Source organism: Strix uralensis, chromosome 7 (assembly GCF_047716275.1).
Source record: "Strix uralensis isolate ZFMK-TIS-50842 chromosome 7, bStrUra1, whole genome shotgun sequence".
Classification (NCBI taxonomy): domain Eukaryota; kingdom Metazoa; phylum Chordata; class Aves; order Strigiformes; family Strigidae; genus Strix; species Strix uralensis.
Window position 1 is genome coordinate 21,621,072 of NC_133978.1, and position 144,179 is coordinate 21,765,250.

A 144,179-nucleotide genomic window follows, 5' to 3' on the forward strand; every position below is an offset into this window, starting at 1 on the left:
AATATGAACTAGGAATTGAAACCAGCTAAAGAGAACAGAAGGCTGTTCTGGCAAACTTCTGCTAAGAAAGTGAATTACAGTTCTACATACTAAAAACCAAGAGTTACTGTCCACAATATCCCAATGGCTCCAAGCACGAGCTTCACAAGAAACAGCCTAAGTTCATCTTTCCATTGAGCACATCTGATTTTTTTAGACAATAACTTGGTCTATTGTCCTTTAAACAGGACAATAACTACAGGAAAGATATCATCTTTTTTCATTGTTTTCCACCCAACAGTCCAACCATTACAAACATTGCAAAACTACCCCAAACTAAAATCAGGGTAAGAACTACAGCAATCAGAAGCAGCACCAGCTCACAGAACTGTCCCTTAGTTACATGGCTTTCTTAGTTACATAAATGTCCTCACATGAGCAACTGTGGCTCAGTGCTAACATAGGCACCAGAAAAAGTATCAAATAAATGTCAAGATTAACCTGATTTACATAAAAATTGGAAAAACATGACCCAACACAAAAGGCAAAGGTGGAAGCAACTCCTTACAGGCACAAGCAGCTCCAAACCCACAATTTATACCCAGAAGATGGTGCCCCATGATGAGAGTTGGAACTACTTGAAAAGAAACCAAGGTGTCTAATTCATGATAGGTAAAAAAGCTAGAAAGACTTAATTTTTGTAATATAAAGCATTAAGAATTCTAGCCTTGTCTACAACTGAAGATTGTTAGCAGAAGGTGCCAGTGCAATTGCATCCCAGGAGACTGCAAACTGAATAGAGATGGGAATTGTAAGCAGGCAGATTTTTATCACTATGGCCTTCTAGAGATTTCAGAGAAAAGAAATATTTTGTTGAAGATCCAAAAACATTTTCTGACACCTCTGTTGTGCTTATCAATTTGACACAAGAATCCTGGAGGTCATTCAACAAGAGACCAGCCTGATTTATGTCTCAAAGGTCCCCAAGCGTAAAAGAAGCATGCAAAAAATATTTCACAGGGAGGTAGAGAAGCACACACCAAAGCCACTGTTAAACTTTCATTATGTAAATGCTTTATGATACAATCTAATTACATGAACAAATACACAAAAGCTAAACATTTGTCTATAGCAGATGCATAGCACCACAGTGCACTGACTAATACTCAGAAAACCAAACCATTTAGGTAAGTTTACACAGTAAACAGTTATTAATCCATAGCACAGTCTAACATAGGATTTGGTAAAACCTGACAGCATATAAATTAGCAACTAAGTTAATTACAAATTTAAGTGCTATTAGGGCTGTACTACTCATTGAAAATAAGAGTGCCTGTAACACAGTACTGGAGATGAGAACAAAACCAGGAGAGTTCTGCACAAGAAATGTCTGTATTAGGCATAACCAAAATGAGGTATAATAAAAATTATGAGAAGCTACACATGTAGAAGTTAGATTATTACTACATCGCATTTCTGAAAAGTATTGTTGAGCACTTCATTATGCATATGCAGAAAGGGAGAGTCACAATCAAGATTTGACTCAAGACTTCCTGCCACACATCTCAGTTATGTAGTCTTACTAAAATTTGAGTATGGCCATTCTAATGCACTGCAAAATAATTTCCTGACAATTATACTTATGCAAAATCCGATTAAGTGAAAACAGCTGATATTATCTTAATTCCACTTCTTACCAAGTCTCTACTATACCTACAATACCTCTGTCTTAAGAAAGTTGCTGAGCCACAAATTGGTAATTGTTGGGAAAACACTAGTATCTTTGCCCTGTTCCTTATTCTTTTCCTTCGGCATCAAATATCATGCCATGCTAGAAATGAAATAAAAACTACAGGCATATTCACTGTACCTAGCACTGCTCAGTAATGACATGTTCTTCATACTAGGTGCAACTGTTTAGTAAAAATGAGCCTAGAGGTCACACACACACAGAACTACCTTTTTACCTTATCACTGCCCAGAAGAATGATTTTAAATTTCCACCCCCCCGCCCACCAAGATCATCACTCTGAAAACTCCAGAAGGTTTAAGAAGTTGCAGGTGGACTACATAAAATGGATTTCCTCCAAGGATGAGAATTCTTCAAGTTACTTCTCTCCCTTTCAGCAATCCCTTTTCTTGTTTTGGCCCAGCTTTTGACTGTCATGCTTACTAGCTGCTACTGTTTGACTGGAATGCAGCACAGATCATTTTAATACCACAACCAACTAAGCAGCTGAGGACTCTGGCAAGAAAGGGACCACGACATTCAATTGTCTAGATGCAATGTGGAGGGGTTTCTTTTGTTTTGGTGGTTTTTTTATTAATCTGTTCATACTAGAACACCTCAAGCAACATAAGCTTATAAAAAGATTTCAGACACGCTAACGGAATGAAAGAGGAAAGGCTTTCAGTAGCTATATTCCTCTGACATCACTTTCTGAAGTAACTGCATGCTCATTAGAGGTATCTCATGCAACTACTGATCTGCCTTTGTACAGTATCAGCTGGAGAGGAAAAAGGCTGCAAGTTAATACATGCCATTTGTTTAACAGGCATTTTGCCTTTGCTAGTACATCTGTAAGACTTCAGGAGGTTTATTTAAAGCACACAGTGTCAGTCATCCTATTCCTAATAAAGTTGGTGGGAATTATCCCACCGACTACAGTAGGAACAGATATGAGCCACTGCTTTTGGAAAAAAAATAATAAATATCTTCCCCCCCCAAGCCCAACTTTTAATTTAGGAGCATGCTGTAAGATAGGAAAAGTTATTTTGTGCATTTATAAGAGCATAAATCAGAATAAAATTTAATATTTATTAGAATTTCTTCCAGTAACAGCATTCAACATCTTAACAAACCAAGTTGTGAAGTCTTAAAAAAATCTAGGATTACAAAAAAAGTTAAAATAAGTTGTTCCTTATATTTAATGGCAACAAAGGGGGAATTTTCTATTTAAAACCAAACTTGTCATATAAACAGTATTATTTTAAGAAAATGTGATTTACATGATATGTAATTTTCAGAATGGATACATGGTGTATGAATACCAATCTGAATGGAACAGAGGGGCAGAACACACTACCCCCTTAAAAATCTCAAAATATGCTGTCTGAAGAAAGGGGAAGGAGGAGGATCTTTCTAGTGAAATAACTTAGAAGATACCACGCAATGGACAAAAAAAAAAAACCCACAAGAGTACAGAAGACATTACATGACACCCTCATTACAACACACCCTCAAGTCTGGTTATACAGTAAATAAAGTTAGTAAAGTGCATCTTTTAAAGACTTGTCTAGTGAAATAGCTTTTCCAAATATAAAACACAACACAAGACGTGCAGTAACAGTTAAATCATAGTTTAAGTTTTTAAAAACTAATCTTTAACTTTTCATTCACTAAAGAAGAAAAGTTTTAACTGCAGTAGTGTTCACATTATTCTTCAATAGGATGCATCCTCGTGTGCTTTTGTTACTTGGCAAATCTTTAAATATGGAGCATGGCAAAAAAATGCAGTTTAAGCAAGTGCTTCTCTCCATGTAATACAATTCTTCAATGGCAAAATAGCCACATGCAGCACAACCATGTTAGATTTTGGGAAGCTTTGGTGCACTAACGACGGGATTGGTCTCCTGCAAATACCTTCGCCCTGCACTCTTATAGTCGTAGGTGCAGGTGTGAGTCTCTGCATAGCGGTGTGTCGCACAGAAGTTGTTTCCACATCTGAAGAATCAAGAATATTAGAAGTTACAAGCTTTTAGAAGCTTTTAACTCTCTGACATGCTGGGAGCCCTTTGGCTTAATCATGTCTTGTTTATTTGACATAACTGTTTGGATTCTAATCATCCTTGACTGATAACATTAACTGGAAGGGTAATCAAAGTGACATTTTTGTAACTGGATGTTGCAGTTTTGACCCAACAGTCTCTTCAGCTGGGAAGTTAACCAAGATCAGTACTCCTGGAACCAGCTAGCAAGGGTCAAACACACTTATAAATTAAGAATGATGGGCTTTGATTTATTTTATTTCTTTTTAAAGACCTCACACAACATCGTTTAGTAGAATTCAGAGGACAAAACCACGGAACTAAAGTAATGGCACCAGGTGAAATCCACATAATGCATTTCAATTCAAAACCACATCATCATTCAGGCCACCAAAATAGATGGTTTAGTTCAGCACAACTTCTGCCTGGCATAAACTCAAATTAGTTATTTGAGATTAATAAATACAGATCCAGTCAGCTGTAAAGACACCAGACAGACTAACTATAGGGAACATGACTTCCTATATGACTGGATAAGGGTACATCTTTCCAGTATCAGTTGCAATTTCAGCAAGTTAAGATTATGATTTTTGCCTTCAAACTTGACAGCTCCGCAGCTAAGATTCCTAACAGGAGAAAAGCATTCTCTGGACAGCTCAGCAGCTAAGAGTCCTAACAGGAGAAAAGCATTCTCTGGATGTTGTATCTGATCTAGACAAGTGCTTTAAGTGGAGACTGATATTAGTGTCCTGCTGCCTGATTATTTGATAAAGTTGCTTTTTGACAGTGAAACAATGACATCATTCAAAATCAGAATTCTCTTGAAATGGATTAAGCATTACTTGTCCAACTTACTGTCTCACTATTAGACTATAATCCTCTATTTATCTACCTGGATTTGTAATAAACTCTGCAGTTGTTCCTGAAGCTTTGTGTGCCAGGTAATAAATTTGCTTTTCTTTGGTTCTTGGTCCCATAATCACTGGTTCTCATACGACTGTATTCTCTATTTGGTTCATGTTCCTTTCTAGTAAAAGGTCATATCATTGTTCCTTTTGAAACTAAAACAAATGCTATTCCTGGATATGCGCAATTTCCCCCTTTTCTGTGCTTCATTTTTAACCTTAAGCAAGCTGCTTACTTCTAGAAGAGCTTGCAGCTACTTGTTCAGCAGAAAAGTGTGCAGTGTCCAAAACTGTTTCAGAATCAAAGACTGAAGAGTCAGTAAGGAGTCAGTAAGGAGGCAGTTCCTCACCCTAAACTCTTCAACACAATTCCCCAATGGCAGAAGTCTTGTTCTTTTTGCAGTTGATTGGCATGAACCAAGATCAGCTTCAAATGTAGGCCTCACAGTGCAGCAGTTCCCAACCTTGACTAGCTCATGGGAAAAGATACTGAGAAAAGAATGTCTCGTCATAAACAATACTTTGAGAACCAAGATGAACAGAGAACGCAGGTTTTTTTAAGTTCTTTTTTTAAAGTTTCCAGTGATCACCACTAAGTTCCAGGCCTCATCGTGTTGTCTGCAAAACATGATTTGGAAGACCAGCACCTGTGTTCTGCTTTTGAGAAGCTCTAGGTGCTCAAAGGTGACTGAAGTCTCACAAGAAACAGAACATGCATAAAAGCAAAAAGCTGTCAAATATGTATAAATTCACAAACTGTGCAGATGTGTTGCAATAGGGCCAAATCTGAGGGAGATTTTCTGAAAAATTGTAACAAACCCAGTTTTTCCTCATGTTGTTAATGATATAATTATTGTCGAGAAACTTTGGAGAACATAAATCTGTAGAAAGTTCTCCCCACACCAGTCAAAAATGTCATTGTTCTCTTTTTGCAATCATGTTCTTCATTTCCTGATACCTTGCATTCCGATACCTTGCATTTCTTGATTTTCTTGGAAGAACATATACCTCAACAGCAGAACAGGCACAACATTCCTGAATTTTAATTCCTGGAGTTTTGCTGAATTGAGAATTGCAACTTTTTTGAAGGTTGTCTTTTGTTTTGCTATGCTTAAGGAATACCATGCAGCACAGAAAACCTTTTGGTTTACCCAGCTATCAATTTTAAACAACAGCTGGTTATTTGCTCAGCCTACCTGCACTCATAGCTGGTTGCCAATCCAGTTTTCTTCCCACAAAGAAAGCAATGCTTTGTAATTTTCTTTTTTGCTTGAATTGAGCCATTCACAGGTGGAAGATGGGTTGCTTCACCTGCTTTCAAAGGTAGAAAGACAGCAAAGACATTTTATTGTTACTTATTCCTGATCACAAACTAGTTAAATGTTATCTTCTGAAACTCAGATTCATTTTGCATTTCTTAGGATCCCTCAAGGTGGGAGCCCCAAAGCCTAAACAGAGAGGAAACAAACCCAGACGCCAAACCAGAAAACACACTTCAAGCCTACAAACACCTTTGGAAGAGGCAGCACAATGTGGGACTTCAACCTGTTATTTTTAACACCTGTTAAAAGTTCACATAAGCAAGAAGTTACAGAAGAAATCATGGTCATCCCAAATGCAAAATGAAAACAGGTAAGGTGATTGGGAAAGCACTGTACACAATGCCTTTCCAAAGAATCAACTGGGCATTCAAGTACCTAGCATCTAGTACATTCAGTAGCTAATAACTCAAGTTTGCCAAATAAATACTGCAACATTTAAATATCTTGCTGGTACTCCATAATTTCAAGAGAAATACATTATTAGACTACAGCCCTCTGTTTAGCTATATGGTTTCATATGGCACTTCGCAGATGTTAGTAAACTTTCTGTACTTAAAAATTTACTTTACTTTGATGTTTTGCCCTGTAATTCTTGGCTGTTGCTTTACTAACTGGAGAGCATGTGAAGAAAAGGCATCTTCCTTCCCTCTGTAGAAGTAAACTCTTTGTCCATAATGTGCTTATGCATATTTATCACATGCTAGGACAGTGAAAGTGAGCAATGCATCCTCTCAACCATTCTTTCAGCGCTTCTACCGCTATATTGTCAGGATGCTCCCAAAAAGTGACCTCATGAGTTCAGGAGTATTTTTTGTTCAGCACATGTATAATCCCAACAGTCATTTCTCAGCTGAGATACAGCAGGCTACATTCAATAGTAACACCAGGCAGTCACTACAAATTGTAGTCATCGCTACCGACCAGTGCTATCCCATTACTATCTAGCATCAAAAGTTCCAGGCGATGTTTGTCCATGCTATCAACTTCATCATCTAAAAGCATACTATTTCAGAAACATCAGTTAGCCCAGTTTGTGAAAAAGACAGAGCTTAAAGACAGCCTCCCTTGTGGGCCATACTTAAACAGAATAAACAATATACCTGTCCTCACATTTACAGTCCCTACAGCAATTGCATGTAAACTGAATCTGTCCTTTTGCTGGTTATAGAACAGATCATTACCAGCCACCCCTCTCTCAAGAGCCTGCACATGACGACACCAACTTTGTCTTTCTCATGTCTAAAACCTTTTGGAAAATACACTTTTGTCTGACATAAAATACACCAGAGGAGTGTCATCTTCATAGTTCTATCCAAAATGACACAGATGACAGTAGGCTTCCCCATCATGCAGATACGGCTATTAGGATATCAACTCTTTCACATGGAGTAGGTAAGGACAGACCTGTTTATTAACTGAGTGCCAATTCAAAGCTGCAACTCTGGTTGTGAAACAAAGGCACAATCCCAAAATATTACAATTACACCATTTTTCTTCTGTTGCAGCTATTTGAAGTTCTATCTTCTAGTTCATTCTCTATACCTAGATCTTAAAATCCTGGAATACATGCCTGCCTCTTTTCCTAAGGTCACACAGAAATAAAAGAAAACCTGCAAACTGTTAAGTCAAAAATGTGAAGAATTGAAGTAATTGTGCTGAGAATCTTTAGCTCACTGTCTTAAGAGTTTTAGAAGTACCAAGCTAGACAATTCCATTCCTCCCAAGAGAATTAATCACAGAAGAAATTAATACTTAGGCACAACACATCCATTTTCAGTAGATATCAAGCATTAAGCACTTCACAGTTACCAAGAGTAGGGTAGAAAGAATGATGCCCACCACAAGAAATAAGAGAAAAATCTGCACTGTATCAGTAATCTTCAGCCCTTATTGCTTCCTCCCCACTTTTCTTTTGCCAAATCCTTCTGTCTCAGGCTGCAGTCCTAAAGACAATGCTACCGATAAATTTGGCTCTCATTTTAGCACACTCAGAAGTACTCACAGAACTGATCTTTTGGAAACTTCAAAGCAGAAAGTCATGTTTATGTCTACAGATGACATGCAGGATTCATGATTAAAAAAAAGCTAGGAAAGACTCTGTTATGTCTACTTAAGATCTGGATGACATCTGTGTGTTAAAGAATTGCTTAAAATATTAAAAGTTATACCATGCTATAGAAGTATAATACAGCAAGGACTTTGAAAGCTATATGCCTTACAAAGATAAACGATTCTTGTCCTCTATATATGTGACATACTGGGAAAGATTAAAGAGTCACTTTCAATTATTATTTAAGTCACATTACTTACCTACTCTTTTCCCTACAGCTGCAATACTTCCATTCATTCCAAGTCCATGCGCAGACTAAAAAAAAATTTCCACAAAGAAATTACTAGCCGATGGAAATTACATTAAAAGTTAGGCAGTCTGGTATAAGCTTATTTGAAATCAATCAACGTACCTACAAAGAGTCCAAGACGACTTCTGTACACAAAATTAAATTCTGCAACATAAAGCCTTACTCAAAATGACTAATAGTCTCCCCATACTTCACAACACACCAAAACAACAAAGTACATAAAAGATCTGAAGCGAGGCACATATGGTGCCACTCACAGGACAAACTTTGGAATAACTGACAATTAGTGAGCAGCAGCAGAAGTCAGATGACACTTCAAACACAGACATTCATAATTCTATCATTACAATAACTAATAAATTTTAGTTGTGAACTGAACAACCACTTTAATTTTTATGAAAAATTACTTCTAGGACCCGTTTAGATAAACAGGCAGCTAAGATACCAACAGGGAACTGGAAAAAAGTTTAAGACCATCAGGGATTTAAGTACACCTCCCCCTCCCCATCTGCCTTCCCTGAAAAGACACATGAAAAGTACAGTTTTCATAATGCCAGTACCAGAGAAGACAGGAAAACTTCAATTTCCTTGGAAGCATCAGTACTCACTAGAATATATTCAGCAGCTTCACTTGGAGGAGCAGTTTTCCTAAAGCTTTCTTCCTGAAAATGCTGCAGGTTTGTAGGTAGTGCAATACCAGAAGTCCGAAACCTGCCCGTCCCACAGGAACTCGGTAGACTTTCCCTATTTGCGCTTCGGGCCAGCGAAGCCAGAAATCCCAAGTTACTTACAGAACTCACAGGTTCTTTGGATGCCTTGTTAGCCACATCTGTGATATCCCTAGCCTCTGCTTTAGAAATTACATCAGATCTTTTGCCAAGTGACTCTACTTTCATGCTACGAAACCTAGTAGTCCTAGAAAAAGAAGAGTCTGCTATACTACGGACTTCCAACGATCGAAGCATGCTTGGGGAGGCTGTAGATCTCAAGTTACCAGCCTCAAAACATTTGGGTTGTGCTTGTGGTTTCAGAGAACTGTGACGTGCCACTTGTGCCGAATATCGAAGAGGTGACAAAAGCAGATTTTTTTGAGTACTTAATTCACGAGTACTGAGAAGACCAGCCCCCATTGCTGCAGTGCTCAGCACTTTGCTAATAGGTTTTCTATGCTGCTCTACAGACTTAGATTCTTCATCTCCATCAGACAGTTCAAGTTCTGGGTTCACCTTTCCTATGTCATATATCTCACTACACTGTTCAGTGGTGCTTGCTTCTGTTAACAAAGCAAAAGCATCTGTTTCAGGTAGAAGTTTTTCTTCTGTTCCATATAGTTCTACATTTGTTAGATTCGGAAACAAAACAGCATCCTCCTCACTTGTTGAGGTCACGTTTTCAGATGCTTTCTCTGAATTTGCAGGCAGAGATGAAACAGGAGTCAGAATACTATTTGTAGGTAGTTTTGCATTTTCTAGTTCGACGCGAGATATTTTTGGTGGTAACCTGATGCTACTAACTGACTGAGACCAAGAGCTGCTCTGCCAAGTGTCATCTTCCTTAAGAAAGTCATTAGTTGGGGATGGCATTGTTCTACCAGCAGTGGCTAAAGTAGCCAATGCTGAAAGTGCATTCTGGGAAGACTCTGAGTGATACGAATTCCCAGGAGGAGGTAGACAGGACTGTCCGATATGGGGAAGCACTCTTAAGAACCGGTGACGAGCAGCAGCTGCTGAGCCACTAGATGGTCGAGGAGCCATTGGAGGACGAGGTTTCACCTTGACAGTTTTCTTAGGCTATTAAAAAAAAAAAAAACCAAACCAAAACACATACAACAATTAGTATTTGAATTATGGTTGCATTCAAAGACCTGACTGAGATCATATTCCCAGGAATTCAGACAGTGTAAGGCCAGAAAGGACCAAATCATTCTTTCTACTCCCTCATCTGTTACTACCCATCAAGACTTCACTCCAACATCTGAATTATAAAAATCAAAGATTATAAGCAGAAAAGGCTTTTTAGTAAATAGGCCACATGTCAGCAGAATAGAAAAGGGAAGCTAGAATGCCATCAAAATTATCAAGAGCAGCTTAGGGTCTCTCAAGCAAAACGAACAATGAAAGAAAGTGTATCTTCATTATACATCTAGTTAACCTAGACAGACATGAACACCAGCATAATGTTTTATCTTCTAGGTAATCTCATTCTCATATTTAACTTTATAGGCTTTTCAGTTACAGTATTTCTAATGAAGTTTAACTTAAGAGAAACATTGATTTTTACCAGAGTAATACTAGAAACAATGCTACTTAAAGTATTGTAAGAAAAAAAAAACCCCACACCCCAAAATAATGACACACCCAAAAAAACCACTCCACACAAATAAATCCAGGACCAGTGTGAATTCTTTCAATGTGGACAGGTAGATCCAAGTAAAGCCAATGCCCCACAGCAGAACATTTATACAACATAATTTATTTAAACAACAGATAAGAAATCATTCACCCTTGATAATTTTACTTCCCAAGACAGCAAAGTATCTGACCTGCTTTTTCGAAAAGCCAGCACTAGGAAAAGTGCAAGCCATTTTACAATAGAAAAACTGAAATCACAACTTCACCTTTTTACTCAGATTCATGTTCTCCATCTTTGCCTTGAGCAGTTTCATTTTATTCATAGTAATTGAATTCTCAATAATCTGTTGGCCAGAAGGTGATGCCTCTGTCTCATCTTCATCATCAGCATATAAATTATAAACTGAACCACCACTGAAAATAAAAGAAAGTTTGTGTTCACCCAATCAAGTAATTTAATTATGTTTTCAACGTAGAGTATTCTCACACCTAGAAGGTCATATCCGTAGTTGATCTGTTGACAAAGCATTATGCAAAACTGTATGCAAAGACATTTCAAATTCATTTATTTTAGCACCTTATAAGGTGCTCACGCAAAGTGATGATGCTGAAATCAGAACATAGCCACACTTCTGGGAACTTGTTATACCACGTACAGTTGGTTCACACTCACTATATATTTTCCCCCACAGAGGGAATATCCAGTTCCACAAATGTCTCCTGAAGATATGGCCAAAGCTGTTAACTGTGCGACTCAGACAACAAGCTGATCAGTTTTCCAATTAACCAGACACTGGCATGGAAGGAAAGTCCAAATTTCTATCCATCCTGAGGGGTGTTTTCACCATAAATGGAAATGGAGGGGTCACCCGTGTGGATGTGATAGTCTATTTCTCCTTTTCAAAATAAAAAAAAAAAAAAAAAAAGATCAGTTTAGGTTTCCAAGGAGTCTCATGTTTGGAAAAAAAATGAACAGATTAGAATTGCTAGTCCCAAGACAAAATTTTTTAACTTGTAGTCACTGGTAATTTATAGCATCACATTGTCTTTTTCCATTCTGTATTCTAACAGAACGCAAAACCCTGATGTTTTAAAGTCAGTATCTGACTTGTTTTTCCTATGAAGCAATGAAGCATTAATCACTCACATCCAATATTTGACACCGAAATGAAACAACCATTAGGAGTGTCCAATTCATTACAAATCAATGCATTTTCAACACTGTATATAGTACATTTTAAAGAGTGTTCTAATTGTTCCATTAGGCTGTCAGCATCTAGAAATCGTGACAATCGGGTAACTCCCCTGTGTTTATACAAATGTCTTAACAGATTTAACTGAAGTTTCTACTCTCCAAAAGATACCAAGGAAGTATAGTCAGTACCAAAAAAAAGATATTTCACTAATTAGAGGTGGCATCTTACCTGATTCTTGGAAATATTCTGTTGCCCTTAGTCAAGAGCCAGTATTTGTGCACTGACCCTCCAAATCCATTGCCTAAAATGTAGCAAAATTCTGAAGGCAGCACAGCTGGGAGACAGATCTTTATGAGCAAGATAGCAGCAAATTCAAAGCAAGGGTCAGCAAAACAGTCCAGTCATTCCTTACCGAAAACTGAACAGCTCTATATGAGGACAGTCAGCACGCATATTACATATCTCTCCTGGTAAAGATTCAACAACAAAGAACCATTTCAGAATTTTAACTCTGCAAAGACTTAAGTCACCAACCCAAAACAATTCTTTGAACTTCCCTTCCTTCAAGGTGAGGATAGAAAGAAAAGAGATACGTCTCACATGATTGGTTGGTTTTTTGTTTGTTTTGTTGGGTTTGTTTTTTTTTTTTTTTAATTCAAGAATAATTTTTATCCTTTTTCTTGCATTTTCTGACTAAATAGGAGCCAAAAATACTAAAAAAAGGCAGTAACAAAAGGATTTTTTGCTTTAATGTGATTGTAAAATTATAAAAGTTGGAGAGGGAACTTTGTTCTTGATGATACTTTTAGCTCATTTTCAAATGAGTAAGTTTCAAATTTACTTTGTCCATAGGTGCCAACATTCCTGAGATTTGCTTGTAAAATGCGTGCCTCAAAAGTGATCAGTAGCTTGCTGAAACTGTTTTGACACCAGTGCCTGCCAGTCCTCTACCACAACTTCAAAAATTTTCTTTTAATCCAGTGACAATAATCATCATACATATTTACACCTTGTCAGGTTTTAACCATTAACTTAACCACAGATAAAACACAATAATCTGGAGAACTATAAACCAAAACCCAAACCAATGTCTCATTTCTAAATTGCAGTCACTGAATTCTACTCCACGCATAAGCAATGTCAGAAAAGCTGGTAAACAAGTGCCTCAAAATGCTCAGTCACCAGTATACCCACACACATAAACACATTTGTCAGTGTGGAAAACACTAGCATTCAGAGTGATTCACAGCCTTCCTCTATAATGATCAAATAAAAAGGTCTGATTTGTTTCCATTCTCTCCTCCATTCGCTACTCTTCCCATTTCCCACAAAGTTGGACCCGGCTATAATAACAAATTCAAAAACTAGGATATTCCCCCTCCCCCCAAAAATTTACTGTCTGTCTTAGAAAAGCTAATAAATGAACTACCATAGAAAACACAGAGGAAGAGAAACAACTCAAACTGAATGTTTTCAACTCAGGTAGCTTCTAACCTAATTGGATCATTGGACCAGCGACAGCACATTTCTTAAGCATAATTTGACTTTTATACATGCTGCTGTGCTTTGAAAGGCTTACCAAGATGCCTCGTCAGAGCCAAAAGAGTTTACTCCTCCGGTTTGATACATTTAGACAATCTCAAGTATATTACTATTTAACCTATACACTAGGATTACCTAATTGAAAAGTACTAAGAGTTTCAGACAATTGTCCATGCTAGTTTTAAATGGGGGGGGGGGGGGGGAAATCACACACAAGAATTTGAACACATAGGCAGACACCAGGGAGCCCATTATACCCAACAATGAAAGTTCAAGCTCCTTCTGACAACTTCTTGCATCAGCTCACAGTATAGCATCTACAGTCCTAGCTCTGGATTGGTTTGGATGTTCTTTGGAGTTAAAAGGTAAAAGGAAACAATTTGGTAATAAGCAGGGTATCAGTGAGAACATGAATTACACCTATCTGCTCTTCTTTCCAGAAGTATATCTAGCCCAATACATCAGCGAGATTCTCAGTTCTTACTGATGATGGTGGTTTTTACTTATTTCAAATCTACACACAATACCGTATGTGGCTATTTACTGAGAAAGGGCATAGGGGCTAAAAAGATCACAGACCTAAAATATTGGTATCTTTTTCCCTACAGTATATCAAATACTATCTCTGTCTATTCTGTGTAATGATGTGCAAATTCAACCTTGGTATTTCATTCAGCGTGTGGTTTTTAAGTACACATCTCCTGTAAAAGTTTATGAGAGCAGTATCACTCTGAATCACACTGAATATAAACCCAGTACAAAGCTCTTCCTTTCACTTTGCAATCAGGAACAACAATAGTTACTTTAAACAGTGCAAGTCTTAGCCTTGGAGAAAATGTAGCTAGTCTCCAGAATAGGAACTCCTTTCCTTACAGTTGTATGAATATTAAGTTCTTCAGGGGATAAAAAAAACCTACCCAAAAGCTGCAGTATAAACACATAATTTAAAAATTTTTAATAGATATTATCAATTTTGACAGCCTTAGGAAAAAGACTACTAATCTGTTTACTACAATGTAGTAGCTTAAGTGACATACTTGCTCTTCTGATAACAGTACTTTGATTCTGTGACAGTGATTGAGACAAGTTTGGTACCTCAACAGTAGCTAATCTGAGGCCTAATTATGTCCAAAGGCTAGCTCTAATGGTAATTACTTCAGTATACTTAAAAGCAAACAAACAAACCCCACCAAAAAGAACAAAACAAAAAAATACCCCCAAGCCCCAAACGCCCAGTTCCTCTGAAAAAGCCTCTTAATTTTGCACTGCCAATCCACTACTCCTGACTAATCATTTTGTCAAGTCATATCCATACGAAAAAGAAAGTTAATGCTGTGAACAGAGAAATGTTTATAAAACTGAACAAATGCCTTAAGATGGAAGAGGAAGTACTTAACAAAAGTTTTTAATATCTTTATTGCCAAATTGACTCTCCTATGAATGTTCCCTTTTAGAAAGGGCTGGAATGTTGAGAATTGCCTTAAGCACAAGGTCAGCTTTATCTCACTTTATTCACACACACAGTGTTAGACAACTGTCAGCATAACCACTAACCACAAAGTACTACTGTGTTGGTATGCCACCCAGTTACAGAATTTTAGTAGCCCTTAGGGCACAATTCTTACAATATTCCAGATAAGTTTATTTGTTGACTTAATCAAAATTATACAGCATTCCCCTTTCGAAGAATAATATAAAGATCAAAACCAACTTTACCTCAAAGATTCAGATAACGGTGTTAAAGTGCCATCTCCCCGGTCTACCACACGAAAGAAATTCAACTGATCTCCTTCACGATATACTAAAAAGGTAACTTGTTTGTTGGATGGCCCTTTCTCCCAGATCTCATCTCTAGTGGGATCCATGTATTCAGCCATTTCCCTGATAGGGTCTTCCACAGGAACTACAAAGAGAAAAAACAGAATAAACCAAAATTGTTATTATTGTTTTGATCACCTTTGAGAGCTCAGCTCAGTTTACAATGGGAATTCCAAACCTAGAAGACATAAGTCTTTTACAAGTAAAAATTATCAAGGGGATTTATCCACTTTCACTCCTCTATAGCTGATTCACATAAACAAGTTTTATCATCAGACTGAACCACTGCCTAATTTACTAACTAGATTTTTAAAACTATATGTATAACGAGATTACAGTATCATTTTTTCTGCAGATGAAGAGGTGCTGATTTTAAGACTTGATGATTCTATGCAAAGATACTTGTTAAACTAAGGGTAAACAAGATGAAAGGGATGGTGCACTTGGGATGCTAAGGAAGAAAAGATGGAAAAAAATCCCTCCACTTTTGTTAAGTATTTCTCCAGTTAATTTGGAACTGAACTCTGCTCATCTAAAAGGCTTAGCTAAGAGAAGCTATTTACAATTTTAAGATGTCGCATGAAAACCACTATTTTTAAATGAGTTAACACCTACCTCTTCTAGTGTTAATAGGTCCACCTCGCATAGCCAGAACTAACTTCAGAATGCAGCCTTCTGAAATGCTGTAAATAACAATAAATAAAATTTTTGTAGCATTTTCTACTGCTTATGCTAACAATCATTCAGAAACATTAACTGCAATTTTATTCTATACTTACTTATAATCATTCAAACAATAGTCATCCTTCAGTTCTGTATTATTCCAAATTAAGTGCTGCTGGGAGACAGGAATACCTGAACAAAATAATCAAACAAAAAGACTATTAAAATTGGAGCATGGTGGGAGGGTTCTTGGGGAGTTTTGCTTTTTGAACAATGTGAGGAGAGGTGAGAAAATACATCACAGGGGAAAGAGAGGAAGCAGGACAAGGACAGACACTTGAGTAGCCTCCAGTCATGACATCCAACCTCACAAATAGTTATTAAGAACAAAGCTAAGATTTTCAGCAAGCTTGTGCTCACACACCAAGTTCAATCTTCTGACTCAAAAAGGGGTCTGCAGTAGTATTCAGTTGCTTCAGGCTTACTGAATACTTGCTCTTTTCCAGTCATGAGATACGGGAGGTTTTTTCCTGTTATCCGTATCTCAGAGTTTTGAGCCTACTGAGAGAAGAAACAGGATAAAACTTTTAACTACAGAACTGCTTAATAATTTAATCACAGACTGATTTCGTATTACTCAGTAAAGACAAGGTTGCATTAAGGTAACTGGTGGCAGCTCTAATACAGTGGTGACAACTGTAAGTGTGTTTTTATCCCTACTTTGTTTGGAACCTAAAAGTTCACATGTACAATATAGTACCATGGCCATTAGTCAAACTTTGTACTACAAATACTTTTATTTTGTTGTGGGTGTTCTTTTAGGACATCAGAACATTTTATTACTTATATCCACTAATACTCATTTTCAACTCAAGTTCTGGGATGGATTTGGCTAAGTATTTGTTCTTAAAAAGAAAGTAAGCATACTGAGTATTTGTTCCTTACTTAAAAAATCCATATTCTACACAAAAACTAACTTCGTTTCTTTTTGCCTGCAAAATCAACTCATTTAGATACAGATACAATACACGTTAAAGATAATAAGCTTAAGCTGGTACAACCTGAGGTCTTCACACTTTTTTACTAGAATGCTGCCAGTAGGAAGAACAGGACAGTTATGAAAGGATGAGACATATCAGACTGCAAAAAAAAAAAAAAAATTAAGACCAATAGGAAGACCAATAGGGTTTTTTTCCTTTGAAATAAAAAAAAATCTTCCCTTCAGCATCAAAAAGTAGTACTGTTGCTCAATTTGTCTAGTGAAATCCAGGTGATTAAGATCTCACTGTGCATTCCTGACAAATTGTAATTAAAATGAAAATCTATAGAAGTCAAGAACTACCCTTTTTTCAAAAAGTTCTAAACACTACTCCTCAAAGAAGTAAAATATATTAATTGATTTTCCAAAAGGTTACATTAAAATAGCCTTATCTTATACTTCTATTCATTGCATGTTCAGATATTTAAAAGGAAATGCAAGTAGCAAAGCTACACAGTAAGACTTCCCAGTAAAGACATCTGGCAAGAGAGGAACACAAAGTTCAGCCTTTCAGGTGGCTTCCAAAAACATCTCAGCTTCACAAGGGTTGCAAGTGTGCTTAGCAAGCTGAGGCAAAAGGTTAGTTAAGTAGCCCCTTCCTATCTGGAGGAAGGGCACAAAACTACCAATGCCCATCACCAGCAAGAAAGAAAAGGGAACCAGATTCTGGTGAAAGTCCAAGCAGATTCAACAGGCAAGTAGGAGACATGCTAAGTGGCCATCCCCGTGCAGAGGAGGCAGTGCACTTTGGAGGAACCGTCACTGTTATATAAGTTTTAGAGAAGATGACAATTGCCTTTTCTCAGCACAGCTCACATTTAGATCTTCTTTTATCAACAACCAACAGAAATTTACTTCACTTGGATGGCATTTAACTTGAATCTCGTATCCTCTGGAGTCCACAAGACATTTATGAGGTATGTTCATACATTAGACTAGCATAATTGCTACTATGCTACCAGCTATTTAATAACTGGTTATTGGTTATGTTTCAAGTCTGCAGCGTAAGTAAAGAAAGAACAAGCTGGCAACAGCCATTGAATCTACAGTGAAGTTCTTTTCTGTGTTGTTTTGCAGTCTTCTGATTACCAACAGTCATTACTGTCTGCATTTGTTATGGTTTCAGCAGCCTCCAAGGAGCGATTTCCAATTACTTTGATAAACTGAGAGAGTATGTGTTAAAAAGGCTGGCTTGCAACTGGCAGTACTGCAGTGAAACATGGTTTTGTTCATTTAACAATAACAATGTATTTTTGATTAAATGAACAGATGAAAAGACTATACTTTGCTGTGATGGGAAACAGACACATCTTTATTACTAATTCCCTTTTATGCTGCTTTTTCAGAACTCTGTATTTATACATGGGGGAAATGGTATGTGCTTCATAGGTTCAGGTGCAGGAAAATATGTGTCAGTTGTCCCTTTTCTGGATCACAATAAGGCTTTCTTGAGGAGACATTTGCACATGGGATCAGCATGTAAGATTGGCAACAATAATGAGAACTGAGATACCCATCCACTATCCCCTCTCCCTAAGCAGCATGTAACTGTATCACTTGTGTGCTCTAAATCGGTACCGAGAGGAAAGTAGAGCAATAAGCTCAAATGGAAGTGGGCTAGCCAGGTGATGCTATAAGAGGACAGAAGAGTCTGCAGACTGTCTACTGAAATGGCTGCAGATGTGCTGACAATCTGACCTACTAAAATGGGGGGAGGAGAGGAGAGAAGTAGGTACGTCTCTGAATCAGCGTATCAGATGCACCCTTAAGCTTCACTCCTTTACTCTTCTTTCTGGCATGCTAAGTAGGCTCACCAGAGAAACTGATGTGGTCAAGTCTGACCCAGAAAAAAAAAACCCTGTAGATTTCAGAACAAACTTAATTTTATGTTGTGGGTAGAAGGTTACTATGTTTAAACAGACAACAAACACTTCAAAGTCAAAGTTCAACCAGTGTACTTATCTTTCATCAGTGTTGAAATTCTGGAGAGTTTCTTAAACATTTACTTTTTGTTCCTGCTTACAGAAAGGCTGGGCTGACAGTCTTATTTTACCCCACAAACTTGCTACGCTACAGGAGAGGTGCAAAGACTCACAACTTAGAGCAGCAGGATGGTTTTTGTAACTGACAAACCCCCCCCCCCCCCGACTTTCATTTGCATGATAGTAAGCTAAAGTTAGTGTAAATGGTGATCAGTATTGACCTACACTTTATCCTAGAGACTGACAAAGAGGAGACTAACAACAGCGAGTCACCAGTAACTGAATACAGGCCCACAAAATTCCTGACAAAGGTGACCTTATTTACACCTTCCAGAAGCTGCTCTAACCATCTGATCTGGGCACAGGCTTGCATTTGCAGGAATGTTTTCCCCACTCAGACAAGGCAGAAGCCTAAAAAAGGCTTAATGAATTTCTAGTGCCTATCAGCACAGTAAACAGGCAAATGACAAAGCAAACAGTAGACATAAAGGAAAAGTAGTAGACAGAAGAGAAGCAAGATTGGTTCTGTTAAAAACTCATTACACTTGTGCAATCCACTTACTCCAGTCCTGACAGAAGCATAGCTATTTTCTTTAATACAAGTAGTACAAATATTATGCCATACTCTGAATGCACAGAATATTGAAAGAAATTACATCCAAAAGAAGTCTGCTTGATATTCATCCAGTTCCTTTCACTTAAGGTGAAGCTACTGTACACAAGCAGCAAAATAATGGCAGCTAAAAGACCAAAGAAAAATAACAACTCATGATGAATTGAGAGTACACATACATACAACAAGTTATTGTTGCATCTGTCATTCTCTGCTGAACACAAGCATTCCAAATTAAGATGTACTCTGAAAGCTAGTTGTCTTTCCCCATTACAATAATACAGGAGTAAGAGCACCTAAATTTTAATCTATAAAAGGTAGATGTTTCCATATATACAGATCATAAAATTCAGTTGGAGTACATGTACAACAAACCACGACTGAGTTGGTTTTGCCGATTTTAAAGCTAGCTACGTAAATGAAGGCCTTAATACTCCATACTGTAGAATGCATATTATTTCCTGCAAGTTAATAATAATACCAACACCAAATCCTAAATGTCACCTCCTCCCTTGAGATTCAATCCTATCTTACTGAACAAACATGTTTAGAGGTATTATCTATGGGTCTTTAACAGATGAAGGAATTAATCATACTAGGAATACACTATCTGAATGTTCCTTCTGTAAAATTCAGTATAGTAATTGGTGTTTCTAAATGAAGAATACTAAACTTTGTCCAGCCCAGCAGCTACAAAGACTGGTGCAATGGAGGAAGCAAGAAGATATTTTCTCAGTTTAAAAAAAAAAAAAAATAAAAAATCAACCCATAAATGCTATTTCCTCTTTCAATGAAATCCTGCTATTTTTAAGTACCATTCATGTGTTAAAGCTCAGTCTTTCATGTCATCTTGAAACTCAGGTACCATCCTATCCATGTCTATCAACATGTGATCCTGCTTTCAAACACAAATATTCAACAAGTAAAACCAATGGAGTAGGTAGTGCTACTGGCAACACTATGCTGTGCTGCTGGCTGTGTGTATTCTAGCTTTTACGCCACCACTAGAGAAAAAGGGAGCTATTTCTTATCCAGTGTACCATTTTATAAGGTTCATTTCGTGAATCTGAGACTAGGAGCAATTCACCCTAGGTGGCTCCAAAGTCAACATTGTAACAAATCTATTTTTGGATACCAAAAACGGAACCTATTTGAGGACAAATACCTTGATCTGATCCAAACACGCATCAGATCTGCTTTTCTTCAATTTATCAGTAGACCTGCACTGAAATGTCAGATGTATTAGAACCCATTAATAAATTTTTAGACATATTATTTAATGACTAAACTGAACTGGAAACAGAAAGCTAGAGATCTGGAGCTCTTTCTTAGTAAGGTACCAATGTCTACTACAGCTATCTAAGCAAAGCCTTTCCATACCAGATCATTAAACAGGCATCAAGAATGACAAACAGTATCAGAAGTATACAAAATTCCTAACATACCATCCATATTGTCCTTTCTTATTACAGTGCAGTCTATAGCTACTGATACTCCAATTGTTGACAATGATCAGTTTGTCTTGATTTAGTTTTATTATTAGCCTCTTACAATTAAGAAGCACTGGTGAACAAATTTGTTAACTTCTGACAATTCTTGGAGAGCTCAGGTCTCGGATCATTTTCCCAAAACTTGTCTTTTTGTATGCTTACATACCATCATCCTCAACACCCAAATGAGTCACGCATACTAGGGACCCTATATAGCCTCCCAGCAGTGTAGGAGGCATTCTCCAGCCAGCCACGCAGCTTCAGGCCCGATGAAAGTTAACACAATACAACGACAAAAAGTGGAAAACAGCAGCAGAAACAGGAACAGATGTAAGCTTTCTGCTTCCCATGCTAAATTACAACAGAAAAACTACTTCAGGATTTTTGCTCCACCTGGGTGATTTATTGCTTCAACTTGTGCACTATAATAGGAAATATGTCACTGAAAAGTTATTTTTTTTTTTAACATGCAACAACCACCCCAAATGCAACATAAAATTGTCATTGTGTATCTGTCCCCTTCACGCATAGCTGATCATTCTGTTTTCACTCTGCCTCCTATAAATCATATTAATCAGGACATTACAGATATTTTAACTCTGTTCTGGAGTATCAAGGTATTTAAAATGATTTCTAACAATTCAATGATAAGCACCAGTGAACTCTTCATTTTTAAATGAAATTTACTTATTAATAATTAAGTATGTACTGCAGGCACCTAAGCCACTAATTACTTTATCTTATGAACTACAACATGTGAACAAAATTCTGAACAATATTATAACTACTACTGAGCTGTTCTTCCAATAAGAAATTACCTTTGTAAGATAGGCAAACCCAGCCTACAATAATAAACTAGGCATAATTCAATATGTCTATTGTAATGTCCCATTTTGGACTACAAGAAATTCAAATTCCTCTTCTTCACATCTCCCACTGGTCTCTCTTCATGCATCCTTTAAACCTCACTCCATCTATACTGTCCAGATATCCTGCCTTCTCCTGCACTCCACTGCCCATGCTCCCTTTTAATTCACTCTTAGCTAGCATTGTATCACATACCTGCTTGCATCTCTCCTATGCCTATATTCAGTCATGGAGAAGAAAAACCCTTTTCTTGTTTCACCTCTAGCCTCCAGAAGCATCTCAACACATTCTCTGACTTGTGATTAATTATGACCCTGTCCATAGGAAACAAAAGCACATCGACATAGCTGCATTACTGTAGCTACGCTGATGTAAACTAGTTGTCTGCATGGTAGAGCTTCTACCATGTCACCTTACCAGCAAAAAGTCACCCCTATTGTTGCAATGCTTCTGTGTTTTAAGACTTGTGCCAGCTACACTTTTTTCCATCCATTAGCGCAGATTTCCGTAAGAGGAGAGTATCTAAGATTCAAGTGTAAGGCATCATATTACATCTCCCAGAGAGGGGGTTCAACACAGACAGAAGCATGAAAAGCATGTACAGGTATACCAGGGAAAGAGAGGATTCCTTTTCTTAAAATGAGCAACTCCAATACTCTCAGCTTGTGCAACTACATAATTGTAACTCCTCCCAAGTGAGAAAGAGGACTTCCAATTAGCTAAATCACATTCTTTCATGCAGGATCATTCTCATTGTAGAGGGAAATAGGTGAGAGAGGACTAATTTACATCTTTTCTCCTTGCATTAGCACCACAACTGGCCTCATAGCTTAAAGGAGGTTTTCACTTTGCAAGATGTGCCAAGTTTATCACTTTAAGACAAAGCACTGCTCAGCCAGACCTCTACCAGCAAAAGATCACTCACCTAAACAAAATTCAAATCAGTAACTTCATACTGCCTTTGGGATTTGCCTGCACTGCAGTTGCTCTTGTGACTGCAGTATCATAAACAAAACATAAACTGACTAAGGTAAGAAGCAACAACCATAGCACCTAGTTCAAAGTATGCTCAGACAGTTGCAATATAGACACACTGCTCAGGTTTACAACCTTGCTAGTTAACAAACAACTTTTGTCAGACAATCCTTTCAACACCAAAAATACTATATCCCATATAATATCAAAACAATTAATGATTTACCATAGACTTTAAGATTTATCTCAATAATAACATACAAAAAAAGAAAAGAGCAGCAAAAACACAAATTCCAGTGAAGCTTAAGCCATGAACTCATAGGAAAAGGAAAGAACAGAAAAGCAACTCAATTCCAATTAAACTGAAGCCGTAAACCAAACGCCTAGCTTATATACATGTTATTGAACAAGTAATTTATCTGGTTCGATTTTAGCAATTATAATTTGTAAAACAAGACTTCCTCTAAAGTTTATGCTGAAATAAGAGAGAATAGTACCTTCCAGTCTTTGAATTTTAGCTTTCACAGAAATAACTGTTTCAAAGGGGGAAACTCGCAGTTCAAAGCACGTTCCTGTGAGCGTTTCAATGAAGAGCTCCATAGTTTCATAAAAAGGAAGCTTGTAGTGAAATGGTCCCATATTATCTTCATTGAAAAAAGGAGGTTCTTTCTTGTTGGCCATTACAAAGGATTTAAAACTGTCTTGTAAGAAGATCTGTCAGAAAACTACATTCCACTTCTATCCAAATCAGCTTTGAGGACAAGTGTGGTGCATTGCTGCTCATGTTTGGGATTTTTCACCTATAAAACAAACAAGTATAGTTCTAACCACATCTGAGCATAGCTATTAAAAGACAGTTTCAATTTATTCTTAATGAACAATAAAACAGCTATTAAGAAGCAGTAAATTACTATCTAGGTCGTGCAACAGATAACCACAAAAAATAGTTTTAGGGTCAGTCGGCATTCCAGGTCCTACCTACTACCTCTATTATTTCTGCTTTCACGACCACCATGACAACTCGCGATATTAACGGCCAAAGCCTCCTGACAAGGGCTGAGCCTTCAACAGGGTCAGGACCGGAAAAACTCCAGAAAGATATAACACCAGGGACTCATCCGGGCTCGGGGAAGGCAGAGGAGGTGGCGGCAGCTTTGCCCCCCCGGCAGCGCCGCTCTCCCGCCGGCCCGGCCCAGCCCAGCCCCCGCCCCGGGGCGGCAGCCCGGCCCAGGCCAGCAGAGCGGAGCGGAGCGCCCGCAAACAAAGGAGCGAGCGCAGCTGCCCGCCGCCCCCCACAGCCACCGCGCCTCTGGGCGGCCTCACAGCCCCGGTGGGACGCAGGCCCCCGCCACCCATGCCAGCCGTACCCCCAGCACACCCTCGGGGGGGAAACACCTCCCCCCCTTCCCTCCAGGGACGCACTTCACGCTGGCGGGGCTGGGAGAGACAAGGGGTTAGAGCACTGCCCCTCTCTCCCCCGCCGCGGTCGGCGGTCCCGCCGCAAGGCCCCTGGGGGCGCCGCGCTCCCGAGGGCCCCAACACCGAGCCGGTCCGCGACAGGAGGAGGGAGGGCGGGGTCTTGTCTCATCTCACCTGCCGCCGCCGGGCCCGCTCTGGGGGAGACACGGCTCCTCTCCACCCCGCGCAGCCCCGCCCGCCGCGCCTCACAGATGCTCGCCAGCCCCGGCGGGCCTCACGGAGCGGGAGGGACAACCGCCGCCGCGGGAGAGGGACAGGACCCGGCACCCGCCCGCGCCGCCGCCGCCACTCGCTCCCCGGCAGCCTCCGCGCCTACCTAGCCTTTACGACATCCCCGCCAGGCGTCCTCCGATGGGCCAATGCGACGCCCGTTCTCAGGCAGCTCGCCCAATCAGCCCCCTCGAGGGGCGGTGCTCCCGGCGCCGCCAGGGGCGGGTGTCCGCCGAGGCCGCGGCGCGCCGCTCTCGCTTGTTGTGGTCGTTAGGAGGCGGGTGCGGAGCGTGCGCGGGGAAGGACCCGGATGCAGCGTTCCCACTGCTCACGGCGGCGACGTCACATCCGCCCGGGCGGCCGCGGTGGCTCCTGGAACTTGCAGTCTGACGAGGGGAGGGCTGATGGCGGTCCGCCGGCCTCCCGCCGCCGGCGCGTGATGGGGCAGGCGGGGAAGGGCACGGCTGAGGGGGCGGCAGCTCCAGCCGCTCGCCCCGGCCCGAGCACTGGGTGCGCACCATTGGCCTTTCCTCAGGGAAAACGCAAACCCGGCATTTATACCTCAAACTCAATCTCAGGGGCGCCCAGGAATTACTAACAGCGCAGTGCTGGGTCCAGGTAGAGCAGGAGGGGGATGACTCCCAGCCTGTGCCGTCCTCGCCACTGTCCTCAGCCAGGACACAGGCCTGGGGCAGCCCCTGCCACCGGCAGGGAGAGGAGCACTGCTCTCAGCACCTTTACTCAAGGTCAGTGCTTGGCTCCACTCAAACTTCAACATAAGGCGGTCAGGCTGGCCTCCAGGAGCAGTGCTTCCCTCAGATGATCAGAGTCTTCTGGCAAGATACTAGAGAAAACGAGCTTAGCTTATTAGGAGGTGCTAATTACATTAACCACTTTATTTTCCATTTAGGTTTTAAATTATGAAAGACTTACCCTGACTCTAGCTGTTGGGTTTCAGGCCTGATTAAAACAGTGGTTTTTGACATGCACGCAGCTGGTATGGGACCCTTCCAACAGAGAGCACTAAGTCCTGGGTGCTGTAACACTAGGCCTCCAGCTCTGCCCTTCCCAGAAAATGCAGCTGTGGTTTATCAAATTTGCTAAAGAAGACACACCAAGTCAAAACTCAGTTAAAAAAGCCACCACTTACAGACCAAGCCGTCCCAAACGTGAAGTGGCTAGACCAGGATTTGCAGTCTGTTACGGACAGTTAATTGAGGACCACACAGTTTAACAGGGAGAAGGACTTTCCCTGGACCAGTTTAGAAAGACAGGGGGAGAGGAAAGGTTTTGATCTATGTCATGGTGCAAGTTTCTATCAAGAGCTTTTCTCTACTGGGCTTTCACATTAAAGTTTAAGAAACACTTGAAGACAGGAGCTTTTTCTTCTTCTACTCCATCAGCTTTTAGCCCCCAGGGTTCTTGGGTTGTGAACAGCACTCTCTGCAATGCTAAAAGAAGTTATTAATGAGAAGGGCCGAGAAGAAAAAAGGATGCAGGAAAGAAATAGAAGAATTCACCATGTTTTTCCTCTTTCCCCCAGAATGTCTTTGAAGCCCTTCTAAGCACAGAAGAAAGGAGTAAAGCAGCAGTCCAAATCATGTACGAGGCATATGCAGCAGATGTAATGCCTATAAATAAAGTGCAAGTGCTCTCACTGTAGACACCCATTTGTAAATAGCTCCCACATTCTTTTCCAAGCTGCTACTCCCAACTTACCCCCCACTTAACATAAATCATTGCCAGGCCCACCTATGGCGCAAATCAATACACGATGTTTCTCCTTTATCCCTTCCAACCTTTCCTTCTGCTTTACCCTCATTAGTGCTAGATGCTTTTGCTGTAGTATTTACTGTGCCTGATAAAGTAAATCCAACTTGAGAAACAAGAGACTGAAGCAGATGTCTCAGAATAAGGGCTTCAGTGAAAGTAGGAATTGATCTCAAAGAAGTCCTCTGAGTACATGATTTAAATTCACAGAGAGCAGAAGTCTTAAGAGTTGAAGATAAAGTAGTACGTCACTATCATAAAAACAATGCATCTAGTTTTAAAGTCAGAATTGCAGGCAGTCACTGGTAAATTAAGATAAACATTTGATCCTTCTGCATTTATGCACTTGCTCTGCTTGTATGCATGCAGGAGAGCAAGTGTCTACCATTGGGCATCAAGTATTGTTAATGGCATCAGTTCCAGAAGAACAATCTAGAAAATACAGGAAGCAAGAAGGTTAAGCCAAATGCATCAGACAGTTAAAGGGATTCCACAAAATAGCGACCTCCTGAAAACAGCCTACAATGTGTTATGGATGAGAAAGGAAATCAGACAGCATGCCTTTGGGCACAAGCGAGGCTCTGCACTAAGGTATGTGCATAGGCTTGTTAACCTGGAAGTGACCAAGCGTGCTCACTACAGGTGGACTTCTTGGGAAGTGTTATTTGCAAAACTCTGGTAAATCCAGGCAGGTGAAAAATCTCACTTGAACAGAAGACAATCCTGGGTTTCTGTTGTTTTTCTGAAGCACTGTGTGCTCATCTGTTACACACTCTTTCTGGCAGAGAAGTTTTAACCATTTGTTATTTTTATAGACTACATTAGCTGCCAATATGAAATATCTAGCTCTACCTGGTGTCAAGTCCTGCTCTAAGATTTGTTAACTGCTTAATTACATAAGAGAAGCTGTACCTGGTAACAGAACCCAGCCTCATCCTAGTGTTAGCTTAGTAGATCAGCAGCTGACCCAGACAAGGCATGGTAATGGTTTTGGTTGTTTTCAAGTCATGATGCAGACCTCCTTAGCAAGCAGTAAAGAGGAAAGAGAGACATACAGACAGATCTGGTTTAACAGACTCCATTTACTATTTATCAATTCTTTTCTCTATAGATCTGTTCAATAAAACAAACTATACTTTGTATAATAGATTACTTCATCGCAGGTATTGCACAAGCTATATTCATCTGGGCACCATGGAAACAAGATAGCAGGAGGTTACTGTCTTTTTTAAAAAATATATCATTTAGCACAATTAGACCCAACACAAGAGAATACTAACCATTTAAAATGGGTAATCTCATTTAAATATCCACAGCCATCTCATTTCAGTTCTACTGGATTAAGGAATCCAGAGTATTAGTACTAGACGGGGCATAAGGAAAGCCTCCTTTCTGCAACACACTCCCCTTGGCTACTGGCTTCCAAAAGCATTCAGTGGGTCATCAAATGTGCTCAGTGTCTTGCTTTCAGATTTTGCTTCTGAGGCTGCTTGGGAAGATCTGCTTTTGGGAGTGGGTATCTTGACTTGGCTGCTAGAGAAGATATCATCTAAAGGGGAAAAAAAAAAAAAAAAAAAAAGACATTTTAATGTGAAGTGACTGCCAAACAGAAGTAACATTGTACATAAGTCTCCAGCACACAGCAGTGACTGCCAAGGACATTCTGTGATAAACAAATGCTTTCCTGCTGCTTGCGATTCTAGATGCATTTGTAAGGACATACGTGGGAGCTGTTAGCTGTAAGTCAAATTAAGAATATTTTTTCTTCTCAGTAGAGCAGCACAATACTTGTATTTTATAACATGTGCAAGCTCTCATAAGTTTTTGAGAAGTACTAATAAATTAAACCTCCACAATAAATTCCATCATGCAAGTGCCAGATAACGTGCCTCTTATCTAGAACATTAGCATCTGAGAAACCCGAGAGATCCAAGAGCTGTGAAGCTGTTGCCAAAGAAAATCAGAAGGGGAAAAATGGTACTTGCTAGCAACTACTGTTGCGACATCCACTAGCCATACCAGTCTTTAATCCACAGCTCAATAAGAACACAGCATAAATCACTTGAGAACAGAGCACAGCTAAGATGCAAGGAGGCAGACAGCTACAACTGCCATCCTGCTGAATATTCAGAAAGTCTGTCTACAGTCCTGAATCAAGATCTCCCACCACCTTCCTCAAAACATGTAGTTCTGTTATGAATAACTAGGGCCACAGAGTAGGAAAAATATCATGTTGCTATTAAGACAGAGTTCTCTCCTGAAGGATAACAACAGGTACAAATGAAACCCTCCAACCCAGATACCCTGTGCCAGCAGCAGAGCTCACAGACCTGCAGTTCTTGCTGTGGCTAGCGCTGCTTGTGTTTAGTACTGTGCTCATATAAAAGGGATGAAGCTGCTACCATACAATATGCTGAAGCGTTGCCCTGAGGTTTCCTGGGTACACACAACAGCATATCTCTTCCTATACACTAAAGTTTTAAATTTAGGATACTCAGATCATGCAACTGGATGAGGGAATAAAAAAAAAATTTACAAGACTGAGGTATGTGGATCATTAGTGAGTCACAAGGCCAGTATAAGTAGCACATAGCTGGTCTTGAACCCCTGTTAAGAAAACACAGGTCTTATACAGAGGTTAATAGTCATTTACTGGTCCAGAGTATAAAAACCAGTATTTCAGCCATGTATGCTAACCTTGAGCAGAGGCCAAGCATAAAGTGGCCTATCACAGTATGCTTGCCTTTCTCTTCTAGCTACTTCCATTCCAGCACGTCTGCTACTGTGCTTATCATAGGGATTACACAGGAATAATCCAGGACAGCATTTCAGCACAAGAGCAGTTTAGAAAGGCAGTAAAAGAGAGTAATCCCCTACTGGCATCACTCCAAAGCAAGCAGCTATCCCATGGACTGACTTCACAGCAGAGGGAAAGTACAGTGAGTACCATAAGCAGTAGAGGTATCACTCCAATTTTATAACAAGGCTTAAGGAATAGAAAATTTTTGGCCATGGAAAACAGTATTTGTCAGTGTACAAGAAAGCTCAGTCACCATTCTGCAGACAGGCAGAGGTGACACCAAGATGTTTGTGTCATCAGCCATCACTGAGGAGGCTAGGAGGATAAAGACCTGCAAGAGTTTTTCTAATACTGCCACCACAAGCCTAACACAAATGTAGTAAATAGTACCTAGAAGCTGTGGTAGGACAAAAGAAAGCATCCTGCAGCCTCCACCCACCCCCCAAACTGCACCCACTTACTGTTTTATTTGCAGCAGAAAGGATCTCCTAAGACAACAATATACAGCCCTGATAAAGTGCTACTATGATCACTTAAGCCAACCCTTAACCTGAAGCACAGGCAAGTGCCAGTTCTACTACTTTATAGCCAGCAGGGCATTCTCACCTTCTCTAGACTCCTGTTGGTGTTCTGGAGCTCCATAGCTTTGAGCACTAAGAAGTTGCATACCTATGGCTGCACCACAAAACAGTCAACACTCTAGAGGAAGATGAAGTCTATCAGACACAGGGTGCTGTAGATACTATAGGTATCAAGATCAGATGTGACATCAAACAACCAAGCTCTAGCACCAGAGTAGATGTCAAAAGTGGAAGTGCAAACAACAGGTTCTGTCATGGCTAATTTTCCAGAATACTTTCAAGTGGTACTCTACAACTACTTTTCAACACGAGGCCCAGATTTTTGTCCTGAAACATCTGGAAGGGGTAGGTGTTTGGAAAATTCTTTCATTTGCTATAGGCTACATGAAAAAATGTACATGGTTAAAATATTTTAATCATCCAATACATATTTCAAATACCTTGCCTGCAAACATTTAAGTCTTATTTCTTATATCAATTGAGAAGGTTTTGAAATCTCAAGATATTAATTCTCTGGCAGGTTTTCTAACACATTTACAGACTCGAACCAAGTCATTCCATCAGGCTGGAATGCTTAATAGCAGTCCAAGCAAAACAGTGATAAGTCAGATTAAATTTGAATAGTTTAGAAAGAATGAAGACTGACAAGAATCAAAGCTAGAGGAGAAGGGAATTTTTTGTCTCAGAGGAAAAAAAAATAAATGCAATCCCAAAGAAGAGCTATAAACATGAAGTGGTTGAGAACAGACACAGACAGGGATCAAATGACTTTTAATACCTGCACTGATGAAGAACAAAAAAGGAGCATGCTTTGCATCATTTCACATTACTATGTGCTTTTTCAACAAATTATACAGAGCAAACTTTTGCTTTCAGGTGTAGTATTTGTAAATTGTTAAGGGTATACATGGACATAAAAAAACCATCTTATGACCTCCAAGGAAGTCAACACAATAGTGAAGGTGGGGTGGGAAGAGATGCTGATTTCTTCATATCAGCGATTCATCTGAAAGTACGATACAAAAAGCTGTGCAAATTGAAACAAAGAATGTATCTCAGAGCCATAACAAGGTGAGATTAGTTTCTTACTCCAGACAGGAGACATTTTATAATTCCAACAGGTGAGAAAATCCTTACAGGAATTAAACTATTAATTCCCTCAGAAGAATTTTAAGCACTCTCCTAAATCATTTAAATGCTGTGCTAGTTCTACAAATCCAGGAAGTTCTCATCCAAGGCTGGAATTCAAAGATGACCAGAGATTTCAGAGCAGTTGAAAAGTTAAAAGAAAGCAAAAAGTTCTAAAAACATCTCCAATGAATGCAACTCAGGACAATAATATAATTATGAGATTAGTCGCAATACATTAGACACTTACCCATATCATCATCAAATATGGATTTTTGTTCCACTTTTTTCTTGGTCTTCTTTTCTTTTGGTTTTACAGTGAGATCCGCAAAAATATCAATGTTATCATCAAACAGGTTAGTCTCTGGCATTTTCTCTTTTGTTTTGTTCATTGGTTTAATTGCCTCAGTAGCAAATATATCATCCTTGGAGCAAAGCATAGAGAGATCATCAATACACAACACACTTCAAGAGAATAGTCAAATTACCTGTACACAGCAGCTGAGATGTTTAGAAGACTGACAGCCGTGAGCTTCTCAAACCTGAGAAGTTTGAGTCCCTTCTCCCCATAGAGGGCTCAGAAGTGCTTTAGTATGGGATTGTGCACAGGTCAAGTACACCACACAGAGGCTTGTATCAGCTGCCCAGCCTGCCAACTTTATTCCTTTTTTAAAAGACTTATTTGAGCTGCTGTGCATTGAACAGACAGCTAACAGGTAAGAACCAAATACTTTATTACTCTGAAAAAGGTCATAATCATAGGTATGTTGTCACAGCACATACAGTGACATGCCTGCTCTGTGTTAAGGCTCCACCTTTTAATCCACTTTTGCTAATAAGGGGGTGAACAACCAAAGGAAGGGTTTTCATTGCCCAGCAGCAGAGTATGATTGACAGTTTATTTCATTACCTATCCGGCACACCCCATCCTCCATTAAGCCTGTGCCTAAGTAGAGGGGTCTGCATAAGGCCCTGGGGATCAAAAACGCCAAGGTTACAGGCTTAACCATTACCTCAAAGATATCTTGGGCAGTAGGGTCAACAGTTTGTCGGACAGCAGATTTCAACTCCTTTCTTCCAGTTTTCTGACAGGTGAAGAGAGAGTCTTCTTCTTCCTCCAAAAAAGGTATAGGGCTGCTTTTTGTTGAAGATTTTTGCTGTACGGGCTGGAAGAGATCACTGCTGTCCTGATCACCCAGAACAGATATATCAGGCTTTTTCTCCCTGCCGTTGATGGGTTTGTTTGCCACACTGTCTGGCATTCCCTCCTTTAACTTTGATTGTGCAGCTGGTCTGGATGTTGAGCTGCTTGCAAAAATGTCTTCTGATTCAAAGAGATCATCCCCTTGGTCTGCAGATTCAGGAGGAAGGAGTGAGTTCATCCCAGCAGACAAAACACTGCTATGAGCTGGCAGTGACAAGCCAGAGAGAAAGCCATTTTCTGTGGACTCTGCTTCAGTAGCAAGAGGTTCCTTTATGTTCACTACTGCTGACATCTGTTTTGGTAGAGAGAATTGTGATTCTTTAGCACTGTCTACATCCTCACTCTCTTCAGACTCTTGGGCAGCTAGACGGCGGGCCATTCTGCTAGGTGGTCTTCGTTTTCCTGTAACCTTGATCCTGGTCTGCAAGAAAGGAGTAAAAGCAGAGCAGGATTATACAAAAGTGTCCTGGTTCAGCTAGGATAGGGTTAAGTGTCCCCAGCAGTGGGGGGAAGCTCTAGCCGGGTTATTCAATACCATGCTGACATCACCTCCTGGCGCCCAAGCGCTGGAGCGTGAACACACGTGTTATGCCATCTCTCTCCTCTCACTGCTGTATTGGTACATATCTTGCTCTGTTCATTGTTATTACTGTTACTGTTGTTGTTTGTTTTGTTGCTGTTGTGCTGTTGTATTAAACCTCTCCTTATCTCAGCCCTGGGGCTTTGTATTTCACTCCCTTTGTGGGGGAGGGGCAGCGGCCACGTGGTCTCAGACCCCGGCAGGACCTAAACCACCACAAAAAGGAAAAAACCCTACACTTCACAGAAGACAGGTTAGGATTCCTGTTATGTTTCCTTGCAGCACTTTGCCTGCCTTCACAACACTGCAATTAACATGCATTACCCATTTCATACTGGCACACTGAAACTGAATTAACTACAAGTTCTGCTCACAGCTCTGGTTTAAGTAACTTAAGCAGCTACATGTACATTTAAACAAATTCTCAGCTGGGATTCTTGACCACAGAATGCTGAGCAGACACTGATTTAGGTTATAGGGAGAAGCAGCAGGATTCATCATCAGCTTAGCATCATCCATCCTCCCCATTTTTCAGAAAGGGGAAAGATGGACAAGGGGGATATACAAGCTTCGAGTAGTCTGCAGCAAGATTCAGAAAAATAACCCAGGACTTCTGATTTGCTGCCCTCTGGCCATTCCACAGCAGGTGGAATTGGGGTACAAAAGCAACAGCACTCACAAGTGGAGAGTCACAACACAGGTCAACAAGCCACTCTAGCCCTTCGGCTTTAGGTAATACCTTAGTCAGTCTGACAGCTTGCTAATCCAGGGGCTTCTGCAGTGCAGTTAATTCTGTCCAAGCCATGACTAATTATGTTTTCCATTTAATTTCATTTTATGCATAGCCTGCTGCAGTTCATTCCTCTGCTGCTTTTAAAGAAGCCACCCTGCAAGGTTCCATTATAGGCTGTACCATATCTCATAGGGACAGGAGTATTCACACAGGTAGGAAACAGATCAGTACAACCTCCAGTTCCCTTTTGTTAATTGCTGTGTTGAAGTAGAAGGACAATCTGGATGGATATGCCGTAACACACCTTAGAGGACCCATGTGCTTTTGTTAGAATCATTGCAGAAGCACATCTGCCTTCAGAGTGTGGGGCTGTATTGATCAGAACATGGCTGAAAAAACAGGAAAATTATGATAGAAGAGAGATGCACTTGAAAAAAACCTGATCCCTGCTTCATACACTGTTCTTTGAAAGGACAGCCAGAATGCTGGGTAGATTGCTTTGTTACAGACTTTGGAAAAAAGTATATTTGGCTGAATATATTTACTTGAAAGGTCCAAGCAGCAATGACATGCCAAAATTAAAACATGTAACCTGAGCCACAAAACACATTCACTATAGTTTCTGAGATGCTTCTTCTCAGATTACTACTGTAAACAAACACGCATCATCACTATGATAAAATGAACATTCAAGGTTGACCACATGCAGCTATAGGAGCTGTACTCTTTTGCAAGCCTATCTATTTAAAAATATCATGATAGAGGGTTTTGTCTGTTGTGCAGGACATGCTGCTATTGGAAACAACTATGCCTACATGGTAATGCATCAGTCTGATGTACGAGCTTCAAACCCATTTGACACTAAGGGGTCATGTCAGCCATTGTGGTGACAGCTGCTGCATCTTCCCAAGTCATCTCTGCTATTTGTTTAGTAATGAACAGACTCAGCAGAATTAAGGAAAGAAAGAATCAAAGTTAAGATCCTAAGTTATCTATTCAAATAGCTCCTCTCAGGAAACCCAAGAGCTTTATAAAATCATAAGCACCCAGAATAAATCTTAACTACATGGTTCAAGCTTTTTATTTTTAAAAGAAACACTAAATCTTTAATTAGAATATGCCTTTTGCAGTCCATAAAGTAAAAAGGTATGAATAAAAACCAAGTGAGTCAGGAGGCAGAGATCTGCCATGTCAAAAGCTGTAATACTTTTTTGCTTTCGGTTTTTTTTTTTTTTTTTCTTTAAAAACAAAGTTTTTGTTTGAAAAAGAATTGGGAGTGACAGTTCAGGACAACATGACATTTTTATCTACAGAGGAGGTAAAGGTCAACTTACAGCAGTGATGTGTTCTTGATACCTTGCCACAGCAGCTGTCCATAACGTAATTTTTAGTTAGCCTAGAGAGATGCCTTTTTTGTGGTTTTCAGGTTGGCATCTCCTGGGACAGGACAAGTCGTTATACTAAAATACCTTCAACCTATAGGGAAGACCACTGTATTTGGGGAATGTACACATGTACCTTAAAAAGGCACAGAATTAGGCATGTGCATAAGCCCCTCACAGAGCTAAGAATGTAGTAGGCTTAACTTTCTCTTCAGTGGTCCACAGAAGTGAGGGGATTAGATTTCCACACCTCCACTTAGATTCAGACAGACCACCTGCCTACCAAATCACAAATTCCTGCATGAATACAGACTGTGTTTTTAATCCCCCTTGCTATCTTCCTAAATACCAAGGTTACCTTATTGGCGCTGTGCAAGGTATCCGCTTGCATAGGCTGATCAAAGCTTACACCTAGTTCTTCATTGTTTCCTGCAGCAGAGAAGGCTTCGCTGTTCTGTACGTCCTTGGGCTCATGCAACGGAGTGTCCAGAACGGGTAAGGGGGACTTTACATTGGAGACCTTTGGCATTGCACCAGGTAGTAAGGCTGCAGGGTTAATAGCTAAGTTAGCCTACAAAACAGAGAAACAAAAACATACATACAAAGAGATCACATTAATACTGCTCCAGAGCAGGCACAGCTCCAGAACAGCAGCAAGAACTAGCGTATGTAGGCATTCAAGCTCTACCTTCTCACACCTATGCACTTCTGCATCATCCACATCCTCTGTCTCATTAAGTCTCAACACTATTATTCTGTATAAGAGCTTCAGGAACAGCATGGCCACATTATGTCAGACCAAACACCTGTATAGCTCAGTATCCTGTCTGACGACAACAATGGTTCTGATGTTAAGAGCTATACTGTGATATAGACAGTTATTAGGTATTTCATGTCATAACCAAGGGACATAACCAAAACCCCAAATCCCTAAAAGTCTCTGAACATACCCCTCAGAGTCTCTAAACATACTTAAAATAGTGCTGAGAAAAACAGCAGGTCGAAGAGGAGCCCACCCTCTGCCCCCCAAATAGAGTAAATACTGCTTGTCAGAGTCAGGTCTGAAATGGGAAGGGGGAAATAAAATGAAACATGCAATACAGAAAAGGTAATACAAAATACACCATCTGAAAAAAAAAATTGCAAGAGAAAGGTAAGAAAGTAAAAAGATTTTATTTCAGGGAAAGCCATCAGTGAGGCAAGGAAGATTTTTTTTTTTGAAAGTCAAAATGCCAGTAAAGTTAATTACTTGTAGCTTTCCAATCCGAGATGAGGGCTCTTTGGTTTTAATGGGAACAGGACCTGTAGATTTCTGCACAGAATTACACTGGATTAAACAAGTGGACAAGTTATCAACTAGACCATAGTTTGCATTTTAATACATCTATAGCTCACTGCTTACTAATTTCTTATGAAGATACCTTGTTATCACCACATTCTACCACCAGAACTACAGTCATTCAATTTCAGCTTCAGTTCCCCACATGCCATAGACCCATCATTAACACATTTCATTCCACCCTTTTTCTACACAATATTATACTTCTGCCATAGTAACCCAACAACTTCCATCTTCTCCAGGTCACACACAACACCAGTCAAACCAAACTGTGACAGCTACTCTCCCTCCTTGCTTATTCCCTCCCCTAAGACCCTCTGAAGCCATGTTGCCAGATCATGATATAACTATTCTCTTTGTGACTGGCTCTAATAGTGCCACAGACTTCAATGAAGTCCACACAGAAGCCAAGAGGGCTACAAAATTGTACCTCTCAGCCTACAAGAAAAGCAGCTTCAGAGAAGTACGCAGTCCTCTGTGGAAAGCAGGCCATCAGTGCCAGAAATAAGACTAGACTAGAAGAACAAGAGTAGCTGTTTGGTCTGAAGACTTGAGTCAATTCTAGGTCTCAGGGATGAACCAAATCAGCTAAGGTGCTCTTCCCAGGGCTTGTTCTCCACAAGTTTGTAGTCTACACGTTTCTGTGAGTTAGGCTGTACTGCTGTTGGTGTGACTGGGCAGTCAGAGCTCCTTCAGATAGGTTGAAGTTAACTGAGGGTTTGCAAGGCTTAGGACACTGGTTTTGGGGAGTCTTGATAGCATGACAGAGGAATCCTAGTGTCTGAGATCATCGTTCTCCACTTAAATGCATCTGGTGTTCAGATGAACCTCAGACAAGCTAAGATCATTCCTATACCAGGCTGTCAAAAAATGGAAGACAAGCATCCTTCTACACTTCAAGGAATACTTCACCATAAGGGAAGACAGGCTAATTACTAGCCCTACAGACTTGCTCTGTATTCCTCAGCCCAGGGGAGAAAAAACAACACCCACCCCCCACAATGAAAAGCTCATCTCCTACAGATGGAAATGCAACAAGCAGCTCTGGTGAGGCACAACCCAGAATTTAGATCCAGACTGCTTCTCCTAGAGACCCTTGGTTCTGCAAAAATAAGGACAGGAGTCTTGTTTGCTCATCATAAAGTCTCTAAGGTAAGATTCTCAACAGCCACAGATTTGTGCTGCATGCCCTGATCTTTTTTCTGAGAAAGCCTACCTATACTTTAAAGATCACATTAATTCCAACAGACACTGGCACTTCAGAGAAGAATGAACAACAACCCATTTTCAATCCAAATGGACCTGAGGTGTAGTTCTTCACTGCCTTGTAACTTTGCCCTTATAAGTGTGTGGGCAATGAATAAAACACTGTATCAATAGCATTTAAACTTCTTGCTAGTAACAATGCACCTGCTGATAAGCAGACTCAAGTTTGGCCATGTATTGCCACTTTGCAGTGAGTGAATCCAGGCATTAGTTTTGATCTTTTCCGAGAGACTGACTTAAAACAAAATGATACATCTCCTTTTTCTTTGCATGCTGTTCAAGGCACAAGATTTAAGTACTTACCTCTGTAGTTACTGCCTTCAGAGCTTCATCTTGTTTGGCACTTAAAGCACTTTCTAGAAGGTTACTGCTCTCCAAGGAAGAGCCAGTACTGGCCTTAAGTGTTTTCTTCTCAGCTATTTTCTGAAAACATTAAGAGCACAAGTCAACATGAATAAGGTAAAAATCATGGTCTGCAGATCAAAAAAAAAAAAGCAAAACTTTTGAAAATCTTGCTTCTATCTGAAAAGAAAACTAGCCACATCTTTTGACTCTGCAATGCATAATAGGCATTGCCTTTTGGCTCTGCAATGACAAGGGCCTTGCACTCCTCCATTCCTTTAGCCTATCTCAACCTTTGCTGTCTATGCTAATGATAAATAATAAGAGTTTCAATAAACTTCAAAATGCATACATATTTCCTCATGCACAGGACAGCAGGGAAAATAAAAGCACAAGGCTAGCTAAGGAACACTGCTATTTTTATGTTTTCAAGCAAATAGGCTCCATATATATCTGCCAAGTGCTAATTACTTAAAACCACCCCTTCCACAGTCCTCAAAGAAACCTTTTCTAGAAACTGTTGCCAGTTTTCTAGCCTAACTTCCAGCTACAGACATGAAAATAGACTAAAGTAAAAGTTGGCTTCAATTTAAATAAGCTAAATACATTTAGAGTAGCAGTTTAGAATGCATGTTAGGACTTTGACCTCAGACCACCTGTAATGCCATCTAGTTCATTATTGCAGCTGCTCACCCTCTGAAAAATCCAGTGATCACACAGATTTTAATACCACATTCATAACCTTAAATCAAACCAACCTGCAGAGACTTTAATTACATGAGTCATAGAGCAAGGCTCACCAGTCACGCATGAACTACAGAGTAATATTAGCAACTCAGACAATAAAACAATTAAACAATACACTCTACTACTCTGCTATCTGCTCAAGTGTGTTCTCTTACACCAAAGTCAGTCCCAGTGATACACAAAAGGAAAAAGAATCTAATACTCTCATCCCAGCTTTGGGAGACCTAATGCATCTGTTTGTTCCCTATGTCTTCAGGGTCACAATGGCCATTTCTATTCTCTCAAAGAGATCTGAGAAGTCACTTCATTTCTTATGGGAATACATATGGAAGAAATCCCTTTCCATACACTTCTTTCCAATGTCTTTTACGTAAGCCATTTGCAGTAGAGGAACAGATACCGGAAGATTTGTTTTAGCTGTACTGAAGAGATCATCCTCATCATCATCCCCAAAAAGCCCTCCTCCAGATGATGGCTTCAGGATACGGTTTGCAGACTAAAAAGACAAAGGATAAAGAAAAGATGTGTCACAGATCACAAGCACATCTCCTTTGGCACACAATGCCTGAACTCATATGCACATTTGGCCCTCCCCGGAAATCACTGACTTCTAACCTGTGTTCAAACAAGGAACACCAGTAGGCTGCACACTTCAAAGACTGTTTCTAAATAACTCACCATTGACTTCTTGGGGCTGGCAAAGAGGTCGACGTCTGGATCATTGTCCTTCTGAAGTTTTTGACTGAAGAGGAGCTCTTCATCCTGAAAGACTCCAGTGCTTTTGGGACGAGTACTTTTCTCGGAAGCCTGAAGGAGAGGAGAAAGGTTCACAGTGAGAAACTCCCCCCCTTAAGGAGGTTATTTGCCTAGTGATAAGGCAGGTTACAATTCACCTGAGGCTAAACTACGACCCTGGTAACAAAAATTCAACCTTAACTGCCAGTTAAATATTTTACTTTGACCAAATTTGCAAAACTTACAATGTAAATATTTGTATTCACAGTTCAGTTTGATGAGAAGACATTAACCAAAATGTATCTGTGTCTGCTGACCTGAGATCCAGCCACTACTTTTTACCTGTAAAGCTTCCTTAGAAGGAAAAAAAAAAAAGTTTTCAGTATGTTATCATGAGTGTACGGTAAGGTTTATATTTCAGTAAGACTTTTATGTCTTGATTTTTTCAGTTGAGGGTGCAGGACTGAGAAATGAGAAGAAGAGAATCTGATTAATTATTTTCCTAAGCTACCTTTTTAAAGAAGAATAAAATAAAATAAAAAAATCAAAACCCAAAGTTGAAGGCCTGTAAAGCTATTATTGTTGCTAGATTCCCTGTTCCCCTCCCGTTAAAGCAAACACACCCCCACAATGAAGAACAGAACGTATTGTCTGCCTTTGGCAAGAACTTGTGCTTTCAAATTTGCTGATGGGGGGAAGGTTAACAGTCATACATATCACCTTACCAACCCTCCACCATCTTGCAAGCCAATCAGTATCAGCTCCTTGGACACCAAAACTAATGCCTTTCTATGATCATGGTCACTGTATGCACCCAGGTTTGACTTTCAAAAGGCAAAGGCCCCACTGAACGTCTAGGTAAAGGCCAGTATCCATGTTTCACCACCCAGATGTTTCTTCAGGACCTATACAAATGAAAGGATGCCTCTTAAGAGCATGTCCAGTAGCATAACATCAGACAAAATCCAAGCAGCAGGAGCAGCAGTCATAAGAACAAAGCCTGATTCTCCCCTTCCTAGTCCAAATCTCCAAGAGTCCTAAAGGGCTGCTTAGCAAAGCTAGTTTCCAGTACACCATTTCTGGTCCATACACCCTGTCCTATAATTTTTATTACTGCTCTATTCTCAGTCTCTGTGCACCAGCTTTAATTTTATATCAAAAGCCAGGTCACATTTTTAGAGCGCTAGAACTGCTGTTTATGCTCAGACACATGAAAACCTAATGCACATCTAGAAGTGCCCACACATGAAACACGTATTAAGCTGAGACAAGCAAGGAAAATAGTAGCACCTTTCAGATTTGTCTATCAAAAAGGTTAAGTTCCTAAATCACCTATTCTGATTTTTGCATGAATATGCATTTCATCACCTTAATCACTTCATGACTGTTATATGCTGATAGCTGAGTGCTTTGAAGGAAAGATCTGAAAAAATTCACAGATGAAAAAAACCACAGGACAGATGTGGCTTCTTGCAACCATCTCACAATGTGCCCCCCCCCCCCCAGCCAAACACAGGATAGATTCACAACAAGTAAATAAACACTCGAGCTAACAATCCATTTTAATTCAGAAGCAGCAATAAACAAGGGTTTTTCTCTAAGAGCCATCTATTTCATTCAGCTCCAGGGACTTCTAAATAAAGTGTGTATAGCCTTTAGGGTTGACAACTTACTTTACATGGTCACACCAGGATGATGAAACCTTGTGGCATACGGTACTACACAGTATGTACTTTTTGACATGACTTCAAGTTAACAGAAAAAAATTTGGTACATCTGCATTAAGCAGAAACAAGAACATTGCCATGGATTCAAGGATGTTGCTGCTGAAGATTCAAAGTCTACCTCTTGATAGTATATGTTATATCAGGTAGGCCAGACAGCAAGAATATGGCAACTGGAGGCTTTTTTAAAAAACCGAACACACATACTTGAAAAACAGAAGTAAACATAGAATTAAGATTCTTGCTGAAGCTAAGTCTGCAGGCATATATCCACCAAGCAAACTACAACACTATAGAGAAAATAAAGGGATAAACCACAAGGTTTCAAATTCCACATCTTTCAAATTCCTAGTACCTCTGACCTTGAGGGGTAACTGCAGAATCAGTTTTGTAGAGCAAACATCAAGCACCAAACATCTGTACAGAATTTCTTTTCATACTAGCATGCAGCAAAATGCTTTTGAGTTAGTGGGATGGAAAAATTTACAAAGGGATTCAGGATCATGGGGAAGAGCAGGAATAATTTCTCACCCAAGAATCTGGAAGTTTAGAAACAGAAAAATTGGCCTCCATAACACAAAGAGAAGGAAGGGTAAAAACAAAACCTTGCCTAGAATAGTAGAGGTAGAAATACTATTTCCTAGTGTTCAAGAACTTCCCTAGACTCACCACACCAATATCTATCTGTGCATTTTTAATGCCATCATCATCTTCCAGTCTCTCCTCTTCCTCCTCCTCAAACAAGCTTAACACTTTCTTAGCTTGGGTCTTGACATCTTTCTCCAGAGCTGGTGGCGATGTTGCAAACAGATCTGAACTGCTGGCTGGCTCTGAAGATGTTGCTGCAAAAGGCTCCACCAAAAAAAAAATAAAATTAACACATCAACTTGTTACTTAGTTCAGGTTTGCTCAAAAAGCCACTAAGCTTTCTCGATTAAATGCCAGCAGTAGTCAGAGTTCCGCAATCCATTACCAAGCAGGCAACTATATTCAACTCCTTTTTCCTAAGCAGACAGAATAGCAACATGCAGATTAGCAAGAGATGGTAGATAAAGAAGAGAATACACTTTACGGCTCTGAAGGGAACACAAATTTCCTCCTGTACCCTACACTGTAGCACTGTTGATAAGCAGCTTCCTGCATAAGGTTTCCTCTTCATCCATATGTCAGGCTGCATGTACACCAGAAGGCTGCATTAAGCAGCTTTGCCATTACCTCTGAGGTACCTAGTTCATGCAAGTTGGGATTCTTTGGAGTGCACCGCACTACCCGAACCTTGAATGCACTCAAGAAAGTGCAAAGCATGATAACTACTCTGGAAATTCATCAGCTGGTAATTCTCCAACGATCACTCAGTAAAACCATGCCCAAGATTAAGTTCTGCTGAAGCTTCTTCAATAATATACTCAATACACATCAATACTGTTCTGTAACAGTATTGCCCAGGAGAAATTCACAATCCTGAAAGCCCCAGCTACCAACACCGTTTATAACTCAGACAGCATGTTGCAACAAAGTTACTGAGCTTGAAGCAAAGCCTACACATTAATATAGGCTATCTTTTAAGGGAAAGATCTGTTCATGTGAATGAAGATTACCCAACCCACTCCGGAAGAAAAATGAAACACATTCCCCACCCAACCTCCCCCGCCCCCAGAAAAACCCCAAACAATTCCCTCATGTAAGTCAGTTGGAAAACAGCTTTTAAATGCCATTTAATCAATTTTCTGTTTGACTGACAAGTGATTTTGCTAAATGGAGATAGTTATTCTCTCTTTGGCAATAGAAGAGGCAATCTAGAAAAAGAATTCTGTCCCAGAGCAGCACTGTTAGATTGTGGTTTTTTTTTTTTTAACGGAACCTTTACCAAACTTCAGATTAACGTAAGAGAATCCCTCACTTTTTCCTTTGTTTGCTGCCCTGCAACATCTGTCCCTCTATGCACAGGAACTGCTCCAGGCTCTTCTAAACACCACAATGTATCTTCTACCTGCTTAGGCTTTGCTGCTCTGTCTGGTAAATCTTCATTTTCCTCCTTTTCTTCTTCATTAAAGAAAGGTGGTGCTCGCGCTGGTTTCACTTTCTCCTGCAAAATTAAGAGAATGTTGGCAACACAAAATTGGTGGGTATAAGAAGCATACGCTGCTGTGGGACAGCAGAGTCATTCTGCCTTCTGCAGGGATCTAGGACACTGGCAACATGCTTGACTTCTCCTACTTTCCTCCCATGGGATATTCTAGTTTGTGACTTTTGATTTCTAGTATTACAGGCTCAGTCTGGTTGAAGAGTGCTAGGAAGCAGTTGCAAGCTTAGAGGAAATGCCCTGGGAATCTTGTCTGCTTGGTGCAGTTTCCTGTGACTGCCAGCAGCTAGACTGTGGCTTGCCTGTCTCTCTCTCTATTCCCAAGCCTATTATCTTTATGGGCTATGACAACTGTTTTCCTGGTAAGCAGAAAGGCAAGGCATGGGGGTGGGCGGCACACACACACATGTACAGGAATTCCTGCTACTAATACAGCTGCATTAAGCTTTTGCAACTCCTACTCTCAATTCCAAAGCACAATCAGACAGGTAGTAAGCTATGGGCTAAGCTTGTAAGATAGAGGACAGCACAAGCACCCTCAACAGAGGACCAGTAAGAAGCCTGTAGACACATCTGAATCAGCTTGGGTTGAGGTGACACTAAGGGTGAAGCCTTAGCTTTACAGTCAGCAGTAAGCTGTTTGCTCCTTTTAATGGTATTTCATGGTTGAGAGCTCTCAAAACGTCCTTAGGGAGGGCTTTTAGCATAAATCAATCCAAATTTAGGGTTAGTGGTAAAGAAAATTTTGAAATCTATTAGGCTGATGGTAGTAAGAAGTTTTACATGTAAGAGTTCAGTCTGCCCTGTTCCCATTCCCAATTTGCTAGAACTACCATTGTCTAAAGCAAGTTAGACTTAAAGGCAGTACCTAACAAGGAAGGCAGACTATAAAAAGACTAAGTGTTCCACATTAGTTTTAAAAGAAAGGGGAGGTACCACTGCAGCCTTCGCAGCTGAAGAAAGTAACGTTGATTGGGAGCTGAAGAATGAGTCTCCATTAATAGCATCATCTTCAAACAACAGCGATACCTTCTGTGGCTTTCTTTGGCTGTGATGAGAGAGGAGAAAGTGGAAGAGTTTCAGAGGCCATGCCTTGCATCTGTTTAAAAGTATCACTTAGGCCCATCATTTGCAGCAAGTCACCCCAGATACAAGACTCTGCTTCCCCACTGTCTCAACAATTCTATCACGCTCCCTTGTTGCAGAAGTGAAGATAAAGAGCCATCAAGAGGATTTTACATGGCAGGCATGGAAACAGATTGTGCCCAGTTCAGTGGTGGCAAGGAGAATGATCCACCACAGATACAAAAAGGTAAAAGTGCCCAGCCTTGCCCATTCCCACTCATACACCTCTGCTTCCACCTCAGCAGCAGTAGCAAGGGACATTTGCAATACACCTGGGTCTGTCATGTTTTGAGGGCACTGCTGAGGCAGTTCTGAAAAAATGCCACCCCCTCCACCCCACCCCAACACCGTCACCTCTCTTTAGTGATTGCAAATAAATCCTCCTCATCCTCTTCCTCAAAGAGGCTCGTCTTCTTCACAGCTTTAGCCTGACTGATAGTGCTAGCTGATTTTGGAGGGTCCTCTTTTCCATCATCTTCAGAAGGAAGTTTAGCTGGCTTGGAGACATCCCAGTGTTCCTTAAAAATAAGGAGCCCTTAAGTTTTCTTTTGCCTTGGTCATAGCCATTTTCCCATCTTCTTTATAAGCAAAAACACTTCAGCATCTTGGCAGTCCTTGCATTGGTCTACTAGTTTATTTTCCTGCCTTTGTGTTAGCCACTGTAATGTGACATTGTTCAGGCTTTACAGAGGGCCTGGCAACCTTCTGGCATATAGTATTTGCCCAGCAAAACAGGGTACACACACTTTACTATTATAGTTGCTCCTGACAACTGAGGTCAGTGTCAACTGCAGTCACAGGAGTAAGGTCACCTAGTAGAACCTGATTTGAGACACTCAAATAATTAGCATGTTTGATATATGGGGAAAAAAACAAAAAAACAAAACAAAAAACCCAAAGAAAAACCACATCACCAACACCCAAGACACCTTATTACTAGAGCATGCACAATTCTACACTTCTTACTTCCTCAACTTTCAACCACAGTACCTTCCTTTTTTCCCCCCTCTGGAGCTAGCATTTAAGCAAGCCTACCCACTGAACAAGTCAAAAGTCTACCTTAGAAGGAAACGTTTCTGGGGTTGGGAGAGTTTTCTGACTTGTCTGTTTTCTTATTTCCAGCATTTCAAGTGGTTTGCCCAGTTTCCCCCCCGTTTGACCCCCTTCTGAAAGGGATTACAGGCATGCTGAAGTATGAACTTGGTTTATTCTACATTAAGATAAAAATGCATTTAAAAATATTACTAGTATTTACTAAACAAGCAACTACAGGACAGGTAATAAAAATCAAGTCTACAAAAAAGAGTAATTTTCTAAGAAGAGTCTGGATCCTATTCATGCGAGTTAATTCAGAGACTTTCCAGACAAGTTTTTAACTTACTTAGTGTCTCTGGCTTTCATTTAAGATGCAGCACAACACCTAATCCATCCCTAAAAGAGGGCTGCTGTCTGGGAAGCCTAGTTATTTGTTTCATTTTTCCCATCCCTAGATTTAAAAAAACCCACCAAACAAAAAAACCACGACCAAACACCACCACACAGAAAAATCCCACCCCAAAAACCCAAAACAAAGAAAAACTCATCATGTATCTATCTAGAACTGCTACGCTTCCCTTACAGAAATTAAAGCAGTAGGAGCAAACTTATTTTTCCCTTTTGGTATTTTTGAAGTCAGATTTTTTGGCAACAGCCTCCATTTGTTACCAGTCTTTCTATAAATTACATTGAAAATATCGATTTTCTGTTTCACGCATCTTCTATTACCTAGATCCTGAGATAATTTGGGCCAAGAATCAGCTTCCTCAGCTGCAAGCAAGTCACAGGATTTGGGTATGCATGGCATGTAGACACAGCAGAGTTTGACTGTGGTTCCTGTCTCAACATTTTTATGCTTTGACCAGCATAAAGTATAGTAACCCCTTTCAATGAAATCTTACTCCCATCCCAGTACCTCCTCATCACTGCTGAACAATAAACTGGAGGCTTTCTTGAGTGGCTCTGACTGTTTTGCTTTCTCTTCTGGGGGTTTTTCCTGTTGCTTCTTGGCAGGTACTACACCAAAGAAATCCTTAAAATAAATTTAAAAAAAAAAAAATCAAAAGCCAAAGCCACAATGAAAAGTTCATTGACAAGTCATCAGCATGTAAGACTGTTGCCATCCACTTCTTAGATGAGGATAGGGAAATGGTGTTTTATGAACCCTTTTTGAAGACAATTTTAAGTGTGATACAGTATTCCGGTACAGGGAATTCTATGCACACAGCATTTGATAGACCAGAAACTTGTAAGCACACAGCTTGGTTTTTGCCCAGATTCTCCACCATAAGGCTTGATCCGCAGCCAAAAACCACCACACAGCAATTCTGTTGCACAGCAGCTAACACAATGGGGCACTGTTTCTACATCCACATAATGAAATAGAGAATGAATCCTGTTCTGAGAGGACAGGCAACAGTCAAGCTGAACCACCGGCACTGGGCAAGAACCAAGACTTTTCACCTGAAGACACTCATGCAGATTATTATATAGGCATCAGAATATACAACAGTGTACGTTGACTTCACCACCTAACACCTAATTATGCTTTTCTCCACTCAACTTGAACTTCAGTTCCATAACACAACCTTCATGGCAGACACCATTACAGCATGCTTCACTATCCTGACAGTTGTGTCTGAACAGCTCCTGTTCATAAAGGCGAGCTGGAAGCAGCCCCCTCTTGAACAGGAAAGCTTTATCTTCAGTTTACCTAAGTCCCCTATCTGACAGCTCTGAGCAGGCCTCCTATTTGCCTCAGGTTAAGGGTAAGTTAACTCACCCTGAAGGCTGCAGGCCCAGAGTTGAAAGCTCTTTGGAGAGTGTGTGGGAGGGAGAAGAGGGTAAAAAAAAAAAAAAAAATTATAAGAAAAGCACACAAATTCTATTTTGTTAAGTTTCTTGCATAAACTGTGCTCTGATCTCAGTTTCTGCACTAGCAGCTGCATTTCTTAAACACTGAAAAGAAAGAAAAAAGGAATTCATCAGCCATGACAAGAGAAGCAAGAAGTCATCCGTGTGGCTAGGTACCACAGACCGGGATAAAACAGCTTCTTGAAGCTCATACCTGTACTACTGCTCAGCATTCTCTAGTCCTATCAAAGGGATAACAACCTTCACATTTAGATCCAGAGATGATATGCACTGACTACAAAATACTAAAAAGACATCAAGAACTTGCAAGAGTCCCTGCTACCATTCTCCACAATGCTGTCCACATGCTCAGAACTGCTACACAATGCAAGATTGATTTAGTGCTCCATTTACAAGCTTAGCATTGGAAACTTCCAAATATTTCCAGCTGCCTTTGCAACAGGCTGTGCAGGAGGGTTCCCATACACAGGTTGTATCAGGAAGTGGTACTTACCTCTTCATCATCATCAAATAAGGAGAGCGGAGCTTTTGTCACGGACTTGCTGGTGGGGAGAGATGTAGCTTTGGACTTCACAGTTTTACTTGATGAAAACAAATCCTGTGCAAACCAAAGAAATGTCACATTGCAAAGCAATGCTATACATTTAAGAACTGTAAATGGGACATTCATATTTTTCTTTTTAAAAAAAGTGTTTAGTGTGCATGTGAAGTAGGGAAAGATTGCCTTACTCCGATGTACCAATCACCTGCAACTCCACAGGGATTTTCCTCAGCTTTGCAGAGTAATTGCTAGCTGTAGGCCAAGGACAAAGAAACATATGCAGTCTTTTGTGATTCTTGCTCTCGATTTGCTGATCTCCCCTCTTCAGGCTTTCAATTTATGCCTGTGTGTATACCACACAAGTTTAACTCTCTGAAGACAGGGAAAAGGTTCCCAGAGTTTTCACTCTTGGAGCAAGAAGGAACTTTCAGGATGGCTAGGAATAGATGCATGGATGTCAGAGTTCCCACTCCTACAGACAATAAGGAGTCCCCAGATACAAGTGGACTGAAATCAGGGTGACTCAGATCCCAAGGATTTCTGTATAGATTTATTAAAGAGATACTCACTTCAGAATCCTCCTCATCAGAGAAGAGGCCCCTCTGTTTCCTTGGAGGTTTTTCAGATAAAGGCTTGAAGTCCTCACCTGCAGATGCTTGACTCTTTAGGACAAACACACTGCATCAGCACCCATTTAGATTCAGTAAGGGCAGGCACATCACACGACCCTTTCTAAGAGGCATGCTGCTGGCACTGTCCCAGCAATTGAAGGGACTGAACACAATCTTGTCACCTATGAGCTGAAGTCCAAAATTCATGTGCTGAGTTCCTCACATGCAGCCAGAGCTATGCACAAGTGACTTGCAGGTCTTACCACAGGCCTCCCACCACCATCCTTCTCAGCAGAAAAATGTATGCAGTGACTCATGGTAGGCACCCTCGTGAGTTAAACAAAAAATGTTTCTTTTAACAAGCTGTGTTCCGTAAAGGAAGAGGGCAGTTTGTGCCATTTCCTGCATTAGCACAGCACAGCCCAGGCCTGCCACCAGCTATATCGCCATTAAAGTCAGAATGATTCCAGACCCAATACTCCAGCAAGCCTGGAGTATAAAACTGCCCTCACTTCCTGACAGAGCAGGAGTGGTGCTGCTAAATCAGTTTTCATCCTCTCCTCCAGGAAATCCAAGTGCTATGAGATCAGAGCAATGGCATTGGATGACCTCCTACCACCACCCGCGCTCCATTGACCATGGATACTTTTGCACTGCACCAGAAATAGAAGCTGGCTTTGGCCCTTGTGCTCAGGTGGCTTCTCATAAGGCAATATGGAGGAAGTCCTACAGCAATTTGCATTAGACATCCCCAGCGCAGCACACTTCTCAGTCCAGGGAGGGGAAGAGTCACTGTAGCTCATTAGTTCAAATACTCTTTGGACAGCAAATACGTATAAAATGAGTATATACAATCTCTGCCATAGAAACAAGGAGCATTACTACTTTCCTCAAAACACTGCTCTGAAAATGAAGACGAAGTGGGCATTAGGAGGCTCTCATAACTCTGCACATGTGTCCTCAGGACAGCTTTTAGAGCTTTCTACAACTTCTGAAAAACAGCTTTTTAAACACTCCAAGTATTGTATATAATTATGTAAAACTCTGACATCCACCTTCCTCTCCCACAATACATACAAGCGATGGGTTACCAGTTACTATCAGTACTGGTACCATGGGTTACCTGTTGCTGTCAGTGGTTGGTCTGAGTGCAGACACAATCTCTGCAGCACAGAACTGTGACACCAAAAGTTCTTAAGGCAGGCTGATTTCATTTCAGAAATGAACTTCATAAACATTTTTTATTAACAGAGGCTTCTCATTTTGTTCTCATTTCAATCCTGCCTTAATAAGATTCTTCCAATCACTTCCCACACAAGAAAAACCGCAAATAAACCCAAAGTTTGAGAGGCAAAAGGCATTTAAGAACCCCTGAGGCACCTGGGTCATGGAAGACCCTATGAATCTAGTCCTATTTCACAAATATGGCACTTCCATAGTGTTGCACATGGAAAGACTACTTCAGCTGCAGTAATAGCTTTTTCCTAAAACCTTAGCCATACAATCCATTTATATGCCATTACCTTTTTTTCCATGACTGTCTCCCTGTGGCTTTCTGTTTCTTTAGTTGTGCCAGCAACCACAGGAGGAATGGCAGGTTTTTCCTTGAATAAGTCACCTTCTTCATCATCATCAAACAGGTCAGCTGTGGACTTGACTGCATTAAGACACAAACAAATGGGGAATGACGAGAACAGAATGGCCACTACTGGACAAGAGAAGATACCAGAGTCTCAAAAGATACCATGCTCCCTTTTTAACGACCAGCATCAGGAGTGTTTAAGAGAAAAAGCTAGACAAGCTCTCAAAGTGAAGCACCACTTACCTGAGAGCACTGGTGACAGAGACTGCAGTCAACAAGCACTGGAGTAGTCAGTTGGCACCTCTAAAGGCAGTGTTTTGTATTGGCTTGGCACCTTTAAAGGCCTAGAGCCTGCCAATAGGGAGTGTTGGGCACAAGGATTCAAGGCTGTGTGAATAAAGTCTGTACCATTCCCCTGATTCAAGTCTAGATACTGCCCTAGAAGTAGAAGGAGCATCCTAAAAGAGGAGTCAGTGGAGAGAATGTACAAATAAACCAGTCCCACAGTACTCTGAGGAAAAGAAATTACAACAACAAAAAACCCCCACAAAACCCCAAGCAGAAGTAGCAGTGATGCAGGTTTGAATTTTGTAACTCACTGGTTCCTATCTGTTTGAATTTTGATGACCTTTAGTGTTTAATCTGCCACTGCACATGTATAGAGGTACCTGAATCTGGAGGCTTTTTAGTGGCTCCCACAAAGAAGTCATCATCGTCGTCAAACAGAACAACTTTTCCAGGCTGTTTAGGAGTTCTCTCTGTGCTCTGTGCTACAGATTTCTTGTCTTTTTCCACAATTACAGTGGAACTAAACACGTCTCCTCCTCCTGCAGGTCAGATGGAGAAAAAAACCACAGCCCATACAGAGATCATTGCCAGAGTTACTGAAAAGCTGAACTTGTGCCATAGTAAGTAGAGCAAGGCAGTTTCCATCACAGCAACTGTTAATGCACTCCTCAACAATGATGCATCAAAAGCATTAGGTAGAAACTTCCTGATAAAGCCAAGTTACAGACAGAGAGCTCCTCACTCTCACTGCAATCACTCTTCCTTGAACCTGCTCATCTCCCCTAGGAACAGCAGCCAGGTTCTGTGTTAAAGCTAGAAGACCCAGCAGTCCCACACTGTTGCTCCTATGGACTTCTGAAACCAGAATCCTACTTTACTAACTAGTAAGCCACACCACTGTGGTCAAATGAAAGTGGGAAGGTGCTTGAGGAGAGGGAAGGACAGGTGACTGACTTCTCCCAAGGAGCTTCATTTGTCATGCAAGACCACTAGCAGTACTGTAGTATGAGGCTAAGTTTGGTCCTAAGATTCCTGCATACTTCGAAAATGGCAGTGACCAACTAGAGTAAGCTGGTAACAACTGTTTCTTCTACATCTGGGGTGAAAATTTCCGACTTCAGTGATACATGCATGTTGATCGATTGTCTGCAAACACTTTTGGCATTTTTGGTAAAAACTGGCAGCCTGGCTCTAAGCCTGTCTTTTTGCTTCTTATGTATAGATGCTTGGAAATGGTGGGGAAAAGAAAAAGACTTTAACTGAAAGTTTGGCAGAAAGTAGAACAACTGCTATTTGGTTAAAAGTCAGCAGACTGCATGAATTTTGACCAGCACAGCAGAAGCTTATTATAAAAAAAGTGTATCAATTAGAAAGTGCCACAGGATTGACAGGAATACAGCCCTAGAGTTTTATTAATTATTAAACATTCTCAAGTTCCTAAACCAACTGTTCACTGGAAATGTGTTCATCAAGAAATTCTGAATAGCAAAGGAGTCTCAATCTTGGTTTTTCTCTGGTGACTTTAGCCTGTCTACAAGTTACTGAGAGGGAGCAACTGAAGACTTTGAATAAGTGCTACATATAACTTAATTCAATTAACTGATGAACTAGAACAGGAGACTGTTAAAATGATGGGTAATTCATTGCTTATGCAACAGTACTTCCAAGAATGAGGTTTTCTTTATCTGTTGCTCTATCTGCTGTTTTAAATTTTGCTACCAAGTCTTAAATTATGTAGAACGACCATTGCTGATATATTTCTTTGATCCTGGAGTAAAAAGGCTGTATTTATGTATGTTCTACTCTAAAAATCATGCTGACTGAGGGCTCAGTTAACTGAAGCCATAGTCTAAAAATAGGCCTTTCTTAATGAAGGGCAAAACTTAATTCTGATAACTCAATCAGGTGAAGTTCCTATACAGAGACAGAAATCAAAGTCAGTTGATTTAAAGAGACTGGTGACATGTTTCTTTTCATTGCTCAGCTGGAAGTCTGACATGGAACAGGGATCTTAGTATAATTTTTTTTTTTTTTAAGCTCTGAGTTATAGATCTGGTCCTTCCACATGTATGCAGATCCTCCTAACCAAAACCGGAGAAACAAGATTGGTCTTATTTACCTATGCCACAAAAACATAGGAACTTGAGGTTTAAACTGTTCTTCTGCTAACCCAAGGAAATATGATCAAATCTGAAAGATCAAAATGCACTTCCTTCTCAGAGTATAGAGGGAAGCTGTGACTGCATGCGTTGCAGACTTAAGCTGTACAGTATCAGCCAAAGTAACACACATCCTTGAAAGTCCATAGCACAACACTGGAAGCTGACAGCTCCTAATATCTGCCATCAATAATATCTACCTTCAGAGTGCCTACAGAATCTTGATTATCCATAAAGCATGCTGCAGTTTAGGCTTAGCATGGTAGAAGCACCTGCATTTGTCGCTAAGCATATGATCAAGCAATGCTGTGCTGCTGTATTTGGATAGTTTTCTTCTTTAAAACCTCCCCAGCAGGTTTTAAAGAATGGAGCATTTTGTGCATGAAGCAATCTGCTATTGAGTAAATCATACCTGGGAACAGAGATACTGCACCTGCAGGAACTTTCTTTAAGGACTTTGTAGAGGATGCTGAAACCATAGGAAGTACAATACAAATGGATGCACTTGTTTTATGCTGTCAAAGCATTCAGAACTCAACCATAGAAATAGGAATCCAAGAAGTCTTCTGAGCTCCATCTTTTTTTCCCTCAATAGCTCAGAACTCTTTAGACATTCTCCTTGAACTTGTTTTTTTGCAGATATATATAACAGTCTAGCTATTTTTCCTCCATTAAAACTCCACAAAACAGCTCTACTCAACTGAACCTTATAAACATGATTTACATTTACAGATAGCATTATTTACAAGAGTTCACATTCACACACTCAAAACCACTTCAATACAATACCCTTAAAACAAAAAGGCTTAGGCTCCCAATCAGTATCTGAAAATTCAAATACAATGCTTCAGTAAAAGCTGCTGCAGTACAGAATGTGTACTCAAACTCCTTAAGGGTCTAGATATGCAGCTAATGGGAAACTCAGATGTGCATTAATCTGCAAGAAGAAATCTTTACTCCACTCAAACCCACAACTGGATTCTGTGAAGTACTCTTCAGCAGCAGGAACTCAGTGCAGAGAGCTCTGCCAATGTCAGTAAGGACATCCTTTCAGCTCCAGGAGAGTAGGTGTGTGTAAGAGGTCATAGTGAACAAACACATTTAAAATTCAAGGGAAACACAGCTGTTCTCTATTAAGGCTAGGGAGAAGAGACTTGCCAACAACTGGTACTCCAGACTTTCTAGTTTGGAAACAAAACAGTCTAGCTGCTAGTGGTGATAAATCCCAGCATAGACAGGACTATAGGAGGCAACAATTGGTTCTTACCTTCACTTATTGGGACCTGCTCCTCTCTTTGTTTTGATTCTTCTCCTTTTGGTGATTCAGCAAAAAGATCGCTCTGATTGTAGATGAAAATGCAAAGGGGAAGGGTGGGAAGTGGTGAATTTGTTTTTCGTAGCAAAAGACAGTTGCTGATTTTTCCATGTAGAATATCCACTTCTAAGCCAAGACAGAGGAGTTAACCACCACTCCCTTCTCAAAAGGATGTCTGCACATATAGACTTAAACCTAGGTACCCAAGCATTAACATGAGTGCATACATTCAGAAGAGTAATTTTCTGTCTTCTAAAATTTAATTTACACTGATTATCAGTCTGTTTACTGCAAAGAAGGAATGACATTTTATTTGCACATCTTCAAGGGTTTACACTAATTAATCTACAGCTGTTTGTCCTGATTACACTCTTCTAAGCTTTCCTATTGAAGCTTATACAGTAAGGTTTGAAGGAATGATTCAGGTCAGGACAAGCATAAAAATACTCCTGAACTTCACACGGTTAATGAATGATTAATATTGTTGCTAACGAGATGCTAAGACACCAGTATGGTGCAGAGATATACACTATAGCTCAAAAGTATCGCAGGACACTCCCACAAAAGTCCTTGTGTTCAGGTTGCACTTGCCTGTGCCGATCCTCCCTAAGAATCACAGTCTAGATCTCCAGGAAGCCTCCAGATCTTGTGAGTACTGACCACTTAATTTCTTGAAAGCCTCCCTCTTATGGGAAGTTGAGTATTAGAGGCTGTCTACCTGGAGACTCAAAATGCACAGTCTTGTATAAAGCTTTGTGGAAAGAACGCAGCAATATTTAGGAAAGAGTGGGAGAGTGCAGGGCTGCAGAAGGGATGTCAGTGATTAATTGCACGTTTCTCAGCTACTATTTGCCTGTTGACCTACTGTGGCTGCCTTCTGGTAGAGCAAGGCCTCCTCCATTGCACAGGGTAAGTGAAGATAAGTTACCCTTCCTAGATGATTAACTTTCAGGTAACAGAAAACCAAGAACAAGTGTATGCAGGCAGGCAACAATCACAGACAAACCTGCTTGGTGGTCCTATGTCTACAGTATGAGGAAAGTCTTGTCAATAAGTAACCAAGAGGCTCTAATGATAGCTTCATCTGAATTTCCACTGACACAAGCTGGCTTGCACTACTGGATTACTTATTTTTATTTTTTAAAGCTGTTTGCTGCCACTTAAAAAGAAGGCACGTTAATATTTTTTCAGTAAAGGCTGCGTTTGAGTGGAAAGCACTGCACAGAACTATCCTCTTCCCTTCATACAATGTCCTTGTTTGGTGGCTATATTGTGGCGGACTGCCATGGTAAGCTTGAGGTCAGCCGTACATGAAACCTCCTTCCAAATTTCAGTCTAATAGCCTCCTCGGCTCCTAGGAACACCTGACTTCTGCTCTAGTTGCAACGAGGAGCATAACATCTCACAAAGACAATGGTTGGCTATTATTCCAGACTAACCTTGACTGTTACCCATATCAGCCGAATGATAAAATCAGAAGAAATCATTTGTTCTACGTAGCTGTACTATCATATTCTTAAATCTTAAGTATCCCTGACATTGCGTTTCTATCCCCTTTCATATGCACGAACAATGCTAAAAAAAAGTCAGAAATGCACTTTGCGCCATTCCTTCATCAAGTCAGCTCTAGATACATAGCACAAGAGTAAGCTTAAGGTGAACCTTTCTTGCCTACACAGGTAACCCAGGAATTGTACAATAACTAGATGAAAGAACAGAGCATAATTGCAATAGGGAACTTTTAACGACACAGAGACAGAGAAACCCAACAGCATCACTGTCCAGATACAGTATATGAAAGATAAAGTGGGAAGGACATCATGTTCTCTTTCCTCTCAAACTTCTCCTACACCCAAGGAGAAAGAGAAAATGACAAAATTCAGTATTCTCACAGGTATTTTAATAGAAATCTGCTGTTTTAAAATAAACAAACTGTATGTATTTGGCTTACCTCCACAGATAGAAGTGAGGTACCAAGTAAGGTTTGCTGGAATTAAACCTGTCTGATGTAATGCTAGAACCACACTTGCATCTCTCATCAGCACCACTGCAGAAGAGAGGGCTCTGTGCCACAAGGATCATAAGTACCTCACGTATTTAGTTCTGTTTCTCCACTGGAAAGCTACACTGTCCCATCACACTTGAATATTACTGAGCAACAAAATGTTGTCTCCCCTCCCTGCCTTCCAGAGGTGGGAATTGTGGGGATCCTTTGTTTTTAAAAGGGGGACACACTCAATTTCTATCCTCTCCAGCATTCTCACCTCTTCATCATCAAAGAGACCTGTTCCACCACTGAAGAGGCCACCCCTAGAACCAAATGGTGTGAAGTCTTCATCAGTCAGCTTAGGAGGCTTGAATATATCATCATCTTCATCTAGAAAGGACAAGAGCCAAGAGTTGAAGTGGGACTGACCATGTTTCAGGAAAGGAATCAAAGGGACAACCAAAAAAAAAAAACCAACCCTGGTTTGATTCCATCCCCTCTCTCTTATAAACATGACACATACAGAGAAGCTGCTGTAGACAGACTGGGTTGTATGGTTGCTCCACATACCACATTTAAGGAAGAACTCTCACTGAGCCTGTTTCTAGCCTTATTTTACATGCACATCACAACCTAGATTTGTTTACATACTCACCTTCAAGGATGCTCACTGATATCCCATCCAGTTTCTAGAGTAGATGCCACAATTTCCTAAGTAGTGTCTTACAATCCAGCCCACAATTCAAAAACAAGAGAGAGGGATATCTTACCATCTGGTGGAACTCTAACTTCCTTCTTCTCTTTCAGGTTCTTCCTTGTTTTGCTCTCTGATGACAGCGCTTTAAGAAGAAAATTTCAAAGCAAAAATAAAATAGTCCACCTGTACTTGTAGCCTATGATCAATCTGTGGTAAAAAGAACCTGAAAAAATAATCTAACCAAGCTGACCTATATGTTTTCATATGAATCAGCCCACTGAAGCAATTCTACGAAGTACAAGTTCTAAAATTAGCACTTAAGATTGTAATAGCATCATTCTGTCAGGCATTATGGGTTCAGCACAGTTGCCTACACACAGACTAGTGTCACTTGAGATGCCAGAGAGCAACACAGCATTCCAGATGGTACAGATCCCACACAGATTATGTAGAACCTTGGAGCATCTCAAATGGCTCCAGACATATTATACCTTGATTCAGACACCAAAAGCAAAGCCACAGTTTTATTTCCTCTGGCCCTACCATCACAAGGTTATTTCAATGAAGAGAAGATTTCCCTGTAACTGAACAAGGTAAGATGGTAGGGTTTATGCTCCGATATCCACAGACCTATCTTAATTGTTTGAACTGCGCAGGAACACATACACACACTGTTCTTGTCTGTTCATGCTCTCAAAATTACAGGTCAAAAGCAGGCTCACAAGCACTTGCTAACTCAATTTCAGTCAGCTGTTTTCAACTGCTGCTTTGCTGCATGAATAACTACTTGAGAGAGGTCTCTCCCTTTAAAAGTGACACGAGTAAATGCAATATGTAGTCTAAAATATCGCAGAAAACAGTAGCAAGGAAAAGTTCCCCCCAAAAGTATATTTAAGCCACAAAGAGGGAAAAAACAAACAACCCACACCACATAAAACGGGTTTTCCACTGTAGAGCTCACAGAAGGATTACAGTGACCAGTGGCTTCCACACAGTTATGTGAAAAAGGGAGTCACTTGAAGCATGTTGTCAAACATGCAGTTTTGCATGCAGAGAGAGAATCAGATTGAGAGAAAACCTTTCCAATAACATGTGCGCTTGGGGAGTGACAGGTCTCACCTGAAAGCAATGTATTTTCCACTATAACAGTGAATTCCAATTTAATCCAGTAAGTTATGGCCAAAAGGTTTCTCAGAACACAAAATAGTGCCTTTAATTCCTCTTGTCAGGCTTTCACCTAATACATATTCAAATAGCAGATCCGTGTAATATCACGTACTGTTACACAGAACCTCCTGTCCAGCTCTCTCATGAGTCCCCCACTATCTCACAAGCACTTACCAGAACTTAAGTGTTAACTTACATGAACGCTCTTCGTCCTGTTTGACTGGTACTTCTCCTTTGATTCGGGCTGCCAGCTCATCTGCAAATGATGTTGGTCTCTTCGTTTTCTGAGGAGTAGGGACAAACAACAGCACATTCCTTATATGTAATCTGGTTACCAACTTGATGCAATTGCTATTATAAATACTGTATCGTACAGCCTCACTTGTACAATATCCTGTCTAGACTTTGATTGAAGCCCTCAGAAGAGGCAATACAGCTTTCTATTAAGAAAGCAATTAAGAGATTATGCATCCATCAAGAGAAAAAAGGCCATTTCTAATCTCCTATGATCGTATAATTTTTAATGTCACCTTGTTTTGAGAGCAGGATAAGCAAGAAGCATTTACCACACAAAATGCAACAAGTAATTTCTTAATGACCTTTAAAGACAGCTTTGATGCAAGCTTAGGGTGCAGGAGTCCCCTAGTTAAAGGGATAAAGCCTTAACAACCATGTTGAAAGACCATTCAGGATTTTTACAGGCCCTCTCTACTGGATCCCAACCCAGGTAACTGAAAGTTACCATTATAATCCCTCTAAGGACAGATTTTTCATGAAGGAAGTCAAATCTCTCCCTCCAGGAAGGCAACGGTTACTTACAACCCTTGTGCTTTCATCTAAGTCTCCATCCTCATCTTCCTCTTTTTCAGAGTCAAAGAGATCACAGCCATCATAATCTTCTTCATCACTCATCTGTGCTGTCCTCTAAAAAACAGTAATACCCTGTTGTGTTCTCCTGAAGTTGGCATACAAAGTAACACAAAACTACACCTGTTTAGAGAAAATACTCAAAGCAAACTTACTGAAAGGAGGGAAACATTCAGCCAGTTTGGGGTATTTCACAGCTTTTGAGAGGTAAGGAAGGAGTGCCTGTAGCTCCAAGCAAGTTGCCACATTCTCTACTACATCCCTGTGCTGTGTGACCAAACATTTCTGGACCACAGATGCAACTGAGGACATTAAGGCTCTCCTCACAAGCAGCATACCGCTACTGTACACAAGCCTGAACTGCTCTGGCTGTGCTGATTCCCTTAGTTTATAAACTTCTCTCCACTAAAGACCTAGTATTTAGCCTTAACGCGGGAACATTGCCATCAGCTAGTAAAAAATTGTATCATCTTGAGCTATTCCTAAGGTGGATAGCAGAATGACAGACAATAAATACATGCCCACATCTTGGCTTCAGTCATGTCAATAAGAATAAAAAGGATGAAAAAGATTAAGTGAATTGTGAGCTGGGGGTCAACACAGACAAGGGCCCAGAAGTCAACTAAATCATGACAACCCAAAGGCACTTGCTCATCTTAAAATACATCAGGCATACAAAGTTACCCTATGAAGGTAAATACAGCTTAATGTAACATCTGAGTGCTTTTGTAACATTACTTTATTAATACATAGTTTTAAAAAGGGTTGCTTTTTGAAACATTTCTCTTTTGGCACTAAATCATTTCAGACTGAGGATCCCCACATAAAAGTCTTTTGCACTGGCACATCTAAACATGGGTAAGATGCCTTCTCCTACTACCAGCAACTAAAGTCAGGCTTGAATTTTTCAATCTAAACATTTTTTTTCCCTTTTCAATTGTTACCCAAACGGACATACTTTTCGGACGTTTAATACTGTTCACAGCTTTGGTTTCATGTCATAACCAAACTGCACTGTTCCTTACTTCCTACACAGCAAGTTTAGAATTTTAATTATAGACCCAATAATCCCACAGGAGCCTAGTTTTCCTGAGGTAGATTCTTTGAACTCTCATGGCTCCAAAGTAATTCCTCGGGAAAACAGACATCAGGCAATGCCATCCCATATATGCTTTGCACCTAGTGATGGCTTGCAAGCATGTCTTTAAGCCCAACCCAGGTTCAATTTCACAACACAGTGCCATCTGGCCAGGACAACCTTCCCTTACAAAGTTATACGAATCAGGCTTAGCCAAAGTTTTTAATAGTTAATTGTCTAGAGCTCTCATCTCCTCTTTGTCGCATCCTCACTGTGTCACAAGTGGAAAGTCTTTCAGGTATGTACCAGGGTGTATAACCGTACCGTCTTTTGGTCATCTTCACTAGGGTTTCCAAATTCATCATCCGATTCCTGGAACACAAGAGACCCAAAGACAAGTATCACACGTTTACTTTGTCCAATGTTTAAGGGAGAAGGCTCAAACTCTGGAGTTGCCTATGTTTGGACATTCAGATCTCCTCACCATGACCTGACCAAGGAATTATTTCCCCACCACTGATCATCTTTATGAATGGAGCTCACTGGAAAGTCATTAATTTAGTGAAGACAGCAAGCTCCATCTGACAGTGCATTTAAGTAAAAGGAACTTTGCTTTTGGTGTCTTTGCTCAATTAAAGTTAACTCCTCAGGAAAAAGGGAGTGCTTCCATAGCACAGTTACAAAGCAGAGACATCCTAGCTAAGGTGGCAAAACATAGCAGAAATTGATAGTCCACTGCAGCAGATTTGAGGCAAAGCCTGGAAATGCATTCCTGACACCTACTTAACCTTCAAGCTTGCTCCTGTTAGTCTCCATCCCATTCTTTGTAACTGTAATTTACAACAGATTTGGTTTTCCATAAATACAATTATTGATAAGAATCTGATTTGCTTTATGAAGTGAAGTTAGACTGGAACAAAACACTTCAGTTTGAAGTATTCTACTATAATAGCAGTTAAAGCCAACACTACCTTATTGGTCCTCTGAAAAGCTGCAGAGGAAACTACTGCGTAAGAATAATGAAAAGCACATTTACCACAACTGACATAGGGAACAGACTTTGTGCAATATTATCTTGAGACCCCACGTGAAAAAGCAAGGTAGCTAATGGCCTCACATGCAGCCAAGGAGTCACAGATGCTTGTGCAAAGTAGCTGTTATTCTGTCACATGTCACTTACCTCTTCATCCTTCTCTTCACTGTCCATTACACTTCCACGATCACTATCTACTGATCCTTCTATTATAAATGAAAACAGAAAAGTTAAGATCAGACAAGATGTCTGTACACAGAGCAAGGTAGTCACCAGCCATATCGACAGCAACTTTAAAAGCTTTGTGAAGAAAACTAAAAATCGGGTGGAAAAGAGCGTGGTTTGGAAGAGCTTTGAAGGCTGATGAAATTTTAGTATTTTGCATTTCTAATATACAGAGGACAAGTTACTGAGAAGTTACTGCTTTGCATACTGGAAAAGCGGTTGTTACAACATGATGCACGTTTTTTCCCCAGCTAATTACAGTGTGCATCTAAATGTACAAGAGCACTAGGCAGTATAACCCCACCTGTGAGTTAAAACAGACTGAAGTCTCAAATTAGGAACTAGTTACTTGCATGGGAATAAGAGGTCATGCCACTACATACCCTCACTAGAGAGATCTCCAAGGCCAACATCATCTTGTTCCATAAACTGCTGAGAGCCAATCAAGTAAGGTAAAGGCCTGTCAATATAGAGATCCTGGAAAGAGACAACGTCAGGTCTTTCTGATATCTAGGAGCAGCTCTACGATGCTGATGAAGACTGAAATCTTACACCCCTTGTTTTAACTCAAGAAAGATACAAGCTTGTTTAAAGAGAGTCACACCAGACACATGCTTCAAGTCAGCATGCACGTGGGTGGGCCAGCTGAGGTTTATTCCTTTTTAACACTGTTGAAGAACGGGGCTACTTCTATTTGTGTGGTCCCAACTTGTTTTATAGCTGTCACCTAACAGGAATATTCTTGCAAAGACTTGTGGGCATCAGTCTTATCCCAAATCCTACACCTAGGGTTCTTAATTACTAGCAGAATAAAAATCACCTATGAAGATATTGTTTGTTCCTAAAAAGCAGGAATTTAAAGGTCCCACTCCACCTCAAATTGAGGATTTCCTTTCCAAGTTCACTGCCATTTAACTCTCTTTAGGGTGCCATATGTTAATGCTACTCAACTGCAAGACAAGTAGGCTACAAAAGGAATAGCTCAGCAAGAAGCACTTCTTCGGATGTACTCATCAAATCCTTTTTAGGTAACGAATACCAATTTTATACCAACACAGTGATACTGCTGACAGAAACAAAGAGCAAGTCCAACAAAGCCAAACACAACCCCATGCTCCCAGAAAGAACAAGTCTCTCCACCTTTGGCTCAAGTATCAGTTCCACCCTTTCGTTACTTTCTTCCTCTTCTGAGTCAGAGTTGCCTGCTTTGATGTCTAGCTGTTCAAATGCACTGTCCAAGACTTGCAACCCATAATTCACTGCTTCTTGGATTTTGGGGATCAGATCAGCTTCTTTCTGTTCCCGTGTCTTCTCCTTTAGTAACAGGAATAACACATTCTCATTGCATTTTACTCAGGACTCAATCTCACTGCAACATGCATGCAAAATTGTAACTTCAAATTAGTACAATGAAAGCTTTTTCACTATAGGTAAGAGAAAGACCTTCAGAACCCTTTTTTGCTTGATTTAATTCATCTTTATCACTTGCAGAAACAGAGATGTTCTAAAACAACCACACACAGTACTATCTTATTTGTGCTCCCAGCCCATCAGGGGAACATTTATGGTATAATACACCTAGACTGTAAGATATATAAAAAGCTAAAGCTCTCTGAGTTTTTATCCCTGGGAATTGCAGTCGAATTCTGCTTCCCCAGTTCACTACCTCTGAATCCAGTAAGAAGGCCCAAGGCCTCAGTTCTCTTCCTGAAAAAACATGCATAGCCATTTGAAAATTGACACATAAGTCTTGCCTATTGGACACAGTACTGAGCTTGGGGAGGCCCTAACACATTATCATACACTGTAGTAGCCTCCAATGTTACTGTCAACTTTATGTTTGAATGACATACACCTTCCAACAGAGAAACTTCAAGGAGAAAGGAAACAGTTTGGTTTGTAAGTTGTAAATGTCCGCAAAGTAAGTTTGAAAATGAGAAGATAGACAACAGGTGTAAACATACTGCCAGCACTCAAGACAGCTTAAGTTAACTACCTGCTCTGTTTTGTCTCCAACATCAGCTCTGGGAATAGGCTCTTCCACTTCTTCATCATACACTCTCTAAAAAATCAAGCAAAATTAATTCAACTAAGAACAACATACTGCTGCGACGGCTAAACCACAGGCACCACCAACAAAATAAAAAACACTGTTAATGTGTAATTAATTACACATTAATTCATTACACATTTAAACAAAGAAGCCATGGATGATGCCAAGCATCTTCATAGCCTCCTTCATGCATTGAAGTCATTACCTTGAAGTTACCATCAGGCAGCCTCTCAACCCAACTGAGGTAATTTGAGTGCAAACGTCACTGCAGTAGTAGAAGACAAGTTGACCCTTTAACCCTCTTCACAGATTGACATGAATATGTTTAAAGGAAGCACTGTTTTATGTCCCCTAACATAAAGCTATTCTAGAAACCTTCAAAGTCAAACTTAAGTTTACTTATGGGCTATTTTCCTTTTGTTTTCTGTCATTTAGTAGCTTTCCTTCTTTAGCATTTACCCCTCTCCTGTACTTACAGAGAAGGTTCAAATCCTCCCTCAGCCTGCAGTATGTTCCAATGATCCCTCCCATCTAGCTCTTTTAGTACTCTTTTGTAGGATCAACTACAAGGAGACACAAGAAGAAAAAGTCTCCCTTGAACCTGCAAGCCTAAATTCAAATCTCTCAAACACAGGTGCAGTTACCCCCTGGGAAGAGACAGATCTCTCACATTAGCTAAATTGAGAACTAGAAATGAAGACCTATTTCTTTCACTTAAATTTGAGAACAAACAGCCTCAAGCACCCAAGATTTAAGACGTTTGGTACAAACTGTTCTCAGCAGAACCATTATGCTGAACAGCAAAGGTAGGCCGGAAAAGACATTGCAGCTCTGTAAAAAAAACCACACCAAACCCCACAACAGAAATCTAAATTTCCATTATGCTGCCCTCTGCCAGTATCTTTCCAATAATAGCATCATGGCTTCAGGTGAGACACACGTGACCTGAGAACAATGCTGATCAGAACAAAATACCCGATAAAATTCAGTGCTAAAAATCTTCCACAAATCTGAAAGACTATTAAGGCTCTACATCTTAATTACACACATACTCCTAGTGATACAACATCGTAACAGGCTTTCAAGTCTAGCTTTTACCTTCTTAAAATAGTAATATTCATAAAATGGGAATATTAACCAACAAATACACTCATCATGACCAAACGTATCAGACAACTGTCTACAGCCCAACCCCTTTAATACCAACTGCTTTTAGCATAAAATAACACCACTGGGCAAATTTACAGTATCGCGTAACATTCTTCACATTTAGACAGCCAAGTGCAGCCAAATGTTACATACACGCTACCTGTAAAGACATACCAAGACATCCCAGAGATCCCAACTTATTCACAGTCCTCAAAATGAAACTCTGATCTCCATGTCACATATAAACAAAGAAGGAAGGTGCCTCAAAAAATGCAAAAGGGAATCTAACAATATTGGATAGTGCATCACTCACAAAGGAATTAGGACACTCTTTAACAGAAAGTGATTAAAAGGCACTTCATCTCTAACTTAACATCTGACTTGCTGAAAAGTCAAATCACTTCACCACTTCTTCCAGTAAGGGACAATACCAGTGTTTGAAGTACAAGTACATACTCACATTCTCTATGAACTGTGTATTGGACAACATAAGAAAGTCATTGAAGACATTATGAAGTCGACAGTCTGTGGCTTTTGTTTCACTAATCAGTCCATCTACTTGCTTTTTGATTTCATGAGTCCTGGAAATGGTTTGTTGTGAGAACTCTTGCAGAAAATGCAGAAGCTGTTTACAACAGAGGAAAGCAAGAGTCAGCATTCAACTCCTTTTTCTTTTGGCACCGTTCAGGACACAGGCAGAGCTGATCGTACACTTCAACTGAGCATCAAAATAAACACAGTTTAGACTGAAGCAGCCCCGCGTACACCCAGGACCAAGTCCCATCCTACTCAGTTTGCGCTTCGTTCTGCATTTCCTTTCGGGCCAACTCCCCATTTTAGTTTTCTCGCCCGGGCCGCAGGGTTAAAGCAACGGGAGAGCCTGCCGACCCGCCGGGCCCTGACCGGGGCTGCCCTCGCCGCGTCCCGCCCGGCGGGCTGCGACCACAGCGCCCTTCCCGAGGCAGGCCGGCAGGCGACCCCCGGCCGCTGCTGGGGCCCGCCGGCGGCAGCACCGCCCCGCACACGGCCCCGACTGACACCTCCGAAGCCCCGGGGGAGGCCGCGGCCCGCACACCCCTCCGGTCCCAGGCTCAGGCCCGGGCCCGGCCGCACCGCTCACCCCCGCATCCGAAGCCAAGGACCAGCTCTGGCTGCCCTTACGGATCTCCTCCAGCGACCAGGGCCGCTCCCACAGCGGCGCCGGCTCCGCCGCGTCCCGCGGGGCCCCGTTCATCTGCGGGAGAAGGACAGTGAGCCGGGAAGCCGGTAACCGTACCCGGCCCGGGCGGGCAGGCGCACCGCCCCGGCGCTCACCGTGACCGCAGGCCGCGCCGCTGCTGCCGCTGCCCCCACACCCGCCGGCGCCATCCACCGCGCCGCCCGCCCGGCGGTCAGCTGAGCGCCGTCACGGGACCCGCCGCCAGCCCCGCCCTGCGCCACGCGGCCTGCGTACCGGCAGGGCGGCAGGGGGCGCCGCGGCACCGCCGGCAGGCGCGCGGGCGGGCGCGCCCCCCCGACTCGGGTGAACGCGAAGGCCGGAGCTGCCCAAGCGCAGACGTGTCGGGGAGGGCACCGAGGCACCGCCGCTTCCTCACGGGGCTACGGCAGCCGCAGGCCAACCCCTGCGGGGAATGGCCTAGGCCGGCAGCCCAGGAGGAGCAGAGAGACCCACCCGGTGTCCCCCGTCAGCCGTCACGGCGTACAGCCCCGCAAGGGTGGTTGAGCTAAGCTGGCTGAGCGTGCTCCCAGCTGCGTCAGGGATGCTCACGCCTTTCTGCGGGCCGTGAGGACCGTATCGCCCAGGCGAGGGGAACGGAGAACCGGATGGGAGATGGCTTCGACCGCTGCAACGGCTTCAAGGGTCTGACACCCTCGACCGAGAGACCATTCGTGATGTGTAACAGACACGTGCTCAGAGGGGCCTTACTCTACACCTGGAACAAAGTCAGGGGTGACAGGAGTAGCAGGTTGTGGCAACACATCTGCAGCACAGCAGCATTCCCCGCTGGAGCACTGCAAGGGGGTATGCTGATGCCCAGTCTTACAAGAGGAGAGGGACCCCTTTGTCCTATTTTTCTTACAAAAGTAAGTGCAAGACTTACCTGACAAGTCAGGTAAAATCTCCTTTGATTTAAACTGGGTTAGTCTTAATAAACCCACACCAGAATTCCAGAATTTCTAGAAGTAAACACTACATACCCTAACATAAATAAATACACAGTGCAAATCACCAAACAGGGATTCACAGCCCATTATCCCTAGGCCTTTACAGGTCAAACACCCACTCTAACTTCCCCCTTTCTCACTAAGTCATTTTTTCCAAAGAATTAAAAAACCTTGTCATACCACTGTATTTCATATGTTCTTTATTGTAAGTGAATTAACCAGAAAGGAAATTACAATGAAATATCTGTTCTTCCAGCTGGTAACTAAATAATTCAATGGAAATGGTCGATTTAGATCAGCCCTTTATATTAGCACATGGAGTTTATTTATTTATTGCACTTGACTGCACTGATACCACAGAAGACCTCGTGAGGAACCAGGACACTGGGTGATTTACTTCTCACTTGGGTTCTCAAATAAGAAAAATGCCCAAGATCTCCCAAGTTCTCGTGTATTGATTTTAATGGCTACATCCAGATACTTGAAGGATATTGCTAGATTAGGGACATAGAAACTTCTAAAAGCAAAGTATCATCATACTCCTTTTGTTTCTATTTTTCTGTTATTCTGTAGCAAGATACCATTACTCAACTGGCTCAGACCTTCAACACTAGTAGAATTTAAACATTTTTAATACACTGACAATAAAACAGAAATTGACAAAGTACAAGTAGAACAATATTAGCCTAGGCTAGTTTCACAACAATGTCTTGAGCAAGATTGTTAAAAAACACACAGATGGGATCTAAAATTATTCTCCAAGGCTTTTCATTTTGCCATAGATACTTCCTCTGCAATATTCCAAAAACCAGAAAAAATGGCCTTTGATTACTTTCCATATTCACTGAAATGTGGAATAAAATCCAAGTTCTTTGCTGATAATGCAAAGTTCTACTGGCACAGAACTTTGTGCACTACAAAACATGAGGTCTATATGTTCTATGTGTACTGATGCTGAAAAATGTAGGGTCTTACCATCAGGCAGCTTCACATCTGGGAGTCTTGCAGATTAGTTTCCACAAAAAAAAAAACCAAACCACAGGAAAATACCCCAGCCAGACACATGGAACCTCAATGTTCTCTTAGGGGAAATTGTTTATTTGTGATACATACACCAGCCTCTGAGCAGAGAGGGCTACAAATGGCACAGTAAAAATCTGCTTTCTAGAAGTCACAACCTAAACATTATGGTCAGGGTCCCAATAAAACATTTCAGTCCTAAAATTCCTTTTAGAGAGGAATTTACTCAGGTTCCTTTTAAAGGTTAGAGAAAAGATCGCAACAAGAAAAATCACTTGCTGTTCCCCTCAGAACTTTCCAAATGAATATGCAATGTAAAGATTTCAAAAATCACATATGTCATGAGGGACTAATTTGCATATTAAGAACCAGAACATGTAAGACTGCATAGAGATGAGCTCTCTGATATCCATGCTTACAGGTATGCCTTAGCTCTGTGGCATCGCTTGCTACTTGTATGTGGCCATGAGATCTCTGTCTGTGCAGCTCAGATTCCCCAGCGCCTTCCAGAGCAGGGCAGAGTGCTTCTGGAATCAGTTTGGGGGACAAGTTCTTTCCTGCATGGCCACAAGGACAGAAGTTACAGCAGGCTGGTGTTGCTTTGTAATTCTGCCAGTCCCATGCAACTGCTCAGTCTTGTGCATTTGCAGCAGTGTGAAATGAGCCAGAGGTCTTTTGGTGGGACTCTGAAAGGCTGCAGTGAAGCTGTTTAAGGTGGGGTCAGGCAATCAGGTTACTGCTAGGCCCCTGTGGATTGCAGAGGTGGGGCAGAGTACAGGACACAAAGGGTTTGAAGAAAATATACACAAGATGGATTTGAGAAACATAGCACAAACTGCAGTTGATGCTCTCTTCTGTCACCCAGTTTCTGGAGAAGAACTAGTACAGCGTAATGGGATGCTATAGTTACTCAGACATGGTGCAAGAGGAAACAATCCTTTATGAATCTCTTCCTGGTCCTACTTCAGTCTATCTTTTGCAGTGTTGCTCCATTGTGGAAAAATCCACTGCCTATCCTGAAATTGCTTGTTAGCCCTGTCTAAAAATTTACTATCCCAGACTGCTGCTAGACCATAAATCCTGTGGTTAGTTCTGATAAGCCAACACTTAAAATTGGAGACAAGGGATGAAAGTTTGTTGCTTTAGTGTGAAAATTTGCTCACATACAGACTTGGCTTCAGGGATATGCCTGAAATTACAGCTGGCTCTGGGATTTCCCAGCTGAATTGGGGATACAGGCATAAATATGTGTCTGTAGTTTGCCTCCTCAATGTAGTAATGAAATTAGCAGTGTTTGGATTGAACAGTGGGAGCTGATCCTGGCACACTTAGGGATTTTGTGCTGTAGCAATCTGGATGGCTTTCTTCTGGCTTAGATCCCTAAGCTTTCTTCCTGCGAAACCAAGGCATGTAATGGGGACAAAAAGTAGTGGGAGGGGTACTACAAACAGTTGGAGTTATCCAGACCAAAGAGCACACTAGGACTCCTTAATCCACCAGTTTAAGCAGAGGTTGTGTTAGCCTCAAAGTTTGTTCTTCATGTCCATAAAGAAACATCTGTAATCATCAGCACAAGAAGCAATTGCAAAGCAAAGGAGGAAATCCAGTATTTAGGCTCTTGCACAAGCTGACATGGACCTGATTCCTGGTGGGTACCCACAATAATTTCCACAGGCCCATAGGACTACACAGAACTTCTAGCAGCTGCAAAATGGCTGTAGAAGGCTAAAGGCAAGACGATGCAACCTTGAAAGTAATTTGGAGGCCAGTATTGCACATTTGTTATGTATGATCACAGCTTACTGTCTCTTCACAAATTCTGCAGAGCAGAAAGCAAACGTTTTCATTTGGCGTGGATCCTGACTACTCTCAAACCAAACAGTAGATTATTCTGTACAGAAAATATCCCTATAAACAACTTGGCCAGCTTTAAGGGAGGTATTGTGTATGCTATACCCAGTCACTGCTAGGCCATATGCAACTCTATTAAAGACAGAATGATTTCTAACACACATACACAGATTATGAAATAACAAGAAATATTCTTTATTCATACAGGATTAAGAGGGGGATCTCATTTTTCTCTTTAACTTTTTTTTTTTTTAACTGCTTGTGTGAAGTGGCTACTAAATTTCCACTAGCATTTGTCTATGAAGAAATTACAGCTTACAGTGGACAAAGGCTTAGAGTCTTGACATGACATTCAATATAAATTTAAATATAATTATCTCTTCTTGATAATCTGGGTACTGATATGCCATATAGCTAGCCTGGGTAATCTTTTTTTCCTGTGGATAAAAACTTTGGCAAAAGTACTGCTTTCTGTTGCCTAACACTGGAAGTGCTAACAAAAGCTTAAACAGACACAGCACTTGATTAAACTCACAAATATTTACAAGGCAAAAAATGAAAGAGAACACCACAGCCTGCTTTTCCAATAGCTAACAGAAAGTAAATATGTTTTTGTAACTTTAGAACAGGATGCAAACAAAAGAAAAAGTCAAGTTACAATGAAAATACAAGCTTCTGTATCACACAGGGAAGAACCCCAACAGAGTTTGTGCATTGTTCTTAATTTTACCTGCCACTCCTTGTTCTCATGCACAGGTTGTGTTGTATGGCTTGGTACAGATATGGAGAGGTGTGGTTGTCCAAGCCCTGCAATTACCAGAAGTCCCCAGCTTCGAAGAGACAGTCCCAGCACCTGCGTTACCTGCATGCTGCAAAAGCAGTTGGGGCTGATGAGTGAAGTCAGGTCTTGAAGATGCCTCAGCCTCTGGTTTCACAGTGTAGAAGGGAGTGTCTATAGCTTGAAATAAGTACACGTGTTGACACTGGACCAGTACAGGAGCTTGAAGCCCCTAGATGTACTTCCCCTCCTGCTTGGGATTCATTGCTGGTTAATGCAATGACAGAACACACCACTTGCCTACCAGTGTATTTATTCATTTCACGGAATTCAAAATCAGCTTTCCTTTAAAATAATTAATTATAACCTGTGTCAGAAAGAAACAGACTATGGTTACCCCTGTAACCTAAAAGACCTTGCTGGTATGTGCTGAGTCAAATGACTTACTGCAATAAGTTGTGCAAGTAGGAAAAAAATAACTAGAATGATAAACTCTAAAGGAACCTGGACTTGGACACACATGACTTCATTGGCTCATGGTTTCCCCCATGTGGATTTGGTCCTTCTTTGATCCCAAAAGTTCATCTCTCATGGTAAAATCATGGTCTTGGAGGATGGCTGTTACCCTGGAGTTCCCTTGGTGTGGTGCAGGAGTGCTTAGTGTGTGAGGAACAGGGGAAGTTTATTTTGGGGTTCTGTCTCTGAGTTCTGTGGTCCTCTACAGTCAGGTAATAATCTCTGAAGCTTGAAATCTCTGACACACTTAAGGGAGCCACCTGAAGTCACGCATCACGTCAGTATCAGATTGAAAAAAAAAAAAAAAAAAAATCTCCTGAATCAGTCCCATGATTTTCTACTTCCGTCTTTAGCAAAACTTTGAAACACAACTCACAGGAAATAGTGAAATAGTACTACCCTCCCACTTTTGTAAACAGGTCAAGAAATTAAACTTCTCATATTAATTAATATATCGTAGCTGATAAAGCAACTCAGAGCCAGGATGACTGTGAACTTAGGATAAAGATTAGATCCAGCAAAGCCTTTCACCAAGTGTGTGCTCGGGAGCAAGGAGTGGCTCCACCGGAGACTACCCACATGGCTAAAGCTAAGGCTATACTTAAGTGCTTTGCTTGACCCAAGTCCCTAAGATTTAATCTGAAAGCTGCAGAAGTTAACGGGAATTTTCCAACTTTCCTTAGTAGGCTTTGAACCTATTTAAGCTAAAAATTGTGTTTCTAATGTATATGAGCTTTAGTTATCTGTGTGACTTATATGCAAATATTTATCTGCACATTATATGTATGTTCTATGGAATCATCGGTGAATTTTGCAAAATACTTGTTCTCTCATTCAGTATTAATCCACGACAAGGACATTTGCCCTCTGCCTGTACAAGATCTGAAAGGGAAAGCTTTTCTGATAGAAAGTAAGAACATGGAATCATAAAATGATTTGGGTTGGAAGAGACCTTAAAGATCATCTAGTTCCAACCCCCCTGCCATGGGGAGTTGGAACTTGATCAGGTTGTTCAAAGCCCCATCCAACCTGGCCTTGAACACTGTCAGAGAGGGGGCATCCATAACTGTTCTGGGATGTGAAACCAGAGGATGTGAGCCTGGAAGTGAAACCAGAGGAATGAGGCTTTTCTTTCTCTCTCCAGCTCTAAAAACACACTCAACAAACGGCCTGGTAACAATAGATTACCTTGAACTGCAAATTGCCTGTGGGTCACGAAGGAGGATTGTGGGGACAGGACAAGGGTAAATGGCATCACCTTCCTTTCCATCATCCCAAACCAACTTGCCTTTTAGAAGGTCCTAGAGAAGTACTCTAACCACTACAAAAATAATACCATAATAGCTGGACAGGATAAACTTTTCAGAGATTTTTCCAGGTGTCAACACTTCAGAGAAAACTCTTCCTGAGAAGCTGAGAGACCAGACATGTTTAGCAGCATTCAACTGGGAAACTAGGAACGATCTAAGTATGAAATCCTTAGCAGCTGTCCTACCAACAAAGCCTTAAAAACATTTTCTGATTTTTAGTAGTCTTGAATTCAGAAAAGGCAGACCTTCAATTCTGTGTGTTTTCATAAACCAGCTATCAGCTTCATAGGAGTATTGAAAATGATCAGAAATGGCTAAGCTGATCACAAGGATGATACATTTTTCATGGGAGGGTGTGTCAGGCAGTTTTGTCTCTCCTTACGCTATATGACAACTGATGAAAAGCGAATTAATGCAGTGCTATGGAAGCAATCATTCTTGAAAAAAGTGTATTAAAAAAAGGAACTCACTGGAGATGTAGCCAGATATAAGACTTTAGGAAGAGACTAAAATCTTTCAAAGCAAGATCTGCATATCCTCAGGCAGGAGGTTCAAAGGCACTCAGAGGAGTGTCAGCCTACCAGCAGACAACTGGCAGCACAGCTGGCAGGGCTCCGGCATCTTTATCAAGAACTCATTGACAGAAGAATAAGGTTTTTGCCTGACAAGTGCTTTGAAAACAAAACTAGTCTTGCTTTGAGCTCTCTATCAAAAACCACAAAAGAACTGGAAAATTTCCTTTCAAGCCCAGGGTGACCTTGGGATAGCAAAGCCTGAACATGGTAGGTGAAGGGAAGGGAATGCTGTAAAACTGGTGCAAGCCATAAGGTTGGTGCATATTGCGTATAGTTTCTCTACACTTGTATGAAACCCTTATATCAAGTGGTCTATGAGAAAATATAAAATCACTGCTGATAGAGTTTGCAAACAATGCTTAATGTGACAAATAATGACTAAGTCTAGTTGTCTTGATGGTGAAATAAACTATGCTTACTTAATCTGTGCTTTAGAGACTTTTTTAAAAATTTTGTATGAATAGGAAATTTTTAAAACTCTGTAAAACATAAAATCTGTATTAATAACAGTGCCCCTTAGAAGAATTTAGGGATGGAAAGCAAACATTTTGTACCTAGATCAATATGGTGCTTAAGACAGAAGATGTGATCCCTGGATGTGTATATAGGAAAGGCACAATATCCTTCATAGTATATGGGGTTATTTCCACAACATTTACAAGCTTTCATAACTTGTTCTATACTCAGATTTGAAACAAAATACTGCCAGATTGGAGACTGTTCAGAAATGGGTTACAAGAATGAAAGGAAATCTGTGTTACACAGCTAAAGACCAAAAACATTGTACTCACTTGAGAGAAGTTATAAGCTGACTTGACATTTGGTAAGTACAGACAAGAGGAAGATTTTGATGATAAAGTACTATTATCTAGAATGCTGGAAGCAAAGGATCAGAAAGGAAATTTATTGAATTTTCTCAATGACAAACATGACTTTCATGAAATGGAAGTTTTAAAACAGGTAGTGATTATATCAGAACAACAAAAAAGTCAGGTGTATAGTCTGTAAAATTGAATGCTTAATAACTTTTCATGAATTATGTGTTTCTTACTAAAGAATTATCAAACCTGTACATACTTCAACTTCAGCATTTCCTCCAAGAAGGTCATGGAATTATGTTATGCAATGTTTTTTTTACTCCTGCTGAATTATTTGGATTGAATACATCCAAAACCCAAATTAGTTATTGTTAGTACTCAGAAATACATGGTGCATAGGAGGAAATGAATGACAACTTTTTTTTTGCCACCATTCCACAGTATTTACAACCCTGTGTTTAATTTACTCTAAAAAAAAAAAAACCCCACAAAATTTTTTAGCTTATAGTACAGCCAAATTTTACTGGATTTATTTGTCCAAAGTTTCTAAATGTAATCTTGAAATCATATGCCAAATTTCTGTAGTTGGTGATAAATTTCCCACAGGAACAAGTTTCAAATTGCTTGTCAGCATCTGTAACAAAGTGTTTCTCTTTAAAACATAGGTAGGGTCACAGTCTGTTATTTCATACTAAAAAAGGGTTGCAGGAGTTAAGAGAAAGCAGAGTATTTGATTAGCACTCTGAAATTTATCACTGCTTGTGAAAGTATTTTGCGCATATAAAAGTGATCATATACTCTATCACAGTTATTCAGGTCAAAGCTTGAACATTCCCACAGGAGCACAGCAAGCTTTTAATTTGAGAGGAAATCCTTATTTTAGTTGAGGAGAAAGAGAAATGTTGTAATGTGATCCAGCTTTGACTAAGATCTGAATGTTAAGAGGTTTTAATACTGGTAATGGCAAGTACCTTCAGTTATCTTACAGTGCACACTACAGGATTAAACATGAGTATGAAAAGATCTGGCAAAAGCTCCCTAAGCTATTAATACCTAGTTTCCTACTCTAAGCATATTCTAGCCCACTGATAGAAGAAATGGCCAGCGTGCATTTCTGTCTAATCACCTAACCGTACAATACTGCCTACAGCTTAGCTATCAATACTTGTATTCCATCAGAAAGGCACTTCTAATCATAATGCTTTGAAGGAATACAAAGTTCTGGGTTGAACATTTTACCCAGGTCAGTGCTCTACAGAATCAAACATTTTCTCATTGCCAGCTGGCAAAATTTCAGTGATTTCTTCAGAAATTTCAACATCACTACATTTGAGTTGAGTGAGCTTTTTTTTCCTAGACTTGAATTGCTCAACATAAAGGCACCATAAAATATTTGCTCTCACATTCCACATAAAGCACTTGCAGAATTCTGGAGACTTGGAGCTCTTTGGAAGTCAAGCATTCCACAATGGTAAGTCAAAGGTTCAGATTTTTGGTTTTTTTTTTCAAATGAGGATACAGATAGCTTTTTGCTTAAAAACTGCAAAAGAAGGATATTTAAGAGAATCACCTAGTTACACATTTTTAAATGTGGATATATTCTATTTAAACACAGCAAGATGCAAAGGCAATAAGACACCTTTGTGAAGATTACTGTCAATTTTGTTCTGTTTTGTAGTTCTTTGCAAGAAACTATACACTTATATCACTTGATTTTTCACTTGCTGTTACCCTTTTCTCAGAAACGTTTGTGAAAATATTCAGAATTTTGTAAACATTTAGGACCATGCTTTTAAAACCTGCAGATGTGAAATACAGTTTAAAATACATTCCTTTTACAATGAAAAGTGTAATACACAGCATATTTTGTCTGCATTTCTCTTTCTCTCTATCAAGTTGTGTCCTGTTTCACCTCTTCAACCCTCCAAATGTGTTTGCAGAATCTGAATCAACTGTTAGGTTATGCTAAATAGATAGAAAAAGCCTTATGGCCCACATAATCCCCTAAGGTACAGACATCAACTACTACCTTTGATGTGAATCTCAGGAATGGCGTAAGTTTTACAGAAGAGGCAGTAGTTTCTCTGATATATATGTAGATTCAAAAATACAGGGAGAAATGATCATCTACTTCTTTCTCTGCCTAAGCTTTTCTGAGGACTTGTGTATACTCAGAAAGACTTAGTTGAGCAAAATGATCTGGTATTTCATTCCACTTTCAAAGGCCATTAAAACCAGTTTGGAAGATTCTGTTCTGCAAGATGACTGGTGGCATTCCCTTTTTAAGAGAGCAAACAAGCAAAAAAAAAAAAAAAAATTATTCCTTCAAGTGCCTTGCTCACAGACTGCCCAGAACAACACAACTCTGATGTTTAACTAAGAGCTCTTGGCATCAGTGTAACAGTAATAATCTCTACCATTTCTAATAAAGGATACTGTTTCTGCCAGTGCTTCCTTACCTGTTTGATACTCTCTGTGCTCAGTCTATTTACATGTGGCCCTTTACTGCTAACGATTTGTTGCTTAGCTGACGTATCCTTTGGTTGTTCCAGCATAAAGGCAGATCAGACAGTGATTGGACACCACAAACTTCCCCTTCTGTTTCTGTTTAGGTTCAGCGGAAGGTTTGGTCTTTAGAGAGAGGAGCATGCCCAAGTTCATCAGACTAGCATTTCTAGGAATAGCAAGATAAGGACAAATGTTGCAGCGAACAAAGCATAAAACATTCATAGAAGACAGCCTAGCACAGCAAAAGAAGGATTTTAGTCTTTTCTATAAAGACATGAGTGACAGCATAAGGCCTCTGTAGAACTGGCCTATGCTGTTGCAAACACCTGAACCAGTTTGGAGGAAAACCATCACACAACTCAAGATGGATGATTAATATACAGCAAGCATGTTGAGATTCTCTGTGGAAAGCCACAATGCCCTGAGCTCACAAAGCCCTGGACAGCTGCGTAGCACAGATAGCCCCACAGATCCATGCTAAATGCATGTGGAGCCTCAGCAGAGACCAGCTGCAGTGTTCCGTCCTACAACTTCAGTGAACAGGAGTTGCTTAGACAAAATGGCTCACGCACTTCTAAGCAGAATGTACAGCACTGGAATTTTGTCCTAAGATACTAATTTGTGCCTCTCTTCTCTACCCAGCCACCTACTTCAAAAACTTACTGGAATATAATTAGGTCTGAGATCTCCACTGCCAAATTTGGAGAAATTGCTGTAGCAAAATGTGAAGCAATGGGATGCTATACAGACAGTGATTTGCTAGAGGAAGAGCTAAATCTGACTCAAAGGCAATAATTAAAGCATTAATAAGTGTCTGACAGGACTTTCAAGTGTACAATACTATTGAAGATTTTTGTGATTTCTAGAGACTGGACTTCAGCAGTGAGTGATGCTGCTGGACACATTTATCATTTTGTCTCTTCCCACCTAGGAAAAAGTCATCAATGCAGTGAAATACCTGAGTGCCCTTTTCCAACATTTTCATACACACATAAGGTTATTTCTAATTTTTGCTTCAGGTTCAGTAACTTAGCTTTTGAAAACAAAGATAATCAAAGTGGAATTAAATTCATGCCATGGGCTCTGTGTCTCTTTTACAGAAAGGCTTTCTGGCTTTCCTTGTTGCAATGGACATCATCGTGACACTGGGTGATGCATACTGCTTTTCTAAACTGAACAAGCCAGGGGAGGCTGACAAAGGTAAGAACAGGGAAGGTCCTCTCACTTGATTGTTCTGTGATAGCTTGGCTCTATGTGGAGCTGCCAGGAAGGGCTCAAAATACAAGGGAGGGGGAGACGTCAGAAAGACACGAATAGGAGGTTCCAGCACCAAGTTGCCAAAAGTAGGGAAAACCGAAGTCTTCCCCTGGACTGGGTATGGTTGCAGCAATATTATCACTATTGGTGGTAGGTTGCTGTTGGTGTTCCAGCACATGGAACTGATGCAGGAGTTGAGAGTAGTTCTGAATAAAGTCTGGTGCCAGGTGGCAGATCTGGCTGTTTGGTTGCTCTCTTTCATCCCAGATCTGCCACACTGAAACTGTCTCTAACAAGTGAAGAAGAAACAAGTTCAGGCTCTCAAAATAGTCTGGATCATAACCCAGAGAACAAAATTACTTCTACCTTACTATTGCCAAGAAAAACATTTTCAGAAAGCTTGAAATAATTTTTTTCAGCCTTTATGTGGAGGCTTAAAGAACACGTTTTGTTTTGCTGCTGTCTTATGCAGGCTGTATACTGGACGGAAAACTATATCCCTTTGGAGAGATCTCGAGGACAGAAAATTGTTTCAGATGCAGCTGCAGCCGAGAAGCAATGCGTTGCTGCTCCCTGTAAGTTTGCACTTCTTGGTAGCATCATTGCCCATAGTAAGACCACAGCTTTCCATTTGTGGGGGATAAATGATTTTCTAAGGGCACAAGGGAGCCTTTCCTCACACATGTCACAGAGCTAGGGCAAGCCACATACAGCTCTTGATCATTTGGATCCTCAGCTGTGTTTACCTTAGCTCACTTTCTGCTGACTGGGAGTGGACACAGGCCCTTCCAGACACATCCACTTGGTGCTTGTCTTTAATTTTGAGGAACTTGTGAACCCCTCTTACACTGCAACTAAGTCTTAGCAGGGAAGGTGGGGGTAGGAAGGGATTCGTTCCACAAGGGACTTAAGTGAGGCTCCTCTAAAGGACTTATGATGATCTGAATCACTTTCCGGAGGTGCTTTTCTCCAGTGAATATGCTGACCCTAGAGTGACAAGGCTCTGCTCTGAAGTATCTATCTCCAACATCTTCCTTTCCTCTTATTCTACCTTCTCAAAGGGCCAAAATGGCTTGATTATGATCATCACCTTTGCTCAGGTGACATTCAATCTACCAGGAAACAGCTGCTACATTCTAAGCAAACTGACAGTAATGAAAAATTCATAGAGAAGACATAAACCATGCCAAGACCATGCTTATGTCATGCTGTAGAGTGCTGTGCTAGAAATCCCTATGCAAACGCTGTGCATACTGGTACATCTACACAGTGCAGTGCAGCAAGGCATCATCTGAGGCCCTGGAATCTGTAGCTGTGTGGCACTCAAGCTAGCTTGGCTGGTCTTAGCCATAGTTTCAGAGATATCTCACTCAGCATTAGTTCAAGATATAATCACAACCACTGAAGTACTGAATCTTTTATTGCTCTGAATCTAACATTTACTTTCTCTTTGCCAATGACAGCTTTCATACTCCTATTGGTTATGACAAAGAGGACTGTAAAGTAGTTTTCAACAAGAAAAGCTGTGACTATGATGTGGTGCTGAAGAGTGACCCCTCAAAGGAGTGTGTTGTCTATTCTCGTGTGGGCTAACAACCCACCTGCTCTGAACCATCCTACAGATGCTTTGCCATCAAAGAGAAGTTCAGAGACATGGAAGATCTTGTAAGAGAGTACTTCAGCAGCTCATTTGTAATCTCCTAATTATTCTAATTCAGTATACAAGGTGCATAATCAGATACGTCTCACTTCTGTCATTGCTTGTATTGGTGTCACTGAGCTTTTTTGAATACAATAAATCCAGATGAAACATTCAAAAATGCTTCATAATAATAGTTCTTTTTATGTAATAGAACTGGGCAATGTCACCTTCTTTGAGAGATGAATGCATTCGCCTCACTACTCCGACATGTTGTGCATCACTGCCCTGGCACGAGACGCTCTCATGCTTTGGAGGTTCTGTTCTAGCCAGGGGTCAAAGCAGATATTTTAGCTCACCAGGTGTCAAAATCCATTATCATTTGGAAGGGATGCACTGTTTGCGACATGCTGTACAATGGTTCATACTCAGGGTACACAGGGCACACTTGAACTGCTGCAGGAGTTTTGGCAAGACCCATGCTGCTAACACCTGTGACCTCTGAAAAAACAGTGAGGATGGAGGATCATAATCCTTTTTCTCCCCCCCCCCCTCCCCCTTTTATTTTCAGCAATGTTATTACCCAACAGCAGTGACTGTTCCTCTCCATTGCCCACTCTGACCTGCTGCCAGGTGTCTTCCTCCAAGTCCCACTCCTCAAAGTCTGCACACACTGCGCTGCATTTGTGGTTCTTGCCCAAACTGAAAAAGAGGTCTAGAGGTCTACATCAGCCCCTGGAGACATGCTTCCTCATGGCAGCAGAGCTTGAGGTGTCTCTTCAGTGTAGAAATTCCCCACATTCCCTGGGGATAGAAATCCAGCTGGTGATGGGCTTCAACATGGAATCTCCCCCCGGCAATTGGTAATATCTTAAATCTGCGCACATATAGGAGACCAGGCAACAATGCCTTATAAAATGCTGCTCCTACATGGCTTCTTCACTCCAGAATCGAGTATTAAAAAAACACAACAATCTGCAGTTAAACTGTTGTATGACTGGAAAAGAAACACATCTTCCAGGACAAGTGGACTGTTTAGTGATGCTCCATAATCACGACAAGTCTGTTGTCTTGTAAAAGCATGAGGTTACACACAGCTAAGGATTCTTAGGGCAGGGATCCTCACTTGGCCCAAAATCAATTGTCAGCCTATATTTATTCAGCAGGGGTATTTGCTTCTCAAGACAACCTGTCTCAGGCTCTGTGAGCCTTCAGTAAAATCAGAAGGATTTAACGTGGTATGTTTTCTCTGGCTTTGTTTTTGGTAATTTTCCTATGAATATTGTTTTAAACTTTCTTACGTCTTCACTTAAGATAGCTTCTCTTGGGAAAAAAATCCAAGCATTTTGCAAGCACTGGTATTACATACTTCACGTTTTGAAGTTCTCTGCACTGCAGGCTGGATAACAGTCAATAACTCTGTGTTTCTGTACAATTGGTTCCTGCAAGGCTGAAAAAATGTAAGGGGCCAGAATTAGTCAGTTCAGCTTTTTCCAGTATAAACATTTCCTTTTGTCTTTTTAAAATCTGACTTCCATTCACTGATTTAATCATGTCATTCCTCTAAACAGCAGCAGCATGTGGAAATCAACGTTCTCACGTTGTTTAAGGTCCTAAGGTAAGTCTTCTCCAAAGAGTTTTCATATCCTGCAGGAAAGAAACAGTTTTGAAACTTGTCCTGAATGACTTTTCCCCTCTTCTGCCAGTATGAGAGACTAAAATGTCAAATGACTGCCTCAAAGCTTGCTTGTGTCTGTGGAAACCTCAAAGACAAGCTGTGGCCTTTGGATTACTCTAAGGAACGTCACCCAAGGAAGCAGGAGTGTATCGAAGGACGCACCCCCCGCTCCCTTGCAGTTGCATTGTCAAACTCCTTAGATAAGTCTAAAAGGGGGAGACATGAACTGAGTGAAACCAAATGTTTATCATCACTGTCTCCATGTGTAGCCATTTGTGACTCTATTGTGTACACCAGACACCATGCATGCATTGCTAATGAACTGCTAAGAGGTGAGCATTTCTGCCCCAGAAGCCAGATGATTGCTCAAGAAGCATGAAGTCAGCAAAAACCTGTGGGACCAGAAGAAAAACTAAAGGTGGGCAGATATGCTAATCAGCTGATATGATGAACTTAAAAGGCAACAGAAAACTTTGCTGTGTGTGCACCCACCACCGAAGAACTGAAGACTGAGAACCAACAGGATGCTGCTGGATCCAGGTTGGTGACTATTCTTGCAACTCTATTCTGGATGCTTGCTTTATTTCTGTCTTTTCCTTCCATTCTGTCCTATCACCACCCCTCTTCACTTTTAATAATAAAAACTGTTTTGGGTGTATGGCATTTGACCTCGTTTGTGTCTTAATCTTGCTCTTGGGATCATATTGAAACCTCCCCCAACATTGGATCGGGACAGCCAGCTCATGTCAAAATTACACAGAACTGGTACCTCAGCCAGTACATGAAGGAATGTTCTTGCTTACAGAGCAAACAGCTGCAGCTTCTTAGGGGGAGTAATATTTTGAGCATGGAGACCCAAAGACTTCCTACCTAAAAAGCTCACAGAACTGTTTCTTGAGAAAAACTGGTTTTCTTTTTTTTCTTTTTTTTTTTTTTAGATCCTAGTTTTAAAAACAAACATTTTCATGGCTAACAAAAGTGACTTGGAGGTTCCTCATGGATTATTTTTTAATTCAAACCACTGAGAAGTGCACACATCAAGATTAACATCCAGTTTGTTGTAGTCTGGAACTGTGCCATGTGATACTGAAATTGTTTCAGTATTGCAAGGTTTTCCCTACCAGAGTCTTACAAATTAAGGCTACATTTTTCTTCTAAAACTTATGAAAATTAGTTTATTATCTTATAAGGTCATGTTCATGTTTTTAATATTAGCAGTTCCTCAGTAAGACTTCATATTTTAAGTGATCTACAGATACTTAATTCACTTTTAAATTAAATAGAATTTCATTCTACTTACTACTTTATTTGGACTTTTATTTATAATTTGGAGCCTTATTACCTCCTAGAGTCCCAAGAGTTTCTGTAAAATCTAGGTGCCAATTTTCTGACAGATGAAGATGACTTTCTCAGTGCAAGAAGATTTCTGATTTGCTGACAGCACCAGTAAAATTATGAATGACTGAAAGAAGAAATCTAGCACAAGCTTTGGATCTCATGCTTAATATATTCTTTAATGTTATGGGACTGGGAAGAACCAGCATATTTGACCAATGTGATTAGCACATCCTTCCAGAAGTTATCTGTGGGTGGAGAGGCCCATTTTCCACTGCAAGGGCACCTCCTCCACCACACGCACTTGAAGCAGAATCTGAACAACCCAGCACAAACAAGAGCTGACACTGGAGAAGCAAGAAAATTCTGGTAGTTTACCAGGCCAAGAAAGTGTAGAGAGAACTGACCTAAAGGCTCCAGAGAATAGTCTGGCTTCACTGAGACCCAGAAATTCCCTCCAGATGTTTTAAAAAAGGGATCTTTTAGTTTCAACATGCAATTGTATTGGGTTTTCTGTTGCTAGAGTAACTGGCACTACTGAAACTATTTTTTTGCCCTAAATAAAATAATTTTACCAATGAAGCTCGGGAATCTTGAATCTCTCTTGCTATAAACCAGAAAGCCTGTCTACTGAGAGGGCATTGCTGCAGGTAATTTTTTTTTTTGTTATTATTTGTGAGATGATCCAGCTGCAGGAAAGCAGGGTGATATATCACTCACCCTCTGTTTTGAATCCTTTCCATTATTTGTGTACTATCAAAGATGAGGGAAATGTGTAGGGCAGAAACATAGAGAGGTACCAGTTCAGTTTTCTGTCCTTCACAGCAATGAAACTGGTTGTTGATTACTAGTCGAATTTCGGTAACTTCCTTAAAAATTCTAACAGAACCTCTCCAAACCTGAAATATTTTTGTATTTATGCATCAAACAATGATTTGCTTGGTAAAATACTGGAGAATAAGTTTTTGCCATTTTTATATTCACCCCTGCAGGAAACACCAGAGAAGCCATATAAGAGCTCCTTAAAATCAACCCATTGTTATCATAAGCCCAAATTTCATATTCTTAAGATTTCATAGCACACAGAGTCAATCTGTTGACATGTATGTGATCAGAGAGCTGTGGCAATACCATATTTGCATTTGAGCTACAACTTATTTCATATTTGAAGGAATAACAAAAATAAAATTCTAGCTGTCATTTTGTGAAAAAAAAATGACATGAAACCTGTTAAATGTTCTACCCTTTCAGATGCTGTGACTCCTGTTTGCTTTCTCAAAGAGGGGGAAAGCAATTCTCTGAGCACTAGTATGTTCTCAGTAACTGTTAAAATACTTTCAAGAAGTAGTCCCAGATGTTGTGGGGTTTTTACAGCAGTGCTTCCTGGGCTTCATTCTTGATGCCATTGTGCAATGCATACTGTCATTATGAACTAAACAGCCCAGGCACAATTCTCATGAAATCTGCCAGATAAGAGTCACAACAGCCCTTTTTATGTTATTCTGTTCTAGTTGCTGCCCATCAGGAACAGACAGGAAGGGTGTAGTACAAGAAATGGGAGGAAGCAGGATTTTATACATTACAGCAGAAAACAGCAGAAAAGAAAAAAGAGAAAAGATCCAAACAGCCAAGATATCCCATGGATTTGACTGAAGCATTCTGTGGCTGTCCTCCTCACCCCAGTTTGTTCTGAGTCCATGCAGCAACAATATCCAGCTACTGTGTTTTATCCTCATGAAATTAGTGACTAACAAGTTTAGATAATGGAAACAAACTCCTGTTCTCTAAATAGAGCTGAAATACAGTGTAGGTGGGGTATACACAGAACTAACTGAGCTTTCCCAAGAAAAAGCCCTGATGTCACTGAACTAAGTAAATGACATTATAAAACTGAAGTTAAGCTCCCTTTTATTTTGTGCATGAATGTGCAGGTTGTGTTAAAAAAGTAAGACTGCATAAATTTGGTACGACCTGAAGGACCAAAGGTGTGCTTCCAATGCCAGTGTGGCCAGAGCAGGGTCCACTATTGCACCGTGTAAGTTCCACAAAGCCAGAGGCACTGGTGGCAAGAACTACAGCAACACTCCCACCAGCCACCCTTCCTATAGCTAACTCCTTAAGTCAAACCTCTATCAAAAAGTCTTTACTTTTTCATAAACATAAAATCTTCATTTGCTTAATCAGCTACAGCATCAGGATAACAAACTGTGTTTGGAATCACTATGTTTTTTCATTTCTGGAATAAACTTTTCTGTCATTTTCTGGTTTACTGAAGATTTCTAAGATCTTTTTGTTACCATGTGGCTTGAGTTGAAAGTTAGAAGTGTAGGAAATATTGCACTTCCAATAAATTGGAGATTTCTTTTTGACTAGCTCTGTCACTTATCCATTTTGTTTTACTGCTTCTGGACTTCTGTCCTCACTGCTATAGTATCTGTGGCTATCTTCCTCAGTGCTAGCCACACTGCAGAGATGGAGGTCTCCTCCTTGCAAACACAGCATGGTATTTGCAGTTGGTTCTTTAGATCTCCTTGTCTGTCTCTGTGTCCCTTCCTTAGCACTGATCCTTCATCTGGGGATCATGACCTGACATGGTTTTCCAGACTAGCTGAGGATTTACCATGTGTTTTTAAAAAATACATTTGCACCTTACCAGAGGGATCTTTGCTTGCCCACAGAACTAAATGGGGGGTGGGTGGGAAATGAAGTGTTTCTCATCCCACTGAAATTGCATTGAATTAAAACTGAAATTTGGCTCAGGAATGGGGACTCTGCCACATATGGAAGGAGACAGGGGTGTTCAGATCAGGGGAGCAATGACATTGTTGTCTCCAGCTTGAACTGAGAGCTCAATTCAAATTTCTGCTATGCTACATGTTACCTGGGACAAGTCACTCACACCATCTGTGCCCCTTGCCTGTAAAATTAATACAATTCTTTGCTAATTGCTATGCCAAGAGAGATCTGAGGGCACAGGCTTTGAGGTTTGTGGGTATATGAACCTCCGAGTTAATAAAAATGTTCCCACCAAGATAAAACTTCCTTCTACCACATTTACAATATGTTTCTCTGTCAACAGTGCACTGTATATTTTAGTGCTGTTTGCTTTTGCTTTTCCTTAAAACAGTTGTTCTCTCACATGCAAATGTGGCAGACTTTGTTTAACAGTTATAAAACACCAATGTACATTATACATAGCATTGCTGGTTTAAGGTCAATATGAATTTATTTGTAAAATTGTGTTTACTTATGATCTGTGAGCTGATATAACTCATGCTTCCTCTTGTTTTCCCATTCTCAATGGCACTGGTAGTCAACCTACTGGTTTTAATGACTGGATACATGAACTTATCTTCTATAAGGAGTCCTGCACTTACTCTCGCCTGCAGAAAGCTGATCCCTCTCAAGAATGTGAGAGTAGTACTGAGATGTTGGGTTAAGAAACAAGGTTCCTGGACTGCTTTCATTCTAGTGCATCTCTTCTAGTTTAAATTGTTCATAGAGTAATGCTTTTCATAGATATTAGCTAGTTTATTGGGTTTTTTAAATAACATTACTGCTCTGAAATCATGCTGTATTTGTCTGTTGATTTCCTAGCACTGAAAGATACAGAAAAAAATAAGGCTGATAATCTTGCATTTCTCTCATTATCTCTGTGGTCATCAGTGAGATGTAGCCAGAAATCCCAGCTGAAGAATGACGAAGTAAAATAGTGAGGTAAATCTTCAGGAAAGTCCCCAAGATTTTTCCCCACCTTAGGAAGATACAGGATACCCTATTCACCAGCATAAGTGGAAAGAGGGTACAGAATTAGGCAGAGCACTGATATTCTTAGAATGTTTTTAGTAAGAAATAAATGGGTTGGGAAGACAACTCAAGATTTCAACAGAGCAATGTCTGCTGGAGATATCTGTTCCCCACGCAAGCAAGGCACCTATCATCCTGTACATGAACGTGAAGAAGAAATGCAACATAATATGGGACACAAATGGCCTTAGTAATCAATATACGAATGGACTAGCTACATAGGGTTTACTCCTCTGAGTGGTTTCAACACCACAGGGCGTTGTTAGAATCCCCATAGTTCACAGATGAGGAAAGAGCTTCTTCACTGTCCCTAGACATTGTCCAGGCTTAGGCAGGTTGCTCCCTGCTGCATTCCAAAGAAAGCTGCTTGCAAGAACTTCTCTCCATACTTGGCATAGCTTGCACCTAGAAAACAGGGAGGGTTCTGCAATGGGAACAGCTCGGTGGCAGTCACTGCTTGTCCGAAAAGTTGAGAGAGAACACACACATGCGTGTTGGTTGTTTTTTCTGGAGTTGAGCAACAAACACGTTCTCTGTCACTCAGCAAGAAACCAGCAAGTCGACTGGGTTTTGGCTGTAACCAGTTCCACAAGTTTCACTCCAGTACACCAGCATCACAGATTGCTGTGTCTGGTGACTTCTGCTTACATACAAGAACTGCTGCAGGTGCCTGTCAAGCAAAATATTGCATGCAACATGCAAGAAGACAAAAATTAAATGGCTCAGTAATATTAACAGAATTAAGGCAATATAATTTGATGGTCCTTTTCTTCCAAACTATCATGGAATACTTGATCCAGATTACTTTTGAGGACATGGAGGAGCCAATACCTTGAACAGGACTCTGTGGTACTTTCCACAGTATTGTCAGCCAAGGTGAAATAGTTAATTCTCAGCACATAAAGGTTACAAAGAGCAGGCATTCAAAGCTAGGGTCCATCATTAGCCATCCCACAGATGTAAATCAATTCGGTCAGGCAGCATAGGAACAGGATATCGGAAGGGAGAGTGTGAACTCTCCCCATCTTCACTGCAACCAACACAAAAGGCAGCTTTGGCCTAGGATTGGGGTCTTCTACATGACGGAAAAATGAACAAGGAAGAAAATGGTTATCTAGGACCTTTTTCTAAGGGCCTACAGAGCCACTCTCCACAGAAACTCTGCTTTACATGTAACCCTTCCAACCACTCTTTTTCCTCAAGAGCATTCTTTCATCTTCAGCTAATGAAGAAGAAAGCCAAACATTTGTTCAAAGTTCCTCTTTTAAAACCTAGATGGTTCAAACTAAGTATGCAAGTTTTGTGGAGTGACATCCACAATGTCTCTAATGGGTTTCTCAGGGCAAGTGTTAAATATTTCTTCCAGGCTTGAAATTTCTTTCAAAGTACTTCTCAGAACTGCCTTCCAGATCTGGTGTGGCACAAAAGCCACACCTATTTCTTCAGTGCCTTTTAGAACCAAACCTTCTTGTATATGATTGGCTTATTTTAATAATGGCCACCCCATGAGGTCATTTTTCAAAAACCTCATTGGAGTTATTCATACATGTTCAGTTTGCTCAAGGACTGGTATCATAAATTCCCTCTCTATATAAGTTCTCTGAGAAGATGAGCTTCCTACAGGCTGTCTCCTTACTGGAAGCCTCATAATTCTGCAAGAATGGTGAGTCCTTACATCTTATACTTTAAAAGACCAAGGTATGCTTCTATAGATTTTAAAGGAGGTTCTGTTGGATTTCTCAGTACTCAGATCTAAGCAACTTGGAGAAAGTATAAATTCTATGTTTTGGGAACAAAAGCTAGATAGGCATAGGCAAGTAAGAAACTTGTGTAAAATATATCAGCATGTATACAGCAGGAGACATCTAATAGGACTCCAGCTAAGGCTTTTTATTGTAATCTGTTTTCAGTTACATGTAATGTTTGGAGATAATCCGTTTTCTGGCAGAAAGCAGCTCTGTTGTGTCTAAACCTAGAACTGGCCTTCACTTTTGTGAAAAGTCTGGATAACATCTGAAAATTCAGTTAAACTCAAAAACGTTACCTTGATTTTTACTAATCTACATCTCTGCTGCAGTTCTGTGAGTTTTAACCTCTCTTCTGCAAAATAAAATGCTAGTTTTTCCTCCTTTCCTCTCTCAAGTATGACTTCTTTTTATAGGACACTAGTTCTCTGATGTCCAAAACAAACACACATATATACAATATGTGTGTGTGTGTATATGTCATTGTTTTTTCCTGGGTCTACCTTTCCTCTCTTACCAAGATTTTAAATTCATCACAGCTAATTCCATCCTAGAGTTCTTGCACTTATTTCCTTCATATCCCAATGAAACCCCTTCAAACATTTCAAACTAATATTGAAGGATAAGAGACTAGCTGAGGAATGTAAGCTGAACTTTCAGAAAAAGCTGCTGACAAAGGTCATAGAATATAGAATTATCTAGTTTGGAAGGGACACCTGCAAGTCATTTGGTCAACATCCTGGTCAAAGCAGAGCCAAGTCTTGAGTGTTCAACTTCAACTTGAATGTTCATCAGCTTGTTCCTAATACTTCAATACTGGGGTGAAATATCCAGTGGGTTCTTCAGGCTCCAATGAAGAAGTTTTTACAACTATGAGTGAGGTTAGTGGTAGAGACAGTGATCAATCCTATGGAGAAAATAAGGATAAGAACAATGAATGGAGAAGGAAAAGGAATAGAACATACTCCTTTCGCACACAGTATCTGGCTCTACCAGTACTGTATCAGGCAATGCTTAATTTTAACAGCTTAGAAAGACAGACTTTTTTTTCCTTCCCACATGATGCTCTGCCTCTGTTTCTTCTCAGTGGTTCAGTATTCCTGATTGCATGTTAAATTGTCTAAACTGCAAAAAACAACTGGATTTTGATTTGAAACCACAGTGTATTTTCCTATATCTAATGGTACTATTTAACTTCAAGACATCTTGATAGTTACTTAAGTATTCATAAGAATTCTGCTTTCTTGTTCAGAAGACCATCTTGGCCTGCCTTCTTGTTCTTGCTGTTAGCCTGCCACTGTCCAATGCTTCCTGCTTCATTGAGCCATTGAATTCAGAGAATTCAGACATTGCAGGTAAGAAGTCAACTGTCCTCAACTTGACAGACATGACCACAAGCACTGCCTGATTTGATTTGTCCATTCTGTGCAATTTATCACAACTTAGAAGTAAGCGGAAACAGTGGAGAGAAACCACTAGGAAACAGGGAGAAAATGGAGGGGGGAATGGGTTATGGAGAACAGTGAATTTATAGTAAGTTATTAAAAAGTTTATCCAAGGAGCATCACACAGGCCAAACTGCAAATGAATTTTGTCCAGGGAAGCAGCGTAGGTTTATCTATTTGCATGAAGTAATAATTCATGTTTTCACTAAGGCAGCATATTTAGAAATACAGAGAAGGGCCTTTCTCTACGTGTGTGTGTGTAGTCTGTATAAATCAGGAAAGAGATTGGTAAGTGTCCAGCACACTAATAAATTTACTCATTAGTTGTTTCCCTATCCCAAGGCAAGTTCTTAAGAACAGAATAACTGCTCCCCATGAGTCCGGGACTGCTCTTCCTGAATGCAGCTAATCTATCAGTCTACAGATGAGTGGAGCTGCAGGAAAATAAGTGCTTGAAAAAGAAACATGCAATTATTTGGACACAAGAAGAGCTGATGTATGCCAGTATGCAAAATTAACCAAGTGCCCCAAACTAGAAAAATGCCAAAGAAACAGAATTTATTTACAGGCAAAGACACAACCTAGAACCCCCAAATCCTCTACTCTTTCTTGTCTTGTCCTCATAAAATCCTGCTTTCTAGATCACTTATTTAGGAAGTTATTCTGTGACTGTTGGACAGGAACTTTATATCCAATATATGCTTTCTTCCTGCAGCTCAGGATTGGGAAAAGTTTTCCAGACAGATTTAGTCTTGCTCTAAATGAGGAGTCAACATCTGTTGGTGTTAATGAGGGGGGAAGTCAGAGCCTTTTCTTAATTCTGACCAGGTCTATGCCTAGTTCTCTTTCTGCTGGGTGCTCTGATTCCTGTACTTAAAGATGAGCTACTACAGGAAACGCGATGCTGCTGAGAACCACAGGAAACAGTGACCCACAATACCCTTCTCCATACATTAGAATAGTAGCAGTCCTGCTCTGTTGGGAAACCTGCATGTGTGCCAGATAGGAATGTTAATGTAAAAAGCCAACAAAGATCCCACCCATTCTGTACAAACAATAGCATTGTTAGTGCAATAGGTCGGAAACTGAAGGTTGCTTGTGCACTATGTTTTCAGGCTGCCTTGACTCAGAAAAAAAGCTGCATAAATTTGGTTCCCAGTGGAGGACCGATGACTGCCTTGATTGCTTCTGTTCCAAGGACGGAATTGACTGCTGCACCGCGTGAGTTCAGAGCGGCAGTGGAGGTTTTCCTCTGCTGCCATGACACAGCACAAACCACTTCCCTTCAAACAGGGGACCCCGAGAAAGAACCACGACACTTTTCTCACTTCATATCACAAAGTTATTCATTAACCCAACATCATCATCAGTGAGCATGCAAGAAGTTCCTCTGATAAATATAGCTCATGTTTAACAAATTATTCTTGATTGAAAAAAAAAAAGAGAGGACTTAATTCTTCTCAGGGCTAAAATTTCAGGCAAGATACTGATTCGAGAGAGAACATGTAGTTACTTCAGAAATTTCTACTGCTCCTAGTCCAGATCTTCCTAAAGCCACACATTGTTGCTCTTTTGTTCGAGAAGCAACTCAAGATACACTGGCCTGCCGGTAATTTTTCCTACAGTGCCACCCAACCACTCATGCAATTCTTGTTCCATACTGTGACTGAAGAGAAAAAGCAATTATATTGGAATAGCAAATAAACACAACATCTCTTGTGTGTAAATCAGATCAGTGAACTACAACTCTCCCCTCATCCTGCTTAAGCAGCAGGCTAAGTAACATTTGAGCTGGGACCTTTGTGTGAGCTCCCTTTTCTGCTCCTGAACACCTCCTTAGTATAGCCTCTTCATATTAAAAGTACTGTAGATACCATCTGAAATGTAAGCTGCTTACTGGTTGGTTTCATCACCTCTTTGTCTTTCTTTTCCCAATAACAGCTTTGTAAGACCAGTTGACTACGATAAAGAGAAGTGTATAAGCATTTTCAACAAGGAGACCTGCACTTATAAAACAGTGGAGAAAGATGATCACTCAAAAGAATGCCCAGTCCATGGGTGGGTGGGCTAACAGAGAAAGATTGTGGATTTGGGGAATATTTCCTTTTTTTTTGTGTTTTAAGGGTTCTCTCTCTCACAAATTCAAAAACACTGAAAAATGCAGCTGTTGAGTGAAACCTACTCGTAAAACCTAACACAATAATAAAACTGAATATCTACTCACAAAAGACTCCCTTGGTTTCTCTGCCTTCTGCTTCCCCATGAAGAAAGAACCGACTTGTTCCTTCCTCGAGATAAGAAATTAAGGCTGACATTTTTAAGCAGCCTCAGTAGCTGATAACTTTAATTCTTCTCTAGTCACTCTTCAGTGCCAGGGAGTATATTCTGTTATCTGTGCACAGCTAAAGCTAAAATAAAAATCAAATGAAACATCAGAAATTCATGTGACATTTTCATCTTTGAGGATTGAAACCTAAAGAATTAACATTCAAAAAAACCCATGGGACAGAAATGAAAAGTGACTTTAAAATCTTTCTGAAAGCTGTCTTTTCTAGGACAATGTCTTATATGATCTTTTATCTGGTATGGCTACCTGGAGCCTGCCCTACCTATGGACAGCAAGAGCTACCAGTTACCCAGTCTAACCCAGCACTATACTTCCATTGCACTCACAGCACAGCAGACACAGTCCTCAACCTGGGGTTTGGGTAAAAGAAAAGGTCCTTTATTCAGATTAACCCTTAAGAAATTCAAGTTATTAAAATGGCCAATGGGAAGGATTGTGGCTGGGTGGAGAGACTGATCTGGACTAGGCTCAAACAGGGAAGAAGCTTGGCAAATCCACAGACAATAACTGAGAGGGATACACTCGCCAGTAGAAGCTCTCCCTCATGGCACCGCTTCATAATCTTTATGGGTACATTTGTTCAGTTGCCTCTTTCCACAAGTGACTATGAGTATCCTATGACTTCATGCTCTATTTTCTGGTAACAGAAAGAGGATGTCACAGTTTCCACAGCTCGTTTCAAATCATGGAATGAACACATACCTTGTCAGCAGGGCCTGGTCCTGCTGTCTGCAGGGGCAAGGCAAAGCTCAGCTTGCATCAGCCTTGACCACATATGCTCCAGCGAGCAACACAGGATCTTCAGAATTACACGAGTGTTTTATTCCACCTCTGCTTTCTTTTCTCCTTCCCCAGGAAGGCAACCCTGTTGGTTACGCTTTTTTTTTAATTGCCTGTCACATGCCCTGTTGGAAGAGGACCCGCAGTAATGTACTTTATACAACAGTTAACAAGTCAAAGCTGCTAACATCACTGTGCAAATAGACTAAAGCTGTCACAAAGCCCATAAGGCACTCACATCAAGAGCAGTAACAATTACATCTACTGGGAAAAAAGGTAAGAGGGTTCTGCATGAGCAGAGATGCATCTGTCTCACTTTCTTCTTTCCTGGCTACCAAAAAATGTGCAACACTGGTTGAGGTCTTGTGGTCCACATCAGGTAAGACACAGGTGGCCACAGGCTGCCCAGGAGCACGTGCAGAATTGAGTTGTAACTGAACCGATGTTCTTGTGAAGCCCAGGAAGATGCTGTATGCAGAAGTTCAGAGCTTAACTCCCAGAATGCTAGATTGAGAACAAGGGATATCTCTTCCCTCATTATCTTTAGACAGTGGGATTTTAATCAAGTACTTACCAGAGCTAGCTTGACAATTTGTCTGTTACAACACTCACTTATTTTGTAGCTTACTTCCAAACTCACCTGAAACTGACTGCTGAATTAGATTTTTTTTTTTTCTAATACTTACCCATATCTGGAAGCTACTGGGACCTGCTTATGGTGTATTTATGCAGACAGTCAGTTATAGTGCAATGTGGACCAAGCTTTGTAACCAACTATTTAGGCACATTAGTTTCTGTCTTGATCAGATGTCCCTTAGTGATACGGAACTATTTCATAGAACCAGTCAAAAATAAGATCCAGAGTTCACAATGCTATTCAGGAAGACTTCAAGCTAGAGAATAGAGGAGACTAAGAATATAAGAGTAACCAAAAGGCAAGGTGCTTTGATGACATTTCTGAAGGCAGTGGTATAAATTTTCTCAGTATTTGCAGAGACATTCTGGTTCAGTATGGAGACACCTGTTTCTGAAAGCCTGAATTATTTCTTTTCTGCAGTACTATAGCCTAAACTGAAAATGTTGATAAGTCTGGAATTGTGACCTGCATTTGACTAAAGCTGAGCTTTGTGTTTATAGTCTCTGTATACAAGAGATCAAGTTCTGTGCAGTCTTCCAAAAGAGCAGGTAATTTCTCCTTCCTGCCATCTTCCTCACCTCCTAGTTAATTCCTTTTCTGCATCACTAAAGTCTGCTAATTTATTTTGCTCCAGTTGTTCTGAGGGCACCAGTCATTTATATTCTGCTGCAGATCATAATCTGATCTCTGAAACAGAATGAAATCCACCGAAATCCATTTACCCCAAGCTTCTTGCTGTGTGCTTAAGTTTGCCAGTTTGAGTACTCTCAGAGTAGAAACAGATGAGGCATCCCATTATGTACTGTCTGAAAATTATCCAAAAGCTGGGAACATTACAACTCCCGAGTTATATCAGAAGGACTCTACCCAAGCATCAAGGCCATGAGAGGAAGTTTAAAAAACAATCCATTATTCTAACTCATATCTTACAGGTGCCATCCACGTACAGACAGCATTCATGTTCTCAGACATGAATCTTGCTGTTTACAGCAGGTGGAACATTCTGATTCACAGCCTGTCCCAATATCCAACAAAGACAAACAAAAAAGTTTGCCTGACAAGAGAGGGCAGCATTTGTGAGGCCATCCTAATTTGCTATAGTGGAACGGAATGTGGACAGATCATTTTGGAGCTTGTGTAATAGTCTTCACCATTTTTTATACAGCATAAGGGAGAGATTTTTCTCTGTGTTATTGTCATCCTGGCAACAGATGCAATCTGAGCCCCACCCACAAAGAAGAGCCTCGCTTTTTGCTAGGTTTGTTCTTGCAGTAATAAACTGCCTTTACGCAGACTCCAGCTCCCTAATTGGTTTGATCCAATGCAAGTGAAGGCACTTCCTACTTGCCTCTAGCTACTGCCTTCCTTATTCTAGCACTAAAATTTTGTTTTCCAGTGTTCTGGTCCAACTCACTGCTCTGGATGAACAGCCAAGCCCCTTCAGCACCTGCCAAAGATATGTGGATCTATCCTGTCTGCTATGCAGAATTAGGAAAGATTAATTTCATTTGTAATTCAAAAAGCCTCCAAGAAGCAGACTGCTCTCCTCTTGTCTGCTCCAATTTTCAACATGGAAACAGATGATGTTACCTATTGCATCTAGTTTCAGAACACCAGAAGCACAGCAGGGACTTGGCTCCCTTCTGTAGCAAGGAATCTAGCTATGGGAGGATGACAAAACCATAAAACTTGAGAAAGAAGAGACAGAGCATACAAATCCCTGCTTTATTCTTCCCACTTTTGCCAAGTGATGTTTTGTCTTGGCATTTCACTACTTCAACACCCCCCCCCCCACAGTCCCATACAAAGAATACATCCCTCCACCCTCAAAGCTTTAGATGGTAACACCACTAGCTCCACACAGTGGAAAACGAAACATTCACAGAAGAGTTTCCTCAATTATCCTGACACATTAAACGTTTAAGAGACTCTGCAGAACCTTGGAAGGCAACACAGCTCAGGCAGAGCAGAAGAGATTGAATGCTCTCTTCCCCCCAGTTTCCCCCTCTCCACCTAGTAGCACACAGCTCTTTTGCTAGTCCTGCTAGAAAAAGAGGCCATTTCAGATACTGGCCTTCTACTCCCAGTAATTCTTTTCAAGGCAAGTCTTTTGAGTACTGGAAAGGTGTTCTTGCCCCAAAAATGAAATCTAGTGCTCAGTCTACCAACTATCAAGTCTTTTAAGCCAAACACCAGAACACACATAAAAATCCAATGGAAGTTTTCCTATTAAACAATGTTTATCCCCTAAAACTTAATGGCTTTGTACCCATTCATGTTTTGTTTACATTAAGATTCTCGCCCCAATCTTAAAAATAGAATCCAACTTAATCTTAAACAAGGAAAGTGCATATCGCATTTGCATTATGCGTACCAAAGAAGCTAGAGATTCGTAGTTCACATTCAGCTTTGCGATAATTTAAAAAAACCTTAGATAAATTCAATTCATGACAATTTCACTTGTGCACTTTGCTCTTAGTTAACTCTTCCGTTGGTATGCAGGAAAGTTTACATTGGCACCTTCTGAAAGCCTGAAAGTTTCTGTTCAAATCTACTGTCATGTACATGTTTTCCCGGGCCAAGATGTAGCTTATTTTAGGGCAGACTGGCTGGCTTTATAATAGGTATTTACACAGAACTCCAAAACATGCAAATCATATGACCAATCTAAAACACCCAGCAAGACTGAATTACTTTTACACTCCTCACCTTCCAAAATTCTGTTTTCACACTTCATTTCTTTCAGCATGTAAATCTCAACCACTGATCCATACTTTTTACACTTCTCCAGGGCTTCAGTGCTTTTGCATGGTCAATACTTCAAGTAGCTCTCGATTAAGGAGTACTGATAAACTGCAGTCCTTTGCCACCACAAGATGATAACCTCCCTTCAAAATATCCCAGTATTTTCTCTGCTGTAACCCCAGAGGCTTCTCCCATTGCTGCTCTGACCTGCCAAAGATGGGGCAAATCTACAGAGACAGAACCAAGCAGTTTTGCTAACTGTAACAGCTCAGAGACTGTGAAATAATTAATTCCCTAAACTGTATAAAAAAGAATTCAGTCCAGTCTGCTGTAATGGGGACAGGATAGTTGAACTGGGCTGAAATACCAGCTTGGGATGTGTGGCTTCCCCAATGTGCTATCCTGAGCCAAGCTACAGTCTCAGAGTTCAAGAGCTTCCTGAGGTACTTTGCCTCCCCTTTTTAGTTCCTACTTTGGGACTTGCTTGATGTCTCCTAACAGTGCTATCCCTTAGTCACCCCATGTCCTGCACATGGAGGAAGCTTCCTGGAGACTGCAAGAGTTGATTTTATTGGGGTTACCCTACCCTTGCCCTGCTCCGGAATAAAAGGGATGCTGTCCTGCACACCAAAGATTATGGTTAAGGAGGGATGAGCAGGGGTCTGGCTTGGTACAGATTCATTCAAAATTCTTTAGACTCCTGAAGTCATAGACTGGATTATTTATCAAAAGTTGTTTGGTTTTCTTTTCCCGTCTCAGTTCCTAGTTATAGTATTTGGCTGTGTAAGGTAGACTATCGAACAAGTTAATTCAAAGCATAAAAACATCATCCTCTAATATTAACAGCAAATTATACAGGTAGGTTAGATAAGAGATCAACTCTAATAGGCGTTGGAATGGACTGCCCAGGGAGGTGGTGGAGTTCCCATCCCTGGAGGTGTTTAAGAGTAGGGTTGACATAGCGCTGAGGGATATGGTGTAGTTGAGAACTGTCAGTGCTAGGTTAACGGTTGGACTAGATGATCTTCAAGGTCCTTTCCAACCTAAATGATTCTGTGATTCTGTGAACATCCAGAAGCTCAGCATCTGGTTTGGCTACATGGCTGGCCTCAGGCCTATGCTTTTAGAATATAAATACTGTTGAGCAGCCAATAGCCGTCATTAACATCTCCCTTCACTTTCTTCCAAGTATCTCTTTTAAATCAGGAATTCTTCCATCTCTCTTCAGTAAGAAGAGGTTCAAAGGTTAGAATGACCAAAATTATATCAGAAATGGAGTAACATGTCAGTATTTTTTGCTTGGTGCTCATTGCCAGTCAAGTATTTCAGAGAGGACCTAAGTTTTTCAGCAAGCCTAGTGGGATGTGTCAGGAGCTTGATTGAGCAGATTTTTGTAACTACAGCCCAGCTACATTAGCACATCTTATTTATGTACGGATATGACAGCTCTGAAACTTTTTGTTGCTGCTGAGGTTTTTGTTTGGTTTGTTATTTTTTCTCTCTCCTATAATTTCACCAGCCACTAGGTGGCATCCTAGTTTCATCACAATGCTCCTATGCAGGCAGGAACAGATGGACAAGTCAGAGCTACAGAGAACACAAAAACCTAGACCCTGATTCAGCTGGCAGATTTGAGCTCAATTTCTGTTTGCTCCAGTGAGGTTTAAGAGTGTAAGTGGCATTTCAAAAGTGCCTATATATTTAGTCTATATCCAAGGAGTTATCATGGATGGGACTGAGTAGTTTCAAGAGTTTTTTTTTGAACTTGGACATAGACCAGCCTGCCTGAATTACCCTTGATACATGAGAGGGAAAACTTACCAATAACACTACCTCAGAATTTCATTCAGAGAACAGATGCATTAACATATCTGATTGTTTAACAGAGAAAAAACCCAGGAGTTTCCCCTTGCAGCACAGCAGTGCGAGTCTAGTCAGATGTGATGGCTTGTGAAAACATCACTAGGGATAAAAAGGAAAAAACTAATATTAAATCTGGAGTAGGCTGGTTCATAGAAAAAAATTAGTGCTGGGGTCAATTCTGTTTGGGAAGAGAAGTGGCTTCATAAGCTTTCTTAACAGTAGAAGGATTGATAGGACCAATCTCATGCTTTAAAGCTTCTGGTAAGCAACTTTTCTTACAGAACTCTCAGACTGCATCTTTATTATATCCGTTTCTGGTTATACTGTCCTTTTTCAACTGTATTTTTCATGCCTTTCAAGAATGAAGAAAGCAGGAATTTACCTTCTGGTATCTAATCCTTTGAAGAAAAATCTTTGTCCAGTTCATAGAGGTTTTCAACAGTCCATGCCAGTAACCATACTTAATGTCAGCTTTCGAAATTCATTGGTGTGGATTGTATTAGTGCAGCATCCCTTAACTTTGAAGGTAATAAGCTCCATTTACTAGTTTTACCTCTGCTCAGGTCTTAAGGTTATAGTTTTCTTAAAGATTTTGCTACAGGCAGGAGTAGAAATTTCTTCTGCACCCCTGTCCCCCAAGATTTCCAGCCAAACTCCTCAGAGGCACTACTGTCATGAGTCAACATGAAGACAGAGAAACAAATGCTTGTATACCAAGTTAGTCTGTGCAACACTTCTTCCCCCCCAAAAAAACCATGCCCAGCTCTGAGCTGGGCATTGGCTGAAAGGAAAACAAATGGCATTTACAATTCAGGAGGTGCACATGTAACCAGCTGCTGCCACCCTTCTCCAGCACTAATTTTGGAGAAGGATCACAGGAAAGAGTTGTTGGCTGCCTGGACACTACAGCACACCGACATCATGTAATTGATTTGCAATGCTTTATTGGTCAGATAGACACCCGAAAGGGTGTGACCGGGACAAGACTAGCACCCTGTCTGCAGGAGACAAAGCAGGAGATGCTGGTTTTAATGCAAAGCTTGTTTACTAGAGCTGTTACCAGACTCCTGTGACTTCATAACATCAGGTAGCTCTGGGGTGCTTGAGAAGGGGTCAATACGCAATGGTTCAAAGGTGCCATTGCTAGGTCTGAATAAAGCCAAGCCCACCGTGGCAGGTACATGAGGACGACAGCTTTGGCTGCTTAAGCCACAGTCTAGCAGAGTCCTGTGATCATCATCCAGTAGCTGGTTATCTTTGTAGAGCCGCTGCTCCTCCGGTGGCCTCTTCAGTATTCCCTCCACCACCTTTTTCAACTCATGCACAGTTGTTGTCTCTTTGGCCTCAGTGAAGATTGTTGTCTTGTGACGGCAAATCATCAGGTAGACATCCATCACTACCCTAGGCCTTCCTGCAGTCCTCTGTCACTGGGAAACTTGTGATTTCAGTCCTCTTAATGAGAAACCTTTATTTTCAGGAATAGCTGAAGTCGAGACAGAACTGTCATTAGATGAATGGATCCAATGGGGACAAAGAAGGCCAAAAAAACCTAGAGGGAGCTGCTTTGCTAGACAGACCAAGTTTCTCATGCTCTACGCAAGCGGTGCTATTAAGTACTTAATGACTTTTGTGTTCCTAGCTAGATATCATCTAGCAGAGAGCTTTTGACACTGTTAATGAGCATTTGTATTACTTTAGCTTTTTGCCTGAAAGGTTTTCATCCTCAGTTTGCTTTAGGCCATGTTCATCTACCTGAGATCGCTGGAGGAGCCAAGCATGCAGCTGGAGGAGCCAAGCATGCAGCTGGAGGAGCCAAGCATGCAGCTGGAGGAGCCAAGCATGCAGCTGGAGGAGCCAAGCATGCAGCTGGAGGAGCCAAGCATGCAGCTGGAGGAGCCAAGCATGCAGCTGGAGGAGCCAAGCATGCAGCTGGAGGAGCCAAGCATGCAGCTGGAGGAGCCAAGCATGCAGCTGGAGGAGCCAAGCATGCAGCTGGAGGAGCCAAGCATGCAGCTCTGACTGCACTCAGCACAGAAGAATACAGCACATAAAATGATTGGGCTGTGTTGGTTTCTAGCCAGGCAAGAGAAAAGGACTTCTCTGGATCCTTCACATGTTCAGTAAAGACAAGAAAGTTGGTAAATACAGAAGAGTTGAGAGTTGTCAAACTAATGGACAATGTTAAGATATTTTAGCCTCCAACTGCAGTTTCAGAAAGTTAGTTGTCAAAATAGCTCATTGCCTAGCACCAATGCTGATAGTGAGATTCAGCTTAGAAGTAACTATTCTCCCTCAGAGTTTGGCTAGGGTGGAAGAGAATCACACAGGAGTAGAGTAGGAGGGGAAATTAGGTCTGGTAACTTTAGCTTAAAAAGGAGCTCTTTAAAGCCCAGCCATTTTAAGGAGCACCTTATGGTAGTGCCAGTGTAGTCAGTCACATGTGGATCAAGTCACACCCAAGAGGCTAAAGGCTCTCTTCAGCTCTGAAATGCTCAAGAGAGTCAAGGACATCTTCCCAGAGCTACCATTACTAGTTCCCACAGAGAAGTTCAGGGCCAGCATACGACTGGCTCCATCTGCACCCACAGACACTAAGGCCTACTTCCAGCCCCCTGGAGGAATAGCTGCACTTCAGGGATTTGGGCTGCTCTTGTCTGTGGAATGAGAGGCATAAGCTCCAGACGTTCATGAGTAGTTACTGCTCCCCCAATAGGAACTTCCTTAAGAAGTGGAGCAAGATACTCCTCTGGATGAAGGCAAGCAGTGGCAGTGGTCAGCTACCTTCAGGCCTGCACTGCTGAAAGGAGGAAGAACCATCACTCACTAGATCAGAGGGGAAAAAAAAAAATTAACCTTGTTTTTCTCTGCCATCTGCACTTTGATATCACTGGCACATACAAGCTTTCCATGACAGACCTAGGCTAGAGTTAATCCCTTGTGCAGTCAAACTAGATTACACCAGAAATCGTAACAGAGGCAATAACTCTGTTCTTCCAGTATTTTTTTTCCGGTCTAACAGGAAGACAGATACTGCTATTCCAGCCTACCAGAACCCAGTTCACCCATCCCTGAGCAGTGACCCAGGGGAACTGCCATCTAAACATGGCCATTAACTGTCTCTTCATGTCATGCCAGCTCAGACATGCACATGTGTCTGTTCTAGCCAAGATTCCCTGTGCTTTGCAATGTGTTCTCCAGGAGAGAAGAAAGGATCAGAGAGATGTCACAAGTGCAGCACAGCCAACAAAAGAAGAGGGAGCTGCTTTGGACTCAGAGTTTATGCAATGACTAATTACTTCTGAAGGCAAGTGGGACCTTGGGATCTAAATAAGTTTGTGGACTGAGACCAAAACTATCCCATCTGTAATGCTAGTACTGAAGGAAAGACAAAGCGACGTTTACCTCTCTTCAAGGTAGTGAAGGTGTTACACTGCCTTTGCGTTATGTCATTTTGCTGAACAGTTTAAAGAAAAAAAAAGAAGCCAGGCCTTCTGCATGAGCAGCAGTTAGAGAACTCAATTTCTGTTTCAAAGGGAGAGTGGTCAGAAACACAGCCAAACTAGACAAAGGGAAGCATGAACATGGGCTAAACAACTTGAAATAGTTCAAGTTCAAAATAAACAAAACCCACACATATACAAGAGATCCAGCTGCCATCTGCCCCAGACCAGTAAAGGTGTGAACTGATGGGGAAAGAAAGGGAGAGTTAATAGAGAAATGTCTTTATAAAACTTCCATTAGGGAGAGGATTTGGGCAGGGTGCATTTGCATAACCTAAAAGCATCAGAAAGTCAATCTTGAATCCTTCCTGTAGAGGGAAAACAGTACCACCCACTACAAGTGGTGGCCACACTGATGGTGCTGCACCCCTGATAAGTAGCAAACTATATTCTCACTGACAAGGGCCAGGTCACACAGGTGGTACTTTTGGGAAAAATATAAAATTTCATGAAGCGCATTTGATTTCTTAAGAGTTGCACACACATTAGATAGGGTCCTACCTAATGGCTCACTGCCACGAGTTCAGCTAAAAATGGAGGCAATCAGTTGTCTGAGCCAGAAGGAACATCAATTTCCCTTACTACCTTCTCTAAAACAAATTGACATGAACCATTTTGAAGTCAGATCAGATTTATTCATGTGCTTTAATCCAATTTTGAAGCCCACTAGAGTGTTTAGCAGTACGTTGATCTAGTGTTGAATCAGGAAACACAAGGCAAAGCAACAGACATCCAGCAGATCACGTCTAAAACCACTGAAGAAGTATTTTCAGTGTGAGCAAGTTTTAAACAAATTATGGAATTGATACCCTAGCCAGAGACTTGGTGATCTGGAGCCACCATCCAGACCACAGCCCATACCCTTCAATTCCAGACATCTCCTCAGAAAACTCAGAATCCTTTTAATTGGCAAAAGCTTCCCAGGACAGAATTGCCTCCTTGACTTGGCACGGGGTCACTATTTTAGCCAAGCTACTATATTATTTGCCAAGTCTAGTTTGGCAGCTTCCGCGACAGACACAGAAGCTAGATAAACAGGGAAAAGCAGTGCTAGACATTCCTCTCAATGCTTCATGGACCTCAAGCTGAGGAGACCCATACATTAACTGCTGCCCTACCCCCACAGCCAGTGAAGGAAGTTGTTTAACTTAAGTCAGTATGTCTGGAGCTGGGCTGCAAGCCCCTCCAGCACAATAGACCCCATGGGAGAAGATATGGAGGGAAAGGAGCAAGCTGCCGTAGTCTTCATGTCTCAGAGGTACTCAACCTTCTCACCCATTACAGCCATCAGCTAGGCAAGCTAGGCTAGGACAACTTAACTTTCCCTTAACAGAGGAACCACCAGAGGACACTTGCTTAATACTGCAGCCCCAGAAGGTAATTTCATTTACATCTGCACAACAGAGAATCCTCTCTACTCCTTTGTTACCCATTTGACTTTAAAAACCATTTGTTTCAAGAGGAAAGTTCCAAGCAGGTCAATAGGAACATGAACAGAGACAGGTTCAACCTCTGCTCTGCTACAGATCCCATAGACAACTCAGTATTATAGACTTTCATAAACATTTGGTTTCTTCATTCTCAAGTCTGCAGTCCAAGATATCTTAAGATGCCCTCCCCACCCCTTTTTTTTTTTTTTAGGAAAAAATGCACACAACATGCTTTAATATACACTTCAGATTAAGGAAGTCAAGCTAACAGGCATTTCTGGCAGCAACAGCCTTGGTCACACTACGCTTCAGTTTCCTATTTTATACATTTGTCTGCCTGAGAAAGAGCAAGAATTATAAGAAAGTTATTAATAGTTATTTCTCTCCAAGGAAGAAAGCATAATTAACTAATTAAGTAAACTAATCATCTTAAGAGAATAATTTAAAATCCATCATGCCCTTCAAGTCAGAAGTTGCTTGTTACGTTTCCTTGCAACTATACTCTTATTGGAGATATTATACATTATAACACTCACCTCTCCTCAAGAAACATCACAAGATTTGTCAAGAGTTACAGCAGGGACAGGACAGAAGTGGGTCTAGCCTTTAGTTAGGCTAAAGCCTAATCAAATAGTTTCAATTAAAATAAAACCAAATTCAAATCATGTACTTAAATGTTTAGTAGCATAAGAGCTATGTCATATTTTTACCTTGTTGCCTCTAATCACTAACAAAAGTAGTTCTGAGCATTCATTTTTTATGAATTATTTCATTTAAGGATTACTAAGGAAGGAGTATTTTCTCAAGGCACATTGGTAGATACCACAACTGCTTCCTGCAGCAGAACCACACACAGAGTAATTTACCAAAATCACAAGGTTAACACAAACCTCAACAGTTGCATTGCAAAGCTAAAAACAAAGTACAACAAAAACTCTAAAGCCTCTTTTTAAGTACATACAAACAAATAAACAAAAGGAACTTACATAAATCAAATGTTCTATCACAACAAGCAGCAGCCACCACCTTCCTAACTGCCACTTTACTCCAGATCTCTCAAGAGACCACACTCGTTCTGCCACTGGCCCTTTTATCCCAAAACCACTTCTAGTGCAGCTTTGCTTCCTCTAGCTATTTGTCAATCAGTGGAAGCTAATGAGTGCAGCCATATCAATCAAGGTGTCTAATTAAACCAGGTGTGCTGAAAGAGCCAAGCTAATGGAGTTAATGCAGCTCATTATGCTGTGAATCCTCTAGTAATTTTTAAGACTTGTTATGTCTATGTTCCACTTCAGTAAACCATTGAATCCCTGCAGCTCCTGATGGAGCCACAAGGATCTGTGTTAGTTTTCCTGTCTGGTTTTGAGATGCAGCCTCACATACTATGTGTTCCAACAGTCTAATGGCACAAAGACCTGGACCCTTACAACAAGATGTGTATTGAAAGAAATGTCCTCATTTTAGTGTTGCAGAAACAACACTGCCGGTGGTGTCTGATTACAGCTGTGTTAGAGGCAGGGCATGCACACGGTGAAAGAAAACTAGAACTTTTTCTTTCTTTGCCTCCCTCAATCCTTAGCATTAATGTTGTTGCTGTCAGGGAGCTATGAGTGACTATTACATTTGTTTTTAAACTGAGACACTGTGCATCTCATCTCACTTTTGCTGACAGTAGCTGCCAAAAAGGTGCTGTCTGGTCGTGGTGATCTCTGTTCTTCAGGCCTGGCTTTGCTTCAGCAACTGAAAGATACAAAACTACAGCTAGTCCCTGCAGGTTGCTAAATATGGACAAAATAACATGTCTCATATGAAATAATTGAAATTATAATAAATCAGTCTGAGAACAGTGGACTCTCCACACCACTGCACTGTATGAATGGCTTGTTCCATACCTGGGGGCGATCTCCTTGTAGCAGGTCAGCCGAACAATAGTGCCCTGCTGCCTTGCTTATCGTGTGCCCTTTCCCCACTGTTCCTTGATGGCCTGCCAGTTCTGGAGGCATAGCTTTCTGGGGGTCAGACTCTTCCACTGACACAAATGCTGATGTGGAGTAACTAGTCTACTGGTGTTTCTTCAGCTTTACACCAGCACAATGGAGATCAAGATGCCAATGTACATCAGTGCACAAAACAAGCCTTTGCATGACTTTTTGAGGTGCCACCTTCTGATCGATGATCGGAACAGGTTAGAGTGTCCATTGGCACCTGGGGTGCTCACATTTACATCACCTCCCTTTACATTGACCATTGTTTCCTCACTGTATATAAATACACACTACTCGTTATGAAATGTGAGCAGCCCATGCAAGTATGGTAAGTTAACAGCTTACAGTGTGTGTATCTGTGTGTATGTACACTGGAAGTATTTTTTAATCTGAGTTTATTGGGAATAGCAGGACTGATCCTTAATTCCGTGCAAGTTAGTCTGCTAGACTTTCTGAAAAAAACACCTAATTTTAAAGAATGATTCTTGTTTCTTTTCTAGAAATTCTTGCTGCTCTTTTGCTTGATCCTTCTCTTCTCAAGGACTCTGTGTGATGCTCGCTGTTACTTTAGACCAGCCAGCAAATATGGTAAGAATGGCAAATATATTAGACATCCCTGAAGCATTAATTCAGAGACTCAAAGCCTTTTTTTTTCTTAGAAATGTTGGAATAGTATAATATGTTCTTTGTTGAGGAATGATCCAAACAGCTGTGTACTGAGCGATCAACCCACCTGGAGGCATCTCTGGACACAGAGAGAGAGAGACTCTATCCTGGTTCAATAGTTACCTTCTGGGCTGATGTATAACTGAAGTCCTTACCCATGTGGCAAAACCCATGTACTTTTAAGCAGTGTTGACTAACCTGAGGGGGTACCTGACAATAAAAGCAAAGCAAAGATAACGTAGCTGGTGTTTAAATTCAGTTTAACAGAGCAAGGTGAAGTATAATAAGATTTGGGAAAGAGGAAGAAGGGAGAAATTAAAGTCTAGACCTGTATGTTGAATATGAGAAAGGGCAGAAAGATCCTACCATAACCATAAGCATTTCTCAGATCCACTGCAATAGCAGAATAATACTTCTCTGATATGTGGCTGCAACTACTTTATCATGCCATGTCATACACTCATGCACACTTCAGGAGCAAAGACATAGTATCTTTTCTGCAGAGCACAGATTCTTCCCTGGTGTGACTCTACAGAAATCAGTGCTTTGATTGCTAGTCCACAAACATAAGACTTTGTAAACTGATACATGGTTCATATTGATCTACTGACTGTTATTTTCTGGTGTGTACATGCAGGGTGCCTTTCAAACAGAAACCTCTATGTTTTTGGTGCGGTGTGGAAGACTGAAGATTGTTACCAATGCAGATGTAAGATGACTGCAATGATTTGCTGCAGCTTGTAAGTTTACCCAAATTATTGTTTGCTTATTCAGGAACTAGTTGAAATATTCAGACTTTAAAAACCTCACTGAAAGTGTGCATTAGAATTTCATACTTGCGTAAACAAAATTCCTCTTCCCATTTCCCAGTTAGCTCTAATCCTGAAGAAGCAGAATAATCTGGCAATCACATAGACTTCTTTGGGAAGAAACAAAATGAAACAGAATTAGGGTCTTTCCAACACACAGCTCTTCCTCATCACCTAGTCCTTCTTTTGATTCTGACAATAGCTGTGTGTATGGTTCCCTTTAGCCTCTGTTTTCTTCCTCCTTCTATTCAGCAGCTTGTCTCCAGATACCTAAACAGCCCGCAACACACATATGTGTGGGCTTCTGCAGCTCTGTCAGACCAGTGGCCTGCCTGCAAGCATCTAATCAGGTCAGAGCAGCTCCACATCCTTTCCATGCTGCCAAGAGCAAATCCTTCCTGCTTATCAAAGCAGGACACACACGCCCTGCTCAGATAATTTGCTTTCTAATCTTCTCGTGTGTTCCTGCTAATGGATGGCAGGTGACACATCATGGCCAGCTGTGTCTTCCTGAATATAGTGGTATGAGCTGATTCTTTCCGCAGAAGGCTGGAAAAATTCTTTTTGAGGTGAGGGAGAAAGAGTCCCATAAAGGGTCTGTGAGAAAGGATACAACCCAAGGAACTCTTGGTGGGAAATATTCCTGGATGTCCTCAGTCATAGGAGGTAGGGAGTCAGCCTGTGCTGAGAAGAGGCTTGGCTGCGAAGTATTCAGGCTGGGGTGATTCAGCATTCTAAATCTTTTGTTATTATCAAGAAAGTCTTAGTTTGAATGGGGAAAACAGAACTAATTCCTATTTTGTCTCTGTGCAGGAATTTACAGCAATCGTTAACAAAATGACCGGTGAGAACTGCATTTAAACCAGAACAAACATTGGGAAATCACTTCATCTGTTAAGGGCCATGATCAGGGCTCTGTATTCCTCCTATGATAATCCATAGCACTTGTATTAATGGAACCCATGAGCCAAATCGATCCATGATGTAGCTTGCTCCAAGATGGCTGTGGCTCAGTAAGCAGCCTTCTTAAGTCCATGTCTTGACTGATGATTTTTCTCTTTGCTTTTCTCAATGACAGGGTTTTAATCCCCAAGAACTATGATAGGGTGAACTGTGTTGGCCTATTCCACAAGAAAAGCTGTTCTATCCGAGTGGTGAAGAAGACTAATCCTGACATAAGCTGCAAAGTCTACAATGGAGTTGGTTAAGACCACATGATGTATTTCTCCTCTTCCACACCTACCCCAGAAGCTGAACATACTCCAGACTTCTTCTTTAGAGGAAAGCAGCAAAGCAACATGGTTTCAGGAGGAAGGGGTTCGCCTATTACCTTTCACAGCTCTAATCTAATTTTTGGCACTAGGTGGTTTGTCTTATAACACACATTTGTAACCAAGCTTTACCACAAATAACCTTGTGACCTTTTTCCTGTTGGGATGCAGAGTTAAATAAATTTTCACGTATGTCAAATCACTGCTTTTCCTTCTAAGTAGTCACTGATTGGTCTTGTTGAAAACAGAAGAATTCATGGTGTCTGTAAATGTTTCTAAATCTAATTATTGATTTGGAAATCATCTAGCTTTTAGAGTAACAGGTATTATATAAATTGTTGCCAGACAAATGGATTAATTATGCTGTTATGCTCATTGACATTCCCCCAAGGACATGTATACTAGAAGAATGGGATGAAACAAAGCAGAAAACAGCCCTTTGAAAGCCTCTCCCCACCCTGGTGCCTTGTGTGGGTCAATCCATAAGTGCAGATGCACAAAGGAACATATTCACCAGAAGATGACAGGTATATTGCAGAAAAGGCAAGCCCGTGCCTGAGAGTCCAACCTACTGCAAAGAAATGCCATATAAATAGTTCTGTAGCCTTCCATACTGGGGTAGAATTTCCTGCAATAATCTTGTTGGGATCAAAGTCCACTGACAAACAACCCCATGAAAGCTGTTTGTACAGAAAACCTGGACTATAAAACATGTTTAGCCAGTAGACTTCAGGCACTACACTGTGCCTGGTACAAAGTTCATGAAAGTGGTTTATATGAGAAATATCCTATAAAACATATTTAGACAATATTAAAAGCAATTATAACAAGAGTGCTGTACAGCTTAAAAGGCCCAGATAAATCATTTGAGTATGTTCAGTTTATTCAACGCTGACATCATAGGTGTTTTCTTTATCTGCCTTTCCTCTACCTTGCTGAAGTGTATTACAATGAAATATTTCAGCTGATGGAAATAACAACTGCTTTTTAATATCTACTGTGGAAAGCCACGGTCACATAGTCTATTTTCAAGTGTCATGCTGAGAGCATACAAGTAGAAAACCTGCACATACTAAGGAAAACAGCTTACCAATGTTTAGAAGAAAACCCATCCATGGCTCCAGGTACCAGAAGGTCATTAAGGTGATTCCAGGAAGCAGGTAAAATGAGAAATACAATTGTAGCTTCTTAAATCTTTGACCTTCATGATTAGTTAGAACTCACTAGTAGCAGCTCTGTTTGGTGCTATCCCCCTGTGTCTTCTTGGGAATAATGGAGTGGACATCGCTGGAGCTGGCTATGACCCTTCCAACCTGTGAGTAGCAGACACTGGAGAGGCCATCACTTTTCTACTTGCTGAGGGTGGATCAGAGGATTTCACCCAGTTTTATATATGTATATACATATACATAAGGAGATAGATATAGAAAGAGATATAACTATAGATATAGATACATAGACATAGATATAAGGGATCATGTTATCAGCTTCCTAAATGCTAGATGCATTTATAAGGGCCTGCCTAGGGGACCTTGAGTAACAGGGCTACTTTTCTGAAGGCTTAAACATCATTTAGGCAGTTCAGAAATATCCCTGGGAAGATACATCAGTTTCATAGCTCCCCCCATGGAAGGAGTTTTATGAACAAATTGGAGAAGGCTGAAAATGGTTAAAATATCAATTCTGCTTCAGAGAGAGGTAGAGATTTTGACAAAATAAAGCCAAACCTAAATTGTGCAAAATACCTACAAAGATGCCACGTAGACCTGATAAGCTTAGCATACACATAGACTATGTACTGTTCCATGGTACATTTTCTCCATATGCTTTTATCATGGAGTACCTAGTACTATTCTTTGTGGACACTGTTTGCTCACTGTTTAACAGTGCCAAGAGAGAGCAGGACTCCAGATGCTGGACCACAATTAGATTTGCTAGATGTACTGTAGGAGAACTGACCTCTGAAATTCCATGCTTGGAGGAAAGAAAGAGACAGAGCATCAGGACTCCATCAATGAAGGCTGATATGGCTGAAAATCTGACACAAGAGCACTGGAGGAGACCCTCAAAGCATCCAGAGTGCAGCTGTAATCCCACTGCTGTGACAATCCTGTCACTCCTAGGGAAATGCTTAATTGCATGCAATGAATGTTTGTTGGTAGAGGTCTTGCTCTCACCATAACCACGTGCAGGAAGGAGTTATTTGGTCAGAGCAGAGAGGACTATTTCCCCATGCACCTGTACCCTCTTGAAACTCATTGTCTCCATGGAGTTCAACTGTATGTAATAAACTGCAGAGAAAACAGTTGCCCAGTGCCTTCCCATAGCAGGAGCATGTGCCGTGGACAGAGAATGGGAGCAAGACTTCTTATTGCTCTGTGGGTAGTAGGACAGACCCATACCATGCCAGCTAGTTTCTTTACTCCATTCCCTATCAACAGCAAACAGAGGTTGGTCTATTGGTTGCTAGAATCAATGCAAACCTACTGATATGAACAGAAACAGCCAGTCTGACCAGCTGGGACTACAGTACTTCCATGCTGCTTTCCAGCAGCAAGTGTCCTGCATATAGAGGAATTTCCACCCTTATGCATCCTCATACAAGTACTACTTGTGCATTTTCCAAAAGCCTTAATGGGTCAGGATCCTCACAGAGACTCTCCAGAGATACATGTTCAATAGTCCCCATTGTATAGTGAAATTAAACACGGCCAAATTCAAACCAGCCAGTTCAGGTACCAACATCCCTTTCAGCAAGGTGCAGAACTAAACCTACAAGATCCACCTGGATGAGGAAACAGGCATCTGCTTCTTTGTCTTGCTGCTGGTGTTCTCACTCCAAGCTAGCTCCAGTGTTGTCCCCTCTGTGCTGCAGTCCAGACAGCTACTGCACCACACCACATCTCTTCGCTTACACTCAGTGGCTGCTGTGTGCATGTAAATCCCAGCTACACAAATTAGTGCAGGGTTGGAATGACCCAAGTGCTGCTCTCACATTAGCTTGTTAATAGTGAGCATTTTCACCCTGCAGTTTGGACATGATGTGGAAGGAATATGCATGTAATACGGCTCTAATGCAGCCCCATTCACCTCATCAAAAAATGGCCAGAACCTTGCTACAGCAGTTCATCCTAAAAAACCTGTCAAGAAGAAATTCCCAGATGACATAGCAAAATATTGGTGTCTAGGTCATTTCCTGATCCCTGGGAGGCAGCCCCCTGAGCAGTTCTTCAGGAATAGTTCTGCAGCTGTTTTCTGTTGACTTTAAGAAGAGAGCACATGCTAATTTGCTAGTTTGCAGGCTCTGTCCAAATGTCTGAATTGAGAGAATAAAAGCGACACAGAATATCTTTAAATGTTTGGAAGGTGTGGAGATAAGGCTTGCTGAAGAATGCTGCAAGCTGAGGGGGACAAGAAGAACAGCTTCACAAATCAAAATACTCCTCAGTAAAAGGACTGTCTCTTTCCTAGTGGTTTTCCTCCTCTTTCTTAAATGCTTTGAACAGCAGAACAAGTAAACATATGATAAATAAATTAAGGAAGAAACAGAAGTGAACAGGCCAGCTAAATAAATAATTTCAGATTTTCTGGCTCCAGTAAGATAGGAAGCTTCTACTTCCTAAGGAGCTGGCAAGAGGGCTGATGCCTCCTCAGCTGGAGCACAGACTTCATGTCTTCTTCCCTAACCAGATCAGAAAGGTCATCTCCTTCTGAGGTGCCTGGGTAAAAGGGAAACACTGGGATATGGGGTGCTCGTTCATACTAGCTGGTAGATAAAGCTCCTGAAAAGGAGGCTGGAAAAAGTAAGTAATACAAAATAAGAAGCAGCTCAAGCATGCCCTGAAGAAAGAATCAGTAGCTAAGGACAACTTTTTAGCCTACACCATTCATTACAAGTTCCAGTTTTATGCTTCTCAGCATCATAAAACATGAGAAATTCCAAAATACCCTAGAAAGACCTTAAATATTCCTGCTTCTGCTTTGATTATTTCTCTAATGATGAAAGATGTCAGCTAAACTCTTGAAGTAGATGAGCACATCTGTAATAGCTGGTACCAGAAAAAATGAAAGAAAGAATACAGTACAAATGAAAAAATATTTTCACAGTTAGTTTAGTTGGTAAGAGCTTGTATTTATTTTGATACTGAAATATTTGGTTTCTGGTGACATACTACATGACTTCAAATGAAAACACATATTTGTTACAACTATTTATCACACCTTTAGAAGGGCCTCAGAATAGCATTAACCACTGGACTAGTTAAGTAGTTGACCATAGCTTAAAACCCACTTTAAGTTAAGAACGAAATTTTGTTATTCAGATATAGCCCTTGGAAATATTCTGTTTGTGTATTTTCCCAATGTAAGAGAAAAATTTGCAACTCTGATGTTTTTCATGAGAAAGACCTGGGAAAAATCAAAGAAAAGCGGCACTTCTGCAAATCCTTCTTTTCCTCTCTTTCCAACTTTCTCAGTGCTCTTACATTTCTGAGTTCTTTGCCCTAGTAACAGTGTATCTCTTGCCCTTTCACAATTTAAGGACTTGTAGCCTGGATCCTTCTAAAATAAAATTTCAATATCAGTCTGTGATGAAATGGAAAAATTGAGAAAACTGATACTGGCAGCCTTTTCATATCTATGAGGCAAAATTCTCTTTAAGCCCTACAGAAATCTCAGCAAGGAGAACAGGATTAAGCTCTGTTTCTGTATTTTGTCCCTTTGCTTTAGTGTACTTCCATTTGACTACACACTTGTGTGCAGCATGGGTGCATGCTGTGCTTCAGGTAACTCCATAGCTCTTTGCTGAAGTTGCTATTCCTCTCAAGTATCTGTAGAATTTCTATATTTATATAACAGCAGAGGGAGCCAGAACTTCAAAGTCAGACCATAATCATAAAGCAGAATTCATTGGCTAAACTGAAGGGAAGGAAGAAAGGAGAGGGGGAGAGAGAGGGGGAGAGAGAGAGAGATGCCACCCAAATTACCTACAGAAACAGTGAGGAGAGCTTCTCTTCTGGATTGCTAGGACACAGAAGACCTTACTTTGCTGCTACAACATTCCTTCTTTCTTCCAAAATAGAAATGTGCAGCAACAGCAGTGATTTGCTCAATCAGTAACAGGTAAGAATTTTCTAAATTATGTATTTCAGACTGGTAAGAGCTCAGATATCTTTATTAAAGTTATTGCTTTTGATAATAAAAATTTATTCACTTTTCACTGGAGTGACTGACAGCTGATGCCATCATTGTTAATTCTCTTTCTGCTCAAATCTTCCTCTGCTTTGGATAATGACTGATTTCTGATTGAAAATTGTTAAGGATTCACCTGAAACAACGTAAGATCTAAAGCAAGAGTTATATATCAGAAACTTTTAAGGGAGACATACTGAGTAGTTGCTATGTTAATATAATTTAAAGAAACAAGTTTTAGAAGAACACAGAAGTATGGATAACAAGCAGTTCAGTTATGATTCTTCATTCATTTAACTCTTAGGGTAAACAGGAGATAATGAAAAGCATTTGATTAGCATTTAAATTCTAAAATTGATCCACTGATATTGACAGGGACATAAAATTTAAATTAAAGAGAATCCATGATTGAAAGGCTTCGTGCATATTCAATTCCTAAAAACAAAGAATTCTTATACTGTCCTTCAGTTCCATGAAAATGTTGTACATTTCTTTATGGTTTTCAAACAATACAGAAACGAGGGCAGAAATATTAAATGAACTTCATCCAAAGTCCACTATAATCAACATGCTCTGAACCCAGTTACAAAGCAAGGAGAACAGCAATAAATACTTTGTTCTCTTTGTATGCTTTTTAAGCTCTTGTCTATCTCTATTAAGAGGGAGGCTTGTCTGCTCCTCTAGACGTGTACAGCACCAAGCACAAAAAGACCTATTCTCAATTGTTTTTTTAATACCACTATAATAAACATTAATGTAATTATTAATGGTAATAATTCAGCAAGAAGGGTTATAAAAACAAGGGAGGCCTTTGCTGTTTACCATTCAGCTTTGATTAAGGCCATGCAAACAGTTGATTTTATCAGTCAGTGCCTGAACCAAAACATTAAATGTATAGTTTTGAAAGACTGGATGTTTTTGAGGGAAAGAAGGCATTTTCATATGCAAAAAAAAAAGAAAAAAAAAAAAGGTTTTGGTATGAATGCAACATTTTGCTTCATTGGAAACAAAATAATTGTAATCAACTTCTGAGTGTTTTTTAGTAAACTGAAGGGCTTGAATCACTGTACAGGAGATGATAACAAACCTGATGTTTAATCCAATGAAGCCCAGTGATAAGCTGGGTTCTTCCTCCTCCATCTGATTAAGAAAAAATATTTGAAGGGACATCTTTGAGCATCATGAAATGTCCACAGAGTATAGGTACACTGAACCGGCACTTTCCAACAAAGCAGGTGGCTTTGACAAACGGATCCAGTCTGACTTGTCATGAAAGACCCAATCCTTGTATCTACTGAGCAGAGCTTTGCAACCTTTCAGGGTGCAAGAGGGAGATAGCAGCTTCTTGGGGGAACTTGGGTTTCAGGTGTGCTCCCTGCCACCTTGCGGTGTGACAGAAAGCCTTCCTGGTTACCATTGGTCACTGGAAAACACTTCTTATCTCCTAGTCCCTGAGACTTCTTGTTCCTCACCCAGCCCATGTAGTTTCTGGCAGTACACATCATGTCACCATCCAGATATCCTAACTGGCTGTCTGCTAAGGTGCCCATTACAATGATTTATGGATTCCCCACCTCCTTTGGTGAAGATCACCTTTGTAAAAATATTTTCTTTTTTTCTCTTGGGTACAGGACAAGTCACAATGGCCTTTACTCTTAAGGAATCAGGGACTAACTACCATTCTCCAGTCTGCTGACCTGCTAGTCACATTTTACCTTTGTGAGCTGCCTCTGTGTCTTTGGTAAGGTTGTTATGATTTTAACTAGCAAATAAAATGTTAGAGTAGGTGCTTTTGTAAAACTTCCCTGATTTCTGCAGGATCAGAAAAGGTTAACTCATAATATAAGTTCCTAACCCCTAAAAGGTTTCCTTCTGAAAACGTGCAGATGTGAGAGGGGGAAAAAATATTAACTTTCCTGGGTATTTATACCATCTCCCAGTGTTACAGATTTGTAACATATTAATACACACATCTTGTGCTATATCCTCATTATGCAGGTTTTAGAAATTTTTAACATATATAGCTTTTTCAATGACCTAAGATAGTTGCTGCCAATAATTTTGCAACACAGAGTTAAACAAAGGTGAAGAGTCCACCATTAATTTTCATTGTACCAAATCCCTTATGGATTTAACATTGCTGTGGGATGTTTGCTCATACTCAGTGGTAGGTTTCCTCTTCTACTTAAATGTTGCCTTCCTGGGAACTTGTAATGATAGCCAAATGATTTTTAACCTCCTTCTAGGTTGTAACGCTAAACAAGGCAAATCTATTTTACTGAGATAATGTCATTGCCAGCAAAAAGGGGATACCACTGTTAAGTCATTCACTACCACCTCAGTTAATATCTGCAACATGAATTTCAGAGTTCTGTTAAACTGCTTCTTTGTTTCTAGTTTATAAGAGGCAGACCATATCTGTTTTACTCCAGATAATTGCTGTAACTCTTTAAATAAGTAATACAATCACTTCATGTCTTTAGGAATTGCTTCCCTCAGGAAGTCTCATGGTCTGATACAGCAAACATGGCTTGAGCAACTAGTTAAGTTCTGAGCTAGATAAGCAATTGCTTCTAAGTACCAGATAATGAAGCTAAACACTGCAAACATATTTTTTTCTTTGACTTATGTCTGATGTGGAAATTGATCCACACTGTCCATCACAACTATGGAGACTGGTTTTGATTACAGTGAGGGGATGATCATGATTAGCTTTGTAAGAATGACCCACCCCTTCCCAGTGAGCACATAAAGCACAGTATCAGTTACATCCCTTGATTTATCCTGCCTCCAGGAAAGCAGTTTCATAGAGGTTTTCATAGGATGTCTTCAAGTCCAGGGGTCTCTCAAAAGGGCAGTCATGCATTAACTGCTTGGCGTCACTTTTGTCTAGCAGTCTCCTCGAAACCCACTGAGGGTTTCATTTTCTTCCCTGACCCATCTCTGCAGAATTCCCTTTCCTTTGAGGAATTTTTCTGGGAAATACAAGATAGCCCCTGGGACAAGGCTTTCAAGCTGACTAGTGATAGATGGTTTCCTTTTTTTTTTTGAGACAACCTGAGTGACATTTTTAAGTTTAGAAGACTGTGTTGTTAAGAAAGACAAATCCTTCAAGCCTTGCTCACTTTTCTTCCTTGCTTCCAACACACACAGCAGAGTGGTGAATGTCTATAAAAGATGTAAGTGGGGAAATATAACTTACACTAAGATTAAATCTGAAAGCTCCTTCTCTTTTTCCTTCTATATCCTGACAATTTGCTGCAGACTTTTGTGACACTCACTTTTTAGATAAACTATCTCATGCTGCATCAATTAGAGAAGAAAATCCTTGCTTTTTGAGCATGTTAACTTTTGTTACTGACCTCTTTCCTGAAGTTCATTAACTGTTCTGAACAGGATTACTCTTTCCTCTTTAAAAACAAACAAGCAAACAAGAGCAATCCAGCTTTTCCCTCCACTCCCTCAACAAACTGATTTAGGAGGCATGCTTTTCACTCCTACAAGCCAAGTAAGTATTGCTTCACTTTCTGGATACAAAAGCTGGTTTTCTTAGCCCATAAAGTTTTTTCTGTACTCTACTTGGTAATTGACAAACCTTCAATACAGTGAGGGGACTATCACCCTTGTTCCCACTGCAACGGTGATTCAGTATATTAGCTAAAATTTTATTCAAATGACTAAGCATAATATGTACACATTGCTTATTACTGGCTCTTAATTTAGACCAAACTGAATGGCAAACACCTTGAGATAACACAGCATTTATCAGTGACTAAGCTTGAGAATCTGCTATCCAAGGATACCATAATAGGATACATAAGTATAAGGTCACTGCAACATTTATTTTTCTAGAACTGCTTTTTACGTTATGGTTGCCAGAATAAGAGATACAGAAAACTATCGGCCTAGCTGATCTAGGCTCTGACTTTTCCCAAGACATCACTTTGCAGGCAGTTTTAAGTACTGCATAGTGCAGCACAGGTTCCCTTGAGACTCTGGACAACTCAAGTCTCACCTTCCTCTCTCAGTTCCCTTATCTGTGATAAGAGGGTGACCATTCCTTATTTACCTCTGTGAGGTACCATGAGAATGAATGCCCAGGAGGTGCTCGACAGTCACCTTGTAGGAGACTGCATGGAATGCAAGGTGTTAAAAGAGAGGGAGATCCTAACCCAACAAAATGCATAGCAGAGCCTTCAGATATGCTTTTTATCCCCACCATGTTTGCCTTCTGTGACAAACACACAACTGTGCCCTACCTTTGGCATTCCTCTTAGGAACGTGCCCCTTAAAGCCGTAGGATCTGGCTTCTGTTTTCAGGTGGCTTCACTACTTACTTTCTTTGCTTCAACTTTGTTAGTTCTCCTCAGTGACACCTCAGCATGTCCAAAAGTGTCTGGGACCCTTCAGAGGGCTTACTCTGTGGGGTACAGATATTTGTAATAACTCAGCACACATTTTTCAACCAACAAGAGAGAACCATGTGTTTGTTGTTGAGGATACTGTAGCTAAGGACACTCAGCTGGGACTGCAGCAAAAAGCTCATGGTCTCATTTACAGCAGTCTGTTTGTCCTGTCCAAATGCCAAGACTGAGATCCTTTGACTGGTATCAAACAATATTGCAGGCTGCCGATCTCTTTGCTGTTTCATCTGCAGCATCTCTACTGACCAGTAATCACTAAAAGCTAAGAGACTGGTTGATAGTTTTCATTCTATATCCATCTTCACACTGAGGCAGACCATCATACCCTCCCCATATGTGAATGCAATCCATATATCATTGTCTCTTCTTTTAATTCAAGAAAATAAATCAACCTGTTCATGCAGGTTGAGTAACAACACAAAAGTAAGTGGACAGAAAGAGTCATACTTAAATTCACAATTTGAAAAATGTCCTTTGCCCTCTTAAATTAAGATTTAAACTACTGAGGAAATGAAAGAAACAGAGGAAGAAAAGGTTACTATATTTTACTTATGTGACTGTCTTGACTGTCTCAGACTGATGGATACACATAGATGACAGATAGCAAAGCAACAAAAGAATTGACTCTACTAATTTTTGCTGATCAAGTAGAACAATGATCTCAAAACATCTTTTTATTTACTGTACACTATTGCTTTTCTTAGTTCCTGAGAGGCAACATCTCTAGAAGCATACAATACAACTCATAAAAGAGAAAGATATGGCAAACAAAAAATTGTAGAATGGTGCGTGCTTTTTTGTACAGTACTGGTTACCTTTATGCATGCAGTTGCTCTGCAGTAAATGCTACTCAAAGTGGCAGGTTCACTATACTGTTTTATTTATGTATTTATATCTTGATCACTTGTTTTTCTGAAGCTCAGAAGTTTTTCACCACTCTACAAACTTGTTTGAGTGGCATTTTGTTGCTGAGGAAAGGGTCAAGCAGTGGGTAAATAGTGTCGTTCCCTGAGTATTTATTTACTTTTCACATTACAAGCCTTTGTACAGCATAAAACTGCCTCTGGCCTGGGGACAATTCCCAGCAGAGTCAGATTTTTTTTCTTTGAGTCCTGGACATAGAGGATTTGGACTCAGGGTCAGGATTATAAAGCAGGCTCTGCTATGGCAGATCACAACAGCCTCCCAGGAGCCATCTGGTAGAGCTCAGGCAGACCTATGGCTGAGATTTCCAAAAGTGTGCAGCTTCAATTAACTCTGTGCATTCAGCTCCCTGAGACCCCACTGAAAATCCTAGCTTGGGGCTTGCAGCAGTGGTTAAGAAGCAGCCCCATCTGCCTGTGCGTGAACAGTATCCAGGACATAGCACATACTATTACAACACGTGAATTCTCTTGGTTAAAAAAAGCAAAATTATGCTGAGGGAGAATTGAGAAGAAGCTTCTCATAAGGAATTAATAGACTTATCAAATGAAGAGATTTGTCAAAATCACCTGCTCTTAAAGCCAAAACCAGGAGACTGGACTATATTTCTGATTAACCCTGTGATGGATACATTAGTCACCCAGAGGGAGACATCAATGCTTCATGGACACTAGAGTTCATCCAGAATGGGGAAGCAGGGAATTTGGACTGCAGTTCCCATGACCTATCAGAGTTGTGTAGAAGCTGTAGAATGTTGAAATGATTTTGATTTTAGACTTTTTCAAAATTGTCCCATGTTATCCTTCCTGAGGATATGAGCCTGAATTTTTGCATGGTGATTGTCTCAAGCAAATGTGGATTCTGGCTGCAATCACAAATGCATTTCACAGATTAACTCACATAAAATATTCTAGTGTTGGCTTTATGCACCTAATATGGCTTACTTTTCACACTGATGTTTAGCTCAATTGAAGGTAAATGCAGTCCACAATGTGTCTTCTGCTCAGTTTTGGATCAGAACCTTGCAAAACCAGAATTACACACAATTTTTACCCCCAAGTGGGTTTTGATCCAGCTTTCTTGAATCACCGCTCTACTGCATTAGTGATGTTCAAGATACTGCACTGAGTTAAATGATGAAGTTAAGGTGTTCTTAAATCCATGGGACAACCTCACAACAAGTGAGGTCATAATTCAATAGAGTTGCACAGACTTCCATTCCACATTTTAGCAAAGAGTTCCGTTTTATGATCTAATAAACTATGTAAAAGGGAGCTGCAGAATATACACAGAATCCCTGGCATTTGCTTCCCTGTCTCCGCCTCTGCCCTTTTGACTAATTTTTTTGTAGCATAACTAAGCAATCTCTTTTCTTTTCCTTTGCAGATATACCCAGATCTTCCACAGCCAAACAGAACAGATAAAACTCCTTTTTAAGCTGGCTCCAGAAGACCCAGATTCTGTTTGACTATCACCTTTTTGGATAAATATTTTGGAGTTCAGGATGAATAAGACAAGGGCTGTTAATGATGGTTTTCCTTTCCTGAACAGTAAGAACTGGAGCTCAAACCGAAGCTTCCCTGTGCAGATTTCTAATCAGTGCAGGAACATCACTGACCTTACTGTCTTTCTGGCCACCTCTTACAGCTTGGAGACTGTCCTAGGCATTGTGGGAAACATCTGTCTGATTGCTGTCATTGCCAAGCAGAAGGAAAAGGCCAATGTCACCAACATTCTAATTTCCAACTTAATAATTTCAGACTTGTTTATGTGTCTTGTCTGTCTGCCTTTCACCGTTGTTTACACCATGATGGACTACTGGATATTTGGGGAAGTCATGTGCAAAATGACCTCTTTCACTCAGTGCACATCTGTGACAGTGTCAATTCTTTCCCTTGTCCTTATTGCTCTGGAAAGACACCAGCTCATCATAAACCCGACTGGCTGGAGACCAAGTATCTCCCAAGCCTATCTAGGAATTGGAGTGATTTGGACTTTAGCATGTCTCATGTCCCTGCCCTTTTTGACCACATCTATCTTGTCTAATGATTTGTACGAGCAGCTCTCGCACATCATGAATTTTTCCACTGACAAGGCCATATGCATCGACTCGTGGCCTTCTGAGCAACACCGACTTATCTACACTACTACTTTACTACTCTTGCAATATTGCATCCCACTGTTCTTCATTATACTTTGCTACCTGCGTATCTACTTACGTCTACAGAAGAGAAAGGACATGTTTGAGAAGAATGAATATAGCAACCGAGCAGTTCAGCTGCGAAGGATAAATATTTTGTTAGCATGCATGGTTGCAGCTTTTGCTGTTTGCTGGCTACCATTGCATGTTTTCAACACCATTGTGGACTGGAATTACAAAATCATTTCACCTTGCTACCACAATCTGATCTTCTCATTGTGCCACCTGGTAGCTATGGCTTCCACCTGTGTCAACCCTGTTATCTATGGTTTCCTAAACAGCAACTTCAAAAAAGAAGTGAAGTCACTGATTCTGAGCTGCCAGCATAATTCAGTAACTGCATCAATGGAAGAATATGATCATTTGCCTTTATCCACCATGCAGACTGAAATTTCCAAGGGCTCACTGATGTTGAACAACAGACATAATTCTATCTAGTTAGTAGACAACATTTCAGAGGGATGCACTGACATCAATTATTACCTGTAGATATAAAAAGCAACTGGTGATGCCATAGCTGGGATGTGAACAGAAACCCATTACTGCTTGATTTTTGGAAGAATAGGCAAAGGAAGGTTGTAAATGTATACAGTAACTCCTACAGTACACAAGTTGTTCATGTCATTGAGATGGTATAGACATTGAGACTGGGCTGATGGATATGTGCCTGCTCTAACAGATCAGTAACTAAGCTGTGACTGCTCACAGACTGATATGGGGTTCATCAGCTAAGCTCATATCTCTACCATGGCTGCAGTAGAAACCCAGACTTCCAGTTTCAGCACTGCCAAAAGTTGTATTAGAGAAGACTCTCTGTTTTTCAGTATTAACAAGATTTTTTATGCACAGCTGACACACCAGTGGAACAGAGATATGTAAATATATAAATTTTTGTGCTTTACCAACTCTCATAGACCATTAGGTAACAGTAATCTTTCAGTAGATCTAGTTCACAACAAACAACTGGATGTTTGTATGAAACTTCTCTCTCTGTCATATAGGCTTGGGAATAGCCATTGCCTCTGCAAGTAGGGACACAGAAGAATGACCTTGGTATGTAAAGAAGACAGTTACTTATTGAGAGATGGTGGCAAATGAAAATGTTACTCAATGAATGAAACTCTTAAAGCACATTGTGATGAAGCAGAGCACTATTTTTAAGCAAATGAAAACCAGTTGTAGATCTACATGGAAACGAGTCTGGTTGACTTTGCAATTCCTGCTGCTGTCAGTCACAAAGCTCTGCAATGCTAAAACTGCGTGCCACAATGGTACTAGATGGCTGGATTGGTGGAGTTGTTCCAGGTCTTGGTAGCAAGATGTCACTTCTGCTTCAGCAGTTCCTTGGTACTTTAATTGCAAAGTATCTCATTCACAAGGTCAGAAGGGGCAAGAAAATATGTTGTAGAAACCATGTCTTTTAAGAGTGGGTATGTTTCCAATGAAATAAGCATATGCATGGTGGCTTTCAGTTTTCCATTAAAAGAAAACCAGATGTCAGATACCAGTTCCACTCACTGGCATCGGCAACAGAGATGGAGCTGAAATTTCAACTATTCAGTAGAAGGTCAATGAAAATACACAAGTGGAATCCAGGTCAGGCTGAAGCCAAGCCTCATGTAAATAGTATTGTCTATTGCTCTACTACAGTGAGGGTCATGTTTTTTCACATCTGTGGCATTTTTAGTCTTTGTCCACAAAACCTACAAACCATAAACTTATTTTAACCTCTGGAGCCAGAGATATTGCTCAGTGACTACTGAGAAACTGAGAAGTAGGTATGCCCAAGAAGCCTGTACTGAGGAATGGATTAAAAAACAAAAGACAACAAATGTAAAAAGGAGAACAGCCAGGTCAATGCTAAAGAAATATGAAAGTATATTTTGTCCTAGGTTGTTAAACTAACTTTAGCAGAAGACTGGACTAGGTGGCCACCTGGGGTAATTTCCAACCTGAATTATGCTACGATAAGGAGTCGTTACTTGTTATGGTCTGTGGGTTTGCATAGTTGAAACTATCCAATGTGTAGTTATGCAGACAGGTAGAAATCCCACAGCTGGAAGCTCTCTGATTAGACAAGTTGGTAAATAGTTAGGTGAGGAAAAAATTCTTCCCATGCTGTGGTCTGACAGGCAATATGGGTATTGGACAGAGTATCTAAAGACAAGAGCAAAACCTTATGCTACAAGGTAGCAAAAGCTATCAACAAGTGTGAGATCATATCTTCATCTGGCAGAAATGGGAGTTAATCCCTTGCCATGAGTTGGGTGAACAGAAATCAGTTGCAAAACTTTAAGTTTGGACTTGAATTCTTGTATGCAGAATCTTAAGGCAGAAACAGTTTTGATGCAGCCACCCTTCTAATTCTGGGCAGAACTTGTGTATCTCACTAAGAGTTCACATGTGTTACCTTTTGTATCTTCCTCAATTATCTGGCAAGACATTTTTGCTTCTTTCAGATGGACCTCTGCTTTCTTTTTTTCTTTGTTACTTGCCACAGTATGATGAGAAGTTGTTTCTCTTGATTTGTATGCAATGTCATTTCTAGACTGGACATTGAGTCTCTTAGAAACAGAACAAGAGGACTCTCATTTTATCTCATATGCAGCTTCAAATTTGCTACTATAGCTGAAACCAGAGCTGATACAACCATGTGATACTGAGTAGTACAAAATACAGTAACTCCTCAACAACTTGATTTATACCAAAACTTTGTTGTATTATTTGAAGGCTTAAATACTGCTTAAGCTTTGTAGTGTTTTTGTATTTAGGATCAATTTCATCCAATTAGCCTTGAATAATTTTGCCTGTTTCCTGCACTTGTTATAATTCCAACATTTAATTAACTAAGATTTGTGTCAAACTATCGTAAGAATACTCTGCTAAACATGAACATAGAAGATTATCTGATTTATGATCTTAAGTATACAACTTTTCCATCACCAGTATCTTCAATGGAAACACAAATACCTTTAGAATTTGTACTTCCATGAACATGTCTTTTCACTAGTTCTAAGTGAAAATTTTTTGATAGAGCACTTACAGTATGTCAGAGGCCTGCCACTAGAGCTATGCATTGGCACTGTGCATCAGGTCCCAGTTCTTCCTGCAAAGGGTAGAAATACCAGTGGGGTCTGACTCTTTGTTTAACTGTAATTCATGTGGCTGTTTGTATCCATGACCACAAGTAAATATGTAAAACAAGCAGATCCAACTTTACAGTAACCCAGACAGACACAAACGGATGTATCTTCCTCTAGTGATTAAGAGAAGTGTCGTGTTTGGAGTCAAGTACTGTTTATTGCTAACAGACTTTTGACTGGATAAACTGAAGGATCTGAACACTAAAAGCCACCAAACCACACCCATACATCTAACTGCAAAAATGTAAATCCTCAAAACTCCCAACCAGCTGCTGCCTATCCATCTACTTACATACCATCCTGAGGTACATGGTTTTCAACCTCTAAAATTCCCTAAGTAGCTAAATACACTTTAGAGTAAACCCAGAAAAAAAAAAAAAAAATCTAAGTTCCAAAGGATTAAATATCTATGCCATGTGCAAGCCCTAATCTTTATTTACACACTAGTTATCCTGCTGGCACAAATAGCCGTAACAGGAAAGGTGCTTTTATCACCACTTCTTCATTCTGTGTGGACATCAAGGCTTATGCAGCTGTGCACAAATGCAGTAGAGGATATTATGCTTCTAGTTTTTAAGAACTGCTCTAGCCACTGTCCCCTGCTCTCTTTGAAGGCAAAAGCACAAGGCTGGATACAATTATACCTGTATGGTTGAAAGAGCCATTTTGTTTGTCGCTTTGAGGCTTTAATGCAACCAAGGGGGACTATGTCTCTTTGGTCCCGGCAGAGGGTAACGGAACCAAAATAGCTTACTTACATCTTATTAATTTTTAAATAACAAGTGAGGTTCATATCTAAGAAGGATCAAGCATTTTTGTGTTCATTGTATATAGTGATGCTTTTGAGTCTACTCTTTGCAAAGTTCTGCTACTGAATTACAAAAGCAATGTTGGGGAAATATGCAGGAGTTGTGCAAATCACGAGTTCATACAATTCCAAGACCTTACCCAGCTTTTTTTTTTTTTTTAAAAGCTTTTTATAGTCCTGCTTCTTGTGACATGTTTTATAAAGATAATAAGGTTTTCAGCAAGAAAACTACTTATTGCTATGATATAAGTGGCACGCTGTAGGGAGTCTAATAATAACAAATAAAATAATATTGCCTGTGTTACTTTACTTCTCTGTGCCTGCTTCTGTAAAATGGCATGAAGTACATAAGATTTAGTTCTCAACTAATGTTTATCAAGATAAAACAATTTATACTGTATGATAAGAGCCATTGATATGTGAAGGATTAATGGCTTGATGCATTATTCCTAAGGACAGACAATGGTGCAGCACAGCCAACCAAGGAGGAGAGGACAGACTAAGTATCAAAAATTCAATGTGGGATCCTGGAATATTCTGATGCCAGAACTCAGCTCCTCCTCACAGACTTCCCAGAGTGCACAGGAAACTGGGTCCTATGTGGCATACTGTCTTGAACCCTGACCAGAAACCCGACCAGAAACCCAACCAGAATGTAACCAAGGCTGCTGAGATGAAAACTGATGTGGGACATTTATAAAAATTTTATTGAACCTCAGAAATGCTTTGACTGGGTTAAAAGAACTGATAAATTTCTCTGACCTGGGTTACCTGTCTTGACAGAAAGTAAACCAAGGTACTAGAGACGACCATAAGTTGTGCTGTAACCAGGTTATGTTTATTACATTTCCACACACAGGTGAAGAGTGCAATAGCAGTATATGTTACCTACCTGACATGTTGTTGTATGTCATAAATGTAATGTAATCATCAACAGCTGTTGGTAATGATATTGTGACAGCAATCAGGGTCTGCACTGTAGGTTTGCTGTTTGCAAATGCAGTGTACACACACATATGAAGCATGACAGTCTAAGAGAGCATATTGTAAATTAGGACATTGCATCCTAAGGACCTTTAAGGGTTTCTTTTACTTTGTCCTTTGTGTCTTCTCACAAGGTCACCTGACATTTCTTTTAGAGGCCATTCTCTTCAAGTTTCTAATTCATTAAATATTGGCTCAATTTTCAGACCAGTATTCATCTCAATCAAAATTTTTGTTGCTTAGCACCATGGGTACTCTGGGTTTACATTTATAAGTATCAACATCCACATAGCTTTTATGACCTTCCCTCACTCTGTCAGTTTGCTTTACGAAGTCACTTCTTTGAACTCAGGAAGTCATAAGTAAAATAAGCCTGAGATTTATACTTTTGTATAATGCCTTTTCCTGCCAGATAATGCTCATTAGGCCTTAGTCAGAATTGTTTTGTTGTCCTTCCAATAACTGCTTAGTAAACATGAAACCCAGTAGCAGTACAGAGATTATATGATGGAAACCTGGGATGAAATCAAGTTCCAGATTTTTTTTTGTTAGAACTTAAACTGATGAGACCTTACCACCCAATTACAAAAAAATGCCCAGTTAAATAGTGCTATAGTATTCATCCCATATGATAGAAAATACTTTGTTCAATAGTAACTATAATACAGATCACCAGCCATAATATTAAAATAATTTAGTCATAGTACACAGAAAATATAGCACTGCACATTTTTTTCTACCTATTGGCAAAATATGATGGGTTACGTTAAACATGATGCCATCAGAATAATAATAATATGAATAAGTATTTTTTATAGAATATCACAAATGCAAACACAACCTAATTTTATTAGGCTCAAGATGCAACCTCTGGCAGTAGAAACATAGATTTTATCAGTCAAAAGCTATGATGACATACAGAACATGAAACTTGCACTTTAACTCTTAAAAACAAGGCTAAGTTTTGCCCTTAAAGTCCCAGATAAATATTTGTCCTTTGAATATAATAGTTTTAGCTTATGAATAACTGTGTCCCTCATCCAGACTATAGTAATACAAAGTCTCCCTGTTGGCAGCCAGTGGGCAAATACTACTTCATCATTCATAAATATTTGTCTTGATTCCATTTTATTCCAAGGTGACTGCATGTAAAATGCACTTGTCCTGTGCTATGCCTGTAGTAAGGTAATGAACACTGATTGATTTGGTTGTTACACTGACTTAATGTCTAAAAGTAATTACATGTACCATGTATTTCTTTAATTTCACGACAGATTGTAGAAAGTTCCTGACGTCCTAAAGACCAATGCAACCACTTTCTGAAACACACTGCATTCACAGCAGAAACAGCTGAAAAACACTGGAAAGTTCTGATCTCCTCAGCATGTACATTAAACTCACAGGAATTAATACAGTCAAGCAGAGAGTTTTGTTTAAAGTAATGGCAAATACACAGACTGCTTCAGAAGCATAATGTACATGTACCCCACGGGCCTGTGTTTTGGGAAAGCTCACAGGATTCAAAGATAGCAGAAGCTGGCTGGCACTGTGTCTAAGATTTTTTAAAGCTAATGAAATAATCTAATGACACCAGTTCCATCTAAAATTCAGTGTGTACTCAACTCCATTCATCAGAAATACAGCTCTACTGTCACAAATTTTGAAGTGTCCTTTCATAATAACCCACATTTCCACAGTTCCATAATGCACACAAGCACGCACAACTTCACACCAAGCAAGCTAATCTTCACTAACAGATGAAAAGGTCTGCTATTAAACCTACAAACTGCTAATATAGTTTCACTCCCTCAGAAACAGTCTATGAAAGATGGGTCTTAATAGGATGAATATATTCCCCATGCATTGCAAGGGATAGCTTCATGGCAGTGTAGTTGCATTCTGTGTGAGTTACAGATAGCAGGGCAGAGAGATCCTAAATAAGGAGTATCTTACTATTTGTGGGAAGGAAGCAGGGAATTATTTGGCTGAAACAAAAGGAAGTGTTCTACCTGTACTCAGAGCAACAGGCAATATATTTGCAAAAAACTCTGATCGCACACATGCTCAATTCTTTGCACTGCCAAATGAATATATTACATTCCAGATTTGTGAAGGTTAAGCTTTGAGTGAGGACATGAGGCTTTACACTTCAAAACAGTTTCACTGATCAGTTTTCCACAAACCACAATTGGTTAGAACACCAATATGCAAAGCATTCCAGGATTAAAAAAAAAAATATATATAAAAGATGAATCATAAGCCTATGTAATTTCTCAGGATCTGGGCCATGGAACACATGTACACTATACTTTTAAGAAGTCATTCATGAAGAAAATCCACTTTTTTATTTTGACAACTTCCAAGCAACAACTTACAAGGATGAAACATAGTCCCTCATTCTGCAAACAGGTTGAATGCAGTAAAAGATTTGTTTACTTGAAGTTATGTCAGTAATAGAAGTAGCTTGGTTTTAGACTTCCTACTATGCAGTACTTCCTAGGTTAACACATTAGCTTCACTAGAAAGAACATAAAGAAACAATACAGTAATGATAAACACTGTAAAGCACACGTGAATGCACTATTGTGGCTGAACTGTAAGTAAATGATACGATTTGGTGCAGTACAGAACAGCTAATAGCTTCTCTTAAGTATAGTAAGAAGGAATGTGCCTTTTTTTCAGCTATCTTAATTCAGTATCACTTTTTACAAATAGAATTCACATGAAAGAGGTAGAAGCAGGCACCTGTCTGTAGAGAGATTATTTGAGCATAAGGAGCAGATTTAAGACATTAATCTTAATCCTTTCATATCTAGGAGATTACATAAAGTCTTTATTAGTTTTTTTAGACCTGGAAACAAATCAAGTGATGCTCTTGCTATGATTCAGCCATCAGCAGGACTGGCTGCATTCATTGTTGTCTCATAGTCTGTTATTATATTTAGGGAATGAAAATAACCATTGTCATCCTTATTTTAAGCATGCTTATCAGTGGCAATCTCCCATTTTATATTAAGAGCAAATGATGTTTAATATTTCCTTTTATAACTAAATAAAAATTAATAAGAGGTATGGGACCAATAAGTAGTACCAGCTTCCAGGAACATCCATTCTTTATAATTTTTTTTTTTTTTTAAATAGCATTTATAATATCTATTCAGGAAAATGTTGTCCAGTGTCTTAATAGAGGTTTACAAATCACCGCCCTGTTAGGAAAGAATATCTGTGTTGCATCCTCTGTTAACATGCATTAATTGTGAATAACTACCAGCAGCATCTCCTACAATGGGTTCCTCCCCGTGATACCATGGTACACAGAAATTAAGTATAGGTAGCTACAGAGAACTCAAGTTCCAGCTGCAGGAGCACACTGACTTGGATACCACTGGGTGTTTTCCTACATGCCACAAGCACACGCATGGATATGCACACACATTCAGGGCCACAGACACACAATCGCAGAGCACCTGCTCTTTGCCACATGAAGCGGAAATGGTGTGCAGATAATTAACTCCTGGGAACAGAATTCACTAACAAATTAAATAGGTTTATACCTTAACTTTCTCTTTTCAGAGCCCTGAAGACCCAGGTAATTCTGCTCATCTACCTGGGCTACAAATACAGCTCTCTGCTACTGCAGAAGCTGTGCAGGGAAGTGAAGAAGGGTCTCACATGCGCTGCCCTAACACTGCATCAGCTACTCAGCAGTCACGTAGGAGTGTAGAGGAAGGGTATTGCCTTGTCCAAGCTGTTGATGCACATCTAATAGACAGGCCTTTGGGGAAGCACAGGCTGGGCAGCACCCGCTCTGCACACAGCAGTAGGAACTGGAAAGGTGAATAGCTCATCAGTGGAGAAGAGACCAAGGTGATTCTGGACATGGCCACAGCAGGATTTCAGGTGGACCAGGGAAGTGGCACAAAGCAGAGGTCTAACGTTAGGAAGAGCTTTGAGGATCTCATTTTGGAATATAGGTGGCTAAGCTCTATCTAAATCTAATAGTAAATTCAGCTCCAAGGTGACATGTTGAAATCATGCACGGAGTTTGTACCTGAGCAGGTGTTGAACCCAGTCCTACACCAGCACACTAATCAATAATCCAATTCCACCTTAACCATACCTGAATCTCTGAAAATAGCAGCCCAGCATCTTCAATCAATAATAGAGAGTAAGAACACTGAAGAGGAGATGGGGCTGTACAAGGTGACCTGAATAAGAATGGGCAGTCACACAATTAGAACAATTCTGCTTCTTGGGGAGTCACTTGGTTTTATAATTAACTTAGTTTGAATTAGTTCATTTCTTGCAGACTTTGTAGTACTAATGAGCCATCCAGCCCCGAGGAACAAGTACCTGTGCAGAACTTGCTGGATATACTTTCATGCAGTTTTAATTCTTACTGGATTAACCGTTAGACTTCCTCAACTGCACCTAAAGAAAACATACCTGGTTTTGTATGTTCTGCCTATCCCCATGAGTACCCAAGAGGTACAGCCAGCTGAAGACAGAGGCCTGATTTTTTTAGTTAATTAACATCAGATAACAGATATTCCTGCTTTCAGCAAGAGACAGTGTAAGTCAGCATGCAATTATACATACAGTATGTTAGATCCAGGCATCATGCTGGTCTCTTCCTAGCTTTCTCCCCATTCACTTGTTCATCATTGCATGTGCTGTGACACTACATCCCAGCAGAGCTGGGAACTGGATAGCTGAACTGACACGCATTTAAAAATAACACTCAAAAAAATAAACATTCTAAAAAAAAAAAAGAAAACTTTTTTTTTTAACCTTGTCTATCACTGATCCAGTTAATGCTGTGGCCCTATAAATAGTTATATCACCACAAGTAGAGACAGCAACCTTGCAGCATGGGAAAAAAGCAGAGGAGGAGGAGTGTTGGGGACTGGGATTTCTTAAGCCAGATTCACCACCAAAGTCAACATTGTGCCTAACTAAACCCTCAGTCTCTGGATTTGTTCTTTACCCATACTGAGGGGAGCGTGGTCAGAACCTTCACAGAATCACTGAGCAGCTGAGGTTGGAAGAGAGCTCGTGAGGTCATATTGTCTAACCCCTGAGCTCAAGCAGGGTCACCATAAGCAAGTTACCCAAGACCATGTCCAGATGGGTTTTGAATATCTCCACGGACGGAAATTCCACAACCTCTCTGCACCACCTTGTTTCAGTGCTGCCACCTTGCACAAGCAAATGTATCCCTGCTTCATCTCACTGTCTTAAGCTTCAATCTTCATCACGTTAAGCCCAGTATGTCTGCACCAGTTGCACTGGGACGTCACAGATTTACATAAATTGGAAGTCTGTCCCCTACTTTGTTTTCTTTCACTCCAAGTTTCTCACTAGTATTTGAAATTGCAAATTCAGACCTCGTTCAGCTTCAGGCTCGTATTGCCCATCTGCGGTATGTTAGCTCACAGGCCAAGATGAAGTCTTAAGTTTGATCACAGAAGGTAGTGCCTTTGAACTTTTTAATGAAAGTTAGGCCTAACTTGAATGATTCTGTGTTTCCTTACAACAGCAGCTTTTGTTTAGTGGTGGTATCTTGTTGGGCAATGCTGAATGTATAACTGCAATGACATTAACTTCAAAACTTAAGATAGACTTTTTTTTACTAAAATATGAACAAAAGCTCAATGACAAACAGTTTCATTGGGAATCTCTGTTTGAACTCTCCTTTTAAGACCTGGTGCTTATTGCTTTATATCATATCCTTGCAAATACCTTCATGATTAAAGTGTGCTGGTATTTTTCACTTTGCCATTTATATTTGGGAGAGAGCTTTTTTTTTTTTGTTGGGTACAATGTGAAGTTAATAAGTCTCATCTGCCAGGGTATTCTGGACATGGCAGCCAACAGCAAGAGTGAAGGTCATGTCTGGTACTTTCACAACAGAAGGGTTGTACTTGTCTTCTGTTACTTTAAGATCATCCCTATAGCTGCTTGAGCAGTGCTGCAATCTGAACCTTTAGGGAACAGACTGAATGCATCAGACTAGCAAAACGTCAGTTTATCTTTACCTCTGCTGGGGTCTTATTTTTTAAAAGCAAGTTTTTTCCTAAGCTGCCCTGATTAGATAGTACTAATAACATTAAGCTAAATTGGTTCCTTGGGAGATGTCCCAATTAAATGGCTATCCTAATTAAGCACATCCTGATTAAGCAGAAGATCCTATAATTATAATAATAGCATGTAATAAAAACTGGCCCATAGTTTTGTTCAGAGAGAAAGCATTTTGCAAGCCTTATTTACAGGAACCACTTCATCCAGAATTGAAACAACCAGATCTTGGGTGAAATGCTACATCTGTTTAACAATGTTCAGTAGATCTAAGCAGTCTTTCAGAGCAGGAAATTAAAAATTCTGCACCACACTGACAATGCAGGCAATGTTATGATAAGGCAGAAGGTACTTTGCACGTGATTTGGGTGAAATATTTTGACCGCTTTTAGCAGAATTACTGCAGTATTTACAACTGCTGCAAATTATCACAAGCACACCCAAAAGTGCATTTTATAGAAGCTTCTAACACAATGGTTTAAGTTCCATACTAAATGGAGGAAAAGTACTCCATGTTGAACTTTTGCCTTCTAAGATCTTAAAAATATCTCATTCTTATAGTCCATGACACCATGGACTATTCTCAGCATACAATACTGAGGAGAGTGCAGCAGAAGAAGACAGGTACAGTCTGGTAGAAGTACTAATGAGAATAAGCTAGCAAGTCTGTTTTCTCTAGTGAGCTGTAAAGCCGAGATCCTGACCCTCTGTAGTTTTTGCAAATGTATGGCATGTTTGAGTGTCACTGTGCCAGAGGGAATTCCTACTGTGTGTTTTGGACGCTGTTCATGTTCAGCTTGCATAATTGTATTTGGCTGGCTCAGTTCCTCTCTGTATCACAGTGGAGTATGACAGCCTCATTTTTTATTTTGTCCTACACAACAACATAGAGAAGATCTTAAGTAGCTCTCCACAAGTAATGAGAGTTGAATAAACAAATCTGAACATATTTAGTTATTAAAATTACTTTTTTTTTCTTCTAGTGACCAAGGAGCAGAAACAAGGAGTCAACAGAAAGGTCAAATGCTCAGAAGTGTCAGCTGATAAAAAAAAAAGAGCGAATATGTATGTAAGCAGCCATGAGCTGGAAAATTACTGCTGAACAGAAAAATTGGTGATGTCCACCACAAATCATTACTCCAGGGAGTGTGTATAACAGCTCTCTACATCTCTCCTAATTGTCCTGCCATTGTCATATCTGAGCACTTGAGTGCTATAGAGATATTGCAATATATGTTAATTTAATATTAGTTCAATATAAGTGTAGATGTGGAGTCTTTAAGCTATGTACCACAACCCTGAGGAACAGAGTCTGATCCCTGCACAGTCTCAGAAATATTTATAATGCTGGTGCACAAGGTGCATTGAGGTACTGCTGTCCACAACATCAAGGTAGATGCCCGAGACCATCTTCCGAGATTCCATTATAAGATACTATAGTGCCCTTCAAAGAAAGCAGTGGTTGCTGGTGCTGCTAGATGACAATGTAATGCTGTCCTTTCAGCATTACAATGAGCTCATAACATGATGAGGCAGCTATGAGAAGTGCCAATGCAATCTGAGGATGCATAGAGCAACATAATTGCAATACCTGACAAAAGTGTTGTTGCGTTATGCAGAATACAGAGACCCACATTGGGAAAAGATCTACAGAAGCCAGGACAAGCTGCAAAATAAGATTACTAGAATTAGAGAAACAACCAATCTGTATACCAAAAATGACTAAAAGAGCTTTGCTATTTAGGCTGCAATTGCCATTTTTATCTGCATCAGGCAAATTAAATCAGAAGGGAAGGGTGGTTGAGGTAAAAGGGCAATATTAACATAAAAACAAGCTAATGTAGGCCTTGAAACTGGAAGGCTTTCATTGAGGTACCTCCTAACCATATTACCTTTAATAATAAAGACTGGTTAGCCAGTAAACAATATTATCTGGTGCTGTAGCAGATGATAGCTGTGGACCAGCTCTTAAAGTCCTGTGTTCTGCTGCCAGGTAGTTGTGATATCAGACTGACCACTGCAGTCTCAATGCCAGCCTTGCTTGAAGTCTCCCTCCTTTATTCTAGCCTGCCAAGTTACTAACCTCTCCATGCCTCAGTATGTCTTTCTGTGATGCACAGAGAAAAAATTAACAGTTTTGCAGAAGCTTCCCCAAGATGGCATTAGCTTAGGCTACCATCTTCTTTAACAAAGTAGCATAAATCTTTTAGCAGTTCACAGCAGCACAACAATCACTCCATGTTCCTTTCAGGTAAGGGCAGGAAATATTTGTTTTTGGATAAAAATGTACATTGAAGCTTCTAGATCACCAGATGAGTATTTCTATAAGTAGCAAGTGTCTCAGAACAGGATATCTTAAAAAAGCCCAAACAACAGAACCAAAACAGTAAAGAGATTTTAGCAGATCTCTAACAATAATTACTTTATGGGGAAATACACTAGGCTTCAATCATAAAGGCTATACTCTTTTTCCTACCTCTGTTCAGACTCACCATCTCCAGCATCTTACCTAAGAACCCCATGTCCTGCCCCTTAAATAGCACAAATTAAGGGCAAGTCTTCTGGGTCCCTGTCTAGCAATTAACCCTCAATCCAATCTTAGACTGGAATTATATGAAGTTTGATTTTCTCACCTCTCCATGCCCTGATGCCTTAGGTGGTGATTTTATACCCAGCTGTTCTCTATAAACTGCAATCACTGTGCTTCCTGATTTGAAAAGCTACTTTCTGCAAAACATGGGGCAATTTTTTGCAAGCATTAATAAAACCTCACAACAATCTTGAAAGCTGAGCAAAGGTTATGATAGATGAAGTGGCATCTACCCCAGTAGGGGAGGTTGGAAGAGTGTTTCATCTCAAAAAGCTTATTTCCGGGCAGTCAGGACTTGCCCAGTCTTTGGGAATTAACATCTGATTGAATTAAAACCAGATTTTCAGCTGCTGTAAAGCAGCAGAGCACCATAAGAGTCAGTAAAACAGGCTTTACTTATGCAAATGGCAATGGCTTCTGCAATGCTGCAAAGTCATTATCATGGGGGAACCTGGATCAAAGTTCAGTCCCCATCCAGGTCTAGCCCATTTTGAACCATCCTGAGGTACACTTAGTTAGTAGGCAATTTCATGCTTTGTTTCACTGAGGCATCCTGAACTGGGAGCTCAGGCCTGAACAAACAGGTTATTTTTTCTACATATACTTCATCAAGTGCATCTGTGTTACAAATTATTTTTGTTCAGTCAAAATAGCGATCCTTTTCCACCTACTTTAAGTTGACATCTGCTCAGATTTCCATTTCTAAGTGATTCCATGAATGCTGAGGGTTTTGTCCTTAAATCAGGATTCAATTTTCAAAGAAACCTCATAAGTTGGATGTAACCTTAATAGTGCTGTCCACTATTCGTGTGAACCTGCTGGTTTTTTCTCCAAACAATATTTTGTCTCACAGTCTAAAGATCAAAGTTTCTTTGCTCCTAACAGTACCATTCTTGTAGGATGGACAAAGGCTAATGTTTCCATTATTATATTACAAAAGACATTGTGCAGGCCCTGTTTTCTTCAACAGACCTTCTGTTAAATTGTAAGAGCTTCAAAATTTAAGGTGAATTTTCCTGCCTGCCTTACACATATTTGGAAAATGGGGCCCTGTTCCTCTATGTGCTATGCAAAAGTATTATTATTATAGCGTTTGTCTTGGGAAGAGGCGTAAAGGTCTAGTAAAAGCATTACTTCTGAATTGAAACCTCAGCCAGCAAGAACTGGGCTTTCTATTTGTTTTCCTGTGACCTGGGTTCAGATTTTGGGAGGCCTGGTGCTAAGTGCACTACAGGTGGCAAGGCTAGGTTTATGCTCATGGTTCTGCTCTTCTGCTCATGCAGACTGAGTGACTGGGTGCTGCTTTAGTTTAATTGTCTTCAACCTGTGTCATTTCCGTGGATTATCTCTGCTAGGAGGAGTGACAGACATATGGAGTTTATGAACTAGTCACAGTATGTATGTTACCAGTATTACCAACCTCACAAATGAGACTCTAAGATGCCATTAATTAATATATCATTTTTTTAAAAATCATCTGATGTACCCAGACAACATCAACAGCTTCTGATCACCTAGCCTGGGCTGTGTCAGAGCAGAAGTAGAAGCAGACTTCATATTGCATAACTGTCCAGTCTCTGCCCTAAACAATAACACATGGGAACTACAAACAAGAGAAGCTGAGCTCTCAGAGCATGGTCAAGACTGCAGAATGGGAAACCACTCTTAGGACTGTGTTCTGGTATTCACATGCAAATCATTTAGGCCTTTAGAGGTAAAAATCTTATGTTGCATATATTTATAGGGTAGACATCTAACACAGTCTATAGGAAAAGCAGGATACAGGTAGTGATCTGCCAGAGCTTGCCCTGCCATATCCTTCTGCAGGGTACCTTCATATTGCTGTGATTCAGCATCTACTTCTGTCTATTTACTATGACAAGCATTTTATACATGTATGTTTATTTATTATTAGAGGTGCGTGTCCTCCACACCTCCTATTAAATCAACAGGAAAAGAAAGTTTTGTGCATCTCTCTGCTCTGACCATAGGTCATGATCTTGAGAAGATGTTAACTGGACCCCAGCAATCCAAGAAAAAATCAACAAAATCCATGGTGCTCAGTCCTAGTGTTGAATTAGTCCAGACAAAACAGCTACCAGGATTGGAGCCCAGACAAGCTGGGATGTTAATAAAACCTTCCAAAGCAAACTATTTCTGGGGTTAGGTTTCAATTTCCTTTGCACACAATATCAAGGTCTCATTGATAGCTGCATGCTAAAATTAACAAGAAACATGAGTGTGTTTTTTCAACTGGCTTATTCTAGAGGAAAATGAGAAATATTTTAAGAGCTATGTTGCAAGTTCAGCCTGAATGTCTTGACCCCTGGGATTATTTAGCCTTAAGCCTGGATGTAATAACTTCACCCAGCTCTCAAGACAGAAATGCTGTTGTGCTTGGTAGGATGTCCATCTCAGCACAAAGTTTTGAGACTTCAGGATATAATGCCTCCACTGATCATCAGATGAGGGAAGTGTCATAACAGGTATTATAACAATGATTAGTGGGACAACCTCCCTCATTAAACTGGCTCACAAACAAGTATTCTTTAAAATAATTTTGGCTTCTCTTTAAAAGGCTGCTGTCTCTTGCAAAGTAGGACCCAGGTGTTGTTAAACTCTCAGTTGCTTGGCTGGCAACTCACATAACCTACAGGCTATATGCAGACATACAGCTATTTAACTGCTGGGGGGGGGGCAGGTCTTGCAGGTTATTTGTTATATTGCCACCTCATCAGGTAGCTTCACGTGTCAGGTCCTTACAGGTCACCTTTGCATGGGAGGAACAAGGTAAGCATAACTAAACTTTATTTATACATTATACACAAGTCCTGGAAAAGGGTTGGTTACAAACACAGATGATTTGAGAGTTATGTGAGACAGTCCAAACATCAAAACTTGGTTCCCAGGGAGCAATAAGCCTCAGGAGCTGGTTCCAAGTAGACAGAAAGGCAAATTGTGCCACAGCTCTATCCAACAGGGTGGCAGGTTCCTTTAGAGCTCAAACTCCACTGCCTGATCCATCAGCATCAAAAACCAAAGAAAACTGCACCACAGGGTGGATCTTGCCCTCTATGTTTTACAAAAATTAATTACCTTCCAGCAGACTTGGTGTTTGTCAAAACTTCCAGTTCTAGGAAGTGAGGATTTCAATTTACCCAGAATACAGAGAACACAGGGACAGTGACAGCACAAACTTCCACTTTCCTGACATTGCTGCTGTTCCTGCTCTGTGAACGGGACACAGACCTACCTTTTCTTTGTCCCTTTGACACTCACATCACCTTAGGATTGATTCTGATGAGAGCTGTTTAAAGTCTGCAAATATTTACCTGGATCCACAATAAAAGATGGAGACGCAGTTGGCAGAGTACCAGCCTTGGATGCAGGAAGATGTGATTTTGTTCCCTGCAGCATCACAGGTTTCCCATGTGACAACAGGCACAGCCAAGCTCTGCTATAGGGAGTAACAACAGTCCCATATTCACTCAGTTCTAGACTCTGAAACAGAGGTGAAATGTAACAGGACTTTACACACACAAAGAAGTATTCAGATACCACAATAAAGGTGTTTTGTAAATACCTCCAAGTAACAGCAAGAGATGTTTGTTCTGCATGATTATCATCATGACATCCAAAACTCACTGCACCAGATTTATTTATCAGCAAGACACAATCATAAATACATGATGCCTTTCAAGCACTGTGACATTCCCTTCCTGCAGATGGCTGGAAATGTTCTTAGATACAATATTCGCAATTAGCTTGCTAATGAAATTAGTGCTCTGAAATGGTTAGTTTTATAGATGTCCATGCTGCTCTCTCTGTAGCTATTACTGCTTTAACCTCTTTGAGACCTCAGCTGAGAGCACTTTCTCAGGGCTGCAATAGTGAGAGCACACAGGTCAGAAAGAAACATAGCCCAGTACAAGCAGAGAGAAGAGGTGGAGTTCCCAGGCGGTTGATTTGTCTGGGACGCTGATGAACTGCATCTTAATCGCTTCTCCACTGCTGACCCTGAACTGGTGATTCACCTCTGTTTCTGCCTCAGCAAAATGAGAACAGTGCTACTTACTGCCTTCTAGCCCTCCTGCCCCTGGCAGAGGACATGGCATGGGAGAACTCAGAATCATCAGCATTCCCAGTGGCCAGTTCCGTCACCTTCTTTTTGCATGAGTAATCATCATGCCTGACATGTGCTGCGCTGCCCCTCACATTTACCCAGCAAAAGGGTTTGGGGCATGTGTTCAAAACATTCAGGAAAAATCTCTTCAACTACTGCCCCGAATTCCCCCAGGAGAACCATCCTGACATGCACACTGCTGAAGACACCTGCCCTGTGCCTGCAGACTGGAAGCACATCAGTGATGGAAAGGATCCATAAAGAGTACAGGGACTTCATAGGTCACATCAGGGATCTTGGGAGGGTCCCATACATCCAGGGCACAGTTGCTTCCACCCACTTTACCACTGTTCACTGCTTTGCACCATTGGGATGTGTGGGAGCAGAGTCTCTTCCATAGGAAGCAACTAGGAAACTCAGAATTTAATGTAGCTCTGATTCCAACTCTCTTTGCACCTAAGTCCACCAGTGTCTCAGGCTGGTTTTCACCTTTCACTGACAATAAAGTAATTTGCTCATAACAAACAGCTTCTCATCTGAAAGAGGACTGGCATTAATCATAGCGGAGGCATGAATCAAAAAGGACTGGCATGAAAAGCTCATGCTCATTTTTGAACACTGCATTATGCCCTGATTAATTGGCAGTGGCTTATGGCTCTATCAATAGGACACGTTCTCTGGAAGAATGACACACTTCCGAGAATTCCTCAACAGACACAAGCATGTATTATTGATGAGCTAGGAGAAAATCATCTGGGTCTCGTTACAAACCCAAGGTTTAAATCACTTTTGCTGGAAGATCTGCCAGTCTTTCTGATTATGGCTTCCCTCTGAAATAAAGTAAATTTCCCCCGAGACAAAGGATTTAGTTATGGCACTAGCTTACAGCTCAAGAGACCTGTACTCTCTCCTTTGTTCTGCTTCAGACACTATGGGTGATCCTGAACAAGACATTTTGAAAAGGTTTCCTACGCCTGCTGACCAGGAGTGCTGTTTTTAAAAGCACCTATATGGCTGCAGTGTCAAAACGCAAGGAAGGCAATACAGTGGGCTGACTGGCACGGCCCTCCTCTCCCCACTGTCTACCCCACTGTTTCCCCTGTAGCAGTACTGGCAGTCTGATAACCTGACCAGGGCAGCGGCCAGAGCCGCCAGGAGTGGAAGGAGGCAGGTTTTCTCACTTGCCTTGGCCATGATCTCAGGCTAAGCTGATGTAATTCCCTTCCTAGGCAAAGAAGTGCTAAGCTAGTTTTTTGCTGTTAGGGCTGGCATGTGGTCAGACAAGGCCTGGGAGCAGTGACAGGCAAGAGTACATGGTTGGGAGCAGGGAAGAGGGAGTGGAACAGCTTGCTTTCACCATCAGTGAGCTGTTCACTTGGTTCAGGCAACCCCTTGAAACAAATTTGCAGCCTCAGGCTACAAATACTGAGATAATTTCTCTGCTGATTTGTCCCCAGAACCAGCTCATCACCGAGTCAGGTAAGTGCCAGAGTAAAGGTCTGGTAGGGCAGCAGGTAGCTAGCACAGCAGCTAACCTGTATCATTAAACCATATCCTAAACCACCTATTCTCCCCTCGGCTGGATCTGCCACCTGTCCCATACATTGTGTGATTTTTCTATTTAAACTCAGCCTTGGAGCAGGAGCTTCCCCTTGACATGCACTTGTGCCTAGCACCATGGGGATCTGATCTTAATTGTATGCCTAGAGACCATAACTACTCTTTAAGTAGTCTCACCAAAAATGAAAAGCATTCAACTGCTATCAACAATCCTTGCTATCCAGTAGCTCTCCCTATTCGCTGCAGTATCTGCAGACCTACTTTGGAGAACTTTTCCATCTTCTCCTGTTTCCTGCAGGGGTATTATCTGTGCTTGCAAGGATTCAATTAATGCCATTGATGTGGAATGTTGTTCCATTCATCACTGGCCACTGCATCTAATGAATAGGATAATCTAATTCTCCTCAAATAAATATGACACCAAATTAAAAGAGTTCATAAACAGCCTCCAAAATGGAGTGAGTTGGTTTCAATTTATTGCATTTTAAATTGCACTGGATCCCTCAAGTACCAACCTAGCTATAAACAAGTCAGTGACTGAGTTTGAAAGTTTATTATCACTAATGTTTGCCTTTATTTATACTAGAATTGAGTATTAGTATTAGCATTAGCTGGAAGAACAGCAAAAGGAAGGTCATCCAAATGCCACAGTTTTTAACCACAATTTTCCTAAACTAGTGACAGAGCTTTAAGGCACAATGTATTCTAGCTTACTATTTTTTGCTGTGTTTACTGTCACTGAAACATTTAACAAAGTGGTTATGAACTATCATTAGAACCATGTGAAAAGTTCACCAGGAAACCAGAAAAAAGTAGTAATGCCTACTGAGTACTTGGCTACTTTAAGAAGAGATTTCTTTCTCTCCCTATCTTCCACCAAAACCAAACCAACAGTTCTTCCAACTTTTTGCCTGGTATCATTTTATTTGCGAATCAGATGTTAGACAAATGATTACGTACAAGAAGACAGATGATCTTCTCAAGCTCTTCTTTTAATTTAGCTTGTTTTTCAGTATCCTAGGTTGTCCGACCAGTCTTTCCAGAATACTTGTCAGGAGAAGAGATAATTAGTGTAGCTGTGGATTTCATACAGGATGATCTAGATGTAAGAGGAAGAGAGAGGAACTGTAGACCTAGTGTGGTGCTTACAAAGTATATCATATTGGATCACCAGTTTAACAGTGGACAGTATCTGGTCCTTCAGAAGAAACTGATCTTGTGCTTTACTGCTTGAAAATCCTATTTATTTAACAGCTTCTATCATGAAATCTGAACATTTTCCCGAAATGAATCAATTTAGGCTCATTACAGACATTCCTGGGAAGTAAAGATCTAGCTCCACCTGGCTTTTACAATTAGCACATTATTCATGGTAACACAGCTCTGGCTTAGAAATCCAGAGCTATCATGTCTGCAGAGCAGAAAACTGGCCTGTAGTTTTCTTCTTTCAGGGATTTTCTTTCAATCCCAGAAGCATGACAAGCAGTGAGAAATAAGTGGATTTAACATAGAACCATAGAATATTTTGGGTTGGAAGGGACCTTTAAAGGTCATCTAGTCCAACCCCCCTCCAATGAGCAGGGGCATCTTCAACTAAATCAGGTTGCTCAGAGCCCCATCCAGCCTGACCTTGAACGTTTCCAGGGCTGGGGCCTCTACCACCTCTCTGTGAAACCTGTTCAGTGTTTCGCCACCCTCACCATAAACGTCTTCTTTATATCTAGTCTAAATCTACCCTCTTTTAGTTTAAAACCATTACCCCTTGTCCTATCACAACAGGCCCTGCTAAAAAGTTTGTCCCCATCTTTTTCACAAGCCCCATTTAAGTATTGAAAGGCTACAATAAGGTCTCCCCAGAGCCTTCTCATTTATATAATAATTTTCAAAGACTGCAGGACATTTTTCATTTCAGCCCTAGGCTCAGATTTTAATACTCCATGGGTGTAGCACAGACTCGGAAAACTTTTTCTGCCTTGCCTGCAAGGAGAGAGCTAAGGCTGAGATGGGGACTGCATGGAAAAAAACATGAGATCCTGTGTATTTAAGCAGTAATTTCTTGAATTAATATGAATTGTTGATATGATCTTAGGGAAAGCAGTAGCTCTGTTTATTTAGTAAGGCTTCTTTTTTTTGAGTCCAGGATACCAGAGTATTGAATGAAAATTCTACTATTTTAGGTTAGGGAAAAAGAATTCTAAATAGCTAATAAACTTCCAAACAATAAGCTGTGTTTGGAATTGTTCAGCACAGAGGGTAAGTTTCTGCACCTTCCTTTTGCTACTCTTCTGCTGCAAACTAGAAAGTTGACCATGACTTAGAATTTCTTACAAAAATATTTCATATTCATAGTTGCTTCTTAGCAAAGTAATGAAGTCAGGTTAAGGGGAAACCCTGGAAACTGTGGAAAGGAAAGGCTAAGTGACTAACACAGGAAGGTAGCAAAGCTGTTGGGTGATTCTCATACATTTCATAAGCTTTGAACAGGAAGTTCTGGAAAGGCTAGAAGTTGACATCAGCTGTACTCTTCCTATTTCTTCTTGTCTAGATGTTTTGGGATCTCTCTAAACTCAGAATTTAGCCCCCACAACACTGATCTTTTCTGTTGGAGAAGATTGTTAGTGACATTTAAAGCAATGACTCTTCCTTTACTTTTGAAGAACATCAGCCTTTATTACGGCTAAAATAACACAGGATCTTTCAGCTCAGGGGCTAAACCAAGGAACTGAAGGGGAAACTGTAGTTCCTTGGCTTAAACTAAAACAGATATTCAGGAGATATTTTGGAAGGTAAAAAAAAATATTCTGAGGCAAACTGAAATATTCAACTTTCTTCCCTGCAAAATGTCATGTTTCAGCTTTAGATTAATGAAACCTTTGAACAATTGTTTTTCAGCCTGAAATGGTTTTAAAAATAAAGTTGCCATTTTTAGATCAATACATGGAAATGTTGACTTTCATATTCCCCCCCTATTTTTCTGCCTGACATTCATCTATAAGCTCAATTAGATTTCATTTATGTCCACCAAATGCCATTTTTTAGTGAATATACTACTGTCAACAACATTTTGCTCAGTGCTGACTGTGATTCTATGCTTCCCTAGAACATTGCTACACATGACTCAGTTCCTGCTTGGACTGTAACTCAATTTCAGAGCTCACTGTCATCTATAACTCCAAAGAGCAATTTCAGCTGAAATCCTAAATTAAATTACAGATCTGTACTGCATTGCTCACTATTTATTAATAATATTGTGCCTACAACATATCCTGTTCTTCATTACCACAGAGAGAATAGTACTGGTTCCTCTGTGTGATCCAGAGCTATTTATTTCTCCAAATTTTAGATCCCTGCATGTAGAATCTACTGACATCTGTATTTCTTTTGTAATAAGTACTTTTATCTAGCCAGTAATGCAGAAAACATTTCTCAGGACTATAAACCCACTTAGATGCATTCATATGATTTTGTCATAGAAAAATATCACCATATGCATTCTTCTAGTTTCAAAGAAATACTAAGTGTTATTGGATAAAGTCCCTGGGAGCTTTGAACTCCCATACCAATGACAACCTTAAGTGTTGGGCATACAACTTTCAGTCAGAAACGCCAGTCCTAAGCCTCCAACAGACACAAGCAGTCCAAGGCATGATGCTGACACACCATGGCTAATTGAGATTTGGAACAGGAAGGGATATTGGGAAAACAGAAGCACAGCTTGAACAAATTATACTTTCCTCCAGACAGGAGCCCAGGTCCCCAGGGCTGACTGTTTCTATCATCTTCTGGGAGGACAGATATAAAATTGAAAGTATGAGTTTTTTCCTGCAGACTAGCATAAGGCTTTTAGTAAACAACAAATTCTCTACTGATAATTTCTTGAAACCTCAGGGATGAGTCCTTTGGGTTCAAATGGATGACACCAGAAGACCGAACAACAACAACATACGATGTCAGTATTGTTTGCAGTGATGGGAGTGATGGAGAATTGAAGTGACCTTCTTGTTCACATGTGGTCTGAGGAGAAAAGCTCACTGCACTGCATCAAACAAAACATCTCTGTGCTCCTGTGGTATCCCAGGCATAGGGATGTGCTGCACTTCACAACACCAACCCCTAAAGAAGTGAAGAGTCTTTTGGAGTCAGTTCAGGGTTCAGGGCAGAAGTTGAAGGAAAGCCTGTTATGTCTTTGGCACAGTCCCATCTTAGTATCTTGCAGTTTGGTACTATCTTCCCTGCAACAGAGATACCATCCAATAGGTCCCAAGGAAGGTCTACAGTTTTGGCATCAGATGGCCACCTTGCCAGCAAAATGGGCTCTTTCAAGAAAGCCAGTCAATAAGCCACAACTCTAGGAGACTCCATTATCCCATCTGGCTGCCTGTGGCAGGCAGTATTTCCTCACCGCAGCACATTACATTAATAAATCAGAACTAATTTACCATTATTTTATTAATTAAGAATAAAAAATAAACAGCAGTTTCCATTCAGGAAATTTCCATCTGCCCAGCAGTAAGGATGCTGTGCTCTTGAACTTCCCTTCAGCCCACCCCAGAGGAACTAATGGGGCCATCCATGCTAGTACTACACACCTCCCCTTCTACCCTGGGCCACACACTGTGGGGTCCTGTGTTTTGGCAAATCCGCTCTCTTCTCTGAAGAGAAGAAGTGCTGTCTGGTCTGCCCTACAGGTGTCTCCGGTGCCTCAGGCTAGACTCTTTCCCTGCCCCATCCCAGCCCCAGCTCAACAACCCACACCACCCAGGGGTGCCTCTGTGCACTGCTGGGGAAATCATAGGGAAGCAGGAAGGTTGAACTTCCTTCTCAGACTATTTTCTCCTCCTTAAAAAACATTCCTAAGCATGGGGAGATGGGAAATATACAATCTTAGATTGGATATTAGGAAAAATTTCTTCACTGAAAGGGTTGTCAAGCATTGGAACAGACTGCCTAGGGGAGTGGTTGAGTCACCATCCCTGTAGGTATTTAGAAGACCTGTAGATGTGGCACTTAGGAACATGGTTTAATTGTGGACTTGGCAGTACTAGGTTAATGGTTGGACTCCATAATCTTAAGGTCTTTTCTGACCTAAATGATTCTATGATTCTGTGAAAGAGATCTCCCACTTTGCCCAACTAAGATATTTATTGTTCTCTTCTTCCACTTCCTGACAGGAAATTTTTTTTTTTAACCTCAGTTGGAATGCTTAAATATATTTTATCAAAAAATTACTCTGCCTGCTGCAAAATAGACATAACAAGTGAAGCCAGATCCATCCAATCTTTTCTTCTCTCCAGAAGTCACAGTGATGAGATACCTCTTAAGCAGAGCCTTTGCTTGCCTGTGGCTGGCCACTACCTGGGGATCCTGTGGTCAGCCTTCTGGGTTTCAGGCCACATCTGCACTGGGATGCTGGGAAAATTAAGCAACACTATATAATAAAGTCAGCTTTCTCTGGAATGGGAGCCTTCAGGGGTTAAACACGATCTGTGTGCATTGGCATCATACCCAGAATAGATTTTTGTTAGTCTTCCCAGGTGTCAGGAACAGAGCTAGTAGTTGGAGTCAACTATTCTGATGTACACCTGAGTGTGAGTTGAGCAGAAAGCTAAAGTACCTACACTCCACCATGCTGCTGGTTAGCACAGCTCCTGCTGTGTACACACTACGTCCAAGAACACAGAGCAGCCACCTGGGGAGGGACAGCAAAGTGGCATTAGCACAGACCCTGAAGATTCCTCACACACAGGTCTTCCTGCAGCACAGGAGGTGGAAAAAAGCTGGCACACAGGCAGCAGAAGGCCTGCACCAGTCCTGGGCATTTTTTACATTTCCCCTGTTACCTTTTCCGTGCTGAGATTTTATCTTGATTTTTGTGCAATAAAATCATGTTAATTAAACTGTGAATGAATAGAAA

The 144,179-nt window shown here is 40.6% G+C and overlaps 6 protein-coding genes across 14 annotated transcripts; 3 read left to right on the forward strand and 3 right to left on the reverse strand.

The window, feature by feature from the left end:
- Positions 1 to 1,030: 1,030 nt before the first annotated feature.
- ZFAND4 (zinc finger AN1-type containing 4) lies at positions 1,031 to 25,925 on the reverse strand. 3 transcript variants are annotated; one of them, XM_074874834.1, is made up of 11 exons: positions 25,493 to 25,925; positions 24,666 to 25,403; positions 23,368 to 23,670; positions 16,021 to 16,096; positions 15,857 to 15,924; positions 15,140 to 15,326; positions 10,952 to 11,099; positions 8,943 to 10,124; positions 8,285 to 8,339; positions 5,849 to 5,966; positions 1,031 to 3,703 (listed from the first exon to the last, which is right to left on the reverse strand). In XM_074874834.1, exons 3-11 carry the CDS (start codon positions 23,549 to 23,551, stop codon positions 3,568 to 3,570), a joined length of 2,154 nt encoding a protein of 717 aa, XP_074730935.1. In that variant the 5' UTR covers positions 23,552 to 23,670; positions 24,666 to 25,403; positions 25,493 to 25,925; the 3' UTR covers positions 1,031 to 3,567. The 3 variants fall into 3 exon arrangements, with proteins under 3 accessions (XP_074730935.1, XP_074730936.1, XP_074730934.1); XM_074874835.1 differs by lacking the exons at positions 24,666 to 25,403; positions 25,493 to 25,925 and adding an exon at positions 24,464 to 24,656 and having other exon boundaries at positions 5,849 to 5,963; XM_074874833.1 differs by lacking the exons at positions 24,666 to 25,403; positions 25,493 to 25,925 and adding an exon at positions 24,464 to 24,656.
- Positions 25,926 to 27,391: 1,466 nt separating this feature from the next.
- WASHC2C (WASH complex subunit 2C) lies at positions 27,392 to 65,173 on the reverse strand. 7 transcript variants are annotated; one of them, XM_074874829.1, is made up of 31 exons: positions 65,075 to 65,173; positions 64,881 to 64,994; positions 64,221 to 64,385; positions 62,555 to 62,620; positions 61,699 to 61,872; positions 60,942 to 61,035; positions 60,481 to 60,539; positions 59,625 to 59,672; positions 58,175 to 58,279; positions 57,552 to 57,639; positions 56,262 to 56,330; positions 55,769 to 55,881; positions 53,457 to 53,529; positions 52,602 to 52,658; positions 50,411 to 50,569; positions 49,684 to 49,817; positions 48,119 to 48,211; positions 47,502 to 47,606; positions 46,050 to 46,166; positions 44,453 to 44,616; positions 43,910 to 44,021; positions 42,881 to 42,976; positions 41,560 to 41,742; positions 39,110 to 39,238; positions 38,832 to 38,927; positions 37,646 to 37,765; positions 35,987 to 36,049; positions 35,096 to 35,308; positions 31,852 to 32,463; positions 31,089 to 31,263; positions 27,392 to 27,878 (listed from the first exon to the last, which is right to left on the reverse strand). In XM_074874829.1, exons 1-31 carry the CDS (start codon positions 65,126 to 65,128, stop codon positions 27,742 to 27,744), a joined length of 3,987 nt encoding a protein of 1,328 aa, XP_074730930.1. In that variant the 5' UTR covers positions 65,129 to 65,173; the 3' UTR covers positions 27,392 to 27,741. The 7 variants fall into 7 exon arrangements, with proteins under 7 accessions (XP_074730930.1, XP_074730926.1, XP_074730927.1 ...); XM_074874825.1 differs by having other exon boundaries at positions 42,791 to 42,976; XM_074874826.1 differs by lacking the exon at positions 52,602 to 52,658 and having other exon boundaries at positions 42,791 to 42,976.
- An 8,999-nt stretch (positions 65,174 to 74,172) lies between these two features.
- On the forward strand, positions 74,173 to 78,379 carry LOC141945624 (beta-microseminoprotein-like). Its single transcript, XM_074874001.1, has 4 exons — positions 74,173 to 74,265; positions 76,403 to 76,502; positions 77,032 to 77,134; positions 78,023 to 78,379. The coding sequence occupies exons 1-4, from the start codon at positions 74,263 to 74,265 to the stop codon at positions 78,150 to 78,152; spliced, it is 336 nt and encodes a 111-aa protein (XP_074730102.1). The 5' UTR covers positions 74,173 to 74,262; the 3' UTR covers positions 78,153 to 78,379.
- A 9,256-nt stretch (positions 78,380 to 87,635) lies between these two features.
- Positions 87,636 to 90,491, forward strand: LOC141946219 (beta-microseminoprotein-like). Its single transcript, XM_074875679.1, has 4 exons — positions 87,636 to 87,644; positions 88,016 to 88,118; positions 89,324 to 89,429; positions 90,150 to 90,491. Exons 1-4 carry the CDS (start codon positions 87,636 to 87,638, stop codon positions 90,277 to 90,279), a joined length of 348 nt encoding a protein of 115 aa, XP_074731780.1. The 3' UTR covers positions 90,280 to 90,491.
- Positions 90,492 to 97,608: 7,117 nt separating this feature from the next.
- ELOB (elongin B) lies at positions 97,609 to 97,974 on the reverse strand. The gene has a single exon (XM_074874002.1). The coding sequence runs from the start codon at positions 97,972 to 97,974 to the stop codon at positions 97,609 to 97,611; it is 366 nt and encodes a 121-aa protein (XP_074730103.1).
- Positions 97,975 to 118,283: 20,309 nt separating this feature from the next.
- On the forward strand, positions 118,284 to 119,417 carry NPY4R2 (neuropeptide Y receptor Y4-2). Its single transcript, XM_074874003.1, has one exon. It carries the CDS (start codon positions 118,284 to 118,286, stop codon positions 119,415 to 119,417), a length of 1,134 nt encoding a protein of 377 aa, XP_074730104.1.
- Positions 119,418 to 144,179: the final 24,762 nt, after the last annotated feature.

What these genes read in the sequence shown, in the direction of transcription:
- ZFAND4 (XM_074874834.1), bottom strand. Translation starts at nt 23,551, where the DNA reads ATGGCCAACAAGAAAGAACCTCCTTTTTTCAATGAAGATAATATGGGA. An exon ending in TAAAATTCAAAGACTGGAAG is followed by an intron (nt 16,097 to 23,367) that starts GTACTATTCTCT and finishes TATTTTGTTCAG; the next exon opens with GTATTCCTGTCTCCCAGCAG. An exon ending in AGCTGTAGGGAAAAGAGTAG is followed by an intron (nt 5,967 to 8,284) that starts GTAAGTAATGTG and finishes TACCTTTGAAAG; the next exon opens with CAGGTGAAGCAACCCATCTT.
- WASHC2C (XM_074874825.1), bottom strand. Translation starts at nt 65,128, where the DNA reads ATGGCGCCGGCGGGTGTGGGGGCAGCGGCAGCAGCGGCGCGGCCTGCG. An exon ending in GGCAGCAAACAAAGGAAAAA is followed by an intron (nt 41,743 to 42,790) that starts GTGAGGGATTCT and finishes TTTTTGGTGGAG; the next exon opens with CCTTTTGCAGCAACATCTTC. An exon ending in CAGCTAAAACAAATCTTCCG is followed by an intron (nt 37,766 to 38,831) that starts GTATCTGTTCCT and finishes TAATGTTTTCAG; the next exon opens with AAAATAGCTGAGAAGAAAAC.
- LOC141945624 (XM_074874001.1), top strand. An exon ending in GCCAGGGGAGGCTGACAAAG is followed by an intron (nt 76,503 to 77,031) that starts GTAAGAACAGGG and finishes TGTCTTATGCAG; the next exon opens with GCTGTATACTGGACGGAAAA. An exon ending in GCAATGCGTTGCTGCTCCCT is followed by an intron (nt 77,135 to 78,022) that starts GTAAGTTTGCAC and finishes TGCCAATGACAG; the next exon opens with CTTTCATACTCCTATTGGTT.
- LOC141946219 (XM_074875679.1), top strand. An exon ending in AGAGAATTCAGACATTGCAG is followed by an intron (nt 88,119 to 89,323) that starts GTAAGAAGTCAA and finishes CTATGTTTTCAG; the next exon opens with GCTGCCTTGACTCAGAAAAA. An exon ending in GGAATTGACTGCTGCACCGC is followed by an intron (nt 89,430 to 90,149) that starts GTGAGTTCAGAG and finishes TCCCAATAACAG; the next exon opens with CTTTGTAAGACCAGTTGACT.
- ELOB (XM_074874002.1), bottom strand. Translation starts at nt 97,974, where the DNA reads ATGGATGTCTACCTGATGATTTGCCGTCACAAGACAACAATCTTCACT.
- NPY4R2 (XM_074874003.1), top strand. Translation starts at nt 118,284, where the DNA reads ATGAATAAGACAAGGGCTGTTAATGATGGTTTTCCTTTCCTGAACAGT.